General features: G+C 42.8%; 5 protein-coding genes and 1 pseudogene across 6 annotated transcripts; 4 read left to right on the forward strand and 2 right to left on the reverse strand.

Moving 5' to 3' along the window:
- Positions 1-1,266: 1,266 nt before the first annotated feature.
- Positions 1,267-16,550, forward strand: LOC115795312 (ETS-related transcription factor Elf-1-like; annotated as a pseudogene).
- Positions 16,551-17,179: 629 nt separating this feature from the next.
- sugt1 (SGT1 homolog, MIS12 kinetochore complex assembly cochaperone) lies at positions 17,180-49,364 on the forward strand. The gene is given in 15 exon segments (XM_030751691.1): positions 17,180-17,238; positions 17,548-17,723; positions 17,813-17,861; positions 18,549-18,639; positions 18,816-18,866; positions 18,869-18,884; positions 19,805-19,875; positions 29,966-30,019; positions 32,613-32,641; positions 32,858-32,883; positions 33,155-33,251; positions 34,620-34,727; positions 44,734-44,824; positions 45,810-45,982; positions 48,614-49,364. Coding segments are annotated over 14 exon segments (972 nt in total). The 5' UTR covers positions 17,180-17,238; positions 17,548-17,709; the 3' UTR covers positions 48,716-49,364.
- A 1,142-nt stretch (positions 49,365-50,506) lies between these two features.
- Positions 50,507-58,113, reverse strand: LOC115796134 (leukocyte cell-derived chemotaxin 1). Its single transcript, XM_030752396.1, has 7 exons — positions 57,944-58,113; positions 57,564-57,704; positions 56,446-56,586; positions 55,775-55,888; positions 52,319-52,469; positions 51,813-51,928; positions 50,507-51,113 (listed from the first exon to the last, which is right to left on the reverse strand). Exons 1-7 carry the CDS (start codon positions 58,013-58,015, stop codon positions 50,889-50,891), a joined length of 960 nt encoding a protein of 319 aa, XP_030608256.1. The 5' UTR covers positions 58,016-58,113; the 3' UTR covers positions 50,507-50,888.
- A 1,272-nt stretch (positions 58,114-59,385) lies between these two features.
- Positions 59,386-63,325, reverse strand: LOC115795307 (protocadherin-8). Its single transcript, XM_030751129.1, has 3 exons — positions 60,658-63,325; positions 60,329-60,554; positions 59,386-60,214 (listed from the first exon to the last, which is right to left on the reverse strand). The coding sequence occupies exons 1-3, from the start codon at positions 63,100-63,102 to the stop codon at positions 59,862-59,864; spliced, it is 3,024 nt and encodes a 1,007-aa protein (XP_030606989.1). The 5' UTR covers positions 63,103-63,325; the 3' UTR covers positions 59,386-59,861.
- A 41,531-nt stretch (positions 63,326-104,856) lies between these two features.
- Positions 104,857-107,448, forward strand: LOC115796211 (uncharacterized protein CXorf38 homolog). 2 transcript variants are annotated; one of them, XM_030752504.1, is made up of 6 exons: positions 104,857-105,098; positions 105,237-105,371; positions 106,308-106,430; positions 106,638-106,787; positions 106,893-107,096; positions 107,189-107,448. In XM_030752504.1, exons 1-6 carry the CDS (start codon positions 104,895-104,897, stop codon positions 107,315-107,317), a joined length of 945 nt encoding a protein of 314 aa, XP_030608364.1. In that variant the 5' UTR covers positions 104,857-104,894; the 3' UTR covers positions 107,318-107,448. The 2 variants fall into 2 exon arrangements, with proteins under 2 accessions (XP_030608364.1, XP_030608365.1); XM_030752505.1 differs by having other exon boundaries at positions 106,959-107,096.
- A 9,033-nt stretch (positions 107,449-116,481) lies between these two features.
- On the forward strand, positions 116,482-123,567 carry LOC115796513 (SH2 domain-containing protein 1A-like). The gene is made up of 4 exons (XM_030752942.1): positions 116,482-116,642; positions 122,978-123,038; positions 123,130-123,268; positions 123,441-123,567. The coding sequence occupies exons 1-4, from the start codon at positions 116,491-116,493 to the stop codon at positions 123,509-123,511; spliced, it is 423 nt and encodes a 140-aa protein (XP_030608802.1). The 5' UTR covers positions 116,482-116,490; the 3' UTR covers positions 123,512-123,567.
- Positions 123,568-131,231: the final 7,664 nt, after the last annotated feature.

Here is a 131,231-nt window from a genome sequence, read left to right on the forward strand (position 1 = left end):
TTACAAAAGCACAGATTTAGAAGAAAAAAAATTATTCAACCACCCTCCTTTTCTTCCAATTCCTAAAATAAATAAAACAACCTAATCTCTGAGCTTCACTGCATTACCTGTCAGCAACAGTAACTCTGTCTTTCAAACACATAAACACAAACCCATATTGCAATAATCAAATCCTGTGCTCTGCTACTTTATAAAAACATTATGGGTGTGAACCTCATTTTTGAGCCAAACCAGCACATTCTTCACAAAGTTGCCCGCTGTTGCAGAAGTTGGGGAAATTGGCTAAAGAAATAAAGGAATGAAAGCGAGGTCTGATTTATTCTGTCTTATCAGTCCAACTAAACCCTCTGCTATGGAATGCACAAAACATAAAAGAAAGGTCTAAAATGGCCTGTAGCATTAAAAAAAAATGAAAGAGGGCTGCTGTTCTTTTTGAAAGTTGAAATGTAAAATCAGCAAACCTAATCCTGCAGTGACTCGGTGTAGCTCTTTAAATATTCGGACAGGAGGTCGTTACCCAGTCTTTAAAGCAGTGACACAGAGAGTGGGACCGGCTGCAGGAGGCCTCCGTTCTCATGAGAAAACTTATGACTCCCGAGAAACACACTGCCAAGTAATGCCTCACGCACAGATTTATGGTCCACAAGCTATTTCTATTCTTGTTGTTGTGTATTTGGAAAGAGAAAGGGAGGAAAAGAAATTGAAATGTGGATCAGACTTTTTTTTTTTTTCCCCTGAAGGCTGCTGGTGCTGCGTTTTACCACTGGGGAGCGTCTGGGACTGGATAAAGTCAGAGTAGCTAACAACCCTGTTTTTTTTGTTTGTTTGTTTTTTTTTTTTTTTGGTCTCTGCTTTTTTTGGTCTTTTTTTTTTTTTTTGGTCTCATTTCCCTTGGGTGTTAATATTAACCGTGCAAGGCAACAGGAGCACTGAAAATTCCTTTTAGCTTGGTTAATGGTGAGCAAATGATCTGAGGTCAAATTTAATGATCTCATCATCACACACATGCCCTCTGTGTCCACCCTCACATTAACCGCACGGCTGTTTGCAGCTTGGTGGCTTGGCTCTCGGCTGCTTTACATTGCAAATACACCCGTGTTTACATTTGCTCCGCACTGACAATGGTCACTATGGGTTACCTTGACTCACAACACAGGTAACCAATGAGAACTCGCAGGATAGGAGGGGAGGGAGGGGTGAGGCAGTGTGTGTGTTTGTGGCGTGGGGGGTGGGGGGGGTGGGGTGGGGGTCAGTTCTCTGGAAAAAAGAAAAGAGGAAGCGTGAACTGACAAGGACTAGAAGAAGAAGAAAAAGAAAAAAAAAAAATCACCATGATCTACGCTGATCTGTGATCTTCACGTCTGTGTGGCGCACTCTCTTTGGTGACTGCACACTGACAGGAGGGAACTGATCCCACGCCTGTAAACAGATGAAGGTTCTGTGTTTGCCAAAAGTGATGAGAACAATTTCCGTTTCCCTCTTGGATCTTCCAGGCAGCTGCTGCTCTGTCACATACAGACACACGCTATAAACACAAAGGTAAGCAGAGTGCTTCTTATTCCGTACAACAGGCCTACTACTCTGTATAGTATTAGAAATAAAGGGGGAAAAAAAGAACAAAATATAACAAAAGAAAATGTTTGTAGGCGTTTGAGTGACTGCATGTTGCTTGACATGTGCTGAAGAGAAAGTGAAAGTACTTTTCAGAGAGCGTACATTTCTGAGCAGGGCTGTTTGCCTCTGTAAAAATGCTGTGCCAGAAAATGTAGATTAAAAAAAAAAAAAACTTTCCAGTGATTTATTTTCAGTGACAGCTGAACCATTCATATGTTTGCACGGAGGGGAGGTTGTAAAAACAGTATTGCATCCACCTCTGCTGTTCTCCGACTCTCAATCTCTTGCGCTTGACACGCGCGCACACACGCACACACGCACGCACGCACACAACACACTCACACACACACACAAACCATATTTTACTGTGTTCATTTAACAAGGCCTGGTTACCCCAAGCAACAAGAGGGGCTTATCAGCTGCTCCCTCTCTTGCCATGCTGTTATCAGCCCGGCCTAGTTCACACACACATACATATACCCTGCTCCTTTCTGTCAAACACACCCGCGCTCTTTCTATCTCGGTCTCTGTCTCGCGCGCTCTCTCTCTCTCTCTCTCACACACACACACAGAAACTGGGGAATGAATGTTATGGGGGGCTTATCAGTGTCCTTAGGGGCCTGGCAGCCACTTCACAGACTCAGATCCCAGTGCAGAGGCCACAGAGACGAACCTATGTGACCAGAGAACTGCTGAACAAAACATACTGTTAGAGAGTCCTCTATAAAAGCTGCAGGCCGCAGGGCACAGTAACAATGAATGATACATGTGGCAGCACAATGGCAGACAGTGGTGGCTACTACTAAAAAAAAAAAGAGGAAGGGGGGAAAGGGAGAAAGTCTCCATTAATGCCTTGTTTATGTCAACAAAACACAAGATTCAAGCTGCATTCTTCATGTTTTGTACTATATTCACTGGAACTGAGCAAGCATGGCAGCTTGCTGTGATATTTAAGCAGAGCCCAATTTTCAGGTTAGGAGGAAGAAAATAGCTGTTAGTTATGTTCAATATGCATTTTTATCCTGGCTGTGAAAAAAAAAAAAGAAACCTATCTTGAAATATATTTGAGAATAACGAATTCAACTCTTTATTAACTACATTGCGCTCTAAAATGCTCCGTAAAATGTCCGTTATCAAAATATCATTATAACAATAACTTACAACAACTATCCAATAGTTTCTATATTTCATACTAAAATTAAAAGATTATAGAATTATACTATTATAACCTTGTTTTAATACAGTGATTGTACCATTTTTTTTGTTTGTTTGTTTTAGTATACTGTATAATAAAGAATGGTATTATACCCCAAAGGAAATGTTATTTATGGAAGTAATTTATTTTTACAGTGTTAATGTGCTAACTTTATACATTTGCAGCCCCGACAGCACGGAAAGTAGAACAATGCACTAATAAAACTAACACCAACACATTACTTTAAACAACTGCATTTTCAGACAGCAAACAGTGCAGTATCGACATCTTTACACTTTTTATAGCCTACGAGTCAATGCTCCTTTTTGACATGAGGTCTGTTACAGCAACTCTGGTCACCAACCTAGACATACTGTCTAATGACAGACAATGAAAATATTTTCTAAGGTATTTAGACACAGCAGTTCTTTTATGTTGATGTTGGAATTAGGCTTAATGTCGGTACATTTTCGTTACATAAAAAAATATTTGATAACAAAATCTGTGTGACTCATTTGCGTAGCTATAACTGTAATAGAACAAAATACCACAGTCAAATCAAGACCTTGTAGTATCATTTTATCACCGCTCAGACTGCAGAGCCTGAAGCTTTCAGGCCCCTCTTCTGTGGAACCAGCTCCCAGCTTGGATTCAGGAGACAGACACCCTCTGTGTTTTTCAGATTAGGGTTAAAACTTTTCTTTTTGATAAAGCTTATAGTTAGGGCTGGATCAGGTGACCCCAAACCCTCCCTTTGTTATGCTGCTATAGGCTCAGACTGCTGCGGGAGTTCATGTGACACAAGTCTTCTCCACTCACCTCTTTTCACTCCGTTTATGTGCCATTAAATTTTTGTCTTCTCACTCCTGTCTCTCCTGGCTCCTTTCTCTTGTTCCCCTCACCCCTAACTGGTTGCGGCAGATGGCTGCCCCTCCCTGAACCTGGTTTTGCTGGACGTGTCTTCCTGTTAAAAGGGAGCTTTTCCTTCCCACGGTCACAAAGTGCTTGCTCAAAAGGGGTTATTTTATAGTTGGTGTCTTCTCCAGAATACTGTAGGGCCTTTACTTTACAGTATAAGCACTCTGAGGCAACTGTTATTGTGATTAAATGCTATATAAATAAACCTGCATTGAAATCAGACTCAGTCAAAATGCGCTGAAAATCTGCAGCAACATGCTGTGCAAGATTTACTATAAGAAATACAGCAATAAAAAAAATAAAAAAACAAAATGATTCACAGAGTGATACTCATGATCTGAATTTTCTGTGACTCCACTGCTGGTTCCAGCTCTGACATCAAGTTTTGCATATTAAATATGAACAAAAAAGGACTAGTTTTCCTCGCTGACTTCTTCTTGAACTTCTCTTGCTTTGGGGAGTAAACTATCCTCCAGTTCACTGTCCCACCTAAATCATTGAGTGCCAAGTGACTGCAAACATCACAGGAAATCGAAAATGAGGAGACCACTGCTGGCAAAGAGGTGTTGGCAGTGGTTTGGTGCAGGAACTCAGGAAGCGCTGCCTCCTAACTGAGCTGTGCTTCCTGTGTGATAACTGACCCAAACATATTTTGCCTGTCTCACACGCATAAAGCAAGACAAAGAAAACACACACATTCTCCTTCTCTTTGGCAGCTGAGATATTTTTAATACATTCACTTTACTGAGGTTACTGGGGCTCAGCAGGGCTATAATGTAGGCGCTCAGTGAATATATGAATTTCTTTGATGGTATTTGTTCACGGTACTACAAAACCTACATGTTTGCATGATCTTGAGAACAAAGATGCTGATTGTAGGTGCAGGAGTGGCAACAGTGTTTACAGTGTAAAGTAAATTTGACACTTTGGAGGAGGAGGCAGCCACACTGCTAAATTCACTTAAAGGTTAACCTTAACCCGGGAGTTATTAAACACAGAGGACAGACGAGAAGGGATGGTAGGAGGAAAAAAAAGTGAAAGAAGACAGAGGAACTCAAGGGAATTAATAATGCTGTGATGGCCAGATACAAGAGGAGGGGCAGAAAAACAAGTGAGGAGGAGAGAATGAGAGGGAGTAATGGAAAGGAGTTGTTTTTGTGGAGCTTGGTGCTGAACGTCTCCTTCATGGTCATGTTGCGAGGAATGTGCACATAACGGCCCTGAAACCATTAACATTGTGCAAAGACATGATGTTGCAACCCCCCTCCCCAACTCATACTGCACACACACACAGCCCAGACACACATTTCGCTGCAAACACTTCCTTCCTGTTGCTGGTTTAGCCCAGTTTAGAAGTGAGATAAGAGCAAAAGAATGAGATAGGGAGGCAAAATATGATGTTGATTTCTCTGCATCTGAGACTAGAGACAACATTGTGTTTTTAAAAAAATAAATGCTTGACTTGCAAAAAAGCCTGATTTTTCTATCTGCAGGTGTGGTCTTGGCGTTTGTTTTTGCCTTTAACAGCTCTTCAACTCCCCCCACCTCACCCACATGGGTTTTTTTTGTGTGTCTGTGTGTTCTTCTCTGGCAGGTTCAGTCAGACCACAGGACAGTTTAACACTTCCTCATCGAGAGCACTGGCTTCCTGTGACGCCTCTGCGTCTCTGGTCAATAATTACACTCACATCACTCTACCACTGCCAAGCTGCATTGCATGGAAGGACGCAGGCTGCATCCCAGCGCTGACGGTCATCTGGTGTACATCGAAAGGACTCTCTCCAGAAACGGGATCTGCCTGGATTCAACAGCAAAAAGATCATCAGACCTGTTCATTTAACAGACTTCATAGGAAAGCTGTGATGCTATTCCCACCCAGTTAAGAGTTGTATGTGTGTTTGGAAAAATTCAGCCATGTTGCAACAGTCAGAGCTCATCTTTGACTTTGCCAGTGACCATTTTAACATGTCACAGGTAAGTCAAAAGTTAAGCAGCGATGAACTTCTGTGTGTGTGTGTGTGTGTGTGTGTGTGTGTGTGTGTGTGTGTGTTGTGTGTGTGTGTGTGTGTGTGTGTCAAAGCAGAGTCAGTAAACCTCTGCTCTCATCTAATTTTGTGCCATTTTGTGTCCCGCAGTTCGGGGTCTCACAGATTGCCCCGCAGTGATTGTAGAGCAGGTTCCCCATTCACACCTGCTCTCCTATACAGGTCTAGCGTGTGAACAGTTACAGGTGGAGGGGGATCATGAGCAAACTGATCAAAGGTCAACACACACACACACACACACCACGCACGCACGCACGCACGCACGCTTCAACCCTTTTACCTGTAACATTCACATTCAATCATGTCATCTGCTACACGTTGTAAATGTTTTAGGTCTTTCATAATTAAAAAGTTTTACCTGGTATCTAAAAACAAAAAGAAAGCCTTGCTCTGCACATGCGTATTCGCCACCCGCGCACATGGACCACCCTCCGCTGAGATCCAGGAAGTAAAAAAAGAAAACATTCCTGGCTTGTTCTTGGGAAAAACATTTAAATGAATCACATTAGGATGTAGACGCGATCAAACCGAGCGACAGCACACATGCTATAGCTGGCTCCTCACACGTTCGGGAATTTAAAAGTAAGTGATATCTCCGTGTCCGGTTACATTTCCGTCAATATTCACGTTGGAGGGAGCAGCTGAGGCGGAGCACGGCGTTGAGGCTCGGATAACTTTAGCTAACGGTAACAGCAGCATTTGTAGATAATTTACAGACACTTCACTTCAGTGTTAGAACCGTTTGGGGACAGCCAAGCGGTCTCTCCGCGGTTCTCTAAACGTGGCGGTGTGTTTGACAGGCTGTGGGTTTGCTTTTCCCGGCGGCAGAAAGTGTTTGAGTCCACGACAAAACAGCTGTTAGCTAGCAGATGTTTTCTAGCTCACTGCTTCACAGGCACCTCACCTCACACACAAGATGCGCACGAAAAAACATACACAACACACTCCCTTTTGATCATGTTTAGCCTCGAGGACACGCACGTGGTGAGATCTAAGCTGCTGTCGTTGTAAGCTGTGGAGTGTCAGTCTGTCAGATATCAGTGTTGTGTACCTGCGGACGGAGAGCAGTGACCAGCACTCCACGGAGTTTACACAAGAACGACACTTACCTAGCCTTTCTATTTACTTTAAAAAGTCCATGCTTCTCTGCTTTCTTCTTCTATTCAGGGATATTTTGGAGGGAAATATTTGTATTCCAGTTTTTTTTTTTTTAGTCTAGAAGTGGCTTAAATTTCTAATGATGTGCAAATGAAACACTGAATAAATTAATTAAAAATAATGAATGTAATACAAATTATATTATTTTCAAACGTCTGCGATCTTTATGATAATTAAATGTATTTGTGGGTATTTTAATTATTCTAACACATACTTTTACTTAAAAAAAAACACAAAAAAAAAAACAAAAGAGATTTTGAATTCAGGACTTTCTACTTCCTTTCCCAAAAAGGGAAGTGTAAACTTCATAAGAAACAGTGCAATCATTTAAACCTCCACATTCATTGAACCCAGCATAAAAACAACAAATCAAATGTTAGTTTATTTTATTCAGTCATTACATATATGCAGTACATATAGACTTCACTGTTTGTGCACTAAGTAGTGACCGGGCTCAGGCTGAAGCATTGCTTACATACAGTCGACCTATATTTTTTGCTAAAAAGAAGAAAAATACATAAATAAATAAAACACTAAATTATTCACATCTCAGTAATAACTCAAAAATAGCTGTATAGCTTTGTATACTCTTCTTTTTTTTTTCTTTTTTTTTTTTTTTAAACAAAAAGCAAATTACACAGTTTGAAATGTCTTCTTTCATCATTTAACCTCTATGACTATTATTTCAGTAATAGAAATGCATCATCTTTCATTCCCTTTTTATCTTTTTCTAGAGTGAAATCACAATGTCTCACTCTCATGTATTAAAAAACCTTTGTAAACAGACTGGGAGTGTGCTGTTTAAACTAGATCTATCAAACTTCACATACTTGTTCACTGATTTGGACTATAACGGCACTTTGTGTTGGCACCCGCTCAGGAGTGCTCTTGTTTTTAACGATGCACTGAATGTGTTAATGGATGATGGTCTGGACTGCAGACAGGCCAGTTTAGCACCCCACTCTTTTACTACTGATCCATGCTGCTGTCATTATGAAGAATGTGGTCTGGATGATGGTACAGTACCGTATGGAGCTTTAAACCCTGTTTATACCGTTCAGCATTAGTAGTGCCTTTGCAGATGTGCTAGTTACTGTGTCGTGTGGACTAATGCACCCCCAATTATCACAAATGCTAACTGTACATTAGTATAACTCTGGACAGTTTTCCACTTGCCTCAGTCTGTCTAAATGAGCTCGGGCCCAAAGAGGGTGGTAGCCTTGCTAAATGTTGCTAATATGTTTGGGTTTTTTTTTTTTTTTATATCTGTGGTGGGTTTATCTTTGGGGCTGTAGAGGAACTATGTGATTACAGATCTTTGCCTGTTCTGCTTTTACTGCAGTGATGATGATCAAATAATTACTCTTTGCTATTTTACATTTAAAGAAATATTAGAATTCTTGCTAAACTTTGTCTGTTTACTTTTGCTTTAGTAAAGTTTCTGAATTCTTCTTCCAACAGTGACAAGAAAAAATAACTAATAGCTCGTAACTGATAAAGAAACTAAATCTGCAGTTACCAAGGAGAACCTGGGAACGCAGTGTAGTAGCTAATTTGAAATATTTGATATAGCTGTAGTAGCTGTTTGCATTGGACACACTTCTATTTTACACCAACATGCAGAAGTTGTAACCCCTGAATAACAAGTTTTACTCTTTGATAATGAGTTAGAAAGCAAGCAGAAATTTGTAAATGGACAGCTCTAAGTCACCGATAAATTGCTGAGTGTGTGCTTACCCTCTTTCTCCTTCTGAATGTGTTTTTTGTTTCTTATCTGTGGTCTGTAGTGGAGCCATGTGAAAGTGGAGAGGAAGAGACCATGGAGACACTTGTTGCTCCTGACTCGTTACTCAACATGGAGTGTGCTGACTCCCTCTCCCTGGAACATTACTGTAAGCACAGACACAGAATTAACACAACTCGCATGCACATTTAGCCCAGTTCACCTCCTGCTTTTTGATGTTTCAGTGCAAGATTTATTTTTAGACATGGTGGTTATAGTGCTGCTCTCTTTTAGCAAATCTTTTTTTATGCACCCCTGCAGCACAGACCTTCTTACCATCACTGGGCGATGTCATCACTACTCCCATTACCCAGGTGACGGTGTCGGCAGAGGGGCTTGTGGGAGCTGTCGACCAGCCACAATGGCCGTCATTTCACAGGAATAAGCCTGCGTCACAGCTGCGGTCCAAAAAGAAAGGTCAGTAACTTTCCTGCTCTTCAGCTTGTACAGGTTGAATTTGTGACCTTTGTGATTGACTTGTGCTTTTTGTCTGTACAGGTAGGAAACCTCGCCATCGAAGAGCAGAGTCTCCCACACCAGAAATTACAGTAAAGAAGGACAAATACAACAAAGGTACTGTCATACAAAACTTGCAGTTCTCAAGGAGCCTATCCCCTATGCAAAGCTGTAACTGTGGTGATAACACATAGCTATTACGAGGACTGATTGGCTGCTTGAGTCTTCCCTTATTTTGGGGCTCAGCCAGTTGAGTTTGTTGAGGACATTACGTTACAGAAAAGCAGTTTAACAACAGACCTATCTGCTATTCAGTTTCTCTCCAGAGATGCAGCAAAAACAATATAACAGTATAAGTCACCTGATTGAAGCTGAAAATACAACTTAGCCCTACCAAGTATTACAAAAGTAAACACATGTACACATGCTTGCTTTGAGGAAGCATGCTATGACAGTGGGTCTTCATCAAAGTTATTTAACCCAAATGTTGTTCGTTCTTTTCTTTCATGTGCTTTAGGTGGAAACACCCTTTACCTGTGGCAGTTCCTGATGGAGTTGCTGCAAGATAGACAAGTCTGTCCCCGCTATATCAAGTGGACTATCCCCAGGCAGGGATCTTCAAACTGGTCAACTCGAAGCAGTGGCCAAGCTCTGGGGCAAACCAAAAACAACCAGATATGAATTATGAGACGATGGGCAGAGCACTCAGGTACAGCACAACAGCTTTCAAATGGAATTACCGTAATGTTCACTGAAAACGTTCACGCTTTAATTTGGCAAAAGCCAGATCTGGGTCTTGTTTCACAGTAATGAGCAATCACAGATCCATCCATCCATCCATTTTTCTTCCGCTTATCCGGGGCCGGGTCCGCGGGGGCAGAAGCCTAATCAGAGAAGCCCAAGCTTCCCTCTCCCCAGCCCACCTCCTCCAGCTCATCCGGAGGGACCCCAAGGCGTTCCCAGGCCAGCCGAGATACATATCTCTCCAGCGTGTCCTGGGTCTACCACGGGGCCTCTTCCCGGTGGGACATGCCGGAACACCTCACCCAGGAGGCGGCCAGGAGGCATCCTAATCAGATGCCCGAGCCACCTCAACTGGCTCCTTTCGATGTGGAGGAGCAGCGCTCTACTCTGAGCCCCTCCCGGATGGCCGCACTCCTCACCTTATCTCTAAGGAGAGGCCAGCCACCCTTCGAAGGAAACTCATTTCTGCCGCTTGTATTCGCGATCTTATTCTTTCGGTCACTACCCAAAGCTCGTGACCATAGGTGAGGGTAGGAACGTAGATCGACCGGTAAATCGAGAGCTTCGCTTTTACGCTAAGCTCCCTCTTCACCACGACGGACCGGTGCAGCGTCCGCATCACTGCAGAAGCAGCCCCGATCCGCCTGTCGATCTCCCGTTCCCTTCGCCCATCACTCGTGAACAAGACCCCGAGATACTTAAACTCCTCCACTTGAGGCAAGAACTCGTTCCTGAGCCGGAGATGGCACTCCACCCTTTTCCGGCTGAGGACCATGGCCTCAGACTTAGAGGTGCTGATTCTCATGCCAGCCGCTTCACACTCGGCTGCGAACCGTTCCACTGCGAGCTGGAGGCCCCCCCCTGATGAAGCCAACAGAACCGCATCATCTGCAAAAAGCAGAGATGAGACTCTGAGGCCACCAAGGAAGAAGCCTTCCGCCACCTGGCTACGCCTAGAAATTCTGTCCATAAAAATTATGAACAGAATCGGTGACAAAGGGCAGCCCTGACGGAGTCCAACACCCACAGGAAACAAATCCGACTTATTACCGGCTATACGGACCAAGCTCTCACTGTGGTTGTACAAGGACTGAATGGCCCGCAACAATGGGCCAGACACCCCATACTCCCGCAGAACCTCCCAAAGAACACCCCGAGGAACACGGTCGAATGCCTTCTCCAAGTCCACAAAGCACATGTAGACTGGTTGGGCAAACTCCCACGCCACATCGAATATCCTTGAGAGGATAAAGAGCTGGTCCAGCGTTCCACGACCAGGACGAAAACCGCATTGTTCCTCCTGAATCCGAGGTTCGACTAACGGACGCACCCTCCTTTCCAGCACCCTGGCATAGACCTTACCGGGGAGGCTGAGGAGTGTGATCCCCCGAAAGTTGGAGCACACCCTCCGGTCTCCCTTCTTAAGATGGGGACCACCACCCCGGTCTGCCAATCCAATGGCACTGCCCCAGATCTCCACGCGATGTTGCAGAGGCGTGTCAACCAAGACAGCCCTACAACATCCAGAGCCTTCAGGAACTCAGGGCGAATCTCGTCCACCCCAGGGGCTCTGCCACCAAGGAGTTGTTTAACTACCTCAGTGACCTCACCCCCAGTGATGGTCAAGTCATCCCCCTCATCCCCAGACTCTGCTTCCACTACAGAAGGCGTGTCAGTGGGATTCAGAAGGTCCTCGAAGTATTCCTTCCACCGTCCGACTATAGCCTCAGTTGAAGTCAGCAGCACCCCCCCCGCACTATAAACAGTGTGAGTGAAGCACTGCTTTCCCCTCCTGAGTCGCCTGACGGTTTGCCAGAATCGCTTCGATGCCGTCCGAAAGTCTTTTTCCATAGCCTCACCGAACTCCTCCCACACCCGAGTTTTTGCTTTGGCCACTACCGAGCTGCATTCCGCTTGGCCTGTCGATACCTGTCAGCTGCCTCCGGAGTCCCACAGGCTAACCAAGCCCGATAGGACTCTTTCTTCAGCTTGATGGCTCCCTTCACCTCCGGTGACCACCATCTGGTTCGGGGGTTACCACCACGACAGGCACCAACCACCTTGCAGCCACAGCTCTGAGCAGCAGCCTCAACAATGGAGGTGCGGACATGGTCCATTCGGACTCAATGTCCTCAGCCTCCTCGGAATGCTGTCGAAGTTCTGCCGGAGGTGGGAGTTGAAGATCTCCCGGACTGGGGCTTCTGCCAGGCGTTCCAGCACACCCTCACAATACGTTTAGGTGTGCCAGGTCTGTCCAGCATCTTCCCCCGCCACCTGATCCAACTCACCACCAGGTGGTGATCAGTTGACAGCTCAGCTCCTCTCTTCACCCGAGTGTCCAGAACATACGGCCGCAGATCTAAGATAAGATAAGATAAGATAAGATAGTGTTTATTTGTCACATGCACAGTTATACACAGTACATGCACAGTGAAATGTATTTTGTACCTGCAACCTAATAAACACACACATATAAATAAGAAGAATAAAAATTAAAAAAGTAATTCACACTATACACTATACTCTATATACTATACACTATACACACTTTTTAAATTATAATATTTACACTGTGCAATAATGGTCCAGTTAGGGCTCAGAGTTGAGCAGACGGATGGCTTGTGGGTAAAAAACTCTTCTTCAACCTTTCAGTCTTAGCCCTCAGGCAGCGGTAACGCCGGCCTGATGGGAGCAGGGAGAAAGAGAGAGTGTCCAGGGTGGCTGGGCTGTTTTAGGATCTTCATGGCCCTCAGCCTGCACTGCTTGGTGTAAATGTCCTGCAGGTTGGGGAGGGTGGTTCTGATGGTCCGTTCAGCTGAACGAACCACCCTTTTTAGGGCCATGAAGTCCTGCTTGGTGCAGTTTCCCATCCAGGTGGTGATGCTCCCACGCATGATGCTCTCGATGGTGCAGGTGTAAAAGTTCCTGAGCACCTTGAGTGGGAGCTTGAAGTCTCTCAGCCGCCTGAGGAGGTAGAGACGCTGTCTGGCCTTCTTCACAGTGATGTTTATGTGATGAGTCCAGGACAGGTCCTGTGAGATGGTCACTCCCAGGTATTTGAAGGTGTCCACTCTTTCCACCTCAGCACCACTGATGACAAGTGGATGGTAGTCCCTCTGCTGCTTCCTGCTGAAGTCCACGATCAGTTCCTTTGTTTTGCTGACGTTGAGCAGGAGGTGGTTCTCCTGGCACCAGTTCTCCAGGCGGGAGACCTCTCTCCTGTAGGCTGTCTCCTCATTGTGAGAGATTAGTCCCACAACAGCAGTGTCGTCAGCAACTTGATGATGACGTTGGACTCTGACGTGGCCTCGGCAGTCATGGGTGTACAGTGAGTACAGCAGAGGGCTGAGCACACAGCCTTGGGGGGATCCAGTGTTGAGGGTGAGGGAGGATGAGGTGAGGTGACCCACTCGTACCACCTGTGGTCTGCTGGTCAGGAAGCTGTGAACCCACCTGCACAGGGATGGGCCCAGGCCCAGGTCCAGCAGCTTAGAGACCAGCCTGGAGGGAACTATGGTGTTGAATGCTGAGCTGTAATCTACAAACAGCACTCTCACATAGTTCCCCTTACCAGTGTCTATGTGTGAAAGGGTCTTGTGGAGGAGGAAGGATATGGCGTCATCTGTGGATCTGTCTGGCCGGTATGCAAACTGTAGTGGGTCGAGGGTGGTGGGCAGTGAGGAGGTGATGAATGTCTTGATGAGTCTCTCAAAACACTTCATCACCACAGAGGTGAGCGCTATGGGCCTGAAGTCATTGGGGCTGCTGGGGTGTGGTTTCTTTGGGACAGGGACTATGATGGACTTTTTAAAGCAGGTGGGAATCACACACAGTTTCAGTGAGAGGTTGAATATCAGTGTAAACACAGGTGCCAGCTGGTCAGCTGGTCAGCTGATGATACGATTACAAAATCAATCACAATCACAGATGTCAAAGAGCATTTATGCCAGTTTTCTTACATTTTTACTCACGTGTAATTCAGCAGAAGTTGAGCGCAAATACAAAACAAAACATTGGCTTTGTAAAGTAATGGCATATTTAATTAAAAAAAAATTCAAAATTCAGTGCTTAAAAGATTTATTTGACTACCACCCAATCTAAGATTTATGCCACAGCTGCCCTAAATTAACACTATTGATAATTACCAAAATCATTTTTATGATTTATTAATATTATTTTATTAAATTAAACAGGAGGATATTGTCATCATACCATCCATCTGTCCATGAGGTTTTACCTTTCCGGCCTATAGACTTCAAGACCACAAGGGGTTAGTTGTTGCAGATGTCTGCTGCATAAATGAAACAATATATCCAATCTAGGTTATAAGAAAGGGACAGGTGTGGAACCTGATCACAGTACACCAGGAAAATAGTATTCTAATAAGCCCAGATTGAAATACATCAATTAAGAGTTTAAAATATATTTTGTGTTGGTTAAGATTGTTTTGTTTTTTTGTCATTTTAATTTGAGCTCTCATGTACTTACAAATGGGACATAAACAATAAAACTGTAGCTTAATGTTCCTCCTGCAGGTTTGTGGGCTGATTAGGATACTCTTGGGCCTCTGTGTGTGGGTGGGCTACAAGTCTTTAGATACATTTGGGAAAAACAGTTCCTGATGATTTCTTTCTTGCCTCTTAAATTCTGATCCAATATGATGCTTGGTTTGTGTTTTTTGAATGTGCAACCTCTGTATCCATCCAGGTACTACTACCAGAGAGGCATACTGAATAAGGTTGAAGGCCAGCGCCTCGTCTACCAGTTCACCTCTCTCCCCAAAGACATGATTTACATCACCGATGGAGATGGCATCAAAGAGGAAGACGATGACGATCACGATGATAGTGTCAATGATGAAGGCATGAGCGATGACTCGGACAGTATATCATCTAGTGACCAGTCAGTGGAGGAGGAAGATTCTCACCCACCGCCAAAGAAAACGTCACCCACCTCTGTCCGAGCTCCGGCTGCACAGCGCACCAAGCCCGCTCCCAGGCCCCCGGCTCAGCGCGACACCGTTCTGCGTCCTGCCAGCTCCAGTTTGATCCAGGAGCAGCATCTGCCTATAGTGTCTGCTGAGATGCTGCGCACTCTCCAGAACCTGCAAAAGGTCCAGTCTTTGAAACCCACGGGCCAGGGTTCAGTCTTCAAAACAGCTCAGCTGCTGGGGAGTCTGTGTGAACGACAGGCCGCTGCCGAGGTAGCTGTGGGCATAAAAGGTGCACCGGAAACGCCGGGTAAAAAGTCGCATCCAGGACAAAAAACTCCACAGCTCATGCCTCTGACTAGCTCTGACCAATAGAAAAGACCATTACCCCGCTCTCCATAAAAGTAAAAGCAACTGCCTGTACACTCCACTAAACTCAGGACCACTTACAGGGCTGCACTTTGCTATGACAATGTCTGAAAACCAGTGCTGGATAAAACAGGGACTTTTGATCTAGAATATAATTTTAAAGTGTGGATCAGTGCTTTGTCATGGCGCTGTCAGGAACCAAAATTTCACAGCCATTTACGCTCTCAGTAAAGGCAGACTTTGAAATGTTTTCATTTAGCCTTATTGTCATTTTTCTGTAGCTTTTTTGTTTATATCAACACCAAAAACAGACATGCACTGGAATCTCTAGCCTCTCTGCAGATCTTTTCTCTGCTCGCACTTCAGCTCCAGTGTCCTGGAAGCAATTATCTTATCACCACACTGTGCCCTTCTTCTCTGCCTTTGCTTGCACTCTTTCCTACTTTGTTTAGTTTTGTGTATTTATGCTATCACATGCTGAAGCATTCCTTTGCCTTAAAAGTGGCTTTGCACTAATGTTTACCTCTGCTGTATATTTCTTCTGAAAGTGCCTGAAGGTGTCAGTCCATCCTATTCCTGGCAATCATAAGGGAAAACATTCCATATTCTTATTATTATTGTTGTTATTATTATTGGTGTTTTTTAAGATTGCTGATTTTTTTTTTTTTTGCATTGTGAAATGTTGAAAACAAGGGATCACTGTTATTTTTAGAGTAGTACTTTAGCACTTATGCTGTTTATTACGTGTGTATCTACACAGTCCGACTATTTTTTTGTGTGTGACAATCACCAGTGAAGTGGCCTTGTAACCACCTTTCCTCCTGTGAGATTAGTGCTATCTGCAGTGCACACACTCCCTTTAGTTATATATACATAAATGCATATATTAAACTCAGAAGCCGTTATCTGTCTGTGTCGATTATGCACCATAGGGCCACAACATTAAAACCACTGCTGGGCGAAGTGAGCATCGATTTCATTACAGTACAGTGTTTGTTCGGCGTTCGTGTGGGTGTTACCTTGACATGTAGCACCCAGCTAGGCACTGTGGAAGAACCCCACAGCCTCTCATGGCACCGTGCACAGTGTGAGGCTGGTGGTTTTAATGTTACGGCTGATCTCTGTGTACTGTATGTCTGTGAAAGTGCTCGACTTGTTCTTTTGATGCCATTTTCTCCCTCAGGTTTATAAACTATTTGTTTTTGTTGTTGTTGTGCTGCACAGATTATATACTGTATTGCAAGAAGTAAAACAGCTGACCTGTCAAAGTGAAGTCATTATTAGTTTATTATTTTTCTACAAACTTCACCTCACTCCAAATAAAAAAATGATTGAAGAGTCAGGCTGGCTTTCTTGGGGGGATTAAATTTGGTAAAGAGAAGCTCATGCAGTAACTGTGCCTGCAGGGAACAATTGTGCAGAACTATTTTCGCTTTATTATACCATGTTTTTGTTTTTTAAAAGCCCCTCACTTTTCTCCATGTGTCCTGGGAATGTCTTATAAATTCGTAAGCCTGTAGCAGAGGGAGAGGTGGTCTTTCTGTTGCAGTTTTGTTTTTTTATCTTTTTTTTTTTTTGGTCTCTGTGTGTTAGCTTTCATGCTGTCCCGAGGTGTTAAAGATAATGGTCTATATAAAATAAATTTGTCATTGTGTGAAATCTATTGTTATTCCTATGAAAGACTTGGAGCATCAGTAGTGAATAGTAAGTACTTTGAGCTATCTTAGTGTTTGTTATGTCACATTTCAGTAAAGCGCATTCATCTGCTGCTTTATTAGGTACACCTGTAAAAAGAAAAAAAGCTGTCACCTAAGATTTTCAAATTGAAGCCATAGATGCATCTACTAAAAATCTTGGATGAGGTAGATCTAACTATAATAATACCAATCACAGAAATTGGCAGTATTCTCAGTGGTTTATAATTATTAAGATTTTAGAACTTGTGCTTCCAGGGGATTCGTGCCACCTAAAGATCCTAGTGCTGGGAGGCTGAAGGGTAGCAATGTTTTTCCCTGTCGTCAGAAAGGTGCTAATTTTAAACTTAGTGAAGCTGTGTTTTGGCCACCACGTTAACATGCCAGTGGTGCTTATTCAAAGATAAAATAGGCAAAGTCATTTCCCTGAATGCAAAGGCTCTTAACCTCTACTTCAAAAACATCATGGACTTTTGGAAGTGGACATTTTGGTTTGCCTATATATTTTTGAAAAGTTTGAAGCTGTAAACAGCTGACAAAAGAGTGTGACAGGCGGTTACAAAACTTTGTTTTCAATATTTCGCTTTGAGAGAGAGAAAAAGTAGCTTTTAATGCCATGGTTGTTGCAATAACTCCTCCAGGCCATTAAGGGGAGTAGCGGCAGCGTGAGCCGTGCGCAGCCGGATGTTGACAGGCCCTCTGCAGCGTTTGAGCTGTGGCTGTTGCCGCTATCACGTTTCCCGTAGTCTCCACGTCTAGAACTTTCCTGTCACTCCAGAAACAGCGCACATCCGCAGAAACCGATGGCAGCCGAACGGCAAGTTAATCTAAAAATCAATTAACTATTCTCAGAGTATCATATGTTTATTTCAGTTAGTTAACGCTTGGTCTCTTCTGTGGCTTTAGCAGCTTCCCCGATAGCTTCATTGACGAAGATCCACAGAAAGCGCTGCAGGTAAAACACACTACCTTCAGCTGGCCATAAACAAGTTTTTGAGATAACCGGAGGCTCCTGCAGGTTGTCTGTTTAACTTTAAATTTAGTGGACTAACCGCTTTAGAAAGGAAATTGAATTATGTGAATGAAGATCACGTTTGTGATGTTACTAACAAAGCTAGCAAAGTTAGCCAACATGTTCTGCTAGCCACATTTAAATGAAAGTACGCCCAGTATCTCTCTAACATGTGGCCATAATAGGAGGACAGTTGTTTTGCTTACTTTAATAGCGTTAAAAGGTAAACATTCTCAGTCGTAAGGAGTTATTAACGTTAGCACGAAATAGTCGGCTTTCCAGATACTAAATGTCATCCTGACAAGAAGCCGGTGTTAAGAGTCAGTCTGCTTTTAAACAGCTGGGTTTGTATGTGAATAATCGTGACTGCATTATGGAAACTATTGCAGTTCTGTTTAGCCTGAATAGCACTTTAGACTAAACGGAGTAATTCGTACCACTCAGTACTACTTTATTGGACTAGATTCCCTGCGTCTCCTTTAAAGATGAAGTGAAAGTTGTAGATACACAACCCTGCAAGTTTCGATGTTTAGCATTTTTCTAGAAGTTTCTTTTCAATCACATCTCTCAGTGGATGAAATCAGAAGTATAAGCCGTCTGTACAATAAAAGCCACCTCTTTATTTTTTAGGAGCTTAACGAGGCCTTGCAAGGAGACTCGGACAACGCTGAGTGGTTCTGTCAGCGTGCCTATGCCCACATACTGCTCAATAACTACAGGTGTAAGTCTGCACAGTGCATTTGGAAACAGACCTCACTAACACTGTTTTTGACACACTGTAAAGTGCATGAACATAATATGGCCATTACAAATCACAGTTGTTTAGCTTTCAAGGATACCATATGTTTATATATATTGCATAAATAAAAACAGAAAGTTTTTATGTTATCTTCACAGGTGCTGCTGATGATGCCAAGAAAGCACAACAGCTAAAGCCCAGCCTTCCTCTAGCTTTATGCGAACAGGGTATGAACTATAGAATGCTCACATTTAGTCTTATTGACCACTTATTTTAACCATGCAGCTATACCGCACTTTAATCTTTAAATGCTTAAAAAGCACTGGGTTTTCCTCACATCCAGGGCCAATTTAGAGTCACCAGATAACCTAACATGCATGTCTTTGGGACTGTGGGAGGAAGCCCACAGGGACAACATGCAGACTCCAAACAGAAAGGCCTCAGCTGGGGTTTGAACCACAAACCTTCTTGCTGTGAGGTCACAGTGCTAACCACTGCTCCACCCTTGTTTTAGCTCAGTTTAGACTGCACTTCATTTGCTCTTTGTTTTGCTTATATCACTGCTTTTTGAAAAATTTAAATAAGGTAAACTAATAGTTAAGGTCTGTAGTTTAATTAATGAAAATATTTGTGAAACAAATGCACTGCTTCATGCTTTTTGTAGTGGATCTGTTTAAACTGGCCCCATTTCTTTAACTTATTTCATTTAATGAATTTACCTGTTATTCACACAGTATGTTCAGGTTTTATGCCTTGTTTTTATTTATATTTATATATGTTATATTTTTTCCTCTATATTTCTTATTACTTGGTCACAGTATAAATTTGGACTGCAGACAGTGGTTGCATTCTGTAAACGTGTCCCTCAGGTTTTAAGCTGTGTAATGTAAACTAGTTTAATAGAATTGTTTTAAACTTAAAATGTTTTCTTAAAAATGTATAAATTTAATTTCTAAAACTGCAAAAGTTAAAACAGTTAAAAATTTCATTTCTCCATGGCTTAGAAAGTTGATGCACAAAACTATTGAGACATTTTGCTTTTACAAGGCGCATCATACAAATTTTGTTTGTCAGAGGAGGCTGCTTTTATTTTTCCAAGATTGTCTGATCTAAGTTCATGTGGCATGTTTTTCTCGCCCAACTGCAGAATAGCTGAATACCACCTGAACAACTATGAGTCAGCGCATGCAGCCTTCACTCAGGGACACCAGCTGGATGGTGAGTGCAGCCCGTATAGCCTCAAGTGCAGGTTCCTTAATCCCACTCTGTACCAACTAGTGTTCGCAGCAGTATCCTGTCCTCTTCACTCTCCTCATTGTTTTCATGGCTAATGTTTGGCTCTTAGCTTTAGGCCTGTAATGTGGTTAATTTTTTATGGCTAGCTCCTTAGCCAAAGGCATTTTTGGACATCTTATGCCTGTGTGTCACATTCTTGAGAACAGATCTCTTGAGGGATTGTTTTTTTTTCCTCCCTCATATTTGGCAAAGATGTTCACTTGGACGCAATGATGAACTGCACAGGTTTTTGGTTGTCAGAGGTCAAGGTTACTGTGATCTCACATTGTTTCACCAGAACACAAGGATTGTTATGCTGTTTGTGATACCATGGTCAGGTCTGAGCAGGCCTGGATGTAGACCATACCCCTGCAAGGTTGTGATTCTGCTTTAATTCATAACCAGATCCTTTGTGTTCTTTACACGTGTGTAGTTGATGCTTCACTTCCTTTGCAGGTGCATAGCTCCATATCTTTGCATTACCACATGAAGAACAGTGGAATATTTGGAAACCATCAGCATTAACAGTAATTGAAAGGGTATCACCTGTGCTTGTGCAAAATGAAAACCCACCACGAGAGCAATATTAGTACTACATATTAGTGCTATGAGTGGCATCTGACTCTCGTTGTTAACACACATTGCTGTGCTTTTTTTTTTTTCCTGCTTTAACTTTGTGACGGTCTCAGTGACTTTCGAAAGAAATAGAAATCTTAAAGAGGTGTGCACACAGGAGGTGACTAGCAGTGATGTGGCAACCGGAGACCACAGACAATCAGTGATATTCAGTGGCTTAAAGCAATGACTGCTGGCAGCGTGAGGTGGGGTGTCCTGTGTTAAACTGTTCACAATTTCGAGGCAACTGATTGAAGCAACCGCTGGTTTGAACACAGAATACCATTGATAGACATATGTGACAGGGTAGTAAATACATTTAAACATTACCTTGTAGGGCTGCTCGATTATGGGGAAAAAAAAACATAACCACGATTATTTTGGTCAATATTAAATCACGATTATTTAACATGATTTCTCACTGATTTTATAAACACACTGCATTTATTGTACTTCTACAATGAAAGTAAATAAATACTAAATTGAAAATAAAATATGAATACATAATAAAATATCAACAGCATATTAATAAATTACAACAGCTAAATCAATAGAAAAGTTATACGAGTTATCATGACTAATAATGCTAAGAAGAAATGGGACCACATTATTTAGATCAAATAAATTTGGTCACATTTTAGTGCATGGCCGCATCATACTGAAAGATCCTGTACGTCCATCCATTCATCCATCCATTCATTCTTTCATTCATCCCATCCATCCATTCATTCATTCATCCATTCATCCATTCCACTTGCATGAATGCAAATTTTATATTCAATTAATTCCAGTCAGTAACTCAATCCAGAAACATGGAGGCTAGCCCATTATAGTCGAGCACAAACAGAAATTAAAGCCGCAAGCGGCGATGAGCGGGCCCTCGCACCCGGCGCGCGTCGACCCCTGGCGCGCTCCAGCCAAGCCGCGCGTCGCCCCGTGGCACGCTCCAGCCGAACCGCGCTCGGAGGTTCTCGCAGACGAGAGAGTAGCTGGCTCACCCGGCTGTTGACAGCTCAGCAGGCTAGCCGTACTTCGCGTCGATCGTCTCCCGCTTCCACTAGGTGGCGTCGGTGAGTGCCCACTAATTAATATGTCACAATGCTCTATGTAATGCCTGCAGCCATCAATGAAACTGTAATGACCATAGGATGATGAGTATCAGTGTCCTACTGATTTCCTGTTGCCACTAGGTGGCGTTATGAGTGTGAAACAAAGCTGATAGAGGGGTGTGTCCAGTCTCCCTTACCCTCCCATTAAGCCTGTGAAGTTTGAGGCAGATTGGACAATGTATGTCAGAGATGTAACAATTTGGTGCACTGTGGTATATGAGTAAAATCCCACATGTAGAGGGTTGCTACGGCAACACCGTGCAGTATTCTACAAAACCATGAATATCTTTTGATGGGCTACTTGTGTAGATGATCTGGAGCCATTTTGGTGTGACTGGATGAAAAGCTGTAGTAGAAGATGATTCAAATAGCAGGCCTGAAAAATGTGAAAAATGCTGCAAAAATGACACATTAATTAGAACATGTCAGGCTTCCTGTTGGATTTCGGCTATCGGTCCAAGAGACTTTTTTGTACGTCTTAGGATGTTACTTCAGCATGCACGATTTCAGGTACACAGACCAAGCACTGCCCTGGGGCTGATGTTTAGAACCTATCTGGGCCTGAAATGGAAAAAAAGTCCAAATTCAGAGGGTTGCTACGGCAACACCGTTCAATATTCTACAAAACCATGAATATCTTTTGATGGGCTACTTGTGTGGATGATCTGGAGCCATTTTGGTCTCACTGGGTCAAATGCCCTAGGAGGAGTTGAGGCAAAAAGGCCTGAAAAAGGCGAAAAATGCTGCAAAAATGACACTTTAAAGTGAACGTGGCTGTCTTCCTGTTGGGTTTCGGCTATCGGTCCAAGAGACTTTTTTGTAGACGTTAGCATCTTACATCAGCAGGCACATTTTCAGGTACATACAGAAAGCACAGCCCAGGGGCTGATGTTTAGAATCTCTGTGAATTTGAAATTGAAAAAAGTCCAAATTCAGAGGGTTGCCATGGCAACACCGTTCAATATTCTACAAAACCATGAATAACTTTTGATGGGCTACTTGTGTAGATGATCTGGAGCCAATTTGGTGTCACTGGGTGAAATGCCCTAGGACAAGTTCGTTCAAATAGCAGGCGTGGAAATCGCAAAAATTGACACCTTCAATTGAAGATGGCCGACTTCCTGTAGGGTTTAGGGTATGGGTCCAAGAGACTTTTTTGTACGTCTTAGTATGCTACATGAGCATGTACATTTTCATACATGTAGATAAAACGTAGCTCCGGGGCTACTCAAAAAACTTGCTATTTTAAGATATTCCGAGCTGCCACTAGGCGGCGCTCTACCGTTTATGGACTTTATGCATATGAGTGTGTTCAGGGCAGCATGCTTATCACACCACTGAAGTTTGAGCCAGATTGGGCAAGTTGGCTTTGAGTTACAGCCATTTTTGTGTTCATGGCGAATCATCGAACTTTGCCGTCCCATAAGGGTCACGCCCTTTTGTCAAAAACTCACAGTTTTGAAAACACAGTAAGTCCAAGTTCTTAAGGCTTTCCAGGTGAAATTTGAGATGGTTCTGCTAAACCACCTTGGAGCTGGACCTCCAAGTGTAAAATATGACATTTCCTGTTCCCACTAGGTGGCGCTGCGACTGATATTAAATATTGTCATATGTATGTGTTCAGGGGGGCACCCTCATCCTACTGGAGAAGTTTGATGCACATTGGATCATGTAGGTATGAATGAGAGGCAATCAAAATTTCATGGCGAATGATCAAAGTTCAAAGGGGCATAAGGACCCCTCCCCCTTGGCAAAAACTCACCATTTTCGAGATTTAGATTCCCCTGGGGGTGTAGGTTAGACAAACCAAATATGAAGATGATAACGTCTAAAACCTCTGAGTTATTAGAAAAAGTGTGAGGGCTGCAAATCGCCAAATTTGCATAATTAATTCAAAATGGCGGACTTCCTGTTGGGTTTAGGGCATGGCTCCAAGAGGATTTTTTGTGCGCCTGGACATGATATACATGTGTATGAAGTTTCATTCATGTACGTGAAACACAGCGGTGGGGCTCCAGTTTAGGGGGCGCTAGCGAGCCATTTGGGCGCGCCCTTGCCCGAGCCCATTAAAATACTTAAATTTTCACCAGGTGTGACGCATGTGCAAAGTTTCATGAGTTTTTGAATATGATAAAGCCCCCAAAAAGCCAATTCATTTGCCTGAATAATAATAAAAAAAATAATAATAATAATTAAAACCGCAAGCGGTGATATCGGGCCCTCGCACTCCCTGCGCGTCGACCCGTGGCGCTCGTCGACCCGTGCCGCACTCGGAGGTCTTTTGATCGTGATGGTGTACAGAAGGTCTGAAGAAAGTTGAATTCTTTTATAGGAAAAGATATCTTTTGCTCTCGGCATAGACGCAATGGAATATTTGGGGGTGGGGTCACGGCTCCAGCATGCAAAATAGGGCATGGGTCTGATAGACTGTTTTGATCAGGATGATGTCAAGAATGTTGAAACACATTTTCATACATTTCCGAGAAACTAAGTTTGTGGATGCTATACAAAATTTCATTTGCTTCTGTAGGGGGCGCTCTTGCAGCTACGTATAGCCTTGAATCCATAGTTATGGGTTCAGAGTGGCTGTGTACATGAGTGATTACATTTTCAGGCAGATCGGGCAAAGCATGTACGAACACGTGCCCAAACAATTTTGGTCGCCATTGAGAAAAATGAAAGCCAACTTCAATGGCCTGGTGTGACAACACCATTTAATATTTTGTCAAGATTTCCACAATATTTGATGGGCTGTTTGTCTAGATGATCTGGAGCCAATTTGGTCTCACTGGCTGAAATGCCCTAGGAGGAGTTCATTCAAATAGCAGGCCTGAAAATGGCAAAAATTGACAAAAATTGACACTTTCAATTGAAGATGCTGGACTTCCTGTAGGGTTTGGAGTATGGCTCCAAGAGACTTTTTTGTATGTCTTAGGATGTTACATGAGTGTGCAAAATTTCAGAGCTGTAGATAAAATGTAACTCAGGGGCTAGCTAAAAAACATGGTATATTATGATATTTAAAGCTGCCAGTAGGGGGCGCTCTAACGTTTATGGACTTTATGAATATCAATGTGTTCAGGGCAGGAGGCTTATAAAATAGATGAGGATTTTGTAAGGAATAGTGAAAGATATTTCATGTATTTCAGAGCAAAACTAATTCTGTGGACGGTCATACAAATTTTCATTTGCTTCTGTAGGGGGCGCTATTGCGCCTACAGTCTTGAATCTGTAGTTATGGATTCAGCCTGGGTGTGTACATGAGTGATTAAATTTTCAGCCTGATCAGACAAAGCATGTGCGAACAAGTGCACAAACAATTTTGGTGGTGAGGGAGAAAAACAAAGGCCAAATTTAATGGCCTGGTGTGACAAGGCCGTTTAATATTTTTTAAAGATTTCCACAATATTTGATGGGCTACTTGTGTAGATGATCTGGAGCCAATTTGGTGTCAGTGGGTGAAATGCCCTAGGACGAGTTCGTTCAAATAGCAGGCGTGGAAATCGCAAAAATTGACACCTTCAATTGAAGATGGCCGACTTCCTGTAGGGTTTGGGGTATGGGTCCAAGAGACTTTTTTGTACGTCTTAGGATGTTACATGAGCCTGTACATTTTCATACATGTAGATAAAACGTAGCTCCGGGGCTACTCAAAAAACATGCTATTTTAAGATATTCCGAGCTGCCACTAGGCGGCGCTCTAACGTTTATGGACTTTATACATATGAATGTGTTCAGGGCAGCATGCTTATCACACCACTGAAGTTTGAGCCAGATTGGGCAAGTTGGCTTAGAGTTACAGCCATTTTTGTGTTCATGGCGAATCATCGAACTTTGCCGTCCCATAAGGGTCACGCCCTTTTGTCAAAAAGTCACAGTTTTGAAAACACAGTAAGTCCAACTTCTTAAGGCTTTCCAGGTGAAATTTGAGATGGTTCTGCTAAACCACCTTGGAGCTGGACCTCCAAGTGTAAAATATGACATTTCCTGTTCCCACTAGGTGGCGCTGCGACTGATATTAAATATTGTCATATGTATGTGTTCAGGGGGGCACCCTCATCCTACTGGAGAAGTTTGATGCACATTGGATCATGTAGGTATGAATGAGAGGCAATCAAATTTTCATGGCGAATGATCAAAGTTCAAAGGGGCATAAGGACCCCTCCCCCTTGGCAAAAACTCACCATTTTCGAGATTTAGATTCCCCTGGGGGTGTAGGTTAGACAAACCAAATATGAAGATGATAACGTCTAAAACCTCTGAGTTATTAGAAAAAGTGTGAGGGCTGCAAATCGCCAAATTTGCATAATTAATTCAAAATGGCGGACTTCCTGTTGGGTTTAGGGCATGGCTCCAAGAGGATTTTTTGTGCGCCTGGACATGATATACATGTGTATGAAGTTTCATTCATGTACGTGAAACACAGCGGTGGGGCTCCAGTTTAGGGGGCGCTAGCGAGCCATTTGGGCGCGCCCTTGCCCGAGCCCATTAAAATACTTAAATTTTCACCAGGTGTGATGCATGTGCAAAGTTTCATGAGTTTTTGAATATGATAAAGCCCCCAAAAAGCCAATTCATTTGCCTGAATAATAATAATAATAATAAAAAAAAAAAAAAAAAAATAATAATAATAAACGAAGCAATTACAATAGGGCCTTCGCACAGTTCGTGCTCGGGCCCTAATAAACGAACCAATTACAATAGGGCCTTCGCACAGTTCGTGCTCGGGCCCTAAATATGTTCAGCTTCAGACTAAATCAGAATAAGGTTGTACAGGGCTGCAGTGAACTTCAGGTGGTTGAACAGATTGGTTGTGTTACCGGATGGCGCAGATCGATTTAAAAATCGATGTTAATTTATGTGTTAATCACCGTGTGGCTGTGTCCCGGTGTTTTATATGCGGTGCCGGCTGACAGAAACAAATAAAATGCTGGGACTTTTTCCCCTCCTCTTTGTGGTCAGTTTTTTTTTTCAGGTGCAAGCATATTTGTCCCTCTAGTTTTTTCACATTTTTGTTCATTAACTCACGTCCATTCCAATAGTTTCAACTGCGGTCAGCTTTTTGTGGTCACCAAAAAAAACACCGTTTTCCAAACCTGTTGGCACAGACAGGTTTGGTGTTAAAGGATATTACCTATGTACTACTTTGCATAGATGTATTGCAGAATTGTAGATTGTAGAAACAAGAAAAATGTTATTTTTGATGATGTGGCTCATCAGTTTGTATCATCACCACTATCTCCTAAAAACTGATCGCAAGCGCTGTCTTCTGTTGAAGGTGTATTACCATGTACGTGATCAAAAAATAACATGGAGTTATCTGACCTTTGTCATGAAAATTCTCAGAATGAAAGTGAAAGCAACTCATGTGATTCGGTTGATTTAATGGATGATAAACTGGAAAATCGCAAAGTTATGCCCGGGGCGTGGGGATACATATTTGCGCCCACCTATGGGGAGGAAAATACGACAGCTCCAGGGGAAGTTTAAGTTCCAAGGAAGATGGCAGTGTGAGTGAAGAACAGCAGAAAGATGGCGCGTTATTGGCCAAGTGGGCGCACAGGATGCACTCTACTTCACGGTTCATAATCTTTTTTACCTTCTGTGGTACCCCAAGTTCTTCATTTCATCATATCGTGCACATCAGGCCAAGATTGAGTTGGAAAATTGGAGCAGTCGCAGTGTACTGTAGCACTAGTCTATAGCAATGATAGAGATACCCTAGCTGTCAGATCCACTTACCCTTTATCTGTTTCTTTTGGCAACTGCACTTCTTATGTTAAGCATGGAGCTGACTTGCTGGGCCTGGGGGTTAATGTCCCATGCACTGGCTTTTTTGGCATCAGTTCCAGGTTTGGGCGAGCTTTTTCAATGCTGTAAATGTTGTATGTACTGCAGGTTTGATAGTGCAGACTTGTCAAAATGTGCAGCACAAAGTCTTAAAGTCTCTGGGTTCAACACAAAGTCATCTCAGGCACTTAGTTGCACCAAAATTGATGTCGCTCTTGTGACTGGATTTGGGAACTCAGGCTACGTTCACACTACAGCCTGAAGTGACCCAATTCTGATTTTTTTTTTTTTTTTTTTTTTTTTTTTGTGAAATCCGATTTTTTTTTCTTTTTTTTCTTTTTTTTTTTTGTGTAGTCATTCACATTTCCAAATATATGCGCCTTGGATGTGATCTGTGTGTGAACTGAAGACGAACCTAAAAGTGTCCTGCATGTACAGTAGAGGACGCGATAACGTCACACGTAGCGAGCATGCTCAATGTTTGCAGAAGTAAGTTTGTTTTCTTCATGCGTCCGCGTAATGGGACGCAGATTAGTGACGTTTGTTGAGTATCAATGACGTGCAGGTCAGATAAATGCGATCTGGCCGTACAGAAACAAGTCGCATTTGAAAAGATCGGATACGTGTCGGATTAAGACCACATATCCAAGTGGCCTGTGTCGCATTTGAAAAAATCAGATCTATGTTGTTCAGACTGTCATGAAAAGATCAGATACAGGTCACATAAAGGCAAAAAAATCGGAACTTCAGGCTGCAATGTGAACATAGCCTCAGATACACCAATATTGTCCTTGAACTTCGACTTATCACACTTCCAAGTGACACAATAGGTCCCCTCCATCTTTCTGTGGTCACTTGAACATCTTCCAACAGACAGAATCAATAAATAATAGACAAAAATACAGGACACACACACACAGACCTACACTCGAAATGTACATAAACAATATAGAACAAGGCGGCGGCTTTCATCTGAGATACATGGTAATATGTCAGCTATCAACATGGAAGTTCTACATTTTTGTAACAGACGACTCTGATCAGAGAAATAAAATTGCCTGTAAAAAAACATAAAATGAAACAAGGATGGCGAAAATGAACTTTAAGGATCTATATTGAAATAATATCAAGCCAAAAGCCAGAAAAAATCCACACTGTTCTCATCCTTTAAGTTTGCCAGTGAACATCTAAATGATTCAGAGAAGGCTTGGGAGAAAGTGCAAAACCAAAATCGAGCTCTGTGGCATTGACCCAACCCGCTGCATTTGGAGGAAGAGAAATGCTGAGTATGGCCCAAAGAACACCATCCCCACCGTCAAGCACGGAGGAGGAAACATTATGCTCTGGGGCTGTTTTTCTGTTAAGGGTACAGGATGACTTCACCTTCACTCAGCCACAACACTGAAGATAGGTCATGGATGGGTCTTCCAGCATGGCAATGACCCAAAAAACCCACCAAGGCAACAAAGGAGTGGCTAAAGAAGAAACACGTGAAGGTCGTGGAGTGGCTTAGACAGTCTCCAGACCTCAATCCTGTAGAAAACCTAAAGGATTTAGAGGGTTTCTGTAAGGAGGGGTGGGCCAAAATCCTTCCCACTGTGCTTGCCAACAAGGGTTCTCCACAAAGTACTAAGTCATGTTTTGCTTTGGAATCAAGTACAGTTTCACTCAATGACATACAAATCTATTTATAACTTTTATGTAATTTTTTTTTTCTGGATTTTTGGTTGATACTGTCTCTCTATTAAAATGAAATTACCATTAAAAATGTTAATTTCTTTGGACGAGAACAAACTTGCAAATTCAGCAGGGGATCAAATAATTATTTTGCCCACTGCAATAATGTTCCAGAAAAACGAAACTTCAAGTTCCTCAGCATGTAGTCATTTAACTATAGCTGGCCTGCATAGGGTGAACAAAGAAATACTAGAGCATTACTGTCATTTAGGCTTCAGTGTCTTTTAATAAACACGTTGTAGAGAAATGTTTCATTACAGAACAAGCTGTCATTGTGCTTCTTACGGGTCAAGTTATGGAGCATTGACTGATTAGGGCTTTAATGGCAATTTGGCAAGTGGCCCAAGTGTCTTCAGGGAGCAGTTAGTGAATTTGTTGTCAGAAATAAATCAGTGGGAGATGCAGAAAGACTAAAAAATGCTACACAGTTTTAAAAACAGACAAATTAAAAAAAATATATATATATACATATCACTATGTGTGTGTTCCAAGAGCAGTGAATCTTTTTTCACACCTCCGTTGGTCTGCTGAAATAATGTACAGCAATGTTTTTTTGCACGTCTGCTTACTAAGTCGGTTAATGAGTGATTTCTGTTTCAGAAGAAATGCCATTAAATGAATACCTTCAACCTTCACTGGCCATTAGTTAAAGCACTTGAGACTTGAGTCTCAAGTGCTTTACTGATGCAGTTATGTGTTTTCATAATTGGGCTGAACTCATTTTTGTTTCACTCTGTTTTCTTGGTGTTAGACGTGTAAACATATTTATTCTTTTTTTGCAGCTTCTGACAAAACCTTTGAGGTCTGGATCAAGCGGTGTGAGGAGACGATGGAAAGTAAGTACCTCACTCAGATGTCTGTGGTGTATGTACAGTACTGTGCAAAAGTCTTGAGCCACTTGCGTCATGAGAAATAATTCTCCAGGCTTTCTGAAGGTCTTTCAACATTTTCCTGTGGACATTGGCTGCTTCAGTCTTTGTTTCTTAAGCTACTTACCACTGACATATGAGTCATTTATGCATACGAAAGGCACCTAACTCAAGGTACGAACCAGTGACATATCTGCACATAACAACTTAGTGAAGAACTATTTTAAAAAGTTTCTTTAGGCACTTTGTCACTAGGAGTCTGTCACAAAAACATGAATGATTTCTATTTCTTTAGTTGAATCTACAAAAAATGGCAAAGCTAACACAGTGGGACAGGAATAAAATGGTATTTTTGCACTGACAAAGTAGTTCCCAAAGAGCTTTTAGCCAAAAAGTGTATCTTGTGTGTGACAGAAGAAAGTGGCAAGCTTAGAAAGCAGATGAACAGCATCTGAAAGGTATGTCCTTAAGAAATTAAAAAAAAAAAAATTGAAATCCAGCAATGATCTGACACAGGACCTGAGAGATCCATCTACTGTTCACTGAAACCTCATCAGAAATGGTCTCAGTGGAAAGGCGGCTATCAGGAAGCCATTCTTAAGGAAGGGAAACGGGGAGAAAAGATTGCACAAGAACGGCACTGAAAATTAGTACCAGCAGGTCTGATGGAGCGATGAATCCCAATTTGAAATCTTTTAGTTCAAATTGTTGTCAGTATGTATGAAGGAGGTCAGGAGAGAGGTACAACAGTGAGTGTCTACAGCAGGGCTCTTCAACTCCAGGCCTCGAGAGCCGGTGTCCTGCAGGTTTTAGATGTGTCCCTGATCCAACACACCTGAGTAAAATGGCTGAATTACCTCCTCAGTATGCAGTCAAGTTCTCCAGAGTCCTGCTAATGACTTCTATATTTGACAGCCATCTGTAAAACACGGTGGAGGATCTGTCATGGTTTCGAGCTGCATTTCAGCCTGTGGTGTTGGAGAGCTTGTCAAAATTGATGGAATTATGAATGCAGAAAAGAACCATCAGATTTTGATCTGTCATGCAGTACCATTTAGAAAGCATCTGATTGCCAACAGCTTCATTTTTCACCATGACAACGATCCCAAACACACTGCCAATGCAGTAAAAACGTTCATGGGTAGAAAAACACACAGTGGAACACAGTCAGTCATGCACTGGCCTCCCCACAGCCCAGACCTCAACATTACTGAAGCAGTGTGGGATCATCGTGACAGAGAGCAGAACAAAAAGTAGCAAATATCCAAAGAAGAGCTCTGAAGAGCTCCTGAAGACTAATAATCACACAAAATATTGACGTTAAAACTCATTAGAATTGTACAAACTCATATACTGTTTTTCCATGTATATTCGCTCATTTCAGTAAATCACTGAACCAACTTCCCATTTTCATCGCAAAATATAAAGAAATGATGGGTGGCTCAAGACTTCTGCACAGTACTGTATTTTTTATGGAACTATAATGTTTGCATGTGTTTGGAGTCTTAAAAAATCTGTACAATGTTGGAATGCACTAAATATAAGTAAACAGAATTGCCTGTGGTGCTTTTAGTTCAAACAGGCTTCAGACGTGCAAACTTTAACTTCTGCAGTATATCCTATTTACTGCCTGCCATCAAACGCGCAGCTAAATGGCACAGTCAGGGAGCAGATCAGCCCATCTGATCAAACAAATGAGCACGCACACATCCGCGGATCTACAGTATGCGTTCGCAGTGGTGGAGGCTGAGCTGCTTAGTCCAATAAAAGATGCATGCCATGTCTGTGTGGTGTGTTTCTGTTTGCTGGTGATGCCTGGGCCCTCTGGATCATCTCAAGTAAACAAGAGCACGAGTTTTGACAAACACGCTTCACACCCGCGTGCATACGTACTCCCAGGAGCGTGTGATTCATCAGAGTTAACGTTACTGATGTTTGAAAGCCCCCGATGAGACCCAACCTCCTTGATAAGCCGGCTTGCAGACAGCGCACACATACACACAGTCTTACTGCTCACACCGGGAGCAGCCTGTTTCTTTCTTTTTTTTTCTGGTGACAGTGTGTTTACTGCAAGCAAACACACACAGCACCTGGTTATTCCATCACATGTGGCACCCCGCATGCATCAGAACACACAGACGCACACTAACAGCCCCCCCCCCCCCCCCCCCCCCCCCCTCCTTGTCATTTCAAGCTCGACCTCATTAAGACAACATTAACACGCCTCCTATCATCTCATCTATCTATGTAATGAAGTCTGTGAATAATGTATGATAGCATGCTGGTAAACGGTGTTTGGGCTTGTTTGGGCTCACGGGGCTTTTAATGGGTGTGGATGGACCAGTAAACAAACTGGTGGAGAGGCTAGGAGAGTGTATGTGCTTATGTGCTTATATTGCCCATTATTGACCCATATGAAAAATGTAAATTGGTGTTAGAACCTCTGCTCTTATCCAGTAGTCTAATAATGGCGTTTTAACAGAGGTCCGTTTAGCTAGTTATGGGTGTATGAAATGTTTCAGCCTGCAAGCCCACCTTTTTTCTTCTTTTCTCTCTACAGATAAGACACAAAACGACGGCATCAACATGGTGAGTTTCTCTTTAAGGCCACCTGGGGGCATTGTTGCTCTCAGCATCAGCACAGCTTTGTGCATGCTTTGGCTTCAAACAAAGAAGCCATACTAAGGTTCTTTTGTTGTTTTTTATGCCCCCCACCCCGTTCCTGTGCTTTTTTGTCTCATCCATTTGCTTTCTCACCACGTTCCTCTCTAATTGTCATCTCGTCTCTTGGGCTGAATGACCCAGCAGACACCAGCAGCTCCACCTGTGAAGTAAGTGCACAAATGTAAATACGCCCTAGCTAGTATTACTGTTTTATTTGTTATACTGACTTAATATTCAACCAAGTCTCAGTGCTTCAAAGCAGCCCCATTCTTTATAAAGATGTAAATCCAATGTACACTGAAAATATATGTTAATGAAGGTGGCTGCTTTTTATTATGCATGAAATTTCCATTTTGCAGTAACCAGATTAGGGGGTCAAAGTAGAAGAAGTCATTAATTCCTGCGTTATTCAGGATTTTTGAATCGTTCCTCTTTCAGGTACGACTGGTACCAAACAGAATCTCAAGTCATTGTCACAGTGATGGTGAAAAATGTACCCAAGGATGGCGTGCGAGTCAACTTCATGGAAAAAGAGGTATAAACACACTTGAATGCTGTAGTGAGAGTCTCTATGTTCTCTGTGTGGAGCAGAGATGGGTTAGCTGTTGGGTGTTTCCTCAGGGGGGCCCATTAGATGGGTCTCCTACGCACGCATACACTCACGTACACACACACACTCTCCCCATGGACCCAACTGTGCCTCCAGTGGTGCCTTGTTAACATTGCCCCCAAAGTACAGATCTAAGAACAATTTACCCTCCCTAGCTTCTCCAACCTCCTAATTGTCTATAGATGGAAGGCATAACTGATCTAGGATCATCCTCAGAGCCCTCTGGGGACAACCTCCTTTTCTTTCCCTTTTTTGCTCTTTTCCTTTCTGTCTTTCGCCTTCTTCCCCTCTCTCTGAGGGGTAACTGTGGGGGCACCCCAGGGAACAGCTTTGTCTTTCCTAATAGAATAACAAACTGAGTTTACCCCATTTCAAAAGAAATTGTTCACTCGCTCCGAATCACACAGTCACTTGTTAAGCTCCTTCTGTGGTGCAAACTACAGATAAGTTCATATATTTTTTACTAGGTCAGTATATACAAAAGAAATTAAAGATGAAAGGCGGCGGTTCCATTTATTTTCCCTGGTGACTGCGTTTGCAGCAGCTGTATACCTACAGACAGCGCAGGAATTCAACTTGAAATGAATATTAAGGCTTTGATAGTTTTGTGGAAATGCCCAGAAGCAACTTCAGCTAACTTTCGAAGCTTTTATCCCCAGTGAACTACTTTTTCCCATTCATTATGGTCCAAAATCAGAAAAGTCCACGTTTAGTCAAGTCTGAATTGAATCCACGCTGGAGCGGTGTGGTGTGGTGTTTATCCAAAAAGAATAAAATGCATGACTGTGTGAGTGTCACATTTGCCAAGTGATGAGCATGTTAGAAGTGTGAGGGTTTGGGCCGTAGCTGAAGCCCTGTCCCTCTAAACCAACAAGCCGCCCACCTCCACTGCCCGAGTGAGTGACAGGCTGTTAGGAGCTGTCTGACGCCCCCTCGTCATTGGCCACTCTGTGGCTGAGGGGGACAGGTTGAGGATACTACTGGCCGTCACACCAGCCACATCAGATGATCATTCTCATGGACACTCTGACACCTTCGACCCCTCCTTCCTCCTGATCTCTCTTTTTATTTTGTGTGTTTTTCTAAGGACGGCTGTGCAATAAAATCAGTACACTGATGCAACCATTCCAACCTGTTGCTTATTTATTTATTATTTATACTTCTTAGCTGTAGTTTCTACCTTTTTAAAACTATAGCAAATGTGTATGTTTTTTAAATTATTTACTAGCAGAGCTAATGCCAGCATATGAGGGGTAATAACTGACTTCTTTTGCATGTGTGTGATGCTTTCAGATGTCTGCCACGATACAGCTGCCATCAGGGGATAACTACAACCTCCACCTCCACCTCCTGCACCCTATTGTTTCCCAACAGAGCAGCTTCAAGGTCCTCACCACCAAGGTATCACTTTCGCTTTAGTGATTGGCGTTAATGTGCTGTAGAAACCTTTAAAATCCCCAACATTGTTTGTTTTTGCATCAACAGTTATGCCTATTTATATATATATAGACAGTATTTTAACAGGTCTTTAGACTTTTTAGTGAGACCGATTCGTAAAGCAGAAACACACGTATCAGACCTGCAGCTGTGTGAAACGGGCCGTTGTGCTCTAAAAGGTACTTGAAAATATTGAGACGTGCATTTTCTGTTTGCCTTCGTCCTTTCTGCGGTCACAGTGACCCCGGCTGACCAACACTCAAACACCTGAGATGACAAATGGCCTCGGTCTGAGGTGATAATGTAATTGCCAGGACACAGTTTGTCATTGCCAGGTCATTTCTGGAATTTTTTTTTTTTTTTTTTTTTTTTGAAGTTTTAAAAAGTGTATTCAAGGCATGCAGAAGTTAAGAAATACTTTGAGGTGTTTTCCTACACAGCAGGCTCAGCAGCTGTAGCAGAAAATAAATCTGTGTGCCACTTTACAACTTTCCTGAGTGGCAAAAACATAAACAAGGAAGAAACAACATTTTTAGGTCATGGAAACACTTCCGCCGAGTTTTTGAAAGTCAGTGAAAAGTCATTGAATTTTGCTCAGGATGATTTGGAGCACTGTGTTTATCCCTGCCGTGCCAATAGTTGCTCTCAGCTATAAAGCAGCAGACTATCAAACATGTCAGGGGACATGTTTTATGTTGCTATAAAGAGAATAGGATGTAGTAATGCTGCACGCTGTAGAAATGCGGTTACTGCTCTGAACTGCAGATGCATCCGATGGCATGTTGGTTTCTGAGGATTCTGGGTTTTCTTTGTTAAAAAGAAAAGATGATTAACCAAGTGTCATATGGCAGTAAAAAGGCAAGGAAGAAAACCATGCTAATACGAGTTTAAGCAGCTTAGTGAAATTGTGACCGATCATTACTTTGGTTACCACTCTGAGATCAACATCTTAATCTCTCCAGTGATTTAAAGCAGTATAAAGTAGACTGTCGCTACCTATAATTCCTTAATGCTGGTAAAGCTCACTGCAGCTGGAGCAGAAATGAGAAAATCCACTGTGGCTGGATGCAGCGCAGCTCCTGTGGAGACGTTAGCACAGTTCATCTGAGCAGCTAACAGGAGATTCACACACATACACAAATCCTCACACACGCACACAAACGGCTGTACTCGCTGAGTTTCTCAACCCTTTTTAAGGTGATTATGGACCTAATGAGTAGGAAGGGCACTTTTTACTATAGACTAATTAGTGTGTATTATAGAAGATGTGGGTTAATGAGTATGCTGGCTGAGTGTGTGCTGATTCAGGGTTTAGACCCCTGTCAGGCTTTAGCCGACAGATCAAAAGACAGCCTTCTGTGTGACCTGTTTTGATTGGTTGGTTTTTTTTTGTTTGTTTTTTTTTTTCTTCATCATTAAGAAGAGGATTTGGGTTTTTAGGGCATTGATCAGTCCAATCTTGTCAGTATAGGATGGCATGAAGTGCGGCGCTTTTCTCTTGAATCTTGTTTAAGAAGCAGCCTTTTTAAAAAAATTTTTTAAAGTAATTCGATTTAAAGAAGTCAGCTCCTCAGATTGTAATTCACAGTAAAAAATATATAGACTTATAGAGGTTTCTGGGCTGAATATTGGAACAGTTTTTATTATATATCAGCCAGTTATAGCTGAACTCTCATTTTCTCTTTTTGTAATTTGGATCTCACATTTGAGTCTTAATAGATTTAAAAAGTCAACAAATATGTGATATTAGAGTATTCCTGACTCCACCGTTTACTTGCCAAAGTTAGACTCTCATAGAGAAAAGGTTTATTGCTTATAGTTTTATAAAATTGAAATCTTCAAAGCTACACTAATTCCGCAGATAGCTGACCTTTATGGGATATGAAAAAGAGATGAACAAACTGTACCGAAGCCACCTACAGAAGTGGAGAGCGATGGAATGAAAATGGTATTTATGCAGATGATTAGAATGCTAAATATGTGTTTACTCATTGGCGGTCTATAAATTTCTTATCAGCCGACAGAACAGCACTGATGTAGCGTGTTGTGATTTTTTTTTTTTTCCCCAATACAATTATCATTAAGTTGCATTCAGGCTTAATGAACGCACGCCACAACTACCCCGCCTCTTGTTTGTTTGGTTCGAGGTAGTGCAGTGCGGCTCGGGTTATTGGTCTTTTCTCTGTGTTTAGCTACGTCAGCTTTGCAGAGGTAGAGAATTTGAGACGCGTACATGACTGTTGTAAATTCCATGACCTGAGTAAAGCGAGCAGATGTGTGAACATGTGTTAAGATCTCTTTCATTGAAATGGGCAAATGACATGTAGCCCAATGTGTGATAAATACCTACCTACTGAAAAAGCCTACTTTTTAAGACCTTCTCTAATGAAAATCAAGTCTGTGACCTCTTTGACCTGTTTATATTTTTAGTGAGTTATTCATGGTTGCGCCTTTCCTGCTGTCACACTGCTCTCCTCGCACACGTGTGCTGTGGTACTGGGAATAGACAGGTGAAATGAAATATTAATTAAGTTTATAAAAACACACTGACAATAAAGAAAATAAAGATGAAGAAAATAACACTTGACCACATTTGCCCAGTCAAAGAGAAGCGGGCATGAAGTACATCCACACTGCTGTGAACCTTTGCTGTTAGCTTCCTCCACGCTGTGTTTCTAGCTCTCGTGCACTGCTGCTGACGCGTGGAATAGGAAACAACAAACAATAAGTACTGAACACATCAGCCCATTGTTGGAATACCTGATATTGCTTTTTGGTCCAGCATCGGACAGATAGCTGATCGGCGCGTGTCTAACCCATGCACAGAAGGTAAAAGTTGCGTCTAAGCCATTTTAAGGCATAAAGGGAGGTTTTTTTTAATCAATCTGGAAATGGTAATTTTGAAAACATTAACATTGTAAAAAGAGATCACCTGTTGAGATTAACCTACAAAGAATAACCACCAAAATCTGCAGCTTCTCCCTGCTTCACCTCACCCCCATGATGTCACAGTACTGTACGAGCAGGGTTAGGCTGTAAAGCAATGTGGATGGAAGTGGCTAAACTACAATTCTACTACAATAATGAGTCTTTGAAACCAAAAAAATCCCCCTGAACAAAATCACTGGAAAGGAATGAAATTTTTGTGACCATCACAAATCCACAGAATCACTCTTTATGCTCTGTTTTGCCAAAAGTATTCATTCACCCATCCAAATCATTGAATTCAGGTGTTCCACTCACTTCCATGGCCACAGGTGTATAAACCAAGCACCTTGGCATGCAGACTGCTGTTAAACACACTTGTAAAAGAATGGGTCGCTCTCAGGAGCTCAGTGAATTCCAGCGTGGTACCGTGATAGGATGATACCTGTGCAACAAGTATAGTCGGGAAATTTCCTCACTACTAAATATTCCACAGTCAGCTGTGTTGTTATAGCAAAGTGGAAGTGATTGGGAATGACAGCAACTCATCATGAAGTGGTAGGCTTTGTAAAATCATAGAGTGGGGTCAGCAGATGCTGAGGCGGATAGTGCGCAGAGGTCACCAACTTTCTGCAGCGTTAATGACTACAGACCTCCTAACTTAATGTGGCCTTCAGATTAGCTCAAGAACAGTGGGTAGAGAGCTTCATGGAATGGGTTTCCACAGCCATCCAACATCAGTGTCTGACCTTACATATGAGCTTCTGGAATAATGCTCAAAAATCCCCATAAATACTCCTAAACCTTGTGGAAAGCCTTCCCAGAAGAGCTGAAGCTGTTACAGCTGCAGAGGGTGGGCCGACATCATATTAAACCCTATGGATTAATAATGGGATTTTACTCAAGTTTATATGTGTGTGAAGGCAGACGAGTGAATACTTTTGGCAACATAATTTATATCAGAATTTGAACATATTTGGAAAGTGGGGAATGTTCACTACCCTCTGATGTTCAGCTCTGTATATCCAGAGTGCTGTGAACATCCTGATGTCTTGTGGAAGAAGCTCGGAGACTTTCTCCAGCATATACAGAGGCAGCATGTTGTAATCTGTTCAAGTAGATCTTTTACTCAGATCAGCTTGATACATCCTGCTTGTTGCTGCAGCCCCCAGTTGGTTGATTAAATTAAGCCTGTGTTTGTCTGTTAGATCAATACTTGTGTATCTGTAACAAGCAAAAATAAACAAACCAAAAAGGTTTGCATCAGAAGATTCACTATTGTATAAACATTTCAAAATCTTTGGAGAAGCTGAGCCGGAGAGCACCTGAAAGCAATGAGGGGAGTTATTTAAGTTTACTTTGCAGCATTTCTTTGTGTATTGCCCTTTGCAGCAAGGGCAATACACAATGGTAGGTGCTGGAATTGCGTACTGTATGGTGTCAACGAAGCAAAAAGCATAGCATTGTAGCAGAGCATAACCTCTATGTCTATATATACATATATGACGTCTGGATTGTGTGCATTATATCCACTGGCTGTGCTGTGCTGAATAGAGGCTGACCTGCACAGAAACTGCCCCCTTTCAAAAAACACTTCCTCTTACTCACTTTCTTGCTTTTCCATGGCAACAGCAGACACTGCATACCAGAGGTGCACGTGGGTTGCAGCTTAAACAAGGACTCAGTCTTAGAGAGACCGCAGCTGAAGATGGTCTTAGACTCCCTCTCCACCCACTGTTACTGTCTTCTTTTTTTAATTTATTTCTTTTTTTTCACTTTATCCTCATTTACCTTCTTTGTCTTTGTCTTTTTGCAGTTTCTCTGTGGCTCCCTCACAGATAAACACACCTTCTGTCTTTCTCAGTGTGTGCACTGATAGAAGCACAAACACCACCCTTCAGGAGTATGTTCAAACCCTCCTCCTCCTCCTCCTCCTCCTCTCCCACAAAGCCCTAACTGTTCCCTGGTCCAGTGGGCTCCTCGGGCACACATGGCCCCTTCCCATGCACATATCACTCCCAACAGCATAAGCCCTCATTGGTGAATCCAAGGTTTAAAATGGCATACAAACTCCTAACTCCTCATAAACTCAATGTGTGTGAGCACATGCGCATGACAGCGTGAGAAACCCTCTAAAATACTGAGCAGCTTTCTCGATGCATGTCTCATTTAAATATTTTGGAGCCGTTTCGTCTTTTGAAGCCAGGAAGCCACTGGGGGATAAAAACATTCAAATGAACAACGGCATCAGCAAATCAAGTTTCTCCAGATTGGCATGCATCCCTAATGAGCGTTTAAAAAAAATGAATTTCCCTCAGAGCTGTTGATTCACAACCAATGCTGGTCTGTCTGTCTCTGTAACAGGCTGCCCTGCACTCTTTGCTCCACAGTGTTTACGCTTCATCTCCCCGCTGTCTTTAAAGGCAACTTAGCAGGGGGAAGCTAAGCTGGGCGTGCACGTGTACGCGCACCCACACACACACACACACACACACACACACACACACACACACACACTGGTACAATAGCAGAGGCTGAACAGTAATCTTTCAACACACTTGTGCCATTTAAACTAAGTATTTGAAGTGTGCGCGTGCGCGAGTGTCATCTCTAGCACATTATCGTCAGTGCGACCTCCTCCTGTCCTCCATCACGGCAAACATTCCAACCGCAGGGGTCACAGCGACAACGGGGAGCCAATTACACACCAGTGTGTTTGATCAGAACAGACGGCTGACGCACACGCACGCACACACGGAGGCGTGCACGCAGACATGCTCAGCGCAGCATCGAACGAGCGCCCGCTCCTTCATTCAGCTCAAAACTCATCTCTTTTCGGCAAATAGCTAAAGTGGCGTCTCCCCTCTTTAATTTGCACGCCTGTCAATGTCTAAGAATGTTTATGTGTATTTCATTTGTGCCTTTTTAGCCGAGCTTGTTTTGAAATCCCCAGGCATCTAGAAAAAGAGGGAGAAGATGCCGGGCACCCCTGGCAGGAAGGGTGGGGGGGTGGGGGGGGACTGGCGATGGTTACAAACACATGTGACAAGTGACATGGGACCTCAGTGCCCCTCTGTAAATAGCATGTGTGACTCCGTAGCACAGTATTGTATAGTCCAGCCCCTGGGGTCCAGTGGGTGGTGGCCCCTGATTGTGGCTCTGCTGTCACATCCCTTTACAAGCCTGTCATACACACAGAAACACACACACACGGCGCCTGGCCTGCCATGTCCCTTAAAAGCCAGGAAACACAGATGTGGCAGCAGATTAATGTTGTATGGCCTAAGAGCACGCATAGAAGCGCACACACAGCGTCGACTCGAGTACCGTCACGCCACTGCAAAAATGTTACGTCTGGTAATTTTAAGTTAAAAGTGTTTAATTCGCTCAGTCTTTGATCCTTTATTCTCCACACACTTGGTCGTCGAAGATTTTGAAGAAGGTAAAACACAATGGTCACACGTAGTTTGTTAAAACTCCAAACTTCATAGAGATCTGATTCAGTGAGCGATGATAGATATACTTCAATTACTGCATTGTAGAATTAATAGAAACTGTTCCTCCATTGGATTAAACACACACACAAAAAAAATCACACGACAGATCTAAACCGTGTGCAAGTTGTTTTGAGGTGCTCGTGCTGCTATTAAAGCTGTGTTATTGGTATATCAGTCATTAGAACCAGCGATCTGATACATGCACAAGTCTTCAAAGCACCATGACACCACTAGCAGAGCTCAAAATATATCTATATCCAGACTGCAGGTGGATCTGTCAAAAGCAAGTATTTAATATGCCGCGGGGAGCTTTCTCAAAAATCTAACTGATCAGCAAACTTCAATAAATCACCGTTGAAATGTCTCCGGCATAATTTTAAAATTCTATACGGTTGCATTTTGGCCATCTGTTCATGTTTTTGAGAAAATTATGTATGACTGGTGGATCTTAAATTACTGCATTTCCAGTGAACTGTAGCTGATGTGTGTATGGGGAAGAAGCCTGTTGCAGACACAAAGCTGTTACAGACGGAGCGTGCTTTAGTGCTGCAGTCGGGGAAGAAGACTGATCTAGAATCCATACTTGACGTAATCTGTTCAGCACATCATCAGGTCTTTACAGTGCGTAAACTTTCTGCTCAGTGTTGGACATGAAGCCAAGTAAATTGAAGTTTTTAAACTAAATGCATCTTGTGAGATAGTGAGCAGTCTAATTCTGTGGTTATGCGCACTGGATAACTAGTTGTGACTGTCCTTTTCTGGGATGGTGTCGCTGATTAAAGCAATACAAGGACAGATTTTGCATGTACTATAAGAGCATGGCTCCATAGTACCAGACAGTTTCTCAGTTTAAATCTTTAATGTTTTCTTTGTGCAGTTTTCAATTAAACAGACTTTAAATAATTTGCAAATCACTGCTCTGTTTTATTTACATTTCACACAGCATCATAACTTTTTTTTTTTTTTTTTTTTGGATACATCAGGTGTAATTTTGAAAGAATCAGATATCTTCTAACACAGCTTTTCATCTTCTTACTGATAAGTTGGTGAAGAGTTAGATGCCAATCCAAGGATGAAGCTTCTCCACCGATGGTTGCATAACATACCCGAGATGAGGGGCGAGACAATGAGTAATTTGCATGTGGTGAAAACAATGCAGATTTTCAGTCTTGATTGGAAGATGTCCAAACTGTTGCAATTATTTGTAGTGACAAAAAGTGAAGAAAACAAAAAGACCGAATCAGTGCTTGAAGTGTTTTAATATTAAATTGTCATTTTCCAAAAGAAATTGTGGGATGTGAGCCTTTTAATTCTTAGAAACTTTCTGACAGGCACTTCTGCTGAAGCATGACAGCCCTTTCTGTGTATGCAGGGAATAATAATTATTTGATCCCTGCTGAATTTGCAAGTTTGCTCACTTCCAAAGAAATGAACAGTCGCTAATTGTTATGGCGGTTTCATTTTAAAAGAGAGAGAGCGAATCTCAACCAAAGAGCTAGAAAAAACACCTTACATAAAAGTTACACATTGATTTGCATTTCATTGAGTGAAATAAGTATTTGATCCCCTACAACCGAGCCAGAATTCTGACTGTGTGTTCATGTTGCACACAGATTACAGTCAATTACAGAGTCTCCTGATCTCAAACTGAGTATGACCCAAAGAACGCCATCCCCACAGTCTAGCACGGAGGAAGAAACATGATGCGCTGGGAATGTTTTTCTGCCAAGGGTACACCACACTGAGGGCCAGTGGATGGAGTCATGTACTGTAACATCTTGGGTGAGAACCTCCTTCACTCAGCCGCAACACTGAAGATGGGTCGTGGATAGGTCTTCCGCCAAGGCAACAAATGAGTGGCTAAAGAAGAAGCACATGAAGGTCATGGAGTGGCTTAGACAGTCTCCAGACCTCAATCCTGTAGAAAACCTGTGGAGGGAGCTGAAAGCTCGAGTTGCCAAGCAGCAGCCAAGAAACGTAAAGGATTCAGAGAGTTTCTGTAAGGAGGGGTGGGCCAAAGTCCCTCCTGCTGTGCTTGCCAACAAGGGTTTCTCCACAAAGTACTAAGTCATGTTTTGCTTGGGGTCACAAGTACAGTTTCACAGAATACGTGCAAATCAGTTTATAACTTTTATGTAATGTGTTTTTTCTGGATTTTTTGTTAATATTCTGTCTCGCTCCATTAAAATGAAACTACCCCAAAAATTAAAGGCTGTTCATTTCTTTGGATGTGAGCAAAGTCACAAATTCAGCAGGGAATGAAATAATTATTCCTCCTACTGTACCTGAGGTGAGTAGATGGTGTACTAGACATTAAGAACTTCTCTGTTCACAACCAAAATTTTGAATAACTCACAACCTGATTAGGAAAAACTGGCATTGTTAAAATGGCAATGTGATGCTCTGTGTAAAAAAAAAAAGCAGATGAATTCTTCCAGCAGTCGCCTGTATTCTCAGCAGAGATCTTGTGTTTTTTAGCTGTTCAGCCCTTTGCAGGTGAGCCCAAAAGTTAATTTCGGACGCTGCACAGATGCCTCACTGTGCACAAGGCCCTTTGTGGAGCAGAAAGCGCTGACACATACCAAAGCGATCTATCAGTGTAAAGCCACTCGCACTAGCTCATCACCTCGGTGGAGGAGCTAGCAGCGATCATACTGTCTCATTTCCCCCAATCTGCTCCCCTCACTCACGCCTCACTCGATGCCAGTCAGCTTCTCTGCCTCCCTGTCCCTAACCTCATTTACCTTTTGCTTCCCGTCTTCTCTTCTGGCACCCTCATAAATGAATAATCACATCGCCTAGCAGAGCAGAAATGTTCCTTAATTGCGCCGACATCACCAGCTCTGTCTTTCGCATGCACACATATCAAACGCACACACCATTAATGGGTGAAAGTGGACGATGTGTGTAGGAGGGTTTGGTGGGGGGGGAGCACACATGGCGCTGCTGCTCGCGTGTCTTCCTGCTATGTGCCCTGTCAGTGTGGCTCAGTGTTAAAAGCATGTGTCCATGTCCTCTCTCCCCTCATTGTTTTCTTCCTCTACCATGTTCTCCCGGTGTAATGATTTGGATCAGATGCTGCTGTGTGGAATTAGGATCTCCCGCCCTCCTCCCCCTCACGCTCCGTCTCTCACACTGGCCCTCTGGCTGACAGGCATCTCGTTAGTGCAGTATGTCTGTCAGTGAGGTTTGAGATTGAGCTGTGCCCCCGCATATCCCTGATGTGTCTCTCTCTCTCTCTCTCTCTCTCTCTCTCTCTCTCTCTCTCTCTCTCTCTCTCTCTCACACTCTCTCACACACACACACACACACACACATTTTTCAGTCAAAGTTGACGGCGGCTCTGAATAAGACGGTCTCTCTGGCCTCAATAATGATCTGATGTCCTGTACTTTTAAGCTGTCACTTTAATGGAAGAGTTATTTTCGTCCTACGCACCAAAGACAACATTTTTTTCTTTTTCTTTTTTTCTCTTCTTTTTTTTTTTTTTAAGAATTGTTAACTCCCTTTTTCCCCGCTCACGTCTTCCTCCTCTTCTCCTACGTCAGGTGGAGATCAAGATGAAGAAGACAGAAGCCAGCAGATGGGAGAAGCTGGAGGGAGAAGGACACGAGTCCAACATCAAACACTTCAATCCAAGTCAGTCCACAGCTTCGACATTTGCACCCCCCCCACCACCTAAATGTTCTCCTGTCTCTCTCTCCTTTTCTGCCTTCGTACTGCTCTCTCACTCTCTCTCTCTGTCTCTCTCTCTCTGTGCAAAGATCAATATAAGCTCCTGTATTTGTCTGTTCTGCACTAAAATGAGAGTGGGCAGTCAAGCCCTGCTAGAGTCTTTCATTAGTCTGACGGCGAAAGTAGGCAGGGAGAGGGAAAGGTATGACAGCGAAATATGACTCAGTATTTTAGCCCACACATTCCTATTACTGACAGGATTAATTACTTATGTAACTGTGTTGGAAGGGGGAGTAAAAGTTAAGTGGGGAGCCAAACTCTTTTTTTTTTTTTTTTTTTTTTTTTGTGTGTGTGTCTCCCCCCACCCCCCACGCTCATTTTCTAGGATGCCATTATTATTAGTGTTTGCTTATAAATTGGACTGCGGTTCCATTTAAACATCATATTTGACATTTTATTTTTATAGCATCACATTGCAGTTTGTCCACACTTGGCCTGAATCTGTCTGCCGTGCGTCTGCTGCTGTATTTATGTAAATCTGCGTCTGGATTACATTCCCCCGCTCCCCCCCCTCTCCATCTCTTGTTGGGATTATAGTGGGTGTATTGCATCCAGAAAATATAGAAATCAAATCACAATGTGATTCTTCACCATCGAAGTCGGGCGACTCGGGAGCAAAGAGAGTGAAATTAGTTACGAACCGACACTTAATTCCTTGTGGTGTGATTAGATGATAAAAGTCAGCGTGTTTAATTAAAAACGTCGATGAACTTTTGAAGTGTTTCACAGAAGCGTTGAGCTGTTTTTATTTCAGCTCGGTACACTCGTGGAAGATTCCCGCTCAGTCTGTCTAATCAGCCTCCGAGCAGGCGTACAGTCTCGCTGATTCAGTCTTTAGTGAAACTATGCAAACTGCATCCTTCCTGACTCAGTTTTCTTTCTCCCCCAGACCAGTACCCTACATCGTCCCACTACACCTGCAAATGGGACAAGTTGGTGGTGGACATAAATGAGGAGGAGAAAAATGAGAAGCTGGAAGGCGATGCAGCGCTCAACAAGCTCTTCCAGCAAATCTATTCCGATGGTTCGGACGAGGTCAAACGAGCCATGAACAAATCCTTTGTGAGTATTCTGAGAAGTGGCGTTTAACATTTTTCACATTGATGAGTGCTGTTGGGAACATTAGTGCACGTGCTCATTCACCGCGGTGATCTTTTCTCCCGTTTTCTTACAGGAAAAGTTTTATTTTCCCTCTTTCTTCCTTCACCATGTCCGTTGTAGAATTGGTATATTGGTGTTTGTCTAGATGACCACCTTTCATTTGGAGTGGAGTCTGAGACACACAACAGATCGATAAGTTTTATCTTTATAACCTGAGCAGGTCACGTCTGGCCATTTGTTTTGCTACACTTTTACGCTACACAAGATCCTTCCAATCTGGTCTCTTGCTGCCACAGGATATCATTTTCACATACTTAAGTTAAATTTTACTTGTGTTAATCTATGCTGTTTATTTGCATGATTTAAATGGTAATTATTTAGTGCTTTCCTACTCTGAGCACTTAAAGTAGTTTTTATTTCAAGTATCATTTACTCAATCACACACACAGTCTTACAAGTGCTTTTTTTCCTATACTGAAGCACCTTGTCTAACATTGACACACAAACTCACACTCTGCATCCACTGGGGCAGGTTGGAGTTCAATATTTTGCAGAGTGGAGGAGCCGGGAAGTGAACCACTGACCTTCCGATTGGTAGACCACCCACTCTACCTCCTCAGCCACAGCTGCCCCTGACACACAGCATAATTTATCCTTTTGATTCCGAATTTTAGTTATCAACAGAACAGAAAGACATTTCTTCATTTTTTTTCTTTGCACACATTTTTCATATATATATATATATATATATATATATATATATATAATATATTAGGGGTGGGACTCGATTAAAAAAATTAATCTAATTAATTACAAGCTTTGTAATTAATTAATCAAAATGAATCACATTTTAATCACATTTCAGTATTTGACATGAGAAATAGTAATTTAAATTTGGTTGATGAATGAATCAATATACATAAGCTTAAACTTCAAATTTTGTTTATTTTCCCACCAGTCTACTACACAGACCAATGAAGGGTGGAAGTGCTCCTGTGATAAGCAAACTCCTGAAATTAAAGTTCAGCATCATAACTGGATAGTTTTATTCAACATTAATGTCTCACTTAATATAGTTGGAAATTAATCATTCTCTCAGCTGTACTCCTTGATGTTGAAATGTGTTATGCTTGTTTTAACAGCTTATTTTGAATTAAAGACTTAAAATTAAACCACACAAAGGAGAAAAAGTTCGTTCTCCGTTTAACAGCTGCTTTTACACAGCTGTGCTTCGCACTCAGGTTGCTAGGCGACATGAGCTACGCAGAGGTGAGGGCAGGTGACGCTGATATGAAGGCTAGCCGCTCACTTCCAATCTTTGCGGTCTTCGTGGGCTGCAAAGGACGTGGGCCGGGCCCTTCGAACGATGCGGCCCCTGTATCTGGACATTGTGCGTCGATATAATCTGTATGCCTGGAACTTGTGCACTGAGAAACGTTCCACGGTGCAAAGTGCGATTAAAATGCGTTAAAATTTTTAATTCGTTAATTTCCCCGTAATTAATTAATCGAAATTAAGGCGTTAAAGTCCCACCCCTAATATAAACACACACACACACACACACACACACACACACACACACACACACACACACACACACACACACATAAATTCTTTTTAAAACTTGTCCCTGACAGATAGATCTGTGTGTGTCTGAAAACAGGAGGAGGAAATTCAGCTGACAGCTCTAGGGCAGCTTAACTAACCCAGACTAGCTGTTAAGTTGACCAATTAGCGCACAACCTTTCAGATCTTTTGAAAAATGGAAGATATTATCAACTGATTTTCTATAGACCCAGGCAGTTCAGTTATAGTTTTTGGAAAGAAAATGGGCCAAAATCAGATTTGTGAGGTCAGACTTTAAAAAAAATAAGTGGAACTGGCCAATACAATTATAAATTTGACTTTTGACCCCTCAAATAAACTTTCCTTGTTGACTAATACTTCTCTGGCATGCCCATGCTCTTAATTGACAGCAGCCCACAGCCTTACACAAACATCTAATTGCAGCAACAATCATGAGAATCAGTTCCAGGTCGAAAATGCTCCCATTTTCTTTAGTTAGAGCTTTAGTGAAGCTACGAAAACGCAAAGCTTCATCAGTAATTATTTACACAATTCTCATTATTTTAAGTGAAAGACGTGCAACACACACACACACAGGGGTGATTGATGCAGCAGGAACAGATTGTCTCGTTAATGAGCATGTATTAAAGCATAATGAAGGAAGTGTGTATGATTGCAGCCAAATGTTGACGGATGAAGGCGTGTATCGGCATTCGTTAATGATATGATCTCATGATGATAGAGAACGACTCCAAAAAAAAAAGTATTTCCAACATACAGCCTGAAGTTGGCGTTGTTTTAAAGTAACAAGCTGTCATTTCTGTATTTGACTTAAACATCTTAAAGATGAAGTCGTGAAAAATCAGGACAATAAAAAGTTTAGATTCATTAGTGGTCAGCTTGTTCATCGGTACTGCTGCAGTGGATTAATCAAAGGCTCCCTTTTTTTTTTTTTTTTTTTTTTTAGCAGAGAGAGCGTATTGCATATCTGCTAATGAAATACTGTGATTTCTCCTCTATTTGCAGATGGAGTCAGGTGGTACGGTCCTGAGCACCAACTGGAGAGATGTAGGCAACAGAAAAGTGGACGTGAAACCACCCGATGACGCAGAGTATAAGAAGTTCTGAGCACCTCCCCCCCACCCCCACCCCCCTTAACATCATCTTTCCTCACATCTGTCCACCTGAGCTCCGGCGGGACTCGTCGTTGCTCTGCAGCCTGCATGGCAGCCCGCTGCTTCGCCTCTTCCTTGTCATTGCTCTGGTGTTTTTCACTAAGTGCAGGGAGCCGCAGGGATCCCACTATCACCTGAACAAACCACATATGGCCTCCTCGCTACAATAAATGCGGTCAGTTAATTAAGATAATCTGTTGAACGGATTGACTCACGTTACTTGATTTCTTTTAAAGGCCAATGAACTCAAAAGGGAGCTGAGATCTGGCTTAAAATGGGGCTGACAAATAAAATGCTTCACTTCTACTTTCCCGTCTTTCCACTAGACACCCACAGCCTTTCTATTTGGAAGCCTTTTATGACTTGTTATATCAGTGCTTGTATAAAATGTAAAGTTGCTAAAACATATGAGATGTTGAAACACAGTTCAAACTAACAATGAATGTGTTTCACGACTCGAGCTCTTTTTTTCTCCCTCTTTTGAACTCCGTAAAAACAGCAAACTGACTTGTCTGGAATCTCTTTGACATGTCTGGCTCACCACTGGTCGTTCCCTCGGTGGGATTCAAGCTTCGGTGTAAATAAAAGATTTGGCTCACAAACTTGGCCTCGTGTTTTATGGTTTCTTGTCTCCCGGAAACTGTTTTGGGGGAGGTCGGAAAGCCTTGCTCAAACACAAAAACAGCAATATATTACGACAGAGAGCCGTGCTCTGTGATTATGTGCTGCGAGCGATGAAATGTGGTATTACTGATATGAGTGCAGGCAGTTGAGATATGGTTGACAGCTGGAGGATATGGTTTGCGTATTGCGGGTTCAATTGGTATCGAGCAGAAGAGCTCGGAGCCGTTTGGCCAGCAGGTGCGGATGCAGCCCTGAGGTGCAGCGGTGATTTACAGTTGGAGATGCAGGAGAGCGGGCGCCTCCCCTGCTCTCCTATCGCATATATGCGGCAGCCGAAACTGTGAGGGGGCGTCCTGCCGAGGCAAGAGAGCATTAATATGGATCAGCCTCCTAACCACATCATCAAGCCTCTCACACTGAGTTAAGTGTTAAATTCATCACACATCGTTTCATCTCTCGTGACGATCAAACACCCATTTGTGACTCTGGATGGAACTCTTAGCTTTGTAACACTTTTTCACACACACACTCACTCCTCCACTATCCCTGACACACACAAATACACCGCCCCCATCCTTACCCCCTACCCCCGCCTGAGGCGGCTCTGTGACATCAAAAGGAGCTAAGCGCTTTGCATCGTGGGTAAGATCTGGGAGCGTGACGGCTACAGAGTCTTTAGTCTCATTAAAGAGTTCTAGAGCTGCAACTCTCACATTAAAGAACTCTGGAAACTTCTTTTTGCTCATCCCTTTGGAGCAGCTGCCAGATGTGACACTTCTCAAAACTGTTTTTGAGTGGAAAAGAAAAAGAGGGTGTTCCTGAATAAACTCAGCGGTATCAGCGGGATGCCTTTACAAACAGGATCTAAAGTCATTTGGTCAAGTAGAGAATGAAGAGGGGAGGACACTTTAATGTTTACTTAAAATAAAAAATGTTTATTCAGTGATATTGCACTTTGAGATCACTTCTTCAATGCTTTACGCTGAGATGAAAGTTTCTGGGAGGAAGCGTACAGTACATTGTTCTAATGAGAGCTACTCATGAAGGCAAAAGAGAAAGAGAGGGTTAAAAAAACACGCAATAGATACAAGTCAAGCCAGCGATTGGCTTAACTTAGCTATTGAAGTATACGTTTATTTACAGAAAGAAATATACTACTTATCAGCTCTATAAATACAAGCTCACCTGCTTTTCCTAAATGGGTGTCATTTTACATCAGTCATGGCGTGGAGCTGCACATCATTTTAGTATTTTTTTTTTTTTAATAAGACCAGCTCTGCGTACCTTTACGTGTGACATCATTACTGTCCTAGAATCTTTACCATGCACTGATCATGTGTGGTCACAGTTACTTGGTGAGAGAAGTAGATGAGGATAAGAAACCACCATCTCCCTTTTCTAAACTTTATCCTTCGTCTCCCCTCCCCCATCCCTCCCTCCCTCCCTCCTCCCTTCCTTCCATCCCTCCTGCACTCTACCATCTCTCACGTGGGCAGGGAGGCTCACACCAGACCCATGATGCGTGCCACCCACCATTTGCAGGGCATAATAATTCTACAGGCCACCCTGCAACCTCTGTAGTGGTATGGCCACGGGTGGTAGCCTTCCAAAGGCTCACAGATCCTCTGGCAGTGGGTATAGCTGCGGCGGCACTCAGCGCAGCACACACCCTGGTGGTCCAGCATGGGGTCGATGTTCATGGTGTCCTGCTCGCCCTCGAGGCCTCTCTGAGAGGAGGGAAGAGAGGACAGCGGTCAGAGTGTAGCGTTCTATCTTGAGCGGTGGAGAAAGCTCATTTCAAACCAATTAAAAATGGATTTCCGACAGGCTGGGATGGGGAGGAGGGGATGTTGTCAGATGTGGGTTTTTGTTGTCAAATATTTTCTTTTTCAGCACAGCGCTGGCTGTTTACCCCCTTCTGTGGTTGTCAGGAGTGGGGGTGGGGTGTGTGTGTGTGTGTGTGTGTGTGTTCAGATTGGGGGGGGGGGGGGGGGGGGGGGGGGGGGGGGGGTTAGAAAAAAATGGGCCCCGCAATAAGGGGTGAGCATATGTATGTATGGGAGTCTGTGTGTGCTTAGCAGGGGCTAAGGGGCCGCTGAAGAAGAGGAGGAGGAGGTGGGATGTTGTGGAATTATTCATACAGCCTCAATGCTGAAAGGAGTGCTTTGGACAGCCACGCACAGAAAATGCAAGCACAGACAACACACCCACGCATACACTCAGATTTGCTGTGACAATCCAGGCCCCTCCACTGTGACCTCGGCATCTGCTGCCGCTCGCACAGCTGTGAGAAATTCTCCTTGGGAAAAGCCTTCTCAGGTAGCCCTCAGATTTGATCGGACAGTCGCGCAGCCGCGGCCGGACATAAACGCAACAGAAGAAGAAAAAGAAGAACCGTGTGAGTCTTGTTTATTTGTCTGACTCACCTGATAGGGGTTCTCTGGGTTGAACTCTGCCTCCACGTCCTCCTCTTCCTCCTCGCCCCCGGCTCCGGCTGCCTGGCGGCGCTGACGGGGGGCAGCCCTCCTCTTCCTCTGGCCGCCTGCACATATCACACTCTCAGTATCTGACAGCAGACCAAATTTAGGAGCAGAATGGCACTAACGTGGCACGGCTTCTGATTGCACAGCCATTTCTCTGGCAGCATTTTTAAGTCCGCAGATGAAGTAGAAGAAAATAGTGTTTTGAGAACTTTTGACCTCCCAGCATGCTAAAATTTCTACACTCAGCAGCTCAGAAACCTCAAAAGGATTTCTGCTTTTCTTTCTTTTTAGCCTGTTTTTCTCTCTCTAGCTTAAACAGCTGCAATGTTAAATGAAAATATTTGAGACCATTTGACCTGAGTTCTCTTTGTTATTGTAAAAAAAAAGAAGGGTAAATTTTTCCTTTCAGATTAATATTTTCAAATCTTTACCATTAGAAATCTACTTACTACTTGAGTAGGTGGGACGGAGCCAGAAGATTGGCAGGTCACCACACAAGTCCTTGATCTTGTTGCTGAGGAAGCCGGAGTCCGACAGGGGCGTGTCAGTCGCCACCCAGATCAAATCATCGTCAAACTTGGCCGGCATCACCTCGTCCTCCTTTTGGGTGAAAAAACAGATGATGGTGATACACTAGTAAAAAAAAAACCACACACACACACACGGGTGCCTAAGGTGTAGCATCACATCATTTATGCATCCTGATATCTTTTAAACAGTCCCCACTCTCTGCATCCTGCCCAAGTCTAATCTGAATTAATACCGCACTGTTAGTGCTTTTATATGAACATAAAATAGAGTGGTAAAAGGAAGCCCTCGAGGCTTTAGCATACAGATTCCCTTTTGCGCGAATGTTTCGCTGTATACACAGTGTCAGAACTCATCAGCTTCTGAAGGGAAGGAGAGATGTCCTAAATTTGCAGGTTTCTGCAGATAAACTAATGAGGTTTGCAGAGGAGAGACTGAATAAACACACATGCTCTGTATCCACAGCCTGCAGGTAAGGAAGGGTGGGGGATCTGTGGGGGTGAATTTGCCCAGAGGCGTTTGTTCCTCAGGGCTGTGCTGCACTAACCACGACCATGTTTATGGACTGTTATCCTCCAACCTTTTAGAAACTCTGTGTTTCTAAAAGGTTGGAGGATGTATGTGTGTCTGTGTGTGTGTGTTTTCTTTCTCAGCTCAAATGATTTGCTGGAGGGACAAATAAAAGCGGGGGTCCTTCTTCACTGTTCGACTGACTGATAAGAGTTTATCTGACCCACTCTCTCTGGAAGGAGAAGCACGTTTGTGTGTCTGTGTGTGTGTGTGCTTATCTAACCCATATTTGCCATCACTCTAAATTATAGCAAATGACCAGCCTGCAGCAACCATTATAACAACATCTCCATGTCTCCAAACGCATACACACACACACACACACACACAATGTCCAAATGATCATTTATGAGGCAAAGAGAGGCAATAACGCAAACACACACAAAAGCGCAAACGTGAAATAAATGATCGCTTATGAGGCAGACAGAGGCAATAAGAGCAGCCCTGCGTGATAATTAATTGTGTTTGCGCGCGTGCGAATGTGCACATGTGAGTGTTTATGCGTCTGCATGTTCACGAGAGCAATTTTGTTGATGTGGATTTATGTGGATGTGAGGCTTATGCAGAACTAAATGATTTTAATTATCAGCCAGCCTCAATTGAACAATCACAAGCTGTGGCACTGGTGATTACAATCCTCGCATTGAGTGAAGACCTGCTGCGTTTATTTCTAAATCTTAATAGAGTCCGAATTATATGATGGGAAGCCACACGCAAAAGTCACATCGACAGCCCTTCGTATACCAGCATCATATGAAATGTGAACACCCAGTGCACTTATACATATCTTAGTATTAATCAGAAATACTTTATGAGAGCTTTATAAATTGTAATTGTCAGTAATAGTTTTATTTTGAATCACCATCTTTGTTTAGCCAGATTTAACTGATTCAAAATTGTCCATAAGTCTAAATGTGTTTAAATGCGCAGAGTGTTGTATGAATATGTGTGAAACAGGAAATGCAGCTTGCAGTGAAAAGTCTGTTGAGTGATTCCATTAGAAATATGCCTTTAGCGTATTGTTAGCCTCACAGCATAATTGGCTAAGTTGTACTGAGATATCCGCCTCCCTCTGCTTTGCTAACACTGTGAAAAAAATCTTTCCTTTTTTTCTGAAGACTTAAAAAAAATGACTTAGGCAATTACAGTGTAAGGCTAACAATATTCTCCTGCAAAATCTGTCTCTGTTTTAGCTCTCGTGTTTTTAGAAAGTGAAAATAATGCAGATCTTTGCAAGAACCACAGTGTCAAAATTGTTCGCTGCTGATTGATAAAAGAGCGTGCTAACAGTAGGCCTACTGCAGTGCTTTATGCTAAAATACTTTAAATGGTAATGTTTAGTTTAATATTAGCAATGTTAGCGTAACATTTTAACCTGCCCAACATCTGATAATTGGTATAAAGTTTGCAAAACTACAGACTAAAGCAAAATTTGGACCCAAGTATTAATTTTTTAATATTTTGGGAGAAGTGAACAAAACAGCGCTTATAGCTTTTGTAGTAGTATATGACGGGCTCTCAAATTCACAGGTGGGTACCGTTTACAGGGAACAAAGAAACTCTTCCTAATCTCCACACTAGCTTAGCTGGTTTGGACTTAGCTTCACTTGACTGTAGCAGCTGATTCAAATATTTTTCCATACTTGCCCACTAGCTACATGGCTACTCGCCTAAGTTACAGCACATAAGGAATAGTTAACCTTTCATCACAAACTAGCAAGCCACAACCATGTTGGCCCAAGGATAAAGTGAGAGAGACACAATATGTTGTGTTGTTTGCATAAATGATTCCCATTCTTATATATGCACTTTTTACCTCGCCCACTGTTGTGTTTTCGGACGCATTGGTCTGTCTGTTAACAGGTTAACTGGGAAAATTATTAATGGATAAAATTTTGATGGTGATCCGGATCATGATCTGGATCCAGGACTTTGTAAAAGGATTCTCCACCATTGTTAGATAGGGATAACTTTCACATATTTGCATCTAACCTCATGAGGATGAGTCAGAGTCCTCTAAAAAGAACAAAGGTGCAGCGTGACCATAACTTTGGTCATTTGGCAAAGTCTGTTCATGATGGAAGGACAATTCCAGGTCTAATGATGCAGAATGCTGAAAATTATTTATGTTTGAGTATGACAACATTGAGTGGTATCTATTGTAGCGTAGTATTGCTACATAGAAAATTTGGGGTGGGCGAGGTATGTCCTCTACTGAGTGCCCTTATAGTTTTTAAAGGATTCAGCCTAATTTTATGATTTATAGCAGATTATTCTGAGCACCCTTTGGGTATGGGTCAAACCCACCCTTTGAGGACCAGACATCTCATATATCGCACCACCTGATTCCAAATTTGCAGCAGCTGGAATTCTAAACAAAAAAAAACGGATTTTACTGGTTAATTCATTTACTGGAGGTCATAAAGGATTGGGCATAATTTCATGGGAAAACAGGAGTTGCCATATTTCTGTGAGGACCGACGTGATGGATTAGCACACAATACTGCCACACTGCTGGCATGAAGGAAGATAAACACTAAGAGAAGTTCTTGTCTGTAAAGAAAAAATAAATCACTATTATTATTGTTTTAAAAAGAAAACTCAGAGGAAATCCAAACTGTCCAGTGAGATCTGGATTTGTAAAATACAGCAGAAGCACAGGAAAGTACCTACAACCAAAGCTTACCAAAATTCTTGTTTAGGCTGAAGGAAGGCCCACACTGAGCAGAAAGCCCTGCAGGTGACTGAATTCATCACACACACATTGGCAACATAGAGCTAAAACATATAACACAAAATCAACCCACCAGCTCAAATGTCACCGAGTCCTTGTTCAGAGCCTCCACATCTGGCAGATGAGCTTTCACCTGTGTCTTGATGTAGCACTTCTCTCCTCCTGAAAACCGGATCCCTGTGATCCCCTGGAAGAATCAAGGAAAAGGGGGATGGGGGACGCAAGCAAAAAGATGTATGCTGCATCTTATATCTCCTAACTTAACTTCTGCAGACATTATCCTGTATTTTTTTTTTCTCAGTGATCTGAAGTTGTACATTAAAAATATATCACAAATAAAATCTGTCAGGAATTTGATCAAATTTAGGGCAGTTCTGAATTTGAGCGCTTTTCCGATTAAGAAAATACAATCACGGGGACACTGTGATTAAAGGTCAAAATTTTAATACTTAAAAGGCTAAAACTGCTGCTTCACTAGTTTGATTGGCCTGGTTGGGGCACTTTAATTAAAGGTCAAAAACCACCAGTCTGAATGTAATGAAAATTGGAGGGACAGTGCATCTTGACACTGATTGCCCCTGAGGGGATAACTTGCCGGCTTGTTCTTAATTTCTGCACTGTGATAATGAGCTGAGAGCTTCGACCAATCTGATCGACTTTTTTCCCTCTGATGCTTTGAACAGGCTCCTGATGCATCATTTATTTATTTATTTTTTAAATTTGGTTACTTTGAACTGAACTCACAATCTCAAAGTCATGGACCTCCACAGCCTCGTCCGCCCCGCTGCCGGTGCTGAATCTCTCCATGTTATTGGCTGTATCGATCTCCATTGAACCTTCCTCCACTTTGCCGTTGATGCTCATACTGTAGTGCACATTGTAGACCTGTGCACACACAGACACACACAAGTTTTTTGACTGGCATGAAAGTCCTGGGACTCACCCCACCCCAGGCACTCTCTCTTTCACTCTCCCTCCTTCTCTAATCTTACCCCGTGACTTCTCCTCACACCTTCCACCTCTTTTTTTCCCCCCTCAAATACTCTTCAGAAGAATACTACCCTCACAGCTCCCAGTAATGTAATTACCCACCTACAGAGCCTTTCCATCATGCATTAATAACATTTTCTAACTTCTTACTGGGGAAAAAACACGCTCAGAAAGCAAAATTTTGCCTCTCATTTCTTACACCTCTTGCCCCTGGAGCATCAGCTGGACCCTGAAAACTCTCCACCCACCCCTCCTTTCCACCCAGCCAGGATCCTCCAACACACACCACACACTCACACAACGCCTCCATTCACCATGCTCTGCCTCAGACTGTACCATGAAATGAAGTGTTTCATTTACATTTTTACTGTTTGCCTACACTGCAAAAATAACCCATCTTGAAGAACTGCTTTAGTCTGCAGAGACTTTTTTAATTTAAACAATTTTAAAAAAAAAAAAAAAAAACTACCAGTGATGACTACATTTCACTTGTTCCTAATTTCAAACAGCTTGCTTCAACAATGTCTTCAATTAAGGGATGTTAGTTTTATAGAGTGGGGGAGCTGTTTTCTTTGGTAGCAGGGCCACTTATTTTAAATGGATCTTTTGTGGATGTGCATGGAAACGAAAGGAATAGTCTTTAAAGGCTCTGCTGCACCCAGTCCTCAAGAATATTTTATTATGTGTAAAGATCTGATAAATGTCTAAATAAAATCAGAAAGCTGCGTATATTCATTAGTGTATTGGCTATAGTTGAACAATAACACAGTTTGAGGTCATTTTGAAGATGCTGCTGCCCTTTTCTCTCTAATATTTCCATACAGTTGAAAGATTGAATGAATACATAACCAACAGTAAAGTATCACTCTTACGTGTTTTTCATTGTTGTTCCAGAAGTAGAAAGCTCCTACGGCTCCCAGCAGAAGCAAGAGGGCTCCGGCTATGAGCACCGCGACCCCGGCCTTCAGGAGGCGGCCGGTGGCGGCGGGTTTGACCGCCACTGCGGAGTAGGCCTATAGTAAAAACAAACGAACCCCCTAAAAATGATAACACGGCACAACAACACCGCTAACTTTTGAGAATGCCAGTCATGTGGCAGTGCAATATTTAAGCTGTTCTGAGTTATTTATCCAGACTTTGAGAGGTCATCAAACTGAAACAGTTTTAGTCTTGAACCTTGACTGGCCCACACACACATGCACAGCAGCCTGCATCGTGTAGTGCAGCGGCCGTGCTGGCCTGTAGAACTCACCGGAGGCATGAACTGATGCAGGTCCTCTGGTCCCGCCGAGGCAATCGGTACTTTCTCTGAGCTCTCAGCCATAACTGCAGCCAAACACCTGAGGAGCCCTCAGTCCTCTCCCTCTCTCTCCCTGTCTCCCTCTCCCTCTCTCTCTCTCTTTCAGAGGAGGGGGAGGATGGACACTCCTCAGGCACACAGGCACGTAAGTCCACTTTTTCTTTCTTTCTTTTTTTTTTTTTTTTTTTTTGCCGTCGTGCAGAAACAACTTTCCTGACTTTAAAGGTAAAACTCTAACCCCCAGCTGACCATCATATGCAGCAACCTCTAATGGGCCAGAAGTTTTATACCTCCTTCAGAAAATCATTAATGATTTTTCCCCCCTCTTTGAAGTTCATATAGGCTGCTCATGTAACTTGCATGAGTTTGATTCGTGCTACGATCCTCAGAATTTCATATGACTTTACGACAACCTCGCAGGGCGGACTGAGATCTATACAGCAGGATGAGGAAAGGATGAGGCTGTCTCCCCGTATCACCTTTGCACACCTCCCCTCCCTCCTTCCCTCGCTGTTTCTCAAAACCTCTGCAGACTGTTTCGGGTCAAAGGTGACTGGCGGAATGTCGCGCGTTTTCTTCACACCCTGGAGACTGTGTATTTACATGGCAGTGTGCAAAAGCAGCAGCTTGTTGGACAGATTCCCACCCCACACACATACACAGTGTGTCTGCGTCCAGGGCTGTCGTTGCTGTTATTAAAAATGCCCTGAATCCATGAATGATAATGACGGAATTACGTAAGGGGCGCACGGTGCGCATTTGGCAGATCGACAAAAACATCCTGACAGGATAACAGGAAGCTTTCCCCACAAGGACTTCATGTACTTTGACAAAAAAGCACACGTGCGTTTGGATGCCTGCGTGCACCGTCAAACTTATTCTTAGACTCTTCTGATGTATGGAAGCTCAGAAGACACACACAGCAGACGCGCCTTTACGCGTAGCCACTCTCTGTATGTGTATCACATAAGCTCACCCTTCAAGTTTTAATGATTTATATAAAGGAAACCTGAACATATCTTTAATTCATGTATGCTATTAACATGCGGGTCCTGCGAAAATAAATGTAGTTATTAAGTGCATGAAAGTGAAAAGACTAACGATGAAGGTTTTGCTCGATATGCATGAGAGTGATGTGCTCAAAAACCTTGGCGTCTGCTCTGGCATCTCACCAGCGAAAATCGTATTCACAGAGGGAAAAAACTTAACTGACCTTCTTCAGTGGGCTGCAAGGACAGAGGCTCACTACTGCAATAACAGCGACGCCTGTTGGTTTTTACAAGACTCATGCGAAACACTCCCCCCAAAATCCTGCTCACCCTCATTACCACTCAGCTCGCATTTTCAGAAGAGCATTTTTAAAGTTTATTTCCTTTCAGGGCATTGTGATAATATTAATAATAAAAACCTGTACAGTTATTTATTATTGCATTGAGCCATCTCATACATTGCTGTCAACTTGATACATTATGGGTCACCAGCCCTCCATGAGAACAGATTCTGGGGCCATTTTAAATAGTAAGCATGCATAAAGAGCAATAATTACAATTTGTATGTACACATCTTTGCTTCATTATACTTTCATAAAAAAATAAAAATCTCTCTATGTACAAATCTTGCATATGATACACATCAAGTCCAGCAAAATGTCTCAGAGTGATTGGATGGACTTCAAAGGTGGCTTCTACATTAAAACAAACAAAATATGAGGACATCAACATGTGTGCACACTCTCAACAACAAATAACTTTGACTAGTTACATTATTCTCATTGTCAATTAAATATAAATTAAAGTCCGAACACACTATACAGTTCTTTGAGAGTGAACTTAGGTGTGTGTTTGTGTGTGTGTGTGTGTGGTTGTCTGTTTTAGTCATCATTGTTGGGACAGTGTGTTGGGGTCGGAGTGTAAACAGGAATGGTTATATCACTGATCTCCTGCACCCTCACAGGTCTGGGTGGCGTGACCAGAACATAGTCGTACTCTCTGTGCAACACCTTCTCGTACACGCTCTGCAGCCCCACAGTTTTGGGGATGTGGGCCTGGTAGTAGTTATCTCTACGGTGGGGATCTCGAGGCAGGGAGGCAGTTTTGGAGAGACTGCTGAAGGAAGAGAGGGTCGGAGCTGGAGATGGGGCTGCATTGGCTCTTACTGCCGAGGGGCTCCAACAGCGATCTGAGTGACCCAGGACCTTACACTCACTGGTACAAGCCCACAGAGCTGGAAGGGAGGAAAGTGAGAAAAAGGAGTTAGATTCAGATTGGTGCACACCAACAAGCTCACATCTCATCTGATAATGATTTGAGCATTTTTGTTTGTTTTATTTGCTCTTACCATTTTGGCCACCCATGGGAGGAACTGCTGCCCCATCTTTCTTCAGGCCAGTGTCTCCACTGACATCACTGTCACTGTCATTGAAGTCACTGTCCCCTTTGCCACTGTCTTTGCCACTGAAGGCTGGGTCCCTGGCAGAGATGGTGGTGTAAGAGTTGCCCTTCCAGATGGTGATTGGCCTCACAGCCTCTTTGCCATTCCCATACCCAGGCAGAGTGGAGTAGCCCTGCAGGAGGAGAGAAGAGAAAACAGAGGTTAGTGTCTGCTTGTTATGTGCCACTTCTCTTCCCCGCCCTCCCTGAGCACACTGTCCCAAAGGTGCGTCTGACCTCATGTTTATTCCCTCGGAGCTTGCTGTTGTTGTCTGAGTCATACACACAGGGCACTTCGCTGCCGTCCTCTGAGGCCGAACACATGTCGCTGCCCCCAGGGTGAGCCGAGGTGAAACCCACGGGTTGGCTGCTGTAGGAGTGTCCGTCAAAACCCGCTTCTCCCCCGGCTCCGTGGAGAGGTAGAAGCGGGTTGTCCACCACGTGGTTCCTACCCCGCTCCATGTCCTTCTCCCCGTATGAGTCGCTGTCATCTCCGCTTTTATCCCGCTTGCGCCGGTTGCAGGTGGTGGCGATGAGGATGATGGCGAGCAGCAGGAGAGTGCAGCTCCCCGCGAGGACAACGATAATCACCACCGACAGGTCCCACTGCGCGTGCACCTCCTCCCCGCTGCCTGGCTGGTACATTGTTCTGTCGCTCGGCGGTGAGCCCGCGATGATGAGGAAGTGGAGTGTGGCGGTAGAGGTGAGCGCGGGCCTCCCGTTGTCGCTCACGGTCACGGTCACGCTCAGGGTTTCATCAACGTCGTGGCTCAGCACCTGGTTCAGGTAGATCTCCCCAGTTGCTTTGTTAACGGAGAACACGGAGGGTTCACCGGTGGCCAACCCATAGGACAGCTCCGCGTTCACACCCTCATCAGCATCCCGCGCCTCCACGCGGGTGATGACGTAGCCGCTCGGTGCGTCCCGGGGCAGGAGGACTTCAGCGGAGCCGTTATTTAGAGCCGGCTGCGTGATGAACGGTGCGTTATCATTCTGGTCCACTATCCTCACATAGACATTGGCGCTGCCGGACAGGGGCGGAGAGCCGCCGTCGCTGGCAGTAATTCGGAGCTCCAGCTGCTTCATAACTTCATAGTTGAAGCTCCGGAGTGCGTAAAGTGACCCGCTAGCAGGGTCCAAAGACACAAAGGTGGAAATGGGGGAACCCATGAAATAAGTGTCCGCTAGTTTGTAAGTGACCTTCCCGTTTGACCCCATATCCACGTCCCGCGCCACTACTGTGGTGATGTACGCGCCAGGTGCGTTGTTCTCCACCACCGATACTTCGTAAACAGGCTTACTGAACACCGGAGCATTATCGTTCTCATCTGTTAGTCTGATGGTGTACTGAGTGATGGTCCTGAAGGGAGGAGAGCCCAAATCCTCCGCCACTACTGTGAGGTTATACTCAGGAATTTTCTCCCGGTCCAGAGGGCTGGTACTCACAATCATGAAGCTATCCTCGTACGCCTGCTGCAGTCTGAAGTGATCGTGTCCGTAAAGTGTGCAGTGCACCTGCCCGTTAGCGCCAGCGTCTCTGTCCGAGGTGCTGACCAGAGCCACGAAACTCTCTCTGGCTGCCGCCTCAGTTATGTACGCTATTCCCGCCGTGATGGATGTCATTGGGGTGATTGAAATCTCCGGAGCGTTGTCATTAACGTCCTGCACCTGCACTACAATTTTGCAGATAGCCGGGCTCGGATTCGGACCCAGGTCGGTGGCCTGGACGTCAAATTCGTACGTGGTCTTACTTTCAAAGTCAACCGGGCTCTCCAAAGTGAGCCGCCCAGTTTTTCTGTCCACTCTGAAGAGTTGTCGTATTTCTGGGGGCACCTGGTTACCGAACCCGTACACCACCTCCCCATTCAGCCCTTCGTCCGGGTCCTCGGCATTCAGGTCCAGTAAGAGGGTGCCCACCGGTGCGTCCTCGGGCAGGTCCACGGAGAAGCTGCTCCTGTCGAACACCGGGCTGTTGTCGTTGTAGTCTTTCACCTTGATGTTGATGCGCGTAGTTCCGCTGCGGGACGGGTTGCCGCCGTCCATCGCGACCAGCTCCAGCGCGTAAGAAGCTTGCGTCTCCCGGTCCAGCTCCTTCATGAGCACCAACTCCGCATATTTAACCCCGTCGGCCCTGCTGAGCACGTCGATTGAAAAGTGGCTGTTTACAGAGATTTGGTAGCTTTGGATGTAGTTCACCCCAACATCCTCATCCACGGCAAAGTCCAGGGGGATCCGCGTGCCCACCGCTGTGTTCTCGGAGATCTCCAGACTCGACTCTTTCCGGGGGAACTCGGGGGAGTTGTCGTTGATGTCCTTGACCTCCACCTCGACATGAATGAGTTTGAACTGCTCTTTAGAGAAGCTGACCACGTCGAAAGCGATGAGGCAGTGCAGGGTGTGTTTGCAGATCCGCTCTCTGTCTATCCTTTCTCCTATGGTCAGCTGTCCGTCGCTCTCTCTCAGACGGATGAAAGACGAGTTGAACTGTTTCATCATCCTGAAACTGTTCCTCGAAGAAGAGGGAGACGAGGAAGTATCCTTGTTTAAGTTTCCAATTACCGTCCCTGGTGCGTCTTCCTCAAATGTCTGATATTTCACCGTCTTTCCTTGTGTGACAACAGCCAGGCTTGTCAAAGAGACGCACACTAGCACCAACAGCCCGTTCCACCCTGTTTCTCCCATCTTGACACCTTCACTCCTAAATATTATGAAATTCAGCAAACTGTCCTCACTGAGTCCAACTCAAAGTTTAAACCAAACACACCTAAGGAAAAAAAATGTTCCTTCCGCCCCCTAATCAACTATCCGGGGTTGTTTTTGTTAATATAAAGCCTGCAATAAATATTCCATATGTCTTTCAATGCGCACTCTGGATGCGCTCCGCTCTCTCTCGACTGGAGGTGTGCTGCTCTCTCAGCGCAAGAGGGCTGCAGTGTCTGCAGGAGGGTTTATACGGCGAGGCATGCAAATGAGTCTCACTGTGACCAATCCGGGCTTTGAGATAGGGAAAAAAGGGGGGGGGACTACTGAAAGACCTCTATACCCTGTTTAGAGATTCCTGGACTGTGCGGAGAAACTTGGCTCCCAATATGTGGGCTAAACGCGGGGCTTGATTTAATACAGCTATAGTTTCCTTTGCTTGTTTATATTCCTCGGGCTGTTAAATGAGTCTGCGCACCGACACACGGGGAGGGGGGCACTGAGATGCGCAGTGTCCCTGAGCTAGAGGACAAAGCATTTGAATAAGAGTGTCTGCTTGGGATGCTTTACCTCAACAAGCCTTATTTCAGTATAAAGAGATTTATGCTTAAACACTGTTTGGTTGGATCGTCATGCACGCGTGTCCTGTGTCAGAGTGGAAACAGCCACTGGGGGGGCAGAGCTGCGCCAGTGACCTCTCCACCTTAGATACAGTACAATAACTTAATGAATGCAAGAATATGATACGATTTGTTCTGTTTGCCAACCTCAGTGCGCGCTGATGGGCTCAGCCAATCAGAAAGGATTTCACATAGTTTACTTTTGATAGACTCATCAGCCTGACGCGGCTTAGCATGCTGAATAATGGCGCTAAAAAGATTGTGGAGTAACTGGTAGTAAGCGCCTCGTTTTTGCGCTCATTTTTATTCTCAATAATAAATTCCATAAATTTCCTCTGCCTTCTGTTCATCCATCCCCCTTGTGTGTTGTAATCCAGTAATTGTTTTCCTATCAGATCATATCTGACGCGAGAAAGGAACTATATCCACTTATACATTGATTTTATTCTAAATCTGTCTCAGCTCAGATCTTCTCACGAGATGGGAGAGGGGTTTTTTTTTTTTTAATTAAAGCCAGTGTAACGTCCCGGTTTAACATACGACTCTCTTTGGCCTCGGCTGCCAGAGCAGAGAGGCGCAGGTGAGGACGACACACACACACACACACACACACACACACACACACACGCACAGACACACACACACACACACAGACACACACGCACAGACACACACACACACAAACACACACACACACACACACACACACACACACATATCCTTCGACGACCCCGTTACAAATGGGATTTGGCTGTAAACGCAGGGAGGATTTATCAGGATTTCAATAGTGAGATTATATCAAAGGCCTATGAAGCCCTCGTTAGTAGCGGTGGGATAATGGCATGGCAGGGCCTCCCTTTGCAGCCGTCCATGCCGGTATTGTGGCCCCTTGAGCCGGTTGTGGGGACCCTAACCCCCGCAGCCTCCACGCAGCCCTCGCCTAACTGCAGCATAATGAGGCAAAGCCACATGTAGCCTTTGTTACCATCCCCTCCACCCCCATTATCCTCCCCTTCCCCATGACTCCTTTCATTACATGGAAATGGGAGATGAATTGCCCTGGACATCAGGGTCCCTTGTATTAAAATACATTTAGAGAGAGACCAAGCCCCGTCACGGATCTTTAAGGGATTTTCTCATTCTTGCCCATTGGACTCACTTTCCCTCTCTCTCTCTTCTCCTCATTCACCCTCCCCCTCTCCTCCTCACACGCACGCTCCCCGTTTTTTTTTTTTTTGTTTTTTTTTTCAGGGGCAACACTTGCCTTGCAGTGGAAGCTAATATCACTTGGCATGTTCTATAAAGAACCCATCTGCCACAGAAAGTCAAATAGAAGACACCTGAATGGACAACATCCAGTCAAGCAGCTTGCAGAGTTAGACACAGTCAGGCCTGTCCTAAACGATAAGCACATATCACTCTGTGATTGATGATTTACTGCAAAGCTACATGGCTGTTACAGAGATATTGGTAACACTTTCCAATCAGGCACTAACAACAATCAAGATGTGCTAAATTCATGAAGCCTCAGGGTCAGATCAGACTCTATACAGGTTTGGACAAAAACACGAATTCACTTTAGTATATTCAGTGCATAACCAACCTTTCTAACTACTGTACAAAGGTTTAATTCATAGCTTTGCAACTCATGGTTTCAGTGATCATAACTGATAAAACATTACTGTGTAAAAGGGATGAGGATCTTGCATATACTCGAAAATTCTTTAAAGATGACAAACAACCTAAGTGGAACATTTGAGGGACGTCCACAATGCTCTGTGAAGGTTCAGGTTAAGTTCACTATGTGATTTTAACAGGGCATTCCATTTTTGTTATTTTAAAGTTAAAGTAGTGGACATTTGGGCCATCTAGTGAACTTTCCCAATTGATCACATAGTCAAGAACGTATGTGGGTCTAAGTTTGTCAATAATCGATTTATCGTTTCTTTTGTGGCATTTGGTAACATTTAGGATGTTTAGAATGTTCATTGTCAGCCACATGAGAAAGATATGTTGATGACGTAATAAGAATGCTGGTAAATGGGTCTAAGTTTGTCATATGATAAGGAGCCCTATATGAAGATATTCCATTTTGGTTATTTCATGTTTGCACTGCTGAGGACATGTGACATTTAGATCATTTTCCCATATTTTCCTCTACAGGCCACAGAGAACATTCTGCTGATGTCTGAGAACTTGTAAAAAAGAATTGATGTGGGTTTTTGTCAAATGATACCCCCCCCCCCCCCATCCCCCCATGTAATGTATACATTACATAGAGAACATGTGGAACTTTATCAGATGGGCCCATGTGATTCCTTTGGTTCCTTGTTGAGGACCAAATAAGAACCTTAATATGTGGGTCTTAGCTCATATGAAAAAACTGAATATGTTCTATTTTGGTTTGATTTTGTAGTCACACTGCAACTTTACAATGGTGGTAATATTACAGGAAGTTTTGTAGTAAGAGAAACATCACAGTAGCCAAAAGGTGCGCGATATGCAGCAAAATTTGTGGTAATTTACTATAGGATAAGGCAGCATATCCTAATTTGATGCAGCTTTAATATTTTTCATATATATATATATATATATATATATATATATATATATATATATATATATATATATATATATATATATATATATATATATATATATATATTGAGAAGCTTTGTGAAGAGCCTATTCTGTCCAGACTGAAGGCAGAGAGGCTTTTTTGAGGCAGAGTAATGCTGTGCGGGGCTGTCGTGTGAGAACCGTCCTGTTTATTCTCCCCTTCTGTTTAGAGTGCACAGGACTCCCGCGGTATTCTAAACCTCCTCAGCATTCTCTCTCTCTCTCACACACACACACACACACACACACACACACACACACACACACACACACACACACACACACACACTGAAGGACAGAGCAATCAAATGATGTCGAGTCTCGCCTCGTGGATTAAACATCTCTGCACGTGCGTGTGCGCGTGCATCGGAGAGACTTTTTTGTTTTAAACAATGTTGGACAGGCTCTTGCATGCTCACTCTTCAGCGATCCACACACACCTTAAAAAAAAGCCTCTCACGTGATCTCCGTGTCAATCTCACCCGTCTGCACGCGAGTTTAACAATAGCAGTATTAGAGTGAGTCTCCGAAATCCCCTCTATTCTTCACGGGACACATTAGCATTTTCTTTAACATATATAAATATATCTTTAGAGGACCTCTTCCCCCCCTCCCGCTGCCTATTGCCTTTCTTTCTTCTCCTCAGCATTGTGCTTCCATTTGCTCTAGTGATCGCCGGGTATTTGGGGTCTGAATCTGGTCGCCCGATCCGTGCCTCTTGTTGGGGCTTAACTCTTTGAGATGGAAATAGGCGATTTGGCTGCTTTTGTCCACCAGATAAGCAGTGGAAGGAGAGAGAGAGTTGGAGAGAGAGCGGGGGGTGGGGGTGAGAAAGAAAAGATGTGTGTGTCTGTGTGTAGGATGGGGGGGATGGGGGTCTAAGATAATCGATCAGAGCTCTGACCCCCTCTGCCTCCACCCACCCTCTCTCCCTGCTAACCTTTGCTTAACTCGCGTGCCATCACAAGCACGGATCCCTAATTGGTTCCCAGCACTAATTATCCAATTATCGCCTCTCCACCAGAGAAGCGCACTCCAGGGGCTCTCCGGGGTAATGGCCTCACTGTCTATTGATGAAAATGATTAAGAGCGAATGCGTCCATCACGCTCCGGTCTGCAACACTTGAGAAACTAGTGTCATTGGCCCTGCGTAGGGGTCTTAAAGTGTGGACCGCACTTCAGTTAAATGTAGCCATTCAAGCTGAATTGTCCCAGAACTCTTATCGAAATTGAATTCATGATCAAGGGGCGCGCGGGTTCATTTGGAACCATTGTGTGGTTAATGGGTTGTATTCCACCTTCTCTTTGCTGCTTCTTTGTTCTAAAATAGTGATAATTTTTTTTAGTTTGGGGCTCAGACAAGATATTTGAAGACGCGTTTCTGTCATTTTGGTAAAACAATTAGGCTATTTGAGTTACAGCCCCAATTCTTTGGGTTCTCTAGAGAGAAACCCCACCCCCACGTTATTACAGAATGATACAATAGTGTTATGGCACATTTTTCCAGTTTAAACCTTCAAATCTTTAGGGGACTAGCGTGCGCCACCTCTACTGCAATAATAGGACAATTAAAAAAGTATCCTCGCCAAGCCCCAAGTTTATAGACCTGTTATTAAGGGAAAGGTTAATTAATGATTATCTAAGATCTAAGTGCACAAACTGCACTGGTTGTGCTTCTTTTAATGGAGCCAGTGTAATCGATAATATAGGCTATTAAATGGACACGTTGGTAACTTCTGCACTGTAACAGGCCACAGTTCCTCAGTGAGTTACATGTAAATGCAGCAGCGGTAATAGACTGGCACCAGAATGCTACCAGATTGATAACGTCCACTATCACGAAACCTTCATTCTGCTTTCTCCGTCGTTTTTTTCTCTCTCCTCTTAGTTAACTTCTGCTCCGATCCATCACCTTCCAGCCCATCTGTCGCTGATAGCTGCAACACTTTGAATAAATTCCTCCCGACAAAACAAAACGGTTAACATCTCATGAATACAACTTTTACACCCCACACACAGATTGTGGGGAAACGTAGTGCCAGTGGAGTAACTAGTGTAAAGAAATCTGTCCGCGGACACTCCCTCTTCGCTTCCACTTCATTACCAGTATTGTGCTCGGGAGCGCGCAATCTGTGCGGCCGTCTCCGCCCGGTCCCGCCAGCTTTCTAATGAGTTTCCAATGATGATTTAAAGGCCCCCAGCCCCCAGCCCCCTCCCACCTCCCCTCTCATTCTCCCTTTCGCTGCTTTTCAGTTCCATCCGCTTTTGTCTAGAGCTGTTTTCCATCACTGCAATTCTGGAGCAGGATTCAGGGGAGGTCAGGAGGAGCGCACATAAACATTCACACATCAGCCTCGAATAAAGGAACGATATATGGGGGAGCTACATGGGACCGAGGTTGGCCCCAGTCTCAGTCTAGAGCGGGAGAATCTGGGAGAAAGAATTAGAGGATTGTGTCTGCTCTGAAGATGCTTTGTGAATAAAAGTTTCTTCAAATGCCTCATTTCCTTCTCTTTTGAAGACAAACAGGAACTAAAAGTTAGTGCAGGAGCTCATGAAAAGCTCGAGGGCTCTGTGTGTGCACACCTGATGGTTGCACGGAGCCAGATTGTGCAGCGCTTTAGATGAACAGATGGGAGTGGATGAGTTAAGAGAAGCATGGAGGGAGGGAATGGCAGGCGTCTGGATATTACTCAAGTGAAGTTATGACTCTCCTATACATCACTCCCTTTGCGTAGTCCACATGCAGTGAAAATACAGCTTGCAGATGAGCTGACCAAAAAGCAGAGGCTGTGAGATGCTGTCTGAGGCTTACAGGAATCTACAGAGGCAGATTTTTACTGGCAAAAATGTTTCAGCACTCTCATGATGTAAACTATATTTAGAGCATGGCAGTGTTGCTTCACAAAAGAAGAGGTGAAACGTGGTTACACTGTGCACATTAGAGAGGCAACTATGTAAAGTAACACCTTGTAACTTTTTAACAGCTGCTCCTCAGGCAGATCAGCGGTATCACACATGGTTATTTAGAGCTGATAAGTGTGAGACTGTCGCTGCAAATAAAATAAAAAATAAATGATAATAAAATAAAATAAAAATCAACATCTGACAAAGTGCTGCATTTACAGATTTCTGTGCAGCATATTGATGGCTGGATGGACTGTCTGGAAATTTTGACAGAGAGAATTTGGTTTTTTTGCCCAGGATTCACCCATAGAGCCACAGCCAGGTTAACATGAACACAAAAAACATCTTCCACATGCACGTCATTACACTCTGACTCTCAAAGCAGTACTGGATGCCTGAGAGTCTCAGATCCCCCCACCCCAAATACTCAAAAGAAACCTACGCCCATGGACTTATTTTTTCTATTCAAACGTCTAATGAAGATGGAGTGGCCCACAGTGTTGTGCATGCGTAGTCCCTAAACGATGAACACTATTGACTTTTTCTCTAATTGACATTTGGATGGATTACCACAATGTCTGGTTCACTGTAAAACTTTCCTATGAACCTGCTCAAGTAACATTACTGTTTGGTTATTTGGTTTTAATGTTGGTATGTACACAAGCACCTATAAGATGATAAGTATGGTAAATATTATCCTTCTTAACCATGGCCACATCAGGATTGCCACTGGGCGTGTTTTAGCAAATTGTTAGCATTTAGCACAATCTTAGCACACCCTCACAGACCACAAGGCTGCAGGCGCTCAAGGCATGTCTGCACAAAAGATTTTAGTTGTCCATGTGACAGAACAGATTTTAATCAATCCAGCTGTCTACACGGGCTTGTTATATTGCCTTAAACGTGGTCTGAGGCTGTTTTGATGCTTCAGTCGGTCGTGTTAAATGGGCAGTTCTGGCAGATTTCTTGAAAAACAGCATGTTTCGCCGTGAAAGTTCTTTCTTCACCACATTGTATGTAAAACAAAGTCCTCCACAGCTTTAAACTGCACTTAAAGTCTCCACTCAGGGAGTGGATCTGGCTCAGGTTCACATGATAACAGTGAGTTCACTCCCTGCTTTGCTGCTCATCATGACAGACTGTGACCTGCTGCGTTTGTGAAAAACACGAGGCCCTGCTCTGCTCGAATGTCTTCTTTATACTGATCCAAGACATAAAACGCTCAAATTATCAATTCCTTTGTACAAGATCAAAGAATTCCATCTGCATTCTAACAAACATGTCATTTTATAGTGTGTGAACTTAAAATATTTAATTTTAATGATTCGTTTCATTATCATAGACTAACTTTACTGCAGAATGATTCCCATCATGGAGAAAAATATTTTGAGGCTTATTAGCGCTTATACTTTAAGCAATAACCCACTAACCTACTTTATAGAGTATGAGTCACACAAGACAATCAGAGAGTGCATTAGCAGCTAAGGTGGAAATGCTTCTTAAACTTGCCAGTTTGATAGGCAACAGAACTCCCACATCCACTTACTTTGTAATTCCTCTCTTTTATCCCCTCTCCCACTCCTCTTCCATCTTATCCATTCCTAGTTCCCTCTCCATTTCTCTACTTCTTCTTGCTGTTTCAAGTCCCCACAGTGCTATTTAGAGCATGGCACTGAGCTATATTAATGTGACTAAAGAGGATTGTACAGGTAACACAAGTCCAGCTGGCGCTAAACTCAGCGGTGCAGCTCCTCACCGAGCATTAAAGCTCCCCTGTTTATGGAGTCGCCCTCCATAAACAATACTATATAATTCTCTTTGAACAGTACAGCACATGCCTCATATAAAGCATCACAAAATATGAGAGGACACCACACGCACCCACACATAAAATGGAATGGCTCTCAATGCGCATGCACACACACACACACACACACACACACACACACACACACACACACACACACACACACACACACACACACACACACACACACACACACACAGAAGGCAGGTTGCACTGCATGTGCACACAACCACAGTGTGCCCTCTCTGCATGTGCCAGCAGAACTTTGAAGGGAAGGCATTGTTTTCCCTTGAGATTAAACAACCACACAAGAAAAATAACTATATGCAACAAATGGTCTCTATGCACCAGCAAGCCCACCCCGTGCACGCACACACACACACAACACACACAAAAAAGAAATATCTTTCTGCCCAGTATAGAGCTAATCAATATTTTAGCAGCCCAGCCCTGATTGTTCATGCAGGCCATGAGGGGGCTAATGAGGCAAAGCTGCAAAGACAATGTGCTCACCAAAGTAGGCTATCTACTAAAGGACAAAATTACCTTTCAGATCTCCGGGATCATTCGCACTCTGCCCAGGATGAGATGCTACTGAAGTGAACCACTCGAGACCTTGCGCTGCCTGACAGCTTATGAGTAGGCATATCTGTCTGAGAGAGAGAGCACAGATGTGGTTCACTCTGATCTGCTGTGTCAAAGTCCTCACGCCTCATATGCTGTTTGTTGTCAGCGCACTTTGAATTATACTTTTTTTTTTTTTTCTGAGAAACGTGGCGTGCCTGTAAATGATGCTGAAGTCTGAATGTTCCAAAAAGGACAATGCACACATCACCTACAGCAGGTTTAGGTGAGGGACTGAACAAAAATGGTTAGACGCTAAGAAAACGGGGTTGTTATGTTTTTGTGGTTGCTTTAAAGGCAGGGTGTTCTAACTTGTTCACCTGCTCTCCTAACATAGCCTGAGTTTCCTAAATTTATTTCCTTTAGTTAATGGTGACATTTATAGTTATATCAGAGACACAGTTGTCACTTGCAGCATGATTCATAGCTGTGTCATTTGCAGAAACTGAACAAGTTCCAAATTAAACATTTTCCACACCCCACAGAGTGACAGAAGCGTTTGCTGATTTCACGCCTTGTTGACAAAGACTTTTAAAACTATAAAAACTCATTTTAAAAATTGGCTTTATGACAAACACAAAGCTGATTAAGGATTTGGTTAACTTTAGGTATGATTGTGGTTTGGCCAAACAGAGTAGTTTCCACTGTGGCATGTACAAATCCAGTTTCGACCAGTATGTACTTCCTATAGGAGGTAGCCATATGCACACTCTGAAGTCCAAGATGATGTGATCCAATGCTGTCTCCTGTCTACTCGGCTTGTAAGTGATATCAAGTGAACTGACAGTTGCATTTCTGGTTTTTACTCTGATCCGGGTTCATGTTTGAGCAGATTTTGACTGCATGCAGGTAAACGTTCCATCAAAAGAACAAAAGAAGGACAGAATTTCCCAAAATGCAATCTTGCAGCCTCTAGTCATCTTTTCTTAGGCTTGATGACAGAAATCAATTAGTTAAATTACAGGTATGCCTTCAAGGCATGAAGGACTGGATGTCCTGTAATTTTCTACTCCTAGATTCCAAGAAACTGAGGTTATTGTACTAAAAAATAGAATTTTGGTGTCTAACCAGATGCTTACCCTGGATGGTATTATCTTGGCCTCTAGTAAAACTGAAGAATCTTGGAGTAATTTGTGACCAGGATATGTCCTTCAGCCTGCACATTAAACACATATGTAGGCCTGCCTTCATTCATTTTCACAAATTGCTAAGATTAGAAACATCCTGTCTCAGCTGAAAAACTAGTTCATACATTTATTACTTCTAGGCTGAACTGTTGTAATTGTCATGGTCCTTCTGTCCTCCTGTGCTGGCTCACCCTTTTTCTCTCCATCTCTCCTCTCCCTCTTTGTGTGTGTGTGTGTGTGTGTGTGTGTGTGTACAGATTTGTGTATATGGTGTGTTCGTGTTTCAGACACTCTCAGACTGCTGGCTTACTTGTGGTTCCTAGAGTCAGGTCCCTCTCCCGTGTTCCCAGTTTGGATTTGGAAGAGAGACATCATCTGTGCTTTTAAGATTAGACATAAAACTTTCCTTTTTGATCAAGCGTATAGTTAAGGTGACCCTCAATCATCCTTTGGTTACATTATATTGCCAAAAGTATTCCCTCATCCATCCAAATCATTGAATTCAGGTGTTCCACTCACTTCCATGGCCACAGGTGTATAAAAAACAAGCACCTAGGCATACAGACTGCTGCTACAAACATCTGTGAAAGAATGGGTCGCTCTCAGGAGCTCAGTGAATTCCAGCGTGGTACCGTGATAGGATGCCACCAATGCAGCAAGTCCAGTCGTGAAATTCCCTCACTACTAAATATTCCAAAGTCAACTGTTAGTGGGATTATACCAAAGTGGAAGCGATTGGGAACGAAAGCAACTCAGCCATGAAGCGATAGGCCACGTAAAATCACAGAGTGGGGTCAGAGGATGCTGAGGTGCATAGTACACAGAGGTCACCAACTTTCTGCAGAGTCAATCACTGCAGACCTCCAAACTTCATGTGGCCTTCAGATTAGCTCAAGAACAGTGTGTAAAGAGATTCATGGAATGGGTTTCCATGGAGAGCAGCTGCATCCAAGCTTTACATCACCAAGCACAATGCAAAGCATTGGAGGCAGTGGTGTAAAGTACACTGCCACTGGACTCTACTCTGAAAAAAAATGAAACTGGCCTCTGTTTGATCTATCCAACCATCTTTAGTTACTTTAACATTATTGTTTCATGTTCTGAAAGAATCTGATGGATGAGTCTGGGTTTTGGTGGTTGCCAGGAGAACAGTACTTGTCTGACTGCATTGTGCCAAGTGTAAAGTTTGATGGAGGGGGGATTATGGTTGTTTTTCAGGAGCTGGGCTCAGCCCCTTAGTTCCAGTGAAAGGAACTCTTAATGCTTCAGCACACCAAGACATTTTGGACAATTTCATGCTCCCAACTTTGTGGGAACAGTTTGGGGATGGCCCCTTTCTGTTCCAACATGACTGCACACCAGTGCACAAAGCAGGTCCATAAAGACATGGATAAGTGAGTTTGGTGTGGAAAAACTTAACTGGCCTGCACAGAGTCCTGACCTCAACCTGACAGAACACCTTTTGAGTGGAGACTGTGAGGCCTTCTCATCCAACATCAGTGTCTGCTTCTGAAAGAATGGTCAAAAATTACCATGAACACTCCTAAACCTTGTGGAAAGCCTTCCCAGAAGAGCTGAAGCTGTTATAGCTGCAAAGGGCGAAATCATATTAAACCCTATGGATTAAGAAATTCATATGTGTGTGAAGGCAGACGAGTGAATACTTATGGCAACATAATGTATCTTGCTATAGGCTTAGGCTGTTGAGCAACTTGCCATGATGAGTATTTCTTCTCCACTCCCCATGTGTTTATATGGCAGTCCTGCATGTCATTAACTTTTGTCTTCTCTCTCTGATAGTTCAATAAGGAGAGATCATTTGCAAAGGTTGAACATTATTTATTGCTTTACAAAATTCAATTAATCTATTTGGCGATTAGACTCCTATGGCCCATTGAATAAGAACGGAATCCCAGCAATGATAGGAATTAGGGCAGGACCCCCCGGAGTCTAGATGCTGGTGGTGCTGAAGATAAAAATGGAAGCTTGGATGGTGCACAGTGATTTGGATGAGGTGGAGATGGGGAGGAGTTGGCTGCACAAATGAGTCTACAAGGAAGAATGACAGGTAAGCAGTGAGATGCAGAGTGGAGACTGATTGGCTTGAAGTACGCGAGCAGAAAGACGACTGGACGAGAGCAATGACATCAGCTTTGAGTTTGACAGCATGGAAAAGCAGAAGTGATGTGAAGAATAAACTAGCAGCCAAATTCCCAGGAAAGCAAACAAAGGAGTGAACACAGATCAATATTTCAACTGAATTGAATTATTGTCTGATGGCGATTTATTTAATTCTTGGCCTGGATGTTACATTTGGACCCCCCAAAATAAACCACAGACTGATCTATGGTTTCTCACATTGCTGACTGCCTGACCCTAACTGTTAAACTGTTAAAACCCCTTCTAGTTCTGCTCCTAATGCTCTCCATATCTGACAAAGAATACCCAACAGACTACCCGGGAGTCTCAGAGACTGTCAGATTCATTCAAAGACCAGCGTTAACAGTACACACTCCACTTCTTAGTTTATTAGCTAACTTAGGCTGTGCGTGTTACTCCTAATGCATCTGTTATTTTTGGTACTTTTGTGGTGCAATTAGCGCACACAGTTAGTTGAATTTTGTTTATTTACTGTATGAGAGCTTCAAACCGTAGTAACTAATTAAAACAAATCTCGATCCTATAATTTTTCAGCTTTATGCTGCATGCTGCCTGCAGCTACATTTAAAGAAACTTGCTGTTTTACTTCCTTTGCACTTTGTGGTCTGAAAGCTTCACAGCACCCAGTACATCTATAGATATGGACCTGGTATGTATCAAGAAAAAAAATATTAAACTATTAAAATCAAATATGCCTACCAACACTAAACAGAGCTTTACAGTCCTGCTGTTATACTAACAGCTCTGCTTCTACATCAGCGTTATCTTTATTGTACTGTTGTTTTAAACAGTAAAATATCGAGTTCAGACCGCCTTGTTAACAAAATCATTTTTGTACAGTCCCTAATTGCGCTGTTAAATCTTTGCTCCCAAATCTGCCTTCCACTCAGAGAGACCCCTTTTTACTCATGAAAAGCTAAAATAAAGTCTTATGGCTGCAGGACTTTAAATTTGAGTGATAAAGTTATGAAACACTGTTAGTGTGCTGCATTTTGGGTCTCCACTGCCATCAAAGAGGAGAAAAAAAAAAAACCCAAGCAAAGTAAACACTGAGATCTTTGCAGGCACACAAACACACACAGCAGGCAGCACCCAATTATCTTTGCTCACAATAAATGAGAAATAGTCAAATGAGTATTGGGTCTGGGAAGTATCTTCATAGATTAGAATATAAAAAGCAAGGGGAAAACATCCGCACTCACAATTCCTCACAGACCCTCGACACAAAGCCAAATGTAGGCTATTTCATAAAACTACAACCCCGTGTCATCAAAGCTTTCCCTGCGGAGGCGTTATTCTTGATCGCTCCTCCCGTCTAAGCGCCCTATTTCTCCACATAGTCATCTTTGTTTGCAACACTTGTCTCGCGTCACAGAGAGGAAAAAGCCCGCGTTCGATTCATCTTAACAGTTTGTGTGTCACTGGGAAGAAAAAAAAAGGGTGAAACTTTAAAAAATTCAGTCTTTGTTGCCAGAGAACAGAAGGCTGACAAAGTTTTATAGAGGCAGCCATGAAGTTCTGCCTCATTAGATAGAATAGCTGTTCTATATTCAGGGTCTCTGTGGGGCTAACAAATGCAATGAGTGGGCCAAACTCGGTTCGTTCCGCCAGAGCAAGGGCCTTTTTGTCTGTTTTCTGTGGGTGGGGTTGGCTGGGGTACAGGGGCTGGGCCAGCCCTCCAAAACCTGGATTTCTTTACAAACGAGCAGACGTATTAGGAGGTGAGTGTATGCGATGGTCTACATTAGAAAGCCTATAGGGTTTCAGGTTCCACAGCTCATCCTTAAATGATCTAATCCAGTTAGTTACATCACTGCAGAGACCCAGGCTGATCCAGCATGAAGTGAAATGCAGATGTCACATTGTTATTTTTGCCACGCTGCACCACAAAGGAATTATAATACTGGCTGGGATCAAAATACTGGCTGTGACTGAATGAATACTGTCTTCATCAGGTGCTGAGATTTGAAAACTCCACTCCAGTAGTGTTCACTGGGCAAACATAAATTTATTTCATTTTGGTCTAATTTGTGTGGATCTGGCTGTTTTTTCTGTCAGTCATGACCACATTGCACAGGAAATCTGTGCACATGCACATTAAGTGTGGTATGTCAGAGCTGAGGAGGAGGTCTGTGAACTGTGGTGGGTGCGAGACACAGTTTTGTGTAGTAATTTTACAGTGTGGCTTAATTTTCTCTGTAAAATTATTTGGCTAACTCTGGAGGTTTGTTTACAATCCGGCCGATCATCTGGCCACTCATGTTTCCTGCCAAATCGCTCTTTTGTTAGCCAAACTGCCACATTTCCAAATCTCAGCAGTTAACTATTGAGCACAGTTTTGTCATAATCAATAAAACAGGCGGATAAACCCAAAAGATGCTATAATTATTTTTTTTTATACTTCCAGTACTAACATGGCTGTGCAATACAGTGGCTGCTCCAACTCCCAAACTGGAGGATCGGGGAACACCCTCAGAGTTTAGTGTCTTGCCTGAGGATACTTTGGCACTGATGGAAAGGGCTGAGGATCAAACTGGCAACCCTGCAGTTAGTGGACAACAAGCTCTGTTAACTGGATCAAAGCTATCCTAGCAGTGAAGAGCCCAGACTGAATTATCCCCCTTTTCTACAATTCCCATTTAGCACTGCATTTGGCACCTTTTAGCACATTGTTTCGGCTTTAAGTGCGTCACCTTTACCGTTTTAATAACTCTCTTAGCTGCTGCTTCTAACAGCAGCACAGAGGTGTTTTTAGCAAGCAAGCACTCATCTGATTGTAATTAAAGTATTTAGCAGCTACAAAGCTGAACAACTGATTATTATTATTATTTTTAATTCCTGCAAGTTCAGACCCAAGCAGACCTAACAGGGAACACTGCAGCTGCATTCAGAGGTTTGACAACCAGCCAGTGTTGCTTTGTAGGCAACCGTTTGCTACATGGTCAAAACAGACCATATTTTATATGTTTACAACTTACAAAATTCAGTTAATGGAGGCTTGACTCTTGCTTTATATACTGATTGTGACTGCTGCAATTTGTTATTCATTGTCACTGACATCAACTCAGTGAGCTAATCAGTGATATTTTTCTTCAGAGGCCTTTTAAAGTACGACAAAAGCTGTTAAAGAGGAAAACAAAGTTTGAAACCAATCATCAAATAAACTGCAAGCCATGCTAATCTACCCTCATGAGCATTTTTTTTAGGAACACCCTATGGCACAGTGTAATCCAGTTCTGCCCCCCCCCCCCCCCCCCCACCAATCATAAAGTAGAATCACATTCCAACTATGTAACAGAAGCTTTTTAAAACTATAAATTATTGCAGGGTGTTTGTGCTGGATGGCATTAGAGTCTTCCTAATTAAGTGGTTAGTGAGGATATTCCAATCCTGGCATCATTATCTTACATCTATGATGACTGTGATAACACGATCTCTCATCTCTCATGCATGTTGCTCTGATTAAACAGGGCGGATTACTGGGATTTGAATTTGCCTACCTTCATTATACACTTTGAAATCACAAGTTTAACTATATGCAAACAATGCATGATTTGGGTATTTAAAAAGAGCCCATATAGCAGATCCATTTGTTTTTCAAATGCATTTATAGTTTTTAGGGTGGGGTAGTGTCTAATTCCAGAAGGCAGCAGCACTGAATATTTAAGAAAAAAAAATCCCACTTAGTTTAAGGACACATCTCAGAGTTGTCCTTCTAAAAAAGATTAGAGGATTAGGAAACCATCTCGAAGTTGCTGTTTCATGTCTGTGTCCTAGATTCAACTTGATATCCTTTGATTGCACAAAGAAAACCACTCGGGCTATGGAGCTGTGGGCCAAGATAATAGGGAGAAATTTGCACTGTGTCATTATTTTCATCTTACCCTGCAGCAATCATTTATTACAGGCGGTGTTTCATTGATAACTTTATAGGAATATTCTCTATTCACGTTGGCTCGCTCGTTATAATGCAAATGTTATACAGGCTATTAGAGGCGTTTAGCAGGCTTGTGTCTGAAGACGTGGGTGTTGGGCAGATGGACGGAGCTCCGGGGTCACCCTCACCCCTGACCCCCCACAGATGTCCCAAACCCAGGCAGAGCTCCGTCACGAACCAGTGGAAAATCAGTAATACACCGGAACCGACTTGTCAATACGCAGGACAATTAGGCGCATTTGAGCGCCACTTCTGACTGCGCAGCGGCGCTCGTTGCTGCGTGAAACACACCGCGATTACAGCTCAGATGAAAGAGGGAAAGGGGCCATGCAGTGCCTTTTGGTGAAGGCCTGTTTGACCGATGGCTCTTGCCTGAATGGGATTCTGGTGGTTATACATAAATTAAGAGGTTAAGTGAGCCATCAGGAACAAATGTTTGCATTTATTAACTAAGGACAATAGCTCCCAGCAGTCAGCCTGCAGCCTGAGTTTTCCCTTTGGGTTGGCTTCTTACGCATGTTTGAAGTTACCTTCAATTTCTATATTAGTTTAGACTGCAGGCCAGCCGATCTACATCAATCGAACCTAATTATCTCTTCAAAGCTCATTCTTATTATCGTACAATATAATGGGGATGCTGCAGGTCAGTGGTATAAAAGGAGAAAGAAAATGCACTAAAGCAGGCTGTTAAATACCAGCACCACACACCACAATGGAAATATTATAGCCTATCTTCCTATTAAGGCGCACACAGTGTTCCAAATGGACAGCATATAATATATTCAAAAAATGTTAAAAACCAATAAGCTGCGACTTCATTAAGACATCAGAGACTGAAATGTTCCCGAAGCTCGTTATAGCCTACAGAGCAAACATTCCCATTCACATGTGAGGAGGGATCCCGCAGGAATGCATGAGGCAGGTGTAAATTTAAACTGTTAATGAGGCGCATCAAAAGCATCAAAGACACGTCGTGCTGAGCCATTCTACCATTAGTCCATACTAGACAAAAGCCATCAGAGAGTTTCCTCGCTAAACGGTGCAGAATGGGTGCAAACAGCGGGAGTTATATTGTAGCCACAAACCCCCGCAGACCGCTCCAGGCTACCTCACCAGCCAAGTCTTACGAGTTTTACTAACGAGACAGATGAACCCTCCACTATTGGTCAGAGCATAATGCGGGCTCTATAGGCTATCGTAAGGACATTAGTGTGGAGTTACACTGGCGTAAATAAATGGTTAAATAATGACACACGAACATGTGAAATGTAGGCTACCTCCATATGAGGGTTTAACACAGTCGTCTAATTCATTATAGAGTTCCAGCTCATAGGCTTGATATTTAAAATATAACTAGCATGCTATTTTACAAAAAAAGCGCATTACAACGCGGTTGAAGTAAAGCTGAAAAGCTTATGTAAGGAAAAGTATCTTAACTTCTTACCTAAATGTTTCAAAAGTAAAGCAGAAAAGGGTCCCTTTAAGTTATATGCCCATGGGATGGGGGGTTGGGGGGCTTATCTCAGCTGTCATAGGGCGAGAGGCAGGGTACACCTGTGCAGGTCACCAGCCTGTCGCAGGGCTAAAGAGACACACACAACCATTCACGCTCACATTCACACCTATGGGCAATTTGAATCACCAATTAACCTAACCCCACTAATTGTATGTCTTTGGACTGTGAGAGAAAACCGGAGCACTCGGAGAAAACCCACGCAAACACGGGGAGAACATACAAACTCCACATTGACAGGCCAAGGTGGAACCCAGGACCTTTTTGCTGTGAGGCAACAGTGCTGCCAACAGCGCCACCGAGCTGCCCAGGGCCATTAGTCGGTATCATACTGAAACATTTGTGCGCTTCACTGGAGAATTATATATTATATTATGAATTATATAACATTTTTTAAAATCAGTTGACTTTATGAAAAATGTAACCAACTATTTAATTTGAATTAAATGTATTTATTTGTTTGATTTTGTTGTTGTTGTTGAGCTTTGCTGTGATTGTTCCCTTTGTCATTCAAGCCAACCTTTGAACCAATCAGCATTCAGCCTGTATGTACAGTGCAAAGGTGATGCGCTGCTGGATTGATAAGCCAGATCTCAGTCAACAGTAAACAGTGTGTAGCACTATGGATTACCAGAGCAGCACCATGCTGGGACCTTGAGAGGACGGCACATGATTTCAAATGCAGCTTCGTAGTCTTTGCATTGGTTGAATTCCCGTAATCTTTTTCTCTCTGTACAGACACCGACTTGGGACCATAAATCTGCCTTCACCCTGTTTCCTGCCTGTAGATATAAAGCTTAACTTTCAGGAAGATTTTTTTTTTTTAATTCTTTAGCTACTTTTGGATAGCTTAATCATGACACTAAATTATACTTACATATATCAGCAAATGAAACTGCCAGATAAATAAATCTGATTGTCAGTGTTGAAGAAAGAATCATGAACTGCAGGTAATCTACGGGGGACCTTTAAAAATTTACATTTTTGGAGTATTCAATAGGTACTTCGGTCCAACCTGGTTAAGGCTAAAAAAAATCCATCTCAATAGGAACATTTGACCTTAATCTCCAAATTCACATTGGCCTTCAACATCAATCAATTTTAAATATGTGCTGCTCTCTGCCAAATCCTGAAACTTCAGAAACAGTTCTTCTGCTACATAATAACAGAGCAGTATACCTCCCGAAGCCACGTCCTTGATAAAGCGCAGGAGATACTGACTTGGCGGAATAATGGAGTATCTTTTCATCTGAATGAAATTTACATCATCTATCACTTCTGAAGCAGAAAATACTCTGTTATCTGCAGAAAAATTCCTCTTTTATATTGCCAGAGTGACCTTTTCCACTTTATTTTCCTACATCAGTGTGAACTTACCGATGCATGGGAGTGGAAAACTTTTCTATCTTGTTTCTGGCAATGGAAACAATGTTCACTAATGCAGGGCAAATTGTCCTAAGGCATAGGAATAACATATTTGAATGATGAAATCGAGCACGGTTCCCTTTGGCAGGCAAATTCCCTTACATCCTTGCATCTCACCAGGCATGTAGGGGTAGATTTTGTGGGTGTGTGTCTCTGTGTGTGTGTTTCCCTGAGGCCTGATGGAGGGAGGGGGCTTGTGTGTGCATATGTACGCTTGCTGTAGGTGGATACGTGTGTGTGTGTGTGTGTGTGGTTTAAATAAAAGAGAGCTTATGCAAATGAGCTCATGTGACCAACTCAAGGGACAAGCGACAGTCTCATGCAGAGTTTTAATGTGTTGCTCTACCAGTGTTTTACCCAAGACTAACAAGGCACGGCGCGCCATCAGGAGCTGAGCAGCAATGCTCACAAGTTAGACAAGTCCACGGGCTTTATGCGAGGCGACACAGAGGGCCCTGCTGAGCCTGGGGATGAGGTGCAGCGGGAAGAATTAGCAACAGTCAAGTCTGTGGCCCACTTCTTTCCTTTGGGGACTTGATGACAACCAGAGTGCGTGACACACTGGCATGGCAGTCTGCTGTTTGTGTGGATTGTCAGGGGGATAACAAACAAGGGGGGCCGTCTACTTCTCCTCTCCTGGCTTGTCAGTCATTTCTCATCTGCAGGACAGCGAAGGTGGCGCGCCTCCAAAGCCTGGCCTACTTTCCTGCTCTCTGACAAAATGGAAATGGGCTCAACTTATTTCTTTGCGAATGTCTGTCTGGTTTTAATTAACATCACAGTCGTTATCATAAAACAATGCTCTGTCTATATCTTACAGCAACGCATTCCCACATCCGTGTGTGTGTGTGTGTGTGTGTGTGTGTGTGTGTGTGTGTGTGTGTTTGAGAGGGAGTGACAGAGTCTGAGAGCTGAAATCCATAATTTAACCAAATGCCCACGAGCTCCACACAGCAACAGTGATTTAAAGACACTCCTCTCAGGTCTTACATGAGCCAGTGCTGTGGTGGGTGTTTCCTAACACACACACACACACACACACACACACACATACACACACACACACACACACACACACACACACACACACACACACACACACATACACACACACACACACACACACACACACACACACACACACGACCTACTACTGTATTTTTAATTGTTGTTCATGTTCTTCCCTCCCCCAAACATAAAGCATCATACAATTCGGTGTTTTGCAGCGTGACGCTCTCCCTTTTCTTTCACTCGGTGTTTTTGCCATGAGAGTATTTATAGCATATTCTGTCAGACAATGTAGTGCATTTGTGTGTATTCATTTGGAAATAATAACATTGACAACTGCTTGAGAGATGGAGGGGTTGCGAGAGGGAGAGGGACTCATTTTGAGCATGTACCCACTAACGAGCTGTATTGTGCTCCAGGCGATGTGTATGATAGCTTCAAGCCGCTCTGTTTGCGCATGTGTGTGTGTGTGTGTGCTTATTGGCAGCTAAGGGATCTTAACAGTCTTCTATTTTCTTTAATTTTTATATGCTACACTCCTGTCTTACTTTCTTTTTGCCTCTTGTTTCCCATCCTTTCCTCACATCTCTTCCCTCTCTCCCCCTCCCTTTATCTCCCTGTATCTCTTCCCATCTCTGCCCATCTTGTTCCTTTCCCTCGCTCTCCTCTCTCATCTTCTTTTTTGTCCTCTCACTTTTCTCTTTGTCTCCTCTCCTCCACCATTTTCACACTCAGAGCAGGTTTTGTTCTATTACGGCCCAAAAATCTCTCGTCCATGCCATTGTTTAGAGTGTAATGCATTATCCATCTCCATTCCACTTTGTTCACTCCACTTCACTTCAAGTAGCTGCAGCTTATGAGCAACACAAAGCTCACGCTGACACACACACACACACACACACACACACACCCGCACACGTATGCAGGCACGCACTGCCACAATCCCATTAGCTTTAATATTTCAGCGGCGTCATAGCATTCACTAGCGGCCTTGTCACCGCCGGCTCCCTGGGGACTCAGATCCTAGATCAGCCCGGCTTGTCCTCACCCTCTAAAATCACCACCAGGACGGGGAAAGCACTCAGCTGACCTCGGAGATGAGCTCGTGCCGTCATGCCCACCATTCCCAGGAGTCCCCCACAGCCACCACCGCTGCCTCTGTGCCATCTCGGGGGAAGAGCAGATAGAGGGGAAGGGGATAAAAAGAGGGCTGGAAGGAGGGGAGAGTGGAAGTGTGTGTGTCTGTGTGTGTGTGTGTGTGTGTGTGTGTGTGTGTGTGGGGGGGGGGGGGGGGGGGGGGGGCTTAAGATGAGCAGAAGAGGAAGAGATACTGAGAGAGGTTGTGTGGGTGGCCTATGGGTTGCTGATTAGGCCCTTGGTTTAAAGTACTCAGCAGCTTACCCTGGATGCAGACACACACACACACACACACACACACACACACACACACACACACACACACACACACACACACACACACACACACACACACACAATTGCACACACATAGTTTCACACAGTCTTTATAACTCATTCAGTGTTACAAAGGCTTTAGAAGTATATGGTGAGGGCAGTGCGCCGCGTTTAGGCATTCTGTTAGAAATTCTCTGCTCTCTGAGGTGGAATATTTCCCTTTTGTTCTGAAATTCATGGCTGTGATCAATTTTATGGAAGGGTCCGCTGCATAATAGAGCTCCCTGTGTGTGTGTGTATCTGTGTTTTATCTGCCTTTCAGTGCGTGCCCATCTGTGTGTGAAGAATTGAGCTGAATGTGAAGAATTGTACAGATGTGTCCAGCAGAAATTTGTCTTTGTGCTCACCTGAGGCGCCAAAATCTCGTCACGGCATTCAGGGCTCCTTTGTGCCCGGGCCACACGTTTCGTCAGGGTCTGACCACTCGTTAGCTATGTGGAGGCTGAAAATGTGAAAGGACAAACATATCCAGACACACACACGCAAACAGAATAAGCTATGTCCTGGGAGTTATAACTCATGCATGATCACTAAATGGAAACATTTGTTATCTCCACAACAATACAGCCAGAGGAGCTAAATCTTTTATGGCTCCCTTAGCCCCCCTCCACCACAGCCTCCCACCCGTTCAAAAGCCCACTAACATACACACTGTGACACACACACACACAGAGAGAAGCCTGCCACACATTGGAGCTCACAGGTCATACTCCTGTGAATAAACCCAAAGAGGATGCATCGAGGCATAAACAACCACACAACACCTCCTTCCTCCTTCCTCAAACCTCAAACCTTCATTAAATATTAAACCCGGGATGGGTGTGCTCACACCTGCATCAAGGCGCACACGCAAACACACACGGGGGCTTTCACGCCTTGATAAACGCACAGTTTTGAAACATTAACACGTATATATCCCTGTTGTCTTTTTTATAAAACATTCATATTCTTTCTCAGACTGATACATGCGCTCCATGCTCATCCACTATTCACATGGACCAAACATTCGCTTTGGGGGCTCGTCTGCCACCTTCCAAGACAAATGTGTTGCTCACTCCCAACTTGTCCTATGTGCTTTTAGGTGAAAAACCTTGATGTTCTGACCTACATAACAGAGTCTCAGACCTGTCTGCTGACAATTCATGCATCCCAGTGAAGGCCTGCACTGGTGGTTTTATTTAGGTAACTGCAAATGTTTTAAACTTTTATTCCTGCTGACCATCATCCAAAGTTTTCTAATTTTTTGAACTTCCAGGCAGCCATAGGCTATAGTTATTTCCCTCCAGTATGAAATTTATCTTTGAAAAAGTTTACCCCGTGTTCAAGTATAGCAGTGGCAGTGCAGTGCTTTGCAATGTGTCAATGCCAGCAACCTATCATGCTTCCAGGGATAATCGTAGCATGTTTTTGTCTCTCTTTTTATTTAATAGGGATGCTGCAGATTAGCACAGTTCCAATAAATTAACAGAATTAGGGGTGAGGGTTGGGGGTGTTGGGGTTAGGGGATTAGGGTTGGTGTAAATAAATAAATGAAACTGATGTGCTGCACAGAGAGTTTATAGCTATTACTAATTTCCAACCCTTGTCCCCAAAATAAAAACATAAAAAGATAGATTAATTAAAAGATGAGTCATTAAATTATTAATATGTATTAAATTAGAGTACAATTAAATTAAATGGAAATTGTCATAGAATGCATAAAGAGCTGGGATGCCTGAGTGGGTAATAAAGTGTAAAACAGTTCAGATTGTTCTTGTCCATCTTTGAAATTTTCATTACATGTTTATGAAATTTTAGCTGTAGAGCTATAATTATTAACCTCGTATTTTGTCATTCTTTAACTTAATTTTTACATTTTCAAGTGGACTTCATTTTCTAATGGAGAAACATTTTTTTAAACCCAAATTCAATACAAGATTATTATTCATCAGCCACTAATGGACATCATCCAAATGTATCATTAGGGTTGCTGCTGCCTTAATAGATGCCTAAGCTGGTACATATATATGACTGCATCATCCGCATAAAGATGGCAGCAGGCCTACGGCAACAGGCAGTCAGATTATTGATAAAGAAACTAAAAAGCAATGGGCCCAGGATCAAAGCTTCAGGAATACACATTCTGTTTTTCAGCAAAGATGATTTTTCTTAGTCAGCTGTGACACACTCCTCTCTTGTTTGAAGATGTAGACAATTTAGGCAGTAGTGTGCCATGGCTGAAGGTGTCAAATGCCTTTTCTGAGCCAACGAACACTGCGCCGAAAATCAGTGCCACTAATGGAATAACATTCACCAGTTTCTGGAATATTTTGGATTAAAAACAAATTGTTTCAGTTGATCTAGATGCTCTGGATTGTTAATTAGCTGTGCTGTCACAACCTTCTCAAGTACTTTAGAAACAACAAGTATGTTCATCATTTATAATGTTTACCAAAGTGGATTGTCTACCATTACATGACAAATTATTAATTGATCAGCAGATCATGAAAATGGTTCCCATCTGGGAACCAGGAATATCTATAAACCATTGTGTCACACCTTGATGTAGATGTTTACATGTTCCATATACAACTACAACATAGGTCACAACAAATCTTACCTGCTGATGGCCTTAGATGAAAAGTCTGATGGTCACCAGCAATGATCTTCTTGGCACCATGAATCAACTTTTGTCAATCGTTCCAGTACAGTAGATGGTTCTAGTTCAGTGTGGTCAACTGATATTGGGAAATTGAGGCACAATTTCTAATGTTATATGGATCTTTTTTATTCAAGAAACAGAACAGAATGACCAAGGCCTTCTACTGTTTGGAAGTTTCTGAATTCTGAATATTGGCACAACCTTGAAAGAGCTTCATAAAACTTTTCAAAATGATCAGAAATAAAAGGTTGACAAAAATTTTGCTTGTGGTGACTTACCTATTACAGTCTGTAGAGGTATGCCTTTGTAAGATGCATTCCATCTGAAATGGATGGCAAACAACAGCTGTCTCAAAGCTACAAAATTAAACTTAAATCTTATGGTAAACTTTGTGAAGCAATCAGCAGGAACACAAAGCACTGTATACACAATTTGTAGTTAGTGGACTTAAGCTTTCATCCAGTGTGGACGTCTGTCTTTCTAGCAAGCTCAAAATAGAGAAACTATTGTGTTCAGATTAAAATAGTAGTGCTGTTGTAAAGACACTCACACTCTGAAAAGAAGCACAAAGCAGCACTGTGAAGAATAGCTGGGTGGAGAATGAAGAGAAAGAGAGGGGCTGAATTAGCCCTTGGACACACACTCACAAACACTTTCTCTCTCACGCACACAAACTAAATCATCATTGGAAAATCATTAGAAATCTGGCGAAGTAGAGGGGCACAGATTGAGGGACAAACCCCCCATTCAAATGCACACAAAACAGGCCTGCGCACACACAACAACGCACTCACAGAGAGGCAGCCGGGTGGAAGGGAAGTGGGGCGGTTCCAGCGACACACTGCTGCGCGCACACACACACACACACACACACACACACACACACACACACACACACACACACACACACACACACACACACACAGAGCTCCAGCCTCACAAACAACCCTCCATACTTCCCACCCCGACCGCCTGCCCGCCCACCTCCATCGACATTTATTGCTCCTTCTATGTGAATATCTTCGAGTTTCATTCTCATGTCAGCTATTGTGTGTGTTTGTGTGACTGTGTGCATGCGTGCATGTGCCAGTGTGTGTCTATGGGTTTGTCACCATGAATGAGGGCTCCATTAGTAATTCATTTGTGTGTAGTTAACCATTGTGGAGAGAAGGCAACATTTTATTTGTCTGAACCCAACCCTGACCATATGGCTGCACCTTCCCCTGCTCACTCCTCTTCCTCCCCTTCGCTGTTCCTCTCAGATCGCCTCCTTCTCTGGTTTCCCCTCTGGACTTTACACATTCTCTTCCCTTCCTCCTCCGCCTCCTTCACCCACAGTTCATCTGTTCAATCCATCTCATCTGTGCTTTTCTGCTCCAAAGTTGCCTCCTTGCCTTCTTCTTCTAGCTGACTTTTGGAGCGCTATCATGCAGCATGTGTGTGCATCTATGTGGGTGTGTGTGTGTGTGTGTGCGCGCATGTGTTCTAGGTCGATGGGGACAGGCCTCTTTGGCTGTCAGCTACAATCAGCCCTCACGTGTGCCAGTAATGTTGTGTATTGTCCGAACACATCACTAGAGGAGCATCTGAGACGTCCATTAAAGTTCAAAGCAATTTATCACTATCTCCCTCCTCCTCCTCGCTGCATCTCCCATCATCCCTCACTCCCTCCTCCTTCTCCACGTGCTGTCACTATCTCCTGCTTCTCTCCTCCTCCTCCTCCTTCCAGTCTCATCCCTCCGTCTCCATCCATCACATCCATTCGCTCTCCGTCTTTTGCTTGAATTAAAATTCAAATAGGATTAATCGGTATGCTTTTAATTCGCTGGCTGAAGCAGGTTGTGCAAGGTGTAACGTGTAAAGAAAAATACTGTGGAGCGACTCTCTCTCGCTCTCTTTTCTGTTCTGTCTTGTAAAGTGTCTGTCTCTCTGCCTCCGTCTGTCACAATCACTAATGCGCGATGCCCTTGACATCTTGAGTGTGATTTGTGACAAGTTGAGGCTCCTGAAGGCTTTGAGCGGGTGTGTCCAAGTATGTGTGTGTGTGTGTGTTTCCTGTGTGACAGGAGCCACCCTGGAGTATGATAACTGTAGACTGCGAGTTTAAATATTAAACTGGCCTTAACAAGTGACAGCTCTCTAACACCCGTTCAACAGCCGTTCAACATGCATGCTCTGCTTCTCAAACACTCGCCCACACGTGTTCCAGCCGTGACAGTAAGTAGCTTTCCTCAGCAAACATGCCTGTGTGGATGTGCAAGTGCAAATTGTATACATGCCTCCCTATGTGCCTGTTTGTGTGAGTGTGTGTGTGTGTGTGTGTGTGTGTGTGTGTGTGTGTGTGTGTGTGTGTGTGTGTGTGTGTAAGTGCATATGCGACACAAGGTTGGATTTGGACTTGTTTTTAATCAGTGGGATTTTGCAAATGGCCTCGGGCTTCTCCCAGGGACTAATTAACGATGTGACTTCAGCACGATAAATAAACACACGCGCACAAGTAAGCACACACACCAATACAGCATCAAAATGCCCCCCCCCCAAAAAAAAAGGAACACAGAAGAGAGAGTTAGAGAAGAGTGTGGATTTACAGATCAGATGAAGGCCTGCATTTATAAGGGAAATAAACAGATGTGTTGATGCTGCCTGATCCACGCTGATGCTTTCTGTCTCACCCCTAATTTCTTCCTTCCCTCTCCCCTTTCCAGTGTGTTATTGTTGAGTTTTCACTTTGTATTTCTCTCACTCAGTCACTCACTCACACACACACACACACACACACACACACACACACTTAGATTCCACTATTTAATGTGTTGACAGCCTGCGCCCAAGTGAGAGCAGAAGGTTGACGGCCTAAGAGAATTCCTCCGGCTTTTCCACAGTGCACCTTAATACACACACACAAATGCACACACACACATACACACGCACATTCTGGCTGTGTAAACCAGAGAGATTAGCAGCTCATTACCATACCACAGGGGGGCTACACACAGGGGACTGTGTGTTTCTGTGTGTGTGTGTGAGGGTGTTGTGTTTGTGTGTGTGTGTGTGTGTGTGTGTGTGTGTGTGTGTGTATGCCAGTGTACCTCAGAGCATTGTCTTCTGGTCATAACAACAACTGTTCCATTATTTGTGTGCGTGTGCCAGAGTGAAAGTGTCTTTAATCAGGAGGACAGAAAAACAGAGGCCACAGAGAATTGCTGAATATGTTTTCTTTGCAGAGACAATCATCAGATTAAACAAATTCACCTCGTTAAGCAGCTAATCCATCTGTCCTATCAGCAGGGAGGACAGAGGCAGCAACACCTGCTCACCTCAGACAGATGTGGAGATGTGGAGGTGATCCACTTTCAGAGTCTCTGCTTGGATTCAGGGGGAGGATTGTTCCATCCTTTTGAAGTCTCGCATTTGGCATAAAAAGGGGGATGCAACCCAGTTTACAAAATTTCACTTTTTTGGGTGGGGGGTGGGGGCGGGGTGGGTGGTCGGAGCTCCATGCACATCGCAGGCACAGTTTTGCCTAATTTTCATGTATCACTTTGACTCCTCTGACTATTGAGGTGCAGATTAAGAGCCACAGAGTCGGCCTTTAGAGGCCTCACAAGTTTCTTTAGTATTCATTTGAATAAAGCTGAAAGCAATGGCGTCTTTGCTTAGACTGTTTCCCCTGTGACCCCGATGGATGGATGGATGGATGGATGGATGGATGGATGGATGGATGGATGGATGGATGGATGCTACTTTTGAGCACACCTACTGAGTTGGAAGATATGATATAATTATCTTCAGCTATGAGGCTGCCTATATAATTATGTGGTACAATTATGTAACGATGGAGGAAGGCAAGATATCTTGAGATATAAAGGAGGGTGTCTGCACATTCCACTGTAATTGCAACATAATTTTTTTCTATAATTTACAAACTGCGCATTATAATTATACCACAAATCTGTGCACAACAGGATACCAAAAGATATAAAGAACAGCATGGGATGACGTTACCTTAGTGCCAGTGTTGATGTGGTTAATAACAGAGGTTACATTTTGAAGATGGACTCTTAGAACAAGAACAATACTGTGAATGCTGCAAAGCATTCACAGTAATAACTGATGTACTGTGTTTATGCCGAAGCTGCAAGTGGGGACCCAATGCTGGGTTGGTCTACAAAAAAGTCATCCCTGCTGCCCTCTGTGACTTTAGTTATTTCCAAAATATGTTATGTTATTTTACAGTGACCTTTAACTCTCACTGGAAAATTCAAATCCCTTTATCAAGGTGGTTCTTAAACTTTTTGAAACACTGTTATAATGATTAAACTTTATTCAAATTATGAGGCTCAGACTTATGTACAATTATAATTTCAAACAAACATTAAAACAATATTGCAATCAAAGGACAGCCTCAATGCAACAAAGGTCAGTACACTTTTAATGACACTATATGTAATATACAACATGTAATATTCCTGTCTTTATTTTTGATGTCAGATGCGATCTTCCAGGGTTTGGATGCTTCTCAAAAATCTCTCAAATGAGTCCAGCTGATTTTTTTCAGCTACTCTTAAGTGAAGGGGATATGTTGCTTTACCTTCCAGACTTGAGCAGGTCGAGAGTTTCACTTCCTCAAAAACTCTTTTTTTTGGGGGGGGGGGGTCATAGTCATCGATGTCTTGAGACTGGGCTTCATTGTTTCATTTAAGTAAAGAAACTTTCATGGCGATGTCTATAAATTGTAAGCCGCCGTTTTTCAGCGATCACCTCTGCATCACGACTCTTCCCAAACCTCCTGACCACTGCAGCAGCTGTGTTTCCAGCAGCTTGCTGATGCTCTCCCTTCTTCATAAAGTTTTACGTTCTAGTTTCTTACTTGTTCAGGCACTTCTTTACCGTGTGGAGCCGTGTTACATTATTCACAAGCTGGGCCAAAACCAAGAAAGCTGTGATGTTCAAAGGCTGTTTCTTAGCCTTTTTCAAGCAGTTTGCCTTAATTGGAAATTACATGTGTATCACTTACACTGCACTGGTTGCAGGGGTGTAGTTACTTGCGTTAAATGTGCATTTTGGAGTTTGTATTTTCAGTGTCATCTATCCAGCCTGTTTGATTTTAATCAAACCTGAGATCAAATACCACACAGTTCAACTTAAAGTATGCAGTTAGTAGGGTGAAACATTTTTTAATTCACTTAAAATCTGAGTGATGTTGCACAGGGGTGTACTCAGTTTGGGGGTATACTGTATGTACAGCAAAAAAACTGAACCTAGTCAGCTAAAATTGATTATTTGTGTCTTGTCTAAGACACCTTCCAGAGTCATTTACTGCATCTTTGATCCCCTGTGCATTAGTTAGGCATCGCAGACGGAGGACAAAACAGACTCTTGACTCATGTTTCTGGCTGCAAGAGACAGCAGGTAGTGTTCACAACAACAGACACATCCCGGGGCAAATCTATTTTAAAGCTGACAGCCAGAGACTTTCTCCTTTAAGGCAGAGGAAGTGCAACCTGAAGCCTTGATCAGGACAAAGGCCCAGATTTATTTAGACTTATGAAACGATCACAGTCATGGCAGTGAAAGTGAGAGGGGAAAAAAACGTGTGTATGTGCTTTACGTGCTCACTCACTCGCATATTCCCAACACACACACACACACACACACACACACACACACACACACACACACACACACACACACACACACACACACACACACACACACACACACACACACACACCTCTTCACAATCAGAAATCAGTGCCTGGCTGCAGAGAGAAAAGAGAATTCATTAAACTCAGCCACCCACGCTGGGCCACAGAATAAACGGGGGGTAGCAAGGGAAGCAAGGCGGGGAGGACGATGATGAGAGACAGAAAGAGAGAGCAAAGACGGTGAGAAAAAGAGGGAGGAGGATGAGGAAAAAGGAAAAGGAGAGAGCGAGAAAGGATGGAGTCCTCTTAGTGGGGGCCCATCAAATGCAGTGGATAGGAGGTCAGTTGAACAGAAAAGCTCTTTAGGAGCAAAGGGATGAGAGAGAGACGGGAGAGTAAAGAAATAACAGAACACTGTTGGAGAGAGGAGAGCACGACTATGTGTGAAGGCGGTGTTAGATGGGCTCTGGAGTCTGGAGTTAGTTTGAGATCATAACACGCACAGAAGCAATTAAAAGTTGTCCTCACAAACTCATCAAACTGTCTTGCCTCCAGCTAGTCACACTAGGTTGTCCCTGCTCAGCAGCCGATAGGCCCTCCTCACACCTTTGATTTCACCAAATCTGACTGACAGCCAATCAGATAATGCGTTCCTGGTCAGCACGAATGTGACCTGAGGCCGACATCAGTCGCTAACCTCTGCCGCTCAGTCCTCATCCTGGGCCTAATCCGCACTGCACTAATCTGGTTAACTCAAGCGGTTTCTGAAATTAACAAAAGCCTAATCTAATTCCCACTTAGCACCAATTAAGAGATTATTGACTGCACATCCTATTATCATAATCATCAAGCTTTGGCAAACAGTCAAACTGTAGCAAAATGGAGTCAGTGAAATGACAGCAGAAGTCAAGAATAAGACGTCGGCGTGGGGTTAGAGATTGTGTGTGTGACAACAGCGCTCACTCAGATAAGAAGCAGAGATACAGCAGAGGAAGAAATGCGAGGTTCCTCTGTCTGCCTTTTGGACACACACAAACACACACTTGCACACACACACTCTCCACCTTAAGCCTTTTACTGTCCAGAATGTCAGCAGCTATCTCCAGCACCGCGGCCTGTCACATACAGGGAGAGAGTGGGTGTGTGTGAAGCCAGAGTGTGTGTGTGTGTTTGTGTGTGGGAGAGACAGAGCGAGAAGCTGAGGGACGGAAACATGCAGGAGGGAGGGGCGTCCTTGAAAGAGGACAGAGGTGTTCAGCTGGATCTAATGTGAGGAAACAACTGGAGCACATACATACTCACTCACTCACTTACACACACACACACACACACACACACACACACACACACACACACACACACACACACACACACACACACACACCACTGTTGCATCAATCACATTCACACTCAATCACAACCCAAAATAAACCCCAAAACATTTGTTGGGATAAATTCACACGAATCTGATCTGCAATCCGTCCGGATAAATCCATTTGTCCCGTTCAAAACCTCCACAGACCAGCCTTTTATATCACCAGTATAGGAATGGGAGCAAGAGCGGGGCCGAGCCCCAGCCAGGCTCTCTGCAATGGGCCTCAGCATCATTATCATCAGCAGCGGGCCTCTCAGATGCGCCAGCACAAGATCAAAGGAAAGCCTCTCAATCTTCTCCCCTCACTGAGGCAGCACAGAGCTGCTCTATAACTGGCATCTTGGTCCTGCGATAATCCTCCCATTGATCTACTTCACAGAGTTCAGTCTGCACCGAGGCTTCTGGGCTGAGGGTTAAAGATGCCGAGGAATGTCTGTCAGAGTTTGCAGCACATGGGTGCCAGATCTTATTAAGCCACGAGCTGGCCGAGCTGTGCTTTACAGTAACTTGTTTTTAAACGTGCTTTGCTTACATGAGGTCATTTTAATGTTTCATGAGGGCTTCTAGCATTTGCATAGATTCTACCCGCATCATCATTTAGGTTTTTGTAAAAGATACAAAAATAGGTTATGTATTTAGCGCAAGCAATTAAAAAGCATATCCGCAGCAACGTGTAGGCATGGGGTAGAGGGGCAAATTAATTCACCTTATTTTCTAGTTCCTTCCTTTCCTTTGAAGTCTGTGAGGGGGAGTTTGGACTGGAAGGCAGAGGGAGAGGGTGGAGGGTGAAGATGATTACAGGGAACAATAGACCAAAGAGCCATTACCTCAGCACTGCCACTGGGCCTCCATCCTCTCAACATCTCCATCTACTGGTGGCTTGACGTGGTGCCTTTGTGTCCTGCATGGTTGTGCTGACTGGCACTGCTGAGTTGACAACATGGAAGTCAGTTGATGTAATGTCTGTTGCAACTCACTAAATGGGAAGAGTGGCTGCAATTTGAAACTCATCAGAAATTTAGCCCTTGGAAACAAATTTGCAGGCGTGAGCAGAGTGGTTACTGATGAAAGGCGAGGTCACTGATTAGTTTGAAGGTTTGGGTACCCAAACGCTGGATCTGTAAAAGTAAAAATGGCATTTTTCAAGTTGTGACAGTTCAAAATACTTCAGATTTTTTTATGTTAAGCTATAAGTTAACTAACAGTGTCTTTGTAGCAAATTCGCAGGATTGTTGAACTATAGTTAAATAATAATACGCCACATTTGGTTTGAATGATTTAGGATTAACACTTATTTCAGGATATGTAGATTATATTGCTTTATAATTTATCAAAGTGACAAAAGGTGAAAGACATCCCTCAAACTGACCCATTAAATATGAATCTGCAGCTAGACAGTTAGCTTAGCTTGATAAGAGCAAAACAAAGGGACGTCGCTGTCTTGCAGGAAATAATGGAGTGGAAGGAACCACGCAGGAAAATAAGATGTTGGATTTGGTTCAGTACTTGGCATCCACAGACATGAGAGTTCTGTACATATTAAGCCACAGAAAGCAGGGCAAGCTAGTTCAGCACATAAATTCTTATAAACGACCAAAACTTTAATGCTTCACCTTTTATTGTACAATAAAAGGTGAAGCATTAAAGTTTTACATACCATATGTAAAAGATGGATGCATTTGCTGTGACGTCACCGAGTGGTGAAGAAAGTATCGCTGTGAAGCTCCATCACTTTCTTGGTGTTATGAAAGTGGATATGATGAGCGAGGGGTGGATCTAAATGAGAAACCAAGGGGTACTACACACTTACATGCTATTGCTAATCACACAGCAAAGCATAACCTGCCTCCTCCTTTCTGACTCCAATGAACACCATGTTGTAGTCAGTATGACTTTTTAAACTACTGATAAAAACTAGGAACTAAGAAAATATGCCAGTGCAAAAGTGCCTTAAACCTGCGTTCTATCTGAAGGCCAACAGATGGTGATATCTGTGCTTGCAAAAAGACTTTCCGTCCTACAGAAATCTCTGGGAAAACGGCATTCTGTCTTGACCTCTAAATGTTTCCCTGATGAATATATGGGCGCAGTCATTTGTTTTGGGTCATACGGAATAAAAAATGAAGACTGTTTTGTAAATCTTGGTGGTATCATGCTTCAAAATGAAGGATTATCCCTGGTGTGCTGATTGGCTAATGACCTGTTTCACTGTCAGACTCGCTCCTCCTCATCACACCCAGATTTTTGAAAAAAAAAAAAAAATGGCACTATTCTCTGTGAATAGTACTCATGGCCATTTGTTGATGGTCATGACAATTTGCATATTAACAGTCATGAAACTGCTCTTGTAGCTCACTGTGAGGCACTGTGCTAGTTTCTTTTGAAATGCAACTGTACTGTTTATAAGGTTGGGGAAACCTGCAGTCAAGCTGAAGCTGAAGAAGTCACTTGGATGAGTGATGAAATGTTTCTCCCAGGGAAAATGCTGCGTCCTGATGAACATAGACGTCATGGTAGCTACTTGCACCTTTTTGAACCATCTATGCCTCTTTTCCACTTCACCCAGTTTCATTTGTTTTCAACTATAACTTGAGGCCCACCTCAGCAAGGCAGCCCAAAGGTCCAGTGACATCATTTGTATGCAACACGAACATAAATGGTCGCTCCGTCTAGCTTCCTCTGGATTCTGTCGTTAGCCACCAAGCAAAAAAGTGTCTGTGTTGGTTAATGTGTAGCCAGTTCCCTTGTTCCTAGGTTTCAAAAAGGAAATGCTCTCATGACTCATCTAGAGACATCACTGCCTATCCAATCAGTGGCATGCATTCTGTTGACATCACATTTTCGGATTGACTCGGCACACTTGGAACCACAGCTGAGTAGGTACTAGTACTGGTACCAGGTACTACCAGCCAATGGAGAACCCTAAAAATCGAGCTCAGTAGGTATAGTGGAAAAGAGACACAAGATTGCAATCAATGGAGTCACCTCTTGCTGGCCAATAAAAAAAGAACACAGGTTCAAAGCACATCCCCCATTGGCCCATTTTCAGTCCTACCTGCTTCCATTTTTATATACAGTCTGCAATATTAAACATGCATTTTAGATCCCTTTAGCTGTGCTGTGGGGAGCCAGATTAGGTGGCTATCAGTTTTATTGTTATTCTTATTCAATCTTATTTTCTTATCTAACTCTTGTTAAGTGGTTTTGCCAAGGTGTCTATTTCTTTAATCCTTACTTTCTTTTACAGCTTGATTGTAGTTATTAAATTGAAAAGACTACAGTCAAAGTGAGGCAAGTGTTACAAAAACACTGTGTGAGAATGAAGACTGAATTGTCGTCATGTTGTTGAGGTGTTTTATGACTGTGGGTTTGGTCAGCATGTGTTAATGTGAATTTTTAACTGGGAAAACGAACGTGTTGACAAGACTTATTGCATGTGTTTTTCTCTTTATAAACTCACACACACACACACACACACACCTACTCAGACGCCTCCGTGTTAACCGCACAATTTTTCCAAGCTCGGCAAAATGCATTGATAAGGAAGTGCACACACAAACACACACACAGATACACCGCAGTGTGAAATTGGGTCAGCAGTGGAGAGTGGGCTTTAATGCTGAGCACATACGCTCTCTAAAACTGATCTGCATATTCATGTGGGTGGCTATCAAAATGACACACACAAGTAGACACACGGTTACAAGCACGCACATAAATAAGTACATGCATGTACACATTGGCCTAAACTTATCCATCCCACACATGTGCCCACATGCACACATACATGCAAATGCGCGCGCGCACACACACCCACACACACACTCGCACACACACACAGAGACAACAAAGCACAAAGAAAACCCTAAATCTCATGGATATTGTAACTGTCAGGCAGCTACAGGGGGCATTTATGCTCTACTCATTCTAATTCTGTGGCTAAAAATGAGTTTCTTCCTCTCCCAGCTGTACCATGTCAATCATTTTTCTCCTTTTCGTTTCACTTCTCTTCCTTACTTTCCCCCGCTGGCTAAAGCAGTGGCCATCTTTCAGAGAAAAGCGAAGTCCGGCTGCTGCTTGGGCGCCTGGCAGAACAGCTCTCATTACTTTAGAATTTGCAAGTGAGTTATAACATTGTCAAAAGTCTTAGAAGTGCTCACACTTCACCCAAAAGATATTCACGCACCAAAAACAGAAATAAATTACCATTGCCTCATATGATTCTGCTGCTGAACCTGGGAGGGAGTTGGAGAAAGAGAGGCAGAGCGGGAGAGAGGTGTGAAAGAGGGAGGGAACGGGGGCAAGAAAAGAAAAGGAGAAAGAGGGAGGTGTGGGGGTGGGGGTGGGGGGGGAATGAGAGGTCTCTCCCTTAGGATATACTTGTCAAAACCCCCTACTTTGCGTTTCTGACTTTTTCGGCAATGAACAACAGTTTTCTCTGACAAAGCATTTTCCTGCTTATTTGCAGACGGAGGGAGGAGACGGGGCTCAAGTTGGAACGTGAGAAACTGAAAGGATGTAACAAAGGATTCAGAGCCGGTAAGCAGATAGCTCTGAAGGCCGCTAGGGGCCGGGGGAAAGGAGGGGGAGGGAAGGGGTAGCGGTGGTGGTGGTGGTGGTGATGGAGGTGTGTGCTCGCGGTGGTGTCTTTTGAAGAGAGAGAGATGGTAGGGGGAAAGAGAAAGGAGGAGACGGAGAGAATGAGACAGAGAGCGTGTGTGTCTCCTGTGTATGTGTTTGGGGACCCACACAGTAAGGCCTGAGCATGTGATTTATTTCAGAATACTAATGTCTCTTTGATCTCTGCTGCTTTTAAAAAAAACACCCTGCTGGGACTGTGGGCACACACACACACACACACACACTCTGACACGTGCACACAAATGCATATATGTATTTATATATACACCCCACCTATGAGCACATGTAGCACATTAATATTGTTGTGTCCCTTCAATTGACTGCTCAACAAGGCTCTTTTATGCACATGCACACATGCACGCACGTGCACACACACACACACACACACACACACACACACACACACACACACACACACACTCCAGGGTGTCTAATCTACTTTAACTATAATCAAATCCATAGAGATCCAATTACAAAGATAGAGGGATATTTGTTTTTCTCTGTACATCCTAAAAGACTAATTAAATTTTCATGTAAAGATGAAATTATTTGATATAACACAAACATCTTTTCATTTTCATAATTGTAACGTGATATCTTTTAATTGGGATTCCTGTGACTGTTTCTGCCTATTTCAGCTTCATTTGTAGGCCTGTTAACCTGGTGAAACACTCACACACAAACCCTCGCGCTCGCACACAGAATCATGATTTACTCTTCTTACCTTGCCTGTTTTTTGTTTTTTTTTGTTCTTTTTTACACTTCTATCATTATTCAAAGTCAGGGTCATGGGGGCTAGAGCGTATCCCAGCATGCACTAGGCAGGAGGCAGTCAATCACCTGCTGTAGGTAACAAAGGACAGGGCCAGACAAATACTCTGAAAACAAGGAAGAAAAAGAATTTTCAGCCTTTCTGAGTTGTTTGTCTTTCATTTCTTTCCTGAGACTGAAAAAGACACAGAGCAAAGTGCATATATGTTTACTGTGCATGTATGCTTACATTGCTGTGAGACTTTAATTGGGCCAACAGCTGACATCACTAGCAGGCTAACATGTTCACATCAAAATTGCTAGCATGCTGGGTAAGTGTGTCCAAACTTTTGACTGGTACTCTATGTTTGTGTATGTCAGCTGACACTGTTAAACTAACTCATAGTCTATGTTCACATCAGTGCCAAGAATCAAATACTTAATTCACAGTTTTGCAGTGTTTTGTGGTCGACAATGAAAACTACAAACAGTGTTACTGGGCCATAAAAGGAAAGGAATCATATCTGGCTTTATGTTTTTAAAATCGGAATTTGTAAAACTAAGCTTCAATCTATACTATAAGCATTGATTATCCATCCATCTATTTTCTTCCACTTATCCAATTCCGGGTCACAAATTGGAGGCAAGAGGCAGGGCACACCCTAAACAGGTTGGCAGCACATAGAGACAGGCAACCATTCATGCTCACTGTGGTAAGCTTTAGTTGACCAAATTACACATTGCATGAAGGAAGCGTTGCTGTTTTTCAGCTTCCTTCCTGGTTAAAAGAAGAAGCTGAATGTGGGAGGATACTTGGATAGTTGTCTTTGATTTTTCAGTCTGGACTGTGCAGGACTCCACAGCATTTTTATCCCCACCTGTCCCACATATTGAGACAATGTTCCACATTTTGACTGGCTCCACTTTTCAAAAATCAGTCACAGCAAAACTGGCACTTTTCTAAAGTCTGCCTTGTATTGAATGGCTGTGAAGAAAGCCTGTCATCACGGGTCTCCTGCAGGTTAACATTTCTGTGTTTTGCTGCCTACGCTATGCCCACAGTGGAAAACTGCAAGCTACCAGAAAGTCACAATACACAAATAAAAAATATACCCCAAATAAAAGGAAATGCACACACAATAAAGATTGAAACTTACAGGGACTGGTTGAAACTGGTGGAGGGTAATTCTCAGAGTTTTCTCTCTCTCTCTCTTTTGTTAATGTTTCTGTCAGTTATTTGTCTATCTCACAAGAAACCTGCAGCTCAGAAAGTGATGTGACTGTTGCTACACCCCCACTGAAACCCAAATGACCCCACCAGTGGCCATAACAGCAACTGAAATAACAGTTTTAAAGGTTATCGGGATAAAAAGTCAACTACATGGGTAAGAAGCAAGAAGACTAAGTTTTAGCTTCTGTTTATGCTCACAGCACTAGCAAAGGAATTATATTCACATATTTACTTTACATGCTAAATGCCTCCCATCATTGGTGACGACGTGCCCCACATAAACATATTCTTTGTCCCGCATTTAGTTTGCTGAGATCTGGTCACACCAGGCAAAGTGGTGTACCAACTGACAAACCAGCATTTTTTTGTCCTTTACACTTCATCTTTGGAGCTTCCCTGGCTTTTTTTTTTTTTTTTTTTTTTTGCTGTTGGCTCCGATTTTCCTGTAATATGAAAGCAGAGCTTTTTGTTAGCCGGCTCTTGCATATTACAGTGCAACCTTGCTGGAACCAGAAATGATCCAGTAAATTAGGTTGATAAATGCGCCGCGTGGTGACCTACTTATTTCAAAGTTTCATGGCAATCTATTCACTTGTGGTTGAGACAAGTTTCAGTTTTGCTTCTTTCTTTTTTTTTGACCTGCAGTCAGCTCCTGTTTCTGTTTGTAATAAACCTCGACTGTGTATGTATAAACTGTTTGGCAAACAAGCATCTCAGTCTTTTCTACCATTCCCTCTCATGTAAATACTATGAAATATAAATGGAAAAATTGGCTTTTGAAAAAAAAGAAGCCTATCTTCTTTTTATAATAATGACAAAACCTCCCGCAGTTAGTGCTAGATAGCAAAAGAATAAGAAGAAAGTTACTGTGCTGTGAAACTACAGCTTGGCTGGAAATATCGGGATGTTGTCTTGAGTTTGGTCAATCATTTGCAGCGGTGGGGAAAACACATCAACAGATATCACAATAGCTCTAAAAAAAAAAAAAAAAAATGAAAGGTGCAATGTTAAGCGCAAGTGTTTTTGAGAGTATTTTCTTTTTTTGACACGGGATGTTTCTCCATACTGCTCAGGCTTGAAATAGCGAGGGGTTAGAAGTTTCTTTCCCCCGGCAAGCCCCTAGTCTCAGTTGATACATGGTATCTGTCAGCTCCTCCCTGATGAACACCTCCAGCAGCAGCCTCAGGGACGTCAGCGCATGCAGCTGCTGGCCAGGCTCTTCTGGGTATCCAACTCTTGCTTTTCTCAGAAGGCAGCAGATGTAGCAGCTTGCTGATGCCACCTCTCATAAGGGACTGGCACTATGCAGCAGCTCCGGCGGATTATGGAATCACAGTTGGTCCTACATTACACAAAGGTATAGATGATCTGACCTGCTTAGAACTCAGCAGACACGTCTTAAAACAACATCAATGGTGTCATCTTGTTAGGGAGCTATTTAAAGCTGGAATAATTATATTTTTAATAGATATGGTTGATATTTTTATACCTACAATAAATCAAATGACTGTGTTGTGGAAAGGGCGTCAGTGCCTCATTACTTTTTTTTTTTTTTTATCCTTCAACTTTATTGTTTGGTTGGATCTTGTTGAACATGTCACCATGTTGGTGTTTTGAAACTGGTCTGTTATGCTGTAACTTGTCAGTCACATACAGGCCCACTCTCAGTCATATCCATAGACAGTATAAAAGATGGACACAGCTACCATGACGTCGCCCGCCGGTTTCTGAGGTCGGGTTTTAAAGCCTCGAGATGAACGTTTCCACCATCTAAACACATGTAACGAGAAGGGGCACGTCTGACTGTGAAACAGCAAGCTGACTGGCTCATGACTTATGACTGATGACTCATAAGCCAATGAGAATGCAGTTTCATTGGCTTGATAGCTATGGCCATGTTTTATACTGTCTATGTTCAGACCATGCTTTCTTGTCTAGTTTACTACAAATGAGGCATAACTGACAAAATAAACATCAGGCTATGAGACCGTGAAGTCCTCAGGAAAGTGTTTATCCAAGTATTAAATGAAGTGAGAAGTGAGGTTGTGTTCTCGTTCACTTCTATACAGACAGATTTCGCTGTGACCCAGTGGAGCTGCCTCCTGCTGTTCACCAGAAAGAGTCCAGGTTTAAAGGTACCTTTTGGTAATTTGCTCTGCAAATTTGACCCCAAACCTTCACCACATATGGAGCACTGTTTAAACAGTAGTTGTGCAGAAATGTTGTGGGGTGTGCGCTAGTGTTTTTTTACTTTCTGTATTTCTTTTTAGCCCCTCCACGATTTCCTCAAGAGACTTGTTAACGAGAAAGCGCGTTTAATGACTTGCCTGGTTAAATAAAGGAAAAACTGAGTTTCATGTTGTGGTACTAATTGGTGTTACATTAAAGTACAGTCTAGCCTTAGTTCAGCTTCAGTTTATATCTGTTCAGTGCACAGATGCCTCAGACAAAGTCATAGCATCCATTAGCATTAGTTAATTTTGGATATTTAAACACAGTAATTTACAAGGACACTGTAAACTCCTCATTTGTTCCAACTTTTCAGCCAGAGGCAACATGCATCTTTTATTTACAGTCTATAGTTCTTGCAAGCTATCATCAGTGTGTTATTTATTTATTTATTTTTTAGATGCAGTGGGCAGACGGTTTTGGTGCAAAAACTCACACAGAGTTGGCAACTTGCTAGTGAGCACAGCAGGTCATGTCGCAGCTTCAGAGCCAGCTATTCCTCTCTGCAAAGGAGACCAAAGCAAAGCTTACAGGAGAGCATTCACCATGCATTCATTATGTTTGAATATGTGAATATAGGCAAGGGCTTGCTTACACAGTCGTTCAGTCTGTATTTATAGTCAGTGTTGTGTTTACAGTTTGCTTGTAAGTCCAAGTGATTAAAGACTGATATTTGTGAATGCAACTTGATTTCTCTTAATTGCAAAAAAGGAAGAAAAGTACCTTAATGTCAGTCCATTCTGTGTTGTATAAAGGTGTTCTTTTGCGGCAACACATTATGCAATTAGTGAGACAGGTCTCTCTCTCCCAACAGGTGACACACAGACACTTGTAAAGGACCTGCTGGCATCACACTTAAATGCACTGAGTAAGAATCATTTGTCATTGTGCAGGAGTGATGTTATGAACGCATGCATTTTAACCCAAAAAATGATCTTTTGCTTTACATAACAAATTTGCATTTAGTGCCTAAACTCAGCCATGCCTCGGTGCCTAAACCTGAGCAACAAGCAAGTGAAAAGGAAACAAATCAGCTCATGAAAACAAAGCAAAAAAGAAAAAAGTGCAGAACACACTGGAATAGAAAATGATCAAAAGTGACTTCAACCTGCTAATGCAGACTTTATGGCACTTTTAAAGAGGACTGATATTCTTCAGCTTCTCATATTGCTGCAGCTGGCGCTTCAAGGCACAAACATCAAAAGACATTAGGGTGGAGGTAGAAATCACATCTTGTTCATTCAAATACCTGACAAAATGTGTTTATTTGTGCGATGCATTCATTATTTAGTTGTAATGAGGATAAATTGGCCCTGTAATGTCAAATATTCATCATCTTTTTTTATATTTAGAATATATTTTTTAAGTAGTTGTCCCCTCTGTGCATGATTTGATCAAACTACAGCTTCTTACTCCTGAACTCAATCCCCCCCAATGCTGCTGTGTGTGGAGCTGCTGCTGTTCATGTGTCTGTGGGCTATCATCAGTAATAATCTGGACTCTGTCATGAAGCATCAGCTGAGGCGCTCATGAGTCAGCCTTTAATCTTTGCAGCTGTTGTGAGTAAAAAAGCAGTGGGCTACCAACCCAACAGGATCAATGGGAACCTTTGGGGGGAAAAGAAATGCACAAATGAGCTCTTGGAGATTTCTTGGATAAAATGTGGGAGCTCATCCCACTAATTGCTGCGCAGCAGTAGCTTTGCTGCTTTGCAAACCTTCACAACACCACCCCTGGACAAACAGGTGTAGGCCAGAAAGCAGTCCACACCCCAACATGCCCACATGCTTCCTGTAGTTCTCTGCGGGTATTTGTACTGTGTGACAGCTGAGGTAGCCTCCCCCACACAGACATCTCAGAACACCTTTCCCAAACACAGCAATTTTATAACATTTGAATGGAGCTGTTTCTTGAAAGCAGTCACGGCAGCAGTAGCAAAGCAAACGGCGCCATCATGCGGCCACTGCGTTGTTTGCACAGACTGGGCGGAGCTGAAGGCGGTCTGCTTCTCCGTCACATATACAGGAAGAAAAGCCGTGATGGTCCGCGCGGAGCTGCTGGCTCGTCTCAACGACAGAGAGTACACAAACTGGCTGAAAGCAGGACGCTGTCTGCTCATACTGAAGGATGGCCTCCACCCGTTCACCGACCGACACATGAGAGCTTTCCACGGAGATCTGCTCAATCAAAACGCCCTGCTCCGGAACCAGTGCCAGTTTTCCTGTAAACCGAGAGGGAATAAGGTGCGTCTCATCCTTTATATTGCGTTGGTGCCATTCAAATGCAGTCACCTGTGGCAGCTGCGCGACCACCTGTCAGTAGATCTTCAACTTATTAACTTGCATAAGTTGTAAGCAGTAGGCGTGTTTGTGTTTGCGTAGCTCTTCTCGGCATGCAGGGTGTGTTCAGAGTGGCAGAGAGTGATCCTGAGACACCACAGACAGCCTGATGCTACAGTCAACTGGGACAACTGTTTCCCTCCGTGCTGGAGGACAGACCACTGGGAAGTGGCAAAGGTAGGCTGCGCACAGCAGAAAGCCAGCTTTGCTGCTTCATCAGGACACACAGCAGTAACACGAGCTGTCACCCCAGCTCGGACACAGCAACATAAACTGTACTGCACTGTACTACAGGAGGCATTAACAAAGCGACTGTTGAGGGCATCAGTTGCCCGACGTGGACTGTTTTGTTGTTACTTTATGACCATGTTAGGAGGTAAAAGCAGCTGTTCATAGGAACTTTACTGGCAAAAATGTGTCACGCAAGTCCATCGATTTTCGTAACTGGCTAACTGGCAACTTGTCAGAGAATAAACATTATTTTCAATCAAGCGGTCTCTGGGCCCGTGTGGGCGGGGCCTTAACCAACAGGTTCACGGGAGGGCTGGAACCGGTCCCAGGAGGCAGAGGGTGAGAAAGGAGGCGATCCTTAGAATCAAAAATAAAACGAGAGCTAAATGAACAGTTCAGTTTTTGAAATAAAACGATGAGCTTTATGCTAAAAAGCCTGTAAGTTCAAAGAGAACAGCAAAAGCAGATGATCACAGAATCCATTCAGAGGCAAAGCCGGTCACACATCGAGAACACTCGGCCGTCTTTGCAGAGCGTTTGTTGGTTTGGAGTTTTTTTTTTTTTAATGGATTCATCATGGCTGTAATTTAAAGTAGACTTGAGTAGTTCAAAACTGCTTAACGAAATCCTTTTTAAAACAAGAATTTATTATTATTATTATTATTATATAATTTTGTAATTAAAAACTATATAATAGCAAATGTTTACTTTAAAACAATATAAACTCTACATTTGAAGGAAGATGTGGACTTTATAGAGTTTGATAAATTCTGTGATGCTGATCTTGAGTAGCATGTATTCAGTAATCAGAAGCCTCTGAGGTCACCTGAGTGTGTGAGTCTCATGGAGGTCTCTCTCCCCTCTCTCTCTCTCTCTCTGCAGGCCTTCATGCCACGAGGTCAGGCGAAGGTGAAGGGGGCAGATAAATTTGATGCCCCCGCTCTGCTTAACCTGATCAACTACTGTGCATATTTCTCATCAGTGGATCCAAAATTAGTTAGAGAGGTAATCATGGATTTTGTTAAAACAGGAATGTTGCACTTCTGTGCTGTTGGGCTCGAGTTTTAATGTTGTATCTAATTAGAGTAAGTGCAATTTTTCAAATTTTCCAAAGTGCTGTTATTGCTAGAGGTTGCTGAGATTTTGTTTTTGTTTTTTAGTGCGTGATCATTGTTTTAAGTGGTACTCAGTAACGTGTGTGTTTGTTTCCAGGTGATCCGATACAGGAATGAGCTGATGCATTCTTCTGAGTACCGTGTGACTGATGAATGGATGAGACACTACTGGACCACTCTGAAACACTTTGTGCGCCAATTCAGCCAAGTACCAGAGATGGCAACAGTTGGCAAAGAAATAGACGAGGTGAGTGTGTTTGTGTTGCGCCGCTGCTTAAAGATGCCCTCTGGTGGCAGCACACTGCTGTGTGTGTTGTGTTGTGTAACAGCTCCTCTGCATTTTCTTGCCCAGATGCTGGCCATTGATTTGTCAATATATGTGTCTGATTTGGATCAAATGGATTCTGGTGGCTTGAAGGATGGATTAGAGACTGATCAGGCCAGCCATAAGGAGACGGGTGCTGATGAGGTCAGCCAATGGGAAGCTGCGTTGCTACAAGAGATACTGCAGGAGCTCCTGCATGCTGCTGCTGAGGACGGTGATGCCCAGACACAGGTGGGAAAAACAAATGAAGATGTTCAGATAAAGTTGACTCATAATAAAAAATGAGTGTGTTTCATGACTTCTACTGACTGTCTCTTCTTTAGGATACGGAGCAGTTGGAGAGTCTGGGTGGGTTCCTGCAAGCCAACAAAGATCTTCATGAGAGGTTTTCTGCAGAGCTTCAAGCCATCAACTCTCTAAAGACCAAAGAAAAAGGAGGAGGAAGTGAATGAGAAGCTCTTTGTGCTCTGAGTCTGTGTATTTACTTAAAACACAGATCATCAGAACATAAGCTGCAGAACAGTGACAGATTGTATTTCTAAGCACAGTTTGGGTTTCCCTTTAAAACTTTATATTAAAACATATGAGAAAATCTTTCGAAGTCTTTCTGATTTTTTTTTTTTTTTTTTTTTTTTGGGCACATTTTTCAGTTTTAACTTTCAATTGTTTGTAATCAAAACTGAAAGCAGAATGCACCCCCACACTTGAAAAGCCACATTATGAGTTACTGTCAAAAAGACAATACAGAAATGAGAATCCTTATTAGCAAGCTGTAGTCTAGATGATAAATGAATATTACGTTCCTTTCTGAGCTATGAGTCCATGAATGACATAAATATTTAAAAATAAGTTTTAATGTTTGAGCAACAGGCCCAACACTGATGTTAACAGCCTATAATGTTATAATGAGTTCTCCATCTATTACTGGTGAATTAACTAAAAGCAGTTGTAGTTGCAGTTGGGCAAGGGACATTACTTGGCATCTTAGGTCATTTTAGCTATTTTTCCCCATAACTTTGAAGAGTCCAGGGCTCTTAAACAGTGTCGGGATGTAAAATATAAATAAAATAAACTGAAATCAGTGTAGTGGGATGCATGTATACATGCATGAAATGGTATAAAACGTGCTACTAGAGTGCTTGATTGAATACATTATATTTCCTGAAGTATTCACTCATCTACCTTCACACACATATGAACTTAAGTGACATCTCATTCTTAATCCATAGGGTTTAATATGATGTCGGCCCACCCTTTGCAGCTATAACAGCTTCAACTCTTCTGGGAAGGCTTTCAACAAGGTTTAGGAGTGTTTGTGGGAATTTTTGACCATTCTTCCAGAAGCACATTTTTGAGGTCAGTCACTGATGTAGAATATGAAGTTCTGGTTCACAGTCTCTGCTCTAATCCATCCCAAAGGTGTTCTATCAGGTTGAGGTCAGGACTCTGTGCAGGCCAGTCAAGTTCTTCCACGCCAAACTCACTCATCCATGTCTTTATGGACCTGCTTGGTTACATGTTGGAACAGGAAGGGTCCATCCCCAAACTTTCTTACAGATCAAAAACCTAAGTGTGTCAGTAATCAGACCCTTTACAGTTGCACTCCACTGGAAATCTAAATTATTATTATTTTAGTGATTTCTGACTGAATTATCCCCTATTTGTCTTTGCTTGAGCAAAAATAGAGGGATTATGGGGTATGCTGCTCAGTTTGACTTCATCAGGTGAGTGCAGGTAACAGTTTGAAGAAAATAGTATGAAACCCAAGGCTACAAAATGACTTGAAAAATGAACGATAGAGCAGCAAACTGAGACTGGTTTGTAATTTGCTCAAATCCAAATTATACTTTATCAAAAAGTAATACTTTTCTTTGAGCTCTCTATATTTTATAAAATAAAGCTTTACAAAGTTTCTCAGACTTTGCTGACTTTTTGTGTAGTCTTGCTGTCTTTGTAGGACTGACAGCAAGTTTAACATTTAGTAAGTGAAGGAGCGCTGATTAAAAAAGAAAAAGAAATGAGAGTAAAAATGCATTTCCTTTCAGCCATCATGACTGTAGGTATGCATCCAGGCTGATCTCAAGCTCCGCTGTCAGTGCACTCAGGACGACACCAGCGCAGAGCAGCCGACAGCCACCACCTGTTCTTTTAATCTTTTATTCTATTTGTTTTATAAGCGTGTGCTTTATGATGGGTCTGTTGGAAGTGCTGTCAGCCATGCGCCTTGTGTGTTAAAGCATGCATGTGAAATAAAAGAATTCATTTTAAATGATTTTCTGTTTATGTTCAGTTCAATTCAATTATATTTTATTTATATAGCGCCAAATCACAACAAACAGTTGTCTTGAGGCACTTTATATTGTAAGGTAAAGAAGACCCTACAATAATTACAGAGAAAACCCAACAGTCAAAACGACCCCCTATGAGCAATCACTTTGTGACAGTGGGAAGGAAAAACTCCTGTTTAACAGGAAGAAACCAGCAGCAGAACCAGACTCAGGGAGGGGCAGTCATCTGCTCTGACCAGCTGGGGCTGAGGGGAGAGAGAGAGAATGTAGAGTGACATATAAACAGAGTGAAAAGAGGTGAGTCAAAAAGAAACAGTCAGTGCATCATGGGAACCCCCCAGCAGCCTAAGCTGCTGGGGGGTTCCCATAACTGGGGGCAGCATAACTAAGGGAGGGTTCAGGGTCACCTGATTCAGCTCTAAATATAAGCTTGATCAAAAAGGAAAGTTTTAAGCTTAATCTTAAAAACAGAGAGAGTGTCTGTCTCCTGAATCCAAGCTGGGAGCTGGTTCCGCAGAAGAGGGACCTGAAAGCTGAAGGCTTTGCCTCCCATTCTACTCTTAAGTATCCGAGGAACCACAAGTAAGCCAGCAGTCTGAGAGCGAAGTTCTCTATCTGTGTGAGGTCTTTGAGATAAGATGGGGCCTGATTATTCAAGACCTTGTATGTGAGGAGAAGGATTTTAAATTCAATTCTAGATTTAACAGGGAGCCAATGAAGAGAAGCCAATATGGGAGAAATCTGCTCTCTCTTTCTAGTCCCTGTCAGGACTCCTGCTGCAGCATCTTGGATCAGCTGAAGGCTTTTCAGGGAGCTTTTCGGACAGCCTGATAATAATGAATTACAATAGTCCAGCCTAGAAGTAATAAATGCATGAATTAGCTTTTCAGCACCACTCTGAGACAGGATGTTTTTATGTGGGTGAAACTTTTGCAGGCTCGAAGTCTGGCCCTGCATCATGAGTAATGAATAAAAATGAGACTGTGGTTAGAAACCACATCATCAGACTTCCTGTTTCCACCTTGTGGCCAAGAGACCACTCTGATAGTCGCAGAGGAGGCAAGCAACAGTAAACAACTGACTCTGGCTTCCTTGAGAGAGAGCGGCACTCTAGTGTCAGTTTGCTTTTTTGGACCCTCCCAGAAAACTTCCCCACATGGACTGTCACAGAGACAACAGGCACTGACATCTGGCCCTCTCAGGCGGAAAGGCCACTCAGGGAACTCTGCCAGCGTCATCTATTGGGAAACCCTTATCAACTTTGACAGCCATATCAGAGTTGGGCATGGAAAAACTCATCTATGGGGGCCAGGCTCTAAAGAGGAAAGAAAGCCCTGATTAGTACTATACACTATGGCAGTCAGTGACCTTTACAGTGACAGTTATGTGCTTGCAGTATAATGTACCATCTTACATGTTTCTGGTTCACTAAGAGCCCAAATACTCATCAGGTGGTTGTAGGTAGCAAATCTTGAGAGTACTGAGAATTTTTCACCAGGTGTTTTTTTTTTTTTAGATGCGAGGTCATGTTTTTCTTTCCCTTCAAGACACTCCAAAAGTGTTCTTCGGGATTCAAGTGAGGTAACGATCACAGGTTTCACTTTTTTCTCCTTTTTTCAACTCTCATGAACACGTTAAAAGCCATAATATGTGTAAAATCTTCAAAGCGGTTCCATAAAGTACTGAAAAATATTTTCTAAATGATAAAAACATGCCATCCACAGCTTGCATGGTGAGACAAGGAGAAATGAGAGGTGGATTTACATCTAATTACTGAGGATGAGATTTAGAAAGATATCTGTAGGGGTTCCTACAAAAACAGTCATCGATGGAAAGAGTCTGACTGTAAGATAGAAATTGGATTTTTTTTTTTATGATGCCACTGACAGTGGATTATGCTGATATGATTCACATATCTTCTGGGACAAACGGGGACTGCAGGGATTTTGGCAACACATATAAAGAAGAGAATTAAAACATAATGAAAGTCAGTATCCCACTGGACCCGATGTTGTTTTTACTTGGAGACTCGCCCCAAAATGTAACAGGCAGTGAAGAAGACATATGCAGTATATATAATGCATGCACACTTCTGGTGACTCCTAGAAAAGTGATAAGTGCAAACTGGAGGACAGGATTTTACCAACATGAACTGAATGGATTCTGAGACTGAAGCAAGAAAATATAACAGCAAAACTGCAAAAGAATAAGGACATTTGGTCAGAATTACCATGAAAATGAAGTTTCTCATAAAACAGAGTCATTGCATTTACTGTGCATGCACACCATCCACATGGTGGTGACATGCGCAGCTCCAGTAAAGCCCACTGAGGCAATAATAATGGGATGTCCTTTGGATTTCAATTTTGATACCAGTCCTTTACATAAAAATGAATCCAAAGGCTGTTACCCACAACTGAAATTGTGTCACAAAAATTTCACACAATAGTAATAAAAAGAAGCAACATAAACACGGCACCTGTGTGATTGTTGGGGCTTTCTCTCAGATATTGAGGGGTCTTTACCTCTTTAGATAAAGCACCTTGAGGAAACTGTTATGAATTGGAGCTATATAAACACAACATCCATCCATCCATTTTCTTCCCAGCTGTCTTAGGGCAAAAGGTAGGGTACACACTGAACAGGCCGTCAGTCTTTCACAGGGCCAAAACACAGACACTGACAGCCATTCACATCCATGACCAGATTAGAACTACCAATTAGCTTAACCCATGCATGTCTTTGGACTGTGGGAGGAAACCAGGGAACCCAGAGAGAACCCACTCAGACACAGGGAGAACTTGCAAACTCCACACAGAAAGGCCCTGGACAGGGGCGCAGCTGTATACTTTCTGAGGTGTATGCGGACACATTTTTGGGCGCCCCCCCCTTTCCCCTTCCCAGGGGCGGGGGTGGTAATGCTAATTAGCAAGCTAATACTAACCGCTCAAAGCTGCTCCCGCTTGTTAATTGAGTGAAGGGGCCTACACATGTAACCAGAAAGCACATCTAAAGCGTAATCACAGTCATTGTGAACCTGTAGTTACATTTCTCGAGGTGCATGTCATTTTTCTTAAAGGCCTTTCACAGCTCCACTGGTGCTGAAAACTAATGTTTGACTATGGCTTTCTGAATACAGCTATCGATTATTTTCAGAATGGAGTATTGTATCGATTATTCCATCAATTAATCACGTAATCGGATAAGAAATAATTTTTCATACTAACAATTCATCTGCTCATTTTAACTTCCGTACTGCAGTTTTTCTCTATGTCACATGTTTCAGACTCAAGGTCTGCGGGCCACTTCCGGCCCACGATCTAAGTTTATACGGCCAGCAAGATGATTTCATACAGCTATTATTAATAGACAGCGGTTAAATGTGCTCCCACCACTTATACTACAAATTCCACGCACTGCAGCAGCTGCCGGCAGGCCAAGAACTGTGCGCTAACCCGTTTTCCCTATTGCCGATTGATCAGTGATCAGCGGATAAAACATCGGTCAGCACTTTTTACAGTGACATTTAAGCTGCCTGACTCTCCAAAAAATGACCAAAGGAAAAGTGGAAAACAGGGATTTTCCAAACAGGTGGGAGGCAAAAGACCTGAACGCTGACATCGGAGGTAAACCATCTGTCTCTTTTCCTCACTTGCGCTGCGGGGAATAGAGCGGATTGGTGGGACAGATACGGAAAAGAAGAAGAGGAGACCTGCACAGGTGAGCTGACAGTGCATCACTGCGTCACTCAGCAGGAAACGCTGCGCAGCAAAGTCCTGAAGACAGAACGCGTCATAAACACCGAAACACAGACAGGGAACTTTGTAAGAGGCAGTTTCAGTTTTTTCTGGAGTAAATAGTTTCTGAATTTGGTGACGCGCCTTATTACACAGGTGCGATGAGCTGCCTGAGGAAATCTGTCAGTTCACAGAAAGTGAAGGAAAAGCCTCAGCAGGGCTCCGGGAAGAAAGGTGGCTGAGAGAGTCGACTTTTCTCATGAAGCATCATAATGCGTCCCTGCAGCTTTGGGGACTGGACCGCGTGATAACTTGTCTCCACCGCTGTGTTTGCAGCTGCGCTATTTGCTGATAAACTGGACACACTGCGCAGTTTATGCAGTGTTTTTCCGACTGAAGCGCAGAAATTCACATTACAGTTTTTACCTGAAAAATTTGCAACTTTTCATCAGTTTGAAATATATTAATTTTTCCTAATGTGATTTTTGAAGAATATAATTTTATATTTTATTTAATGTGTTGAGGAAAAAGGCTGCTGTATTCTGGCCATTCAAATTTATTTTACTGATTTAAATAATTATTTTTAATCCTGTTCTGCCCGCGACTCAGAATGTGTCTTCAATTTTGGCCCGTCCTGTGATTGACAGACCTACTCTACGTGAAACAAACAGCGGTGGATGGAGCAGCTACAAAGTTCTCTGTTCTTCATGTTGCTGATCAGGTGGTTGAAGAAGGACCTCCAGCTGTTTCCCAATAAAAGTTTTAAGGTGGTTACAGGAGTAAGCGCTGCTGCTTTGGTCTGAGCGCACAGTAACGGCTCCGACAGACTGCACTAAAACAGCTGCTGAAGTGTTTTTGTTGAAAAACTGGGGGCTGCATGAGTAGAAAATTACGTTTCTACTGTAGGTCAATTTTTAATCGCTAATCAGGGATTAAAGCATAAAAATATTCTGACGGAGACACTTGATACTGAAGGGGGGGTCCGGCACCAAACAATCGCACAAACCAAACCACCAGATTGTGGTTATAGTGATCGTTCTGGTGGCTACAGCTGATGTAAGGAAAAAATAGCAGCTGACATTCTCTGCACAGCCAGTAAAACCACACAGACAGTGGAGGCGTGGAAAAAAACTTGTCAGCGATGATCCACTCCAGTTAATTCATTCCTGAAATTTGATCTTCGTTTTTCTTCTTACTTCTCATTCATGCTGGTTGTCATTTCGATTTCTGCAGCCGCGAAATCAAGTGCGCATGACCTTAGGGACATCAAACGTGCACATTGTGAACTTTCCCTGCGCTGTGGTAGATTGTAAATTGCAGTGAAATAATACAGGCGCAAGCAGCGATAAAAGCGGCGATCTAGCCGGTGCGGAGTCCGCGGGGTGGGCTCCTGTTTGCTAGAGACAGCAGAGCTCCGAAAGTGAAGCGTCCGCTAGCTAGAACACTACACACACACACACACACACAAAACGCACCATCCGCATCCTCTCAATGTTTACTGTGTTCATGTGTGCAGATCACTTATTCATGGACTTATAAAATACAAGACTTCTATGACATAACTTACCGACTGTCTTTAAATGGGACAGGAGGAGGGGAGGTGAAGGAGCGCAGGGGCGCCTAATCAGCGCAGCGCCTCTGTTATTGATCATATCATATGCACAGCTGTTAAATACAGAAAATGCAACTAGAGAAATATTTTCCCACATCGTTTTGGCGCCCCCCTCTTGTGCGGCGCCCCTATGCATTGCATATAGCGCATACCCCCCTTTTTGCGCCACTGGCCCTGGATGGTGGATTCAAATCTGGAACCTTCTTACTGTGAGGCAACAGTTCTAACCACTGCACCATCGTGCTACCTGCAGTGCCAGTTGTATGGAAATGTGAAAATATTAGTGTCATTTGTATCAATTATCCAGCCGTGTATTTCACAAACTAGTGCGAAACTTACAGCGATTATTCCATACCAGCGGTAACGCTGCTCTGCCATTTCTAAATTACCACAAGCATTTTTTCTTCACAGGCTCCTCCGGGTCAGGCTTCAAACGTGACGGTCCTCCACCCCTGTGACGTGGTGCACACCTGCCTGCAGCTGCGCAGTTTTATGCGGCTGAGCGGGAAAATACGTCCGTTTAAACGCCTGTGTAAAATTTCCACGTTTACTCATTCTACGTTTCATAGCTTGAGTTTCAGAAGCCGTCGGCAAAACTTTTAAATATTTATAAATAGAAGTGAGCGGAAGCAATCAATGTTTTCTTCTTCTACTGAGGCTTAACGGTAGCTGCTATTCCTTGGTATGGCATCAGCGCCATCTCCTGGAGTTAGTGAACGCCTGCAGTATCGGACGGTCCTTTTCTCCACCCGCCTGCATATGCAGTCCAGTACTGTCCTAAACCCCTGCTCCAGGGGGGAAAACAATAAAAGAAACCAACATGGGAGTATATGCAGGCAGGAATATGACTGAAAACATAAAATAATCCATAAAAGCAGGAAAATCCAAGGAGGAAGATATTCAAGCAGGTGTGAGAAAAAGGGTTATACTTTACATTTAATTTGAAGCAAAGGTACACAGTGGACACATTTAAAGTGCTCAGTAAGTCCTGATCTATTCTCAGTCATAGTAAAGGGGGTTATTAAAGCATAATCTTCTAAATGACTTCTCTACTGTGGTGATATACAGCTGATTTACATTGTGCTTTGTAAAAAATATCAAGCTTATTACTCTCAATGTATTACAGCTTTATAATGTGCAGTTGTATTCTTGGTTTTTCCCCTTGGGGCCTCATGAAACTACTGACAGGTGTCCCGCTCCTGCAGATGAAACAGGCAGCAAGCTGAGATGCGATGTGTACCACCAGCTACAGGTTATTTATCTGTCACCTGGTATTCTACTGACATCATTGTGTTGTTAATTAGTGCGGTCAGGCAGCTTTTATGCTACTATATTAATGGCATTAAGAATATTTCTTATAATCTTTTCTCTATTATTAAAAAAACACAGCATGTTGCTGGGGGTATTTTTATTTATTTATTTAAAAAAAAAAACAGCACTGTTGATAGTGCCACATTAAACCACATCTATGACTGAGGTTTTGTGTTTGCATCTGTGTATGTGCATCTGCGTGTCAGAGTGCATGTGTGGTCTATATGTTTTTGGACACATCTGTGTGCTTAAAACCACTCTTATTTCTGAGTCCAAATGATAGAGTCCAAATATACATTGTGGTCATGCACATGCATGTCAATCTTTTTTTTTTTTTTTTTTTTAAATATACATCAGCATTAAGAAGTCTCAAAACTGTCAGACACAGCTGATCTGTATTAGTCTCTGCTTTTCTCTTTTGTGACCTGAATAGCAAGAAGACAGTTCAAAAGGGACCAGACAGCAAAGAGCAAAGCAAACTTTCGCTTTTCGACAGATAAAAGGCATTATTCAGGTTAAAAAAAGTGCAGAAGGTGTGAGGTGCAGCTGCATGACACAAAAGTGTGAAAACCAGAGAAGCTTTTCCTGCCTCGTAGCCTTTCACACACTCCCCTGCTGCTTCTCTCTGCTGCACCTTGGCAAACAAGGTACAAATGGGCACCCGCCACTGAGGCAACATGGAGAGCGAGGGGAGGCTGGTCCAGTCCATTTACTTTGGGAGCATTGGGAGCGAGGCCACGGAGAGGCTGCTGGAGAGATTTGGACACGACGGCAGCTTTCTGCTCAGAGACAGCAGCACCGTGCGTGGGGCCTACTGCCTGTGTGTGAGGTGAGCTGCTGGAGGAACGGCGCAAGCTGGGCCGAAAGTGTCAGTTTTCTTGTAGTTATGTCACATCTTCATTAGTTTGTTAGGCTCTTTTTTTTTTAACGTAAATGTGTATTTTTCAGTCTGTATGCAGAGTTGTATTTGTAGTATTTGTAGTATTTGCTTTGTATTTCACACAAAAACACGTTGAGACAAAGTTGGTCATGTTGATGCAGAGTTCACACAATACCTCCTTTAAGGCTGGAGATCATGACTGCTTCTAAGTAATGAGTATCTTAAAAGTATTTTAAAGGAACAAAGACACAAATTATGATTTAATCCTTTTAATTAATGAGTACCGCTGGATTAGTTTATAAGAAAAAAAAAAGAAAACCTCACAGACACAGAGAAAAGCCGTAGCTGGCCGGCAGGCTGCTGTAAGGTGACAGAGACGCTGCACGGCTGTGCTGCCCACCTGGGACACAATACACACTGAACGAGCAAATCCTCTCTGAAAATGAGACAGCACAAATCTATAATCTCTAACTCTTCTAATGCTTCCAGATATTTCAATATATAATCTCAGCTGTTGTCATTACTAGGGTATTATTAGGAGTGCTGTATTATAGAGAACCTCATATTACACTGGATTTTTAGGCTGTGGGCTGTTGCGCATTTCAATACATGTGTTTAAAGGTGAATAAAGCTCTTAAAGAGTTTAAGTAAAGTTTATTTATGCAGCATTTTACACAGATGTAAAAAAAAAAAAGTGCTGTAGAACAATTAAAGCATGGTATAAAATAGAATAAAAATGACCAAAAACATACATAAAAGAATGTCAACAGGAGGTCTGATTACACAGTTTAAATGCTGCTCAGTTATGTTGCTGTAAAGAGTAGAAACATTTTTAACTAAAGGTGGTAAACTGACTGAAAGCCTCACACAAGGGACGGCGAGCAGCAGTGCGTTCAACAAAAGCTGACACGAGCGGTCTGGAGCTTGTCCATTTAGTGCTCTGTATGTAAGTGTGAGAAATTTAAAATTATTTCTAAAATCAGCTTTGAGTCAACGTAAAGGCAGTGAAACAGGAGTAATGTGAGCTCGCTTGCTGGAGCGTGTTAAGAGTCTGGCTGCAGCATTTTGCATCGTTTGGAGGAGGTGATTTTTCTAAGCTGATAAAAAGGGCATTACAATAATCTAGGCACGATGACACAAATGCACATTTTAGAAATGTTCTTTAAAAGAAAGAAACAGAGATAGAGCGAGCATTCAGACAGGACAATGAGAGATTTTTCACAGCACAGGTTACCAAACCAAACAGTCACAGATCACAGTGGCTTTTGCCTTCAGAAGGTTTTTCATTTTTTTAATTCCCTCTATAACAAAGGGAGAAAAGTGCTTGTCTAACTTTTACTAATGGCCAAAAAATGCTTAATTAAGATGTAAAAAGGAGTGTTAGGATAACACAGCCTGCACCCCTAATATGAAAAGAAGGGAAATATTAAAACATTAATATCTCCCTTTGCCCGTATTACTCTTGATATTTGGTGACACTGAGTGATATGATAAATGCATTAAATTAGACCTTCTTTTATATTTTCTTTGAGACAACATTACACTAAATCTAACATAATCTGCCTTTAATATCACTAAAACACAGAAAGTCAACAAAAATGAACAAAAGTGTACCTGAACTAGAGCGCATGAATTCAAAAACAGAATATGAAAAACCTACTGAGTTATTTAATCTTGTCTTGTTTCTAGTATACCACCATGGCCGAGGTGTTCCTCTGTGCTACGACATTAATCTGTTAATCTCTAATATTAAAGATGCTGCTGTGTGTTACTTGAAAATTCTAACAGTGAACATAATGTCATCTCAGCTACTCAGAACCTAAAATAGTTAATATTTTTGTTAAAGCAAAAAAAATGAAGGCAGGCACGTCCTGACTCTTTAGGAGCTGCAGGTTTAAAATACGGAGGAAAATGTTTAAGAATAATAACATTTATGAACACCAAATTGCTAATGACAACTGACAAATCAGGTGCACGTATAAATAATATTTAGTAGATATGAAACACTCTACATTTAGTATACCAGATGTCTTAATTTTGTAATTAACCCATCCCTGGAGGGGGAATGGGTTGTTGCTGGTTGCTGTTTGGTTGTTAACAATATTGCAGTGAAACTAAAAGTCCGATTCATACTGAATTTGCATGAAAGATGAGCAGTGACCCCAAGAGCACCTGAATAAAATTTTGCCATAATTGGGTCAAGGCTAAAAAAAATCCAGAAAAAGTGGAAAAAAGAAATCCCCATCTCTGACCCTCTGGAGTCGACGGACATGCCGGCGCATCCAAATAACCCTTAAGGTGACGTAGCAACAAGATGCAGCCTCGATGAATCTCCGTTTCAACTTGTGTCAAAGTGCAGACTTCAAACTGTGTACCAGTTTTTAAATTGTGTTGTTAGACCAGGTAAAACTAGAGTTATGATCAATAATTTCCGCCATGCTTTTTACTGTATATTGTCCTCGTGTGTGATGCACATTTGGTGCTGAAAGAAATGGTAAAAACTGGATCTTTGATAATAGAAAATGCTTGTTAACAAACAAACAAACAAACAACCAAACACCCCCCCCCCCCCCACCATCCCCGGCATCCTCTTTCCTATTGGTGGAATGAAAACATTATATGGCAGGGCGTGGCATTTGGTTGCTGAGGAACAGGTGAAAGTTGTGGGAGCGATGGGAGTGAAAGAGGGACAGCGATATTGAGACTGAGTTGTGAAATTTTGAGAGATTTTAGCATGTTTGGAGTGTGTACTGTAGTCATGGACGAGGGAGATGCTAGCCAAAAAGCCACTCAGGCAGACTTAAGCGTAGGTTGACCATACGTCCTCTTTTTCCTCTTTTTCCTCTTTTCAGGTCCTCTGAAATATGTCTGGAAGGAATTTACTTAGCCACAGACAAATTTAAGTGTGACACGCTGCACTGGCGTCATTCCAAGGTGCCCATTTGGCATGATAAACAACAGCGAGCTGTGATCTAAAAAAAAAAAAAAAAAAAAAAATAATGCCAAAATGTAAATGCCATTCTACAGATTAATTGCAAAAAAAAAAAGTACAGCTGTTTTCGCTGTGGAACCACAAAGCTGGAAACATATAGTGACACCACCAAAGCACAAGGCGGCTGTGTGAGGGGAGAGCTCTGTTAGGTTCAGACCACCGTTAAATAAAAGAAGACACAGAAACCCGTAGTTGATCTTTGTACCTGCAGGGAGAGTCTCAGTCAGCCAACACACGTGTGTGTGTGTCCGAGTGAGAGTCTGACTTGCTTCTTCCTGCTGGCTCTTTTATTTTAGCATCACGTGAGTGTGTGGGGTGTGTGGGGGTGTGTGTATGTGTGTGTGATGTCAGGACACAGGCGTTACCTGCTTTCCTCATCTGGAGGGTTTGGGTATGTACGAGTATGTTTTGTCCTTACAATCTGATTGTCATGTGCATGTTTATGATGAACACTTCCAACAAATTGTGATACATAGAAAAACAGTTAAACACTTATCTATTCTTACAAGCTCCTCTTCAAAACCGACAGAATCCTTTGTATGACCTGGGAAAGCGGAAGATGCAGTAACTGCAGCCGAGGAGGTTTCGTGTTTCACACTGTCAAACATCATAACAGCCACAGGTGAATGGACTGCACCAGTGCCCTGCTGGAAAAGACATTTCCAGATTCAGATGCAGCAACAGAGTTTTCAAGTGCACGCACCAAAATCAAAGCTATTGTCAACAGTGTCATAGCGCTTACTCATAGTCACAGTGTTTACTCTGCACTCAAGGAAATACCATACTGTTATTACAGATGGGAGTAACTACAATGCAATAAAGATATTCCCAATAATAATGCAGTATTTTGAGGAGAAGAAAGGTGACAGTTGCAACACAAATTTTCGAGGACTCAGACGTGATGAGGAGGGGGAAATTTGTTTGCAATGTCGAAGATGTGGTTGCACAACATGTCTCTTTTCAGTGTGGGTTGCCCCGCAGACATGCTGAATACCTGTGCTCACCACGGTGCAGATACACTGAATGTTGAAATTGAGAATGTCATCAAATTTTACCACTACTTCCACATTTACAACGGGGCACACTGAGAATCTGAAGTATTGCTGTGAGTTTGTTGACGTTAAACACAAAAGGCTCGTTTTCCACACCATCCAAGACACGATGGCTGTCATTGTTCCCTGGCATTGAGAGGATGCTGCAGATGTTTCCAGCAGAAGACAAACAAATTCACATTCCTTAAAGTTAAGGGAGTCCTGGCACAGAAGCACAAAGATGGACTTGGTAAGGGCTGCGACCAGTTCTGTGCTGATGTACAAGGTGACCCCCCATGGAAGAGTTATCCCCTTCATGTAGATGGATCTGAGTGACACTCCAGATTGAAAAGATGTTTAAAGGCCTGCAAGCACACCAGAAATGGACCGAATTAAAAAAAAAAAATCATAGCTCCCTTAAAACTTATCAGATTCATCTGATATTTGGTGCACAGTTGTGGAGGGCCAAGAACAAGTGCCAAAACTGACCACCACCTGGATCTGATCCAGATTCTGGATTTGCAGGCTACTTAATTTTAACATGGGAAACTCCATTTAATGCATTATTTTGGCCCCATCTATGTTTGTGAGATGGACAATGTTCAAATCTGCTAAAATGGTGTGCGTGTGTGTGTGTGTGTGTGTGTGTGTGTGTGTGTGTGGGGGGGGGGGGGGGGGGGGGGGGGGGGGGTTCTTGTTTGAATAATAACTAAAGAAGCTGTCAAATGAGTGTAGTGGAGGGAAAAGTGCATTATTTACATCTGGACTACAATAATAAAGTGCAGTCTTTAAAATTAAAGCCATCTTTTGCCTAATGGGAGCAGTACAGGTTGGGTTGAGTTCTTGATAATGTTGCTGGCCCTCTTATCTCGGCTGCTATCATTAAAACTGGCTCCAGACTGGGAAGCTTGATTCCCACAATCCCCTGTGGTGTCTAAACTACCCCGACCAAGTCCCTCCTGTTCTCTGCCGTGAGGCTGGTGTACTGTACTGCACTGTGTATGCAGAAATTCACTAAGACCTGAGAGGGGAGTTTGGAGTTTGAAGCATCCACATGAGCTCCTTTGTGATGTGAAGTCCCAGGAATTTGTTCTCTTCATTCCTCAGCATTTACATGGAGATAAAGGATTAGATTTGTTTGTCTTATTTAGGTGTTTGAGGCACAATCGTTTTTGATGAATTGTTTTATTGATTATAAAAAACCAAAAAATATCTGCGCACATCAACATTTACTGCTGTCACTTAAATAAAAGTTCTGAGAACTGTTTGAGCCATTCAGATATGCACATTGTGATACATGTGGCCGATACAAAGAAATGTTGTCATGGTCCTGGGCCCAGCGTTTTGTGTTTAGCTTTACTTTCCCTGAGTTTTGTTATTTTCAGTTTATTTTAAGACTCTTGTTCCCTTTGTCCCTGCTTCCTTGGTCTTGTCTGTTTTGTCATATTGTCTAGACCCTGACCTCCTGTGTTTTCATGTTGAGTTTATTCCTAGTGTTGTGATTAGTCTGCGTCTCTGCCCCGTGTCTGTGTGCCAGTCCCCCGTATGTAGTCTGCGTGCACCTTGGTTAGTCACTTCCTGTATTATTTTGACAGTCTTGTGTTCCCTGTGCTTTGTATTTAGTTTTGCTTCCCTTATGTTATTAGTTTCATTTGCTTCACCTGTTTTGCCCTGCTGATTCTTCTTGCCCTAATTACCTGCTGTGTATTTAAGCCCTCAGTCTTCATCTGTTCCTTGTTGCGTGATTGTCGGTGTTTCCCCTTCCTGCTGTGTGTTCCCCAGTTAAGTAATTCGTAGTTCTCCCAGGCTTGTTTTCGTGTTTTGCCTTTGGTTGAGATTTTGTTGTTTTTTGTCCTGTGAGCCGCAGAAAAATAAAGCTGGAAAAGTTGGCTCGTTGTGACGCGTCCTGCATTTTGGGTTTTGCCCTTCCACCACACAGCCAAACGGTGACAAATGTAGCTGCCACATGCTGGCACACCGTTAATCACGTTATCATGATTTGCGGGGTGATAATGTGACAAGCAACAAAAATGGAAAATATGACTATACACGATAATCGGATATTCTAAAAATAATTACAAGTTGTGGTGTCTACTTTCAGTTCGTGAAACACAAACATGAAATCACTGAATCATCCGCCACCCCAAACCACATTTCGTGTCTCTTTCACATTTAATCATGAACATGTGCACTTTCAGAGGCAACAGATTTCATTTCAGAAAATCATTTGCGCTTAAACTCTCCTTTTTAATTTTTTACAGGAAAGCGCCGTTCGTGCATACCTACAGGCTCATGCGCTCTGCTGATGGCTGGTGCCTTCAGGTGGGGGAACATGCAGATGTGGATCATGTACACAAACACAACATAAGGAGGACATTTATAGTTTTGCATGTGTGTGCGTTTGTGTGATTAGCAGGATTCAACAGTCAGAACACCGACATTTGGGACTCTGGAAGCACTGATAGAGAGCTACAGAAGAGCTGCTGTAGTTGGAATCGCCCCACTCATGGATCCACTGGACAAAACACAAGTACAAAACAGCTTCGGCGAAGGTATGACACACAAATACACACATATACGCACATGCTTTTCCTACTTTACTATAAGTCTGCAAATCTTCCACACCTACTCGATATTACACTTCTGGTCCAGTAAGGCACTCATTCTGTATTGACTCATAATCCTCTCAGTCACCTTTAACACCATCTCACTGATTTCCACCAGAGTTTCTCTACATGGAAATGAACAGTAGCAGCACTTCTGTGTACCGAAGCCATCACGCTGTTCATCTGTGAGACGATCAGAATGGCAGAAACCACAGCGCCTCACTGATCTGCACGCTGTCTGCCACTCTGTGATTTTGTTTCTGTATTTATTTCAACTGTCTGTGTTGCTTTAGTACTGGTTTTACATTATATATATATATATATATATATATATATATATATATATATATATATATTAGGGGTGGGACTCGATTAAAAAAATTAATCGAATTAATTACAAGCTTTGTAATTAATTAATCAAAATTAATCGCATTTTAATCGCATTTCAATATTTGACATGAGAAATATTAATTTAAGTTTAGTTGATGAATAAATCAATAAACATAAGCTTAAACTTCAAAATTTTGTTTATTTTCCCACCAGTCTACTACACAGACCAACGAAGGGTGGAAGTGCTCCTGTGATAAACTCCTGAAATTAAAGTTAAGCATCAACTGGATAGTTTTATTCAACATTAATGTCTCACTTGTTATAGTTGGAAATTAATCATTCTCTCAGCTGTATTCCTTGATGTTGAAATGTGTTATGCTTGTTTTAACACTTATTTTGAATAAAAGACTTAAAATTAAACCACAAAAAGGAGAAAAAGTTCGTTCTCCGTTTAACAGCTGCTTTTACACAGCTGTGCTTCACACTCACGGTTGCTAGGCGACATGAGCTACCTGAGGTGAGGGCAGGTGACGCTGATATGAAGGCGAGCCGCTCACTTCCGGCCTTTGCGGTCTTCGTGGGCTACGAAAGACGTGGGCCGGGTCCTTCGAACGATGCGGCCCCTAATTTGGACATTGTGCGTCGATATAATCTGTATGCCGGGAACTCGTGCACTGAGAAACGTTCCACGGTGCAAAGTGCGATTAAAATGCGTTAAAATTTTTAACGCGTTAAGTTCCCCGTAATTAATTAATCGAAATTAACGCGTTAAAGTCCCACCCCTAATATATATATATATATATATATATTATATATATATATATATATATATTAGGGGTGGGACTCGATTAAAAAAATTAATTAGAAGCTTTGTAATTAATCAAAATTAGTTGCATTTTAATCACATTTCAATATTTAACATGAGAAATATTAATTTAAGTTTGGTTGATGAATGAATCAATATACATAAGCTTAAACTTCAAAATTTGGTTTATTTTCCCACCAGTCTACTACACAGACCAACGAAGGGCGGAAGTGCTCCTGTGATAAGCAAACTCCTGAAATTAAAGTTAAATATATATATTTAAGTAGCCCATTGAAGAATAGTGAAATATATTCAAATGGTTTCATTTGTGTCAGAGTCAGCAGGGGACCCTTTTTGGGTGTGTGTGTGTGTGTGTGTGTGTGTGTGTGTCAGTGGAAATATCCAACATCCAATCTGTGTCACTGTGGTTTTCTTTTCATCAGACTCACCATTATCAAATGGTGTCAGGCTGAAACCTCCATCATCTAATGTTTTATAAAAGTTGTCCATCTGGTTGATTGTGCACAGTGACCTGTTTTATCTGAGGTTCGTCAGTATGTGGCACCACGATGCAGACTGGCCTCGTTCATTGTAACGACACAGTAAATGCAGCAGTGTGGGGAAAGGCAGACCATGAAATCTATTGTGGGTACAATAATTTTCACCACTATGACTTTAATTGCTATTTCGTGTTGTCAACACAAGTTATCTTCTCGGTAACTGACAGCATGAAGTCTGTAAGCTGACAGTTTTTTCAGGTTTGATCTCTGGTGTTAAACATTAAATAAATACATAAAACCACAATATTCGTTTTTTTTTTTTGTTTTTTTTTGTTTTTTTTTGTGTGCACTGCAGAGAAACCGAAACATAATATTCCTAAAAGTGGAGTCCACAGCCACCATTGCTTTGGTTGGCTGACCAGCCTAGTTCCCGACACCGTTTAACTACTCGAATGTTATTGTTTAAACCAAACACTGATCAATTATAAGAGATTTGTGTGGAATCCAGCGACTCTGAAATGTACAAAAAAAAGTAAATTTGTCTGGGAAACGTGCACCTTTCCTTTCTTACAGGGAAGTGGAAGACATGTTGACCCTCCACCTCAGCATCGAGCTGTCCCCAGGGCTTAAAGTGGGCTGGAATGTTCCGGCAGCTTTATTTAATGAGCAATTAAATCTCGTGGGCAGTTTAAAACAACAATACCGTCAAGCTAATTAATTTTTCCTGTTCTGCAGCCAGTGGTGTTTCCAGCTGATGCCACGGAGACAAACAAATGGTCCAGTCTGTATGCATCCATTTTTGCTTTGTCATCCCTGTCATGCGTTCATGCTGCAAATGCTAATAAATTTGGGGTACCGACATTTACACATCTTGCAAAAAATCCAAAGCTTTTTTAAAGCGGCAGGTAATTCCACGCAGCTCAACAAATATCAGCAAAACACATAAACGGTTCCTGCACACAGTGTGTTTGCTAGGTAAAGATAAAGTTTCAACAAAGAGATGACGAAATATGTAAGAAAGAGAGGGAAGAAGTAGAAGATGGGGGATTGTTTTCAAAGGTAAGGACTGCTCAGAAAGTGATGTTTGATAAATGTAAAGTTTACAGGTGATATTCTGACAGTTGATCAGTACATGATGTGTTGCTGAAGTTGTCTAGTTATATTCTATTACAAATATTTTAAACCACTCTGGTGACACTCGTAATGAAAAACTTCTAAAATTTTATTTGTCGGCAAACTTCAAAGTATTTTCAGATTTGATTGGATATTGCAAACATGCAGCTTTTATATCCGGCTGACCATCAAAATAACCCCAAATAAGCAGTGGCGCAAAAAGGGGGGTATGCACTATATGCAATGCATAGGGGCGCCGCACAAGAGGGGGGCGCCAAAACAATGTGGAAAAATATTTCTCTAGTTGCATTTTCTGTATTTAACAGCTGTGCATATGACATGATCAATAACAGAGGCGCTGCGCTGATTAGGCGCCCCTGCGCTCCTTCACCTCCCCTCCTCCTGTCCCATTTAAAGACAGTCGGTAAGTTATGTCATAGAAGTCTTGTATTTTATAAGTCCATGAATAAGTAATCTGCACACATGAACACAGTAAACGTTGAGAGGATGCGGATGGTGCGTTTTGTGTGTGTGTGTGTGTGTGTGTGTGTGTGTGTGTGTGTGTGTGTGTGTGTGTGTGTGTGTGTGTGTATGTAGTGTTCTAGCTAGTGGACGCTTCACTTTCGGAGCTCTGCTGTCTCTAGCAAACAGGAGCCCACCCCGCGGACTCCGCACCGGCTAGATCGCCGCTTTTATCGCTGCTTGCGCCTGTATTATTTCACTGCAATTTACAATCTACCACAGCGCAGGGAAAGTTCACAATGTGCACGTTTGGTGTCCCTAAGGTCATGCGCACTTGATTTCGCGGCTGCAGAAATCGAAATGACAACCAGCATGAATGAGAAGTAAGAAGAAAAACGAAGATCAAATGAAAATTTCAGGAATGAATTAACTGGAGTGGATCATCGCTGACAAGTTTTTTCCACGCCTCCACTGTCTGTGTGGTTTTACTGGCTGTGCAGAGAATGTCAGCTGCTATTTTTTCCTTACATCAGCTGTAGCCACCAGAACGATCACTATAACCACAATCTGGTGGTTTGGTTTGTGCGATTGTTTGGTGCCGGACCCCCCCTTCAGTATCAAGTGTCTCCGTCAGAATATTTTTATGCTTTAATCCCTGATTAGCGATTAAAAATTGACCTACGGTAGAAACGTAATTTTCTACTCATGCAGCCCCCAGTTTTTCAACAAAAACACTTCAGCAGCTGTTTTAGTGCAGTCTGTCGGAGCCGTTACTGTGCGCTCAGACCAAAGCAGCAGCGCTTACTCCTGTAACCACCTTAAAACTTTTATTGGGAAACAGCTGGAGGTCCTTCTTCAACCACCTGATCAGCAACATGAAGAACAGAGAACTTTGTAGCTGCTCCATCCACCGCTGTTTGTTTCACGTAGAGTAGGTCTGTCAATCACAGGACGGGCCAAAATTGAAGACACATTCTGAGTCGCGGGCGGAACAGGATTAAAAATAATTATTTAAATCAGTAAAATAAATTTGAATGGCCAGAATACAGCAGCTTTTTTCCTCAACACATTAAATAAAATATAAAATTATATTATTCTTCCAAAATCACATTAGGAAAAATTAATATATTTCAAACTGATGAAAAGTTGCAAATTTTTTAGGTAAAAACTGTAATGTGAATTTCTGCGCTTCAGTCGGAAAAACGCTGCATAAACTGCGCAGTGTGTCCAGTTTATCAGCAAATAGCCCAGCTGCAAACACAGCGGTGGAGACAAGTTATCACGCGGTCCAGTCCCCAAAGCTGCAGGGACGCATTATGATGCTTCATGAGAAAAGTCGACTCTCACAGCCACCTTTCTTCCCGGAGCCCTGCTGAGGCTTTTCCTTCACTTTCTGTGAACTGACAGATTTCCTCAGGCAGCTCATCGCGCCTGTGTAATAAGGCGCGTCACCAAATTCAGAAACTATTTACTCCAGAAAAGACTGAAACTGCCTCTTACAAAGTTCCCTGTCTGTGTTTCGGTGTTTATGACGCGTTCTGTCTTCAGGACTTTGCTGTGCAGCGTTTCCTGCTGAGTGACGCAGTGATGCACTGTCAGCTCACCTGTGCAGGTCTCCCTCTTCATCTTTTCCGTATCTGTCCCACCAATCTGCTCTATTCCCCGCAGCGCAAGTGAGGAAAAGAGACAGATGGTTTACCTCCGATGTTAGCGTTCAGGTCTTTTGCCTCCCACCTGTTTGGAAAATCCCTGTTTTCCACTTTTCCTTTGGTCATTTTTTGGAGAGTCAGGCAGCTTAAATGTCACTGTAAAAAGTGCTGACCGATGTTTTATCCGCTAATCACTGATCAATCGGCAATTGGGGAAACGGGTTAGCGCACAGTTCTTGGCCTGCCGGCAGCTGCTGCAGTGCGTGGAATTTGTAGTATAAGTGGTGGGAGCACATTTAACCGCGGACTATTAATAATAGCTGTATGAAATCATCTTGCTGGCCGTATAAACTTAGATCGTGGGCCGGAAGTGGCCCGCAGACCTTGAGTCTGAAACATGTGACATAGAGAAAAACTGCAGTACGGAAGTTAAAATGAGCAGATGAATTGTTAGTATGAAAAATTATTTCTTATCCGATTACGTGATTAATTGATGGAATAATCGATACAATACTCCATTCTGAAAATAATCGATAGCTGTATTCAGAAAGCCATAGTCAAACATTAGTTTTCAGCACCAGTGCAGCTGTGAAAGGCCTTCAAGGAAAATGACATGCACCTCGAGAAATGTAACTACAGGTTCACAATGACTGTGATTACGCTTTAGATGTGCTTTCTGGTTACATGTGTAGGCCCCTTCACTCAATTAACAAGCGGGAGCAGCTTTGAGCGGTTAGTATTAGCTTGCTAATTAGCATTACCACCCCCGCCCCTGGGAAGGGGAAGGGGGCGGGGGGGGGGGCCTAAAAATGTGTCTGCATACACCTCAGAAAGTATACAGCTGCGCCCTTGCAAATAAGTACCCAGATGCATTTCAGTATGGATGCTGAGTAAAAGGACTTGCTTCTAGAAAGAATAAGCCATTTTAATTTAAGCTGATGATTTAATTACAGTTACATATTCCACCTTTATGAAAGCCTTATACTGTCTATGGGTTGGACAGCAGTCATGATGGCTAAATCCACAAAGAACAGTGAACCTCAGAGCCAACACAGAAAATAAACCTACTGGAGCTCACAGTAGAAATTATTTTGTGACTCATTTACCCACACTGCACTGCTACAATGGAACTTAGAGCGGCTCCAGCTTTAAGCCCCTGCCTTAGCCAATGCAATAGTGCTCGAGTACTCAGTGTTACTCTGACCATGTTGAACTTTGTTTTCAGTTTGATCTCAGTCAGCCCTTCAGTATCTCGTGTGTCAGAGATAGAAAAAAATCTGTTCACAAAAAAACACCGACATGGTGAGATGCGCCTTTGTGGTAGTTACTGCAACAGTTACAAATTCCCCATGATGACACACTGACAGATAAACACAAAGTGTGGTGAAAATACATCCTAGCACCTCTAAGTGTCATCAGCTTGATCATAGTCTATATCTTGTTTTCAATCTTTGTGGAAACCAACGTGCAAAAACCACAGTTTAAGTGTTTGTTTCTCATACACTGACGGTTAAACACTGGTTAGCTTTAGACACAGTGACATTTTGTTACTGTTGGATTGTGTGCTAAGGTAAGTATAACTGCACACATGGCACTGGTTTAATGCATACAACTCAACAAGTATCTCCTAAAGTTCAAACTTCTGCATTGGAGTATCTTCCCTCTGCACTATGGGAGCTTTTAGCGTTTGTCTAAATGTGGATTATTTGCTTTTGTTGTTATTGTCCTGAACAGGGGTGCACTAATGAGGGTAAACTGCACTCGCTTGACCAATCTCTACAAACAGGTTAAGATGAATGAGGCTGAATGAATGAGCGAAAGAAATTCAAAAGAACGAATGAGAACGATCACCCAACTTTATTTCACAAATAAAAATTGCTGCCTGTAGAGCAGGGTTATAATAGTTTTGGATTTTACATTATAGTTTAGTTTTAGTTAGTTTTTACTTTTTTTTCTTTAATTCAGTTAGTTTTAATTAGTTTTCAGAGTGGTTTTTCTCGTTTTTATTAGTTTTTATTTTTGATTTCATGCTTAGTTTTAGTTAGTTTCAGTTAGTTTCAGTATTAGTTTTAGTATTTTCATACCTGATCAGGTGCAAGATTCAAGGCGCAAAAGTGACTATTGTGTAATGAAAACTTGACAAAAGATACCGTTTAAAGAAATATATTCAACAACCAGCTGTTCACAAGACATGCTAAATTTGTGTAATATTAAGGACACACATGAGCATAATCAGGGAGAAACAAAGAAAAACATGAACTCCCAAACTCAATAAATTCTACAATAAACTCCACAATAAAGTTCAGCATCAGTGCAGTAGATTAACAACAGCTACATGTGGTGTTTGACAAAAACAAACTCTTTGAAGGAGTCAAAGCTCAAATCCAGCTGCATCCTGATGTTCTCACCACCTGATGCTGCTTCTGTTTTGGAGCTAGCTTGGTTAGATGCTGCTAATTAAACTTGCAGGGTCTTTGCGGCCTCTGTACACAACCTACGGAAGTTGCCGACCTCATGTCCACATTTATGCTTGTGTAGCTGGATTGTGTGTGTTAATTACCTTGTGGTCGTGTGCAGGTGTTTTATATGCAGCGCAGGCTGGGACTTCTTTTTTGGTCCTCGCTCTTTGTGCTCAGTTTTTTGGCTGCAAACATATTTGTCCCTGTTTTTTTTCACTTTCTTCATTCCTTCACGTCCATCCTGATAGTTTCAGCAGTCTCCTACCAGGAATTTGCTGACAGTTGTGAGTCCTTATATTGATGCTTTGATTACTATTCCTGATTGTTATTCTCTCACTGATAAAGTAGCCGGAAACGCACAAGGACGCAACAGTTTAGTCACAACGTTCTGGGCTGCATAGACCCGACAAGTAGTCCCGTTTCTCCAGAGGCGCAGGCCAGGTTACCTGGTAGGATCAGAGCGGTTTCTGTAGCCGTTGTGCGCTTCTCAGGTGGACTTTGATGTTGCTGGTTTTTCCTGACTGAGAAATGTTCCGCACATTTTTCATCATCCACAACAAGACTTTCGATTCTATCTGTGCTCTTGTACTC

This window comes from Archocentrus centrarchus, chromosome 17, assembly GCF_007364275.1.
Source record: "Archocentrus centrarchus isolate MPI-CPG fArcCen1 chromosome 17, fArcCen1, whole genome shotgun sequence".
Classification (NCBI taxonomy): Eukaryota; Metazoa; Chordata; class Actinopteri; order Cichliformes; family Cichlidae; genus Archocentrus; species Archocentrus centrarchus.

Bases quoted from the DNA above. Each gene is read 5' to 3' on its own strand.
- LOC115796134 (XM_030752396.1), bottom strand. From the start codon at position 58,015: ATGGCTGAGAGCTCAGAGAAAGTACCGATTGCCTCGGCGGGACCAGAG. The intron at 52,470-55,774 runs GTGGGTTGATTT...TTCACCCAAAAG, and splicing joins ACTCGGTGACATTTGAGCTG to GAGGACGAGGTGATGCCGGC. The intron at 51,929-52,318 runs GTAAGTAGATTT...TGATATGTGCAG, and splicing joins CCGTCCCACCTACTCAAGTA to GCGGCCAGAGGAAGAGGAGG.
- LOC115795307 (XM_030751129.1), bottom strand. From the start codon at position 63,102: ATGGGAGAAACAGGGTGGAACGGGCTGTTGGTGCTAGTGTGCGTCTCT. The intron at 60,555-60,657 runs GTCAGACGCACC...CTCCTCCTGCAG, and splicing joins TCCGAGGGAATAAACATGAG to GGCTACTCCACTCTGCCTGG. The intron at 60,215-60,328 runs GTAAGAGCAAAT...CCTCCCTTCCAG, and splicing joins TCCCATGGGTGGCCAAAATG to CTCTGTGGGCTTGTACCAGT.
- LOC115796211 (XM_030752504.1), top strand. From the start codon at position 104,895: ATGGTCCGCGCGGAGCTGCTGGCTCGTCTCAACGACAGAGAGTACACA. The intron at 105,372-106,307 runs GTAGGCTGCGCA...CTCTCTCTGCAG, and splicing joins ACCACTGGGAAGTGGCAAAG to GCCTTCATGCCACGAGGTCA. The intron at 107,097-107,188 runs GTGGGAAAAACA...TCTCTTCTTTAG, and splicing joins ACGGTGATGCCCAGACACAG to GATACGGAGCAGTTGGAGAG.
- LOC115796513 (XM_030752942.1), top strand. From the start codon at position 116,491: ATGGAGAGCGAGGGGAGGCTGGTCCAGTCCATTTACTTTGGGAGCATT. The intron at 116,643-122,977 runs GTGAGCTGCTGG...AATTTTTTACAG, and splicing joins GCCTACTGCCTGTGTGTGAG to GAAAGCGCCGTTCGTGCATA. The intron at 123,269-123,440 runs GTATGACACACA...GATTTCCACCAG, and splicing joins ACAAAACAGCTTCGGCGAAG to AGTTTCTCTACATGGAAATG.